This window comes from Erigeron canadensis, chromosome 4 (genome assembly GCF_010389155.1).
Source record: "Erigeron canadensis isolate Cc75 chromosome 4, C_canadensis_v1, whole genome shotgun sequence".
In the NCBI taxonomy this organism is placed as follows: Eukaryota; Viridiplantae; Streptophyta; class Magnoliopsida; order Asterales; family Asteraceae; genus Erigeron; species Erigeron canadensis.
This window is the reverse complement of record NC_057764.1, coordinates 3,497,028-3,641,206: the sequence shown is the minus strand read 5'-3', so window position 1 is coordinate 3,641,206 and position 144,179 is coordinate 3,497,028. Positions and strand designations below refer to the sequence as shown.

At 33.4% G+C, this 144,179-nt stretch overlaps 13 protein-coding genes, 1 long non-coding RNA gene and 1 other non-coding gene across 19 annotated transcripts in view; 6 read left to right on the top strand and 9 right to left on the bottom strand.

Moving 5' to 3' along the window:
- Positions 1–2,915, bottom strand: part of LOC122596831 — a 3,846-nt gene extending 931 nt beyond the window's left edge. Inside the window, exons 1-2 of the mRNA XM_043769482.1 lie at positions 670–2,915; positions 59–373 (exon numbers count right to left, since the gene is read on the bottom strand). Of these exons, the coding sequence (XP_043625417.1) occupies positions 59–373; positions 670–2,915 (2,561 nt within the window). The remainder of the gene's footprint in view (positions 1–58; positions 374–669) is intronic.
- Positions 2,916–18,134: 15,219 nt separating this feature from the next.
- On the top strand, positions 18,135–21,852 carry LOC122595177 (importin subunit alpha-1-like). 3 transcript variants are annotated; one of them, XM_043767508.1, is made up of 11 exons: positions 18,135–18,520; positions 18,979–19,075; positions 19,160–19,251; positions 19,346–19,477; positions 19,612–19,797; positions 19,950–20,113; positions 20,193–20,271; positions 20,536–20,664; positions 20,750–20,877; positions 20,958–21,342; positions 21,544–21,852. In XM_043767508.1, the coding sequence occupies exons 1-10, from the start codon at positions 18,308–18,310 to the stop codon at positions 21,334–21,336; spliced, it is 1,599 nt and encodes a 532-aa protein (XP_043623443.1). In that variant the 5' UTR covers positions 18,135–18,307; the 3' UTR covers positions 21,337–21,342; positions 21,544–21,852. The 3 variants fall into 3 exon arrangements, with proteins under 3 accessions (XP_043623443.1, XP_043623442.1, XP_043623441.1); XM_043767507.1 differs by having other exon boundaries at positions 18,136–18,520; positions 21,540–21,852; XM_043767506.1 differs by having other exon boundaries at positions 18,137–18,520; positions 21,593–21,852.
- A 1,284-nt stretch (positions 21,853–23,136) lies between these two features.
- On the bottom strand, positions 23,137–27,341 carry LOC122598450 (syntaxin-43-like). Its single transcript, XM_043771046.1, has 8 exons — positions 27,145–27,341; positions 25,468–25,744; positions 25,229–25,321; positions 24,356–24,433; positions 24,081–24,158; positions 23,932–23,997; positions 23,761–23,841; positions 23,137–23,583 (listed from the first exon to the last, which is right to left on the bottom strand). The coding sequence occupies exons 1-8, from the start codon at positions 27,339–27,341 to the stop codon at positions 23,476–23,478; spliced, it is 978 nt and encodes a 325-aa protein (XP_043626981.1). The 3' UTR covers positions 23,137–23,475.
- A 5,199-nt stretch (positions 27,342–32,540) lies between these two features.
- On the top strand, positions 32,541–39,291 carry LOC122596830 (kinesin-like protein KIN-14I). The gene is made up of 18 exons (XM_043769481.1): positions 32,541–32,726; positions 32,909–33,075; positions 33,181–33,324; positions 33,414–33,605; positions 33,686–33,745; positions 33,870–33,938; positions 34,486–34,566; positions 34,662–34,736; positions 34,843–34,917; positions 35,249–35,911; positions 35,998–36,079; positions 36,457–36,732; positions 36,840–36,946; positions 37,030–37,208; positions 37,302–37,463; positions 37,894–38,147; positions 38,234–38,600; positions 39,107–39,291. Exons 1-18 carry the CDS (start codon positions 32,606–32,608, stop codon positions 39,210–39,212), a joined length of 3,180 nt encoding a protein of 1,059 aa, XP_043625416.1. The 5' UTR covers positions 32,541–32,605; the 3' UTR covers positions 39,213–39,291.
- Positions 39,292–40,788: 1,497 nt separating this feature from the next.
- LOC122596086 (eukaryotic translation initiation factor 3 subunit A-like) lies at positions 40,789–46,163 on the bottom strand. The gene is made up of 13 exons (XM_043768603.1): positions 46,118–46,163; positions 45,545–46,017; positions 45,204–45,419; positions 44,342–44,710; positions 44,195–44,224; positions 43,838–44,065; positions 43,596–43,757; positions 42,658–42,879; positions 42,337–42,543; positions 42,046–42,249; positions 41,885–41,965; positions 41,437–41,638; positions 40,789–41,167 (listed from the first exon to the last, which is right to left on the bottom strand). The coding sequence occupies exons 1-13, from the start codon at positions 46,161–46,163 to the stop codon at positions 40,794–40,796; spliced, it is 2,814 nt and encodes a 937-aa protein (XP_043624538.1). The 3' UTR covers positions 40,789–40,793.
- Positions 46,164–52,453: 6,290 nt separating this feature from the next.
- Positions 52,454–61,819, bottom strand: LOC122596699 (phospholipase D zeta 1-like). Its single transcript, XM_043769320.1, has 20 exons — positions 61,634–61,819; positions 59,331–59,432; positions 59,050–59,165; positions 58,555–58,693; positions 58,208–58,366; positions 57,918–58,091; positions 57,541–57,783; positions 57,110–57,226; positions 56,771–56,910; positions 56,531–56,680; positions 55,895–56,051; positions 55,220–55,684; positions 54,850–54,960; positions 54,372–54,518; positions 53,849–54,046; positions 53,662–53,763; positions 53,422–53,553; positions 53,266–53,331; positions 53,120–53,181; positions 52,454–52,819 (listed from the first exon to the last, which is right to left on the bottom strand). Exons 1-20 carry the CDS (start codon positions 61,817–61,819, stop codon positions 52,579–52,581), a joined length of 3,207 nt encoding a protein of 1,068 aa, XP_043625255.1. The 3' UTR covers positions 52,454–52,578.
- LOC122596700 lies at positions 54,609–58,683 on the top strand. The gene is made up of 3 exons (XR_006323364.1): positions 54,609–54,638; positions 55,822–55,989; positions 58,230–58,683. It is a non-coding gene; the product is annotated as an uncharacterized LOC122596700 (long non-coding RNA).
- An 8,029-nt stretch (positions 61,820–69,848) lies between the features above and the next one.
- LOC122596829 (bidirectional sugar transporter SWEET16-like) lies at positions 69,849–70,798 on the top strand. The gene is made up of 4 exons (XM_043769479.1): positions 69,849–69,882; positions 69,973–70,009; positions 70,104–70,317; positions 70,631–70,798. Exons 1-4 carry the CDS (start codon positions 69,849–69,851, stop codon positions 70,796–70,798), a joined length of 453 nt encoding a protein of 150 aa, XP_043625414.1.
- An 812-nt stretch (positions 70,799–71,610) lies between these two features.
- Positions 71,611–76,209, bottom strand: LOC122596308 (F-box/LRR-repeat protein 3). Its single transcript, XM_043768857.1, has 7 exons — positions 75,266–76,209; positions 75,009–75,134; positions 74,262–74,366; positions 73,783–74,179; positions 73,177–73,306; positions 72,802–73,096; positions 71,611–72,124 (listed from the first exon to the last, which is right to left on the bottom strand). The coding sequence occupies exons 1-7, from the start codon at positions 75,896–75,898 to the stop codon at positions 71,879–71,881; spliced, it is 1,932 nt and encodes a 643-aa protein (XP_043624792.1). The 5' UTR covers positions 75,899–76,209; the 3' UTR covers positions 71,611–71,878.
- Positions 76,210–83,892: 7,683 nt separating this feature from the next.
- Positions 83,893–88,259, bottom strand: LOC122595619 (eukaryotic translation initiation factor 3 subunit I-like). Its single transcript, XM_043768023.1, has 8 exons — positions 88,026–88,259; positions 87,736–87,951; positions 87,321–87,448; positions 86,727–86,846; positions 86,559–86,648; positions 85,424–85,510; positions 85,221–85,300; positions 83,893–84,169 (listed from the first exon to the last, which is right to left on the bottom strand). The coding sequence occupies exons 1-8, from the start codon at positions 88,207–88,209 to the stop codon at positions 84,091–84,093; spliced, it is 984 nt and encodes a 327-aa protein (XP_043623958.1). The 5' UTR covers positions 88,210–88,259; the 3' UTR covers positions 83,893–84,090.
- An 8,373-nt stretch (positions 88,260–96,632) lies between these two features.
- On the bottom strand, positions 96,633–100,645 carry LOC122594823 (glycine-rich domain-containing protein 2). 3 transcript variants are annotated; one of them, XM_043767131.1, is made up of 7 exons: positions 100,459–100,549; positions 100,187–100,374; positions 99,831–99,948; positions 99,188–99,574; positions 97,802–98,583; positions 97,594–97,718; positions 96,633–97,378 (listed from the first exon to the last, which is right to left on the bottom strand). In XM_043767131.1, exons 2-7 carry the CDS (start codon positions 100,360–100,362, stop codon positions 96,780–96,782), a joined length of 2,187 nt encoding a protein of 728 aa, XP_043623066.1. In that variant the 5' UTR covers positions 100,363–100,374; positions 100,459–100,549; the 3' UTR covers positions 96,633–96,779. The 3 variants fall into 3 exon arrangements, with proteins under 3 accessions (XP_043623066.1, XP_043623068.1, XP_043623067.1); XM_043767133.1 differs by having other exon boundaries at positions 97,285–97,383; positions 100,459–100,643; XM_043767132.1 differs by having other exon boundaries at positions 97,331–97,418; positions 100,459–100,645.
- Positions 100,646–101,173: 528 nt separating this feature from the next.
- On the top strand, positions 101,174–101,274 carry LOC122598714. The gene has a single exon (XR_006323704.1). It is a non-coding gene; the product is annotated as a U6 spliceosomal RNA (small nuclear RNA).
- A 10,055-nt stretch (positions 101,275–111,329) lies between these two features.
- Positions 111,330–119,223, bottom strand: LOC122598122 (transmembrane protein 184A-like). Its single transcript, XM_043770724.1, has 7 exons — positions 119,055–119,223; positions 118,720–118,887; positions 117,019–117,092; positions 116,238–116,387; positions 114,816–115,101; positions 112,686–112,919; positions 111,330–111,921 (listed from the first exon to the last, which is right to left on the bottom strand). Exons 2-7 carry the CDS (start codon positions 118,864–118,866, stop codon positions 111,553–111,555), a joined length of 1,260 nt encoding a protein of 419 aa, XP_043626659.1. The 5' UTR covers positions 118,867–118,887; positions 119,055–119,223; the 3' UTR covers positions 111,330–111,552.
- Positions 119,224–122,675: 3,452 nt separating this feature from the next.
- Positions 122,676–128,842, top strand: LOC122598121 (DEAD-box ATP-dependent RNA helicase 3, chloroplastic-like). Its single transcript, XM_043770723.1, has 10 exons — positions 122,676–123,210; positions 124,303–124,439; positions 124,551–124,965; positions 125,098–125,196; positions 125,300–125,524; positions 126,360–126,737; positions 127,209–127,352; positions 127,424–127,519; positions 127,807–128,132; positions 128,446–128,842. Exons 1-10 carry the CDS (start codon positions 122,761–122,763, stop codon positions 128,522–128,524), a joined length of 2,349 nt encoding a protein of 782 aa, XP_043626658.1. The 5' UTR covers positions 122,676–122,760; the 3' UTR covers positions 128,525–128,842.
- A 1,689-nt stretch (positions 128,843–130,531) lies between these two features.
- LOC122598576 lies at positions 130,532–132,845 on the bottom strand. The gene is made up of 2 exons (XM_043771171.1): positions 131,970–132,845; positions 130,532–130,807 (listed from the first exon to the last, which is right to left on the bottom strand). Exons 1-2 carry the CDS (start codon positions 132,242–132,244, stop codon positions 130,762–130,764), a joined length of 321 nt encoding a protein of 106 aa, XP_043627106.1. The 5' UTR covers positions 132,245–132,845; the 3' UTR covers positions 130,532–130,761.
- Positions 132,846–144,179: the final 11,334 nt, after the last annotated feature.

Sequence of the window (144,179 nt, the reverse complement as noted above, 5' to 3'; positions counted from 1 at the left end):
TTATAACCCAATTATTTATCTTAACTATTGAAAACCATATAAAGAAAAGGTCACATACTTGAAAAAAGGTTGAATTTCCTCACAATTTTGAAGAACATAAAAAATTGCAACTCTCAACTCATCATCATCTAAGTAACGACGTTTGAAACCACCTGAAGGCCTTCCGGGGTGCTTAAAAACTGATAATCTATTCTGACTTGAACTAACATCGGGCCTGTCATTGTTTCGACCAACTCCCGTCAAGTTGGTTTTAACATGTGCATCAAAATAATGTGAGCAGAAGTTTGAGATTTCTTCTATAATGTAAGCTTCACATATTGAACTCTCAACTCGAGCTTTATTTTTTATCTTTTTCTTTAAATGATACAAATATCTGAAAAATTCAATAACATCATTATTGACATTTTTATAATCCTCTTAAGAAGAAAATTAGAAGAAATGACATGCAAGATGGAATCTTAAAGCAATCAATTAGGAAAGTCTCAAATTCAACTCACTGTTCAGTTTGTGGTTTAAAACGAATATTAGTATTAATATATACTTACTATTTGTACTGATATCTTGTTAGTATTATTATATATTGTATTGATCTATCTAAGTAAATATCATAAAAATACATTTACTATTTAAATTGATATATTTACATTACAAACTGGATGAAGTCCGTACCTTTCAAAAGGATACATCCATCGGTACTGAACAGGACCCCTAACTCTTGCTTCATAGGATAAATGAACTAGTAAGTGCTCCATGTGATCAAAAAATCCAGGGGGAAATATCTTCTCTAGTTTACACAATGTCACCACAATATTTTCCTCCATCTTCTTTAATTGTTCTACTTGCAATGTAGTCGAACACAAATCTCTAAAAAAAAGGCTCACTTCTGTCATTGCCTTCCATATAGGTTCTGGCAACATTTCTCTAAATGCAATTGGTAACAATCTTTCCATAAAAACATGACAATCATGGCTCTTCATGCCAGACATCTTACATTTCTCTATATCTACACACCTAGACAAATTAGAGGCATACCCATCTGGAAACTTTAACTCCTTTACCCATTGTAAGACAACTTTTTTCTGCTCCTTTGTAAGTGAGTATGACGCTTTTGGCTTCAAGACGTTTCCATTGGCATTCATAACCAATTCTAACTCAGGACGCTTGCAATACTCTTGCACATCTTGTCTTGCTTTGACATTATCTTTCGTCTTTTCTTTATCATCCATCACAGTGTTAAAGATGTTGTCAAACACATTTTTCTCCACGTGCATCACATCAAGATTGTGTCGAATAAGATTTGTAGGCCATGAAGGTAAGTCCCAAAAGATACTTCGTTTAGTCCAATTGTGATGAACTCCAATTCCGATGAGTTCTTTTCCAACGAGATAATGTTTATCAGTCACCTTTGGATATTTACAAACCTGCTGCCATATCTCAGAACCACATAACCTAGGTGGAGGCTCATCCCTCTCCACTTTCCCTTTCTTAAAAGCATCTCTATTACTTCCAAATGAATGACTAAGTGACAAATATTGACGGTGACAATCAAAAAAAGAAGTCTTCCTTCCATGTTTAAGAGTAAAAGCTTTGCTTCTTTCCATACAATATGGACATGAAAGCCTGCCATGTGTGCTCCAACCAGACAACATGCCATATGCAGGAAAATCATTGATTGTCCACATAAGTGTAGCTTTTAACAGAAAGTTATGTTCCCTAAATGCATCATAAGTTTCCACACCAACTTCCCATAACTCAACCAACTCATGTATTAAAGGTTTTAAGAACACATCAATATTTCTTTTTGGAGAGTGAGGACCTGGAATAATTAATGTCAAAAACATGTATTCAGACTTCATACATAACCAAGGGGGCAGGTTATATGGTGTTACAATAACCGGCCAACAAGAATAAGAGGTGGATGACATCCCAAAGGGCGTGAAACCATCGGCATAAAGGCCTAGCCTAACATTCCTCGGCTCCGCAGCAAAACAAGGATAAGTTCGATCAAAATGCTTCCATGCCTCTCCATCAGATGGGTGTGACAATACACCAGGATCTCTTCGATATTCATGATGCCATGTCATGTGTTCAGCTGTATCCTTACACATATAAAGGCTTTGCAACCTTGGTGTTAATGGCAAATAGTGCATGTATTTAAAAGGTTTATTTTTCAACTTTGCACGACTTTGTTCATTAGGTTTATACCGAGGATGACCACACCTATAACACTCACTTCTACCCTCATCCTCCATATAATATATCATGCATCCATTTGGACAGATATCTATCTTTTTGTACCCCAAACCTAGTTGTGATACCATCTTCTTAGTCTCATAGAAACTAGAGCAAAGATTGGAGTTTGGCATAAACTCCTTAAATGCTTGCATAATACGGTCATAGCAACTTTCGCTCATATTATAATCTGCCTTGATATTCAACATCCTTGATGTTGCTGACAAAGTAGAGTGTTTTTCACATCCTTCAAACAAAGGCTCGTTTGCCTTGGATAACAAGTCATTAAACCTTTTTGCTTCATGACTCACAGGTTCAGAGTTTGATGCTTCTGACTCAAAATGAAATTTTGGGCCAGCAGCATCAATGACCATGTTACGAGCTAAACTAACGCCTTCATTAAGATCTATCCTTATTTCTTGCTGAGAGGGCGTTTGAGGACGTCGCTCCCCATGTACAGTCCAAACATAATAATTAGGCAGAAATCCATATCTATATATATCATACATAGTTTCCTCGTGACGTTTCCATTTTAAGTTTTTACATCTTTTACACAGGCATTTAATTGTACCATCAGTATAACCTAGAGAACAAACAAAACGATCTGCCTGTTTAACAAATTCCTCAACTCCGTCATAAAACTCGGATGTGTCCATTCTATACATCCACTCACGAGAAGTCATTATTTTTGCTATTAAACATCAAAATTGTGTACCATATTATAACCTAACAACTGCTATAGAATATAACACTGTAACAAATAACAAGAATATCGTATTGAATACCGGATATATCTACATAAATATATATATGCAATATATACACACACAAAGTAATACTGGATATATCATAAATCATACTGGATATATCCACTACAAAATAATACCATAACAGAATCAAATACATACATATATATATGCAATATATACACACACAAAGTATATATATATATAAACGCACATAATTAAGAGATTAAGAAAACTTATCATCAAAAATTAACTAAATGAGCTGAATGAAAAATTGTATTCTTACCGCTAATGGATTCGTGATCGATTGTGCGATTGTGGTGGAGCTGCGGTAGTTGGAGCTGCGATCGGCGATTATGTGGTGGAGCTGCGGTGGTTGGATGGAGCTGCGATTGTAGATCTGTGAGAATTTAAAATGGATCGGTGATTAATAAAGAAAATGAAGCTGCGAGATTTTGTTGATGATGATGATGTTATGGATTTTTGAGAATTTAGGCGATGTTATGGTGATGATGATGTTATAGATCTGCCATCATATTGATCTGTGAGAATTTAGGCGATGGATACAATCTTTTAGGCGATGTGTATTCATATTAATGATGATGATGATCAGATTGTGGAAACTCCCTTACCCCCTTCTCTCTTTTTTTTTTTAAATATACAGCCATATTTCTTTATTAATGTATGAAAATGGAATAGTTTGTATACTTTTTTTATTAAAACATGCTATGAAAAGTTTATAGAAATATTTTTTTTAACATCAAATTATAAATAAGACATCATGAAACAAGCGACGCCATTGGCGACAAGTTCATAGGAAGTTCATAGGAAGACGCAAATTATCGACATCATTAGCGATGTGGATCCGTAAGTCGCAATATTAGCGACAACGTTAGCCATGTGTCAAAAGACATCGCAAAATAGCGTTTTAATTTGCTACAACATTTGCGACTTTGTAAACTTGAAACATTTTGCGACTCGGTCTTCGACTTGAGTTGCGTCGATCAAAACTAAGGTGACGCTAAACGAGTCTTTACTTGCTTCTCAAAATAGCGTCTTTAAATAGGGTGTCGCTAAGTTTGTCTCTAAATGATGGTTTTCTTGTAGTGATTGCCCCAGAAGTAATAACGACATTGTTGGCTAAGGTGATTTCCGCTTGGCTACTTCTTAAGCCACAATAACCCATACATTTTTAAGGTTAAGTTGTACAAATTAAATGATACACACATAAAAATGCGTACATTATAGATCATCAACATTATACGGTTTAAATAAGTTGTTTAAAGGCTTTGTAATATAGTATATTGCTTACATCCTTTGTGCATGACATGGTACATAATAAACAATTTAAGAATTTGATACATATGTTTAACTTGTTTCATCAAACATCACATGTATAAACAAATGTGTATATTAATTAATTATTAGTACTTAGTAGTCTTAAATGGTGTAATCGTGATACGTATATATCAATAAATAATAGTAATTCTGAAACATATATATATAATAGCAACACAAAAAAAAAAGAATTTGAAGAAAAAGTAAATTGTTGTATCAACAGGTGGTGCCTAATACCTGCTAGATGTTGCCACATATCTAATAAAATAGAAAAAGTAGGGTACTTTCACTCTTTCCCTTGCACAAAACGGTGGGTTTGGTTTCATGTTCCAATATCATTTTTATCTTTTCTACATCTAAATCCCTTTAATATATATCTCTAGAATCAATCAAATCCAATAATCCATCCATACATTGAAAAAACTAAGCAGAGAAGACAATCACCAATGGATTTTGCTTACCATCTAAATTATAGATAGTAAGTAGATTATGGCACAATGCAAGGATGGGTGACGATGAATACGGGATACAAGAAAAAGATAACTCATTTGCGTGTTTGGTACCAATTTTTTTTTCATTATCCAAAGTCAAGTCTATGTGCTCCTAGACTCTTAGCTTCTCTCATGCACCACTGACTTTAATCTCTGTAAGTAGCTCTCTCCCGTTGAAGGCACAGTTCGTGGTCACCAGCAGTGGTGTTGGGTTTTATAACTAATTATCACAACAAATCACAAAGCACGCAACGGAAGACAAGATCTATGTAGTTTAAATAATTAACCAAGGAATAGAATTTGTACCTTAATATGGAGAGATTGAAAACAAAATAAGGTTTAACTTAACCTCTCTACGATTGCACACTCAACGGTGGAACGTTGTATGCCAGTACTTGATCACGAACAACCCTTTGCTTAAACCCGAAAACCTAGCTAACCCGAAAACCCTTTTTCTAGCTATGGAAACCGAAAAACAAAAACCCTTTTGGGTTTGGAGTTCGGCCGAGAGAGAGGGAGAGGAAAAGAGGAGAGAAAACCCTATGGATTTAATTGTGTGAAAAACCAAATAACATAGGTTTGTATTTATAGGTTTAGGAAACTTAATGACCAAGTCTTGGAGGGTTTTGAAGCCTCATTCGACCGGCCCCTTTTAGAAACCAAACAAGGGAAGTTTCCTAATTGTTTCCTAATTCCAACTCTTCTCCGTTAAGTCCGTTAATTAAGTACCGTTAACTTTTAACTCTTTTAACGAACCCTCGTTAGATTTTCGTGATCAAATTAATCAATAAATTACATTTAATATATTAATTAATTTATATTAACATTCACGTTGAGGTGTGACCCCGTAGGCTTAAATACTTTTCGGACATACGTTCATTTTACGTTATCATATTCCAACAGCTCCCACTTGAGCTGGTAACGAATGAAGGTAATAACATTGGTAAGCGTCTAGCAACACCGCAATGTTCCCAAAAACATTTAAGTACTGTTTAAATGGTCAAGGCATTTATTATCCCTTTGTTCAGATACCTTTGTTAAATATGAATATGGATCGAGATCATTTCATCATTTAACGATTATGTTTCTCATTTCATAACTAATTAATGATTACCAAATATAATCGAGAACAATCTGGATTTATTTGGGCACGGCCATGCAAACATCTTTAATCAGTCCTAATGAGGGCGCCAATGGTATCATACTTCAATTTTCAAATTGAAGGAACAAATCCTATATTGACTACATGTGTCAGTCATCATATTTCACGACGCTTTCTGAAAATAGCCCTTTATGTACCCCCTTATACAGGTGAGTTAGAACTATATCTAGTAAGTGCGATTCATATATGCTGACCTACTTGTGTCTCAAGTCAAAGGATCAATAAAAGTAACCATTTACGAATTTCACTTAATGACGACGATCCATAAAGCGATAATTCGTTAGTGGGGTAGTCCAATATGCATCCGCTATGGATATCATGTGAGTTTGGTGGGATCCATCCAGTACATATTCCAAGAATATAACCAATCACTCACATTTGTCTTTGTTTAATTATATTCCCATATAATTAATGGACAATGGACAATTTAGAATATTCGATAATATATAAGATATTAAACGAACTATTCAAGGATTATACATGCAAATATAGGACACAATTTAATATTGAATGAAATCAAACATATCAAGTACTTTATTTCATTATAGAAAATATAAATTGTTTAACATCCCTTATCCAAACACTAAAACTACAGAATTACATGAAATAACTAGCTAATTTAAGACCTATGCCATCGGCATGCCTTTCAAGCTTGGGCCTAGACAAAGCTTTCGTGAAAGGATCAGCTAAGTTAAAATCTGTGTGAACTTTGAGTAGATTGATCTCTCCTAGTTCGATTTGCTCTCGAACATAGTGATATCGTCTAGCATAATGTCTGGCACCTTTCTGAACTCCGGGTTCGTTGGCAATGATTAATGCACCGGAATTATCACAGTACAAATCAGTGGGTAATTCATTTGAGGGGATCACGTCGAGCCCGCTAATGAAATTCCTTATCCAGACTGCTTCCATTGCAGCTTCTAAGGCGGCAATGTACTCAGACTCTGTTGCAGACAAGGCGACTGTGGTTTGCTTCTTGCTTTTCCAGTCCACAGCTCCTCCGTTTAAAACGAAGACGAATCCTGATTGAGACTTCGTGTCATCTTTATCAGTTTGAAATCCAACATCACAGTATCCGGTCACTTTGAGCTCTAAGTCTGGATTTCCTCCATACACCAAGAATATATCTTTAATAGCTCGTAGGTACTTCAGAATATTTTTAACAGCAATCCAATGGATTTCACCGGGATTCTGTTGATATCGGCTTACGATGTTTTGCGCGAACGCCACATCGGGTCTAGTGCATCTAACCGCATACATAATAGATCCTACAGCCAAAGCATAAGGGATTCTACTCATACGCTCTACCTCACTAGGCGTAGAAGCACCTTGTTTGACAGATAAACTAAGTTTTTCTTGCATAGGTATAGACCCACGCTTAGAGTTCTCCATCTTGAATCGCTTCAAGATCTTATCAATATAAGCACTCTGACTTAGTCCAATTAATCGCCTTGATCTATCTTGATAGATTTTGATTCCAAGAATGAATGCCGCTTCTCCTAAATCTTTCATGGCGAAACACTTTCTAGGATGGGATTTAACATCTTGCAACATTGGAACGTGTTTTCCTATGATTAATATGTCATCGACATACAAGACAAGGAAAGTAACATTACTCCCACTAGCTTTGCGATATACACATGGCTCATCGGGATTTTGAATGAAACTAAACTTTTTGATTTCTTCATCAAACCGTTTATTCCAACTTCTCGATGCTTGCTTAAGTCCATAAATGGATCTTTGAAGCTTGCATACTTTGTTGGGATGTTTCGGATCAATAAAACCTTCCGGTTGATCCATATAGACTTCTTCATCCAAGTAACCATTTAAGAAGGCAGTCTTAACATCCATTTGCCATATCTCAAAGTCATAGTACGCAGCTATGGCTAAGAGAATCCTAATAGCTCTAATGTCCGCGACTGGAGAAAAGGTTTCCTCATAATCAACGCCGAAACGTTGAGTATAACCTTTCGCCACGAGACGAGCTTTATAGGTGTGTACATTTCCATCCATGTCAGTCTTCTTCTTGAAGATCCACTTACACCCGACGGTCTGAGCATTTTGTGGAAAATCAACCAAGCACCAGACTTGATTGTCTTTCATGGATTTCATTTCCACATTCGTAGCTTCAAGCCATTTGTCAGATTCTGGATCTGATAATGCAGCTTGGAAATTCGGAGGCTCATCGAGATCTCCAACAACGTCTTCTTCTACCATCAGACATAGTCTTTCGGTAGGTCGTTTTGTCCTTTCGGACCTACGAAGTGGAATCGCTTCATTATCATCGACTTGAGGTTCATCACATTGAACATTTTCCCCCCCAAGTTGATGATTGCTAGTATCTTCAGAAGGTAACACATCTTTCTCTTGAATCTCATCAAGTTCTACAACCCTCCCACTGTTCTCTTGAACTAATTTCTTTTCAAAGAACTCAGCATAACGAGCAACACGAACAGTGTTTTTGGCAGGATCATAGAAGTCGTAACCCATCGTTTCCTTAGGGTATCCGACAAAGATGCACTTAGTAGTTCTGGGTTCAAGTTTGTCAGGCGTATCACGCTTCACAAGTGCCTCACATCCCCAGACTCTTAAGTAAGACAAATTAGGGACATCACCATGCCATAATTCGTACGGTGTCTTGTCAACCTTCTTGGTTGGAACCATATTGAGAATGCGTACCGCAGTCTCTAGAGCATAATCCCAAAACGAAAATGGGAGAGTTGTACGGGTCATCATTGATCTTACCATTTCTAGCAAGGTTCGATTTCTCCTTTCAGACACTCTATTATGTTGAGGAGTGTATGGAGGAGTAAGCTGTTGGACAATGCCACACGCTTTAAGATAATCCTTAAACTCTTGGCTTAAGTATTCACCACCTCGATCCGAACGAAGAATCTTGATGGATTTACCGAGTTGATTTTCAACTTCATTCTTAAACTCTTTGAATGTTTCGAAGACTTCATGTTTGTGTTTAAGCAAGTAAACATAACCATAACGCTGAAATCATCCGTAAAAGTAATGAAGTAGCTAGCTCCTTTTCTTGACACATGTCTAAATGGGCCACAAACATCGGTATGAATGAGTCCAAGAAGATCTTTAGCCCTTTCTGGCGTATGCTTAAAGGGTTTTCGTGTCATCTTGCCGGAAACACATGACTCGCATATATCAAATGATTCATCATTCAATTTCAAGATCCCTTCACGTTGAAGTCTTTCAATGCGATTTTTGCCAATGTATGCAAGACGACAGTGCCAAAGATAGGTAGAGTCCAAGTCAGTCTTGGCTCTTTTGCTAACATTATACATTGAATTATTCGAAACACAATCACGCATATCAATTTCATAAATACCATTAAAAGCAATAGCATCAAAATAATGAACATTATTTTTAGAAACTGAAATACCAATATCATTAAAAACATTAATGAATCCGTTGTCTTTCAACAAAGAAACTGAAATAACACCTCTAGTAATAGAAGGTGCATAATGACAATTGTCTAATATAATAATTAAACCGGAAGGAAGAACTAAATGAAATTCTCCAATTGCTTCAACAGCTGCTGGTAGACCATTGCCCACTATCAACTGCAAAGCTCTGGGCTTCAGTTTCCTCCTTTTCCTAAGCCCCTGTAATTCATTACAGATGTGAGTGTCACAGCCAGTGTCATAAACCCACGATTTACGCTTAGTTAAGGAAAATAATTCAATTGTGAAGATACCTGAAGTACTAGCGCTGCTAGTATTCTTCTTCTTTGAGTTCAACTCGGCAAGATACTTAGGACAGTTCCTCTTCCAGTGCCCGACTTCATTACAATGATGACAACTCTGGTCTTTAGCCGGATGCTCTTTCTTAGCTGGAGGAGTCTTCTTTGGCTTGGGAGGTTTGCAATTTGCTTGCCCTTTCCATTGCCATCAGCCTTGCCTCTAGCTCTTCGCGATCTTTTAGCTTTTTGGGTCCGACCCCCTTTGATCATAAGAACATTAGAGTCGTAGGCCTTTTTAGGAATCTTTTTCTCAAATTCAATGAGCATAGCATGGAGTTCATTAACACTCTTTTTCATAGAGTGCATGTTATAGTTTTGCACAAAACTCTCAAATTCATTAGGAAGAGATTTGAGGATCATGCCAACTTTAACATCTTTATGATAAGCATACTCCATGGATTCCATTTTGTCAAAAATGCTCTTCATCTTGAGCACATGACTGCTGACCGGCTTTCCAGATTCAAGTTTCATGTCATGGAGTTCCACAACGTTGTCGAAAAGTTCCACTCCGGCTTGTTTCTCATATAGAGATTTCAGCTCGCTGATCATATCATATGGAGTGTAAAGTTCGAATTGTTTCTGTAGCTCAGGAGACATGCTCGCAAGCATCAAACAACAAACTTCATTGAATCTAGTGTATTGAATTCTATACTCAGCTCTTTGAGCTGCTGTAGCATTCTCAGCCGGTTTAGTAGGCCATTGTTTTTCAATGACATCCATACGTTCTTCAACTCGCAGAACAATTCGTAGTTGACGAAACCAGTCATTGAAATTTGATCCAATAAGCTTTTCTCTTTCAAACATTTGCCGAAAAGCATTGGTGTTTGTGGAGGGATTCATCGCCATCTACAAAACAGATTAAGTTCAAAAATCAGTATTTTCGATAATCTATCTTTGAGAAATTAATTACCCAAATGTTTATTTAATAAACAATTAATCTCATCAAGGCTAGGATCCAATTGACATGCAACCATTTCATCAGTTGATCTGCTAGAAACGATTGCATTCAAAAGGTAAGTGACGATCAGTAATTGCATTACAAATGCAATTCCTAGAAAGTATGGGACCTACGTAAGATGCTCGATTCATCAAGCGATCTATCGTAGTCATGTTTTGTCCCATCTTTTGCCACGGGTCAAGGTCTCACCGCTTAACTCGCTTTAAGTCGTCCAACTAAGAACGTGCAAAATTGACCACCACTGTGTACCAGTGAATGGGTTTTGCCATGCAATCGTCATTTCACAACTGTGTACCAGTGAGTAAAACAACGACCCCATGTGTCCTTGACAAATTGGATGGCAATGACTTAAGTTTATTTGGGTTATACAATTTGATATGTGATCAAAAGTTATGTTTAGAAGATTCATGCATATCTTCCAAACATAATATTTAATAAAATCATTTGTATAGTCTTAGCAACACGAGAGAGCTCGGTAGCTCTATTTGAACGCACAAAGAAGCGCAAGGGCAAAGGTATGCGATAAACGCGATTTAAAAACCCGCCCTTTTAGAAGGCTAGCGCACTCCGACTTATACCTCTCTTAGAGTTTGTTCAAATGGGTGAGCCGGTGTATCTCAAGGTTGTAGGACTCCAATTTTATTAAAAAATCTCTTATTTCGATATTGCTTAGTCATGTTTATCTTTTCTCAAAACAATTTTACATCACAATTTATCACAATAAATATGCAAAATTATAAACTATAACTATTTAAGCATGCAACAAGTTATGGTAGGCCACCTAAACATGTCACTATGGTTTATTAATGTCTAATCCAGCTCCCCCTTCAAAGAAGAGGACCACATACATCAAGTTGCCTTGATTGCGTAAGCCTTAAACATGTACAACACAAACAATTATCATATAATCACATAGTCAGCTTTCTGAAAATCCCAGTAGCTTTACGACCTGTTTAGACCTGTTTCTGGTCCTATTCAGATGTCGACCAGAACTACAAAGTTTTAGCCCTATGTGTTGAGAATCTACAGTTCAAAGCACAGCTTCTAACTCATTACGGATTAAAACATATGAATTTTTTAGTAAACTGTCGCAAAACAGAAAGTCTATACGAAAAATTCACATTGTCACACAATTAGTTTTACAATTATCTAGCATAATTAACCCTAATGATCAAGATTTCATATCAATATATCTAAGTAAGAATCATGAATGATTTTCATGAAAAATTCATGATTTTTACTTTTTTTTTTAACAATTAAAAGTAAAGGTACAACATATAATTACATACAATTTATCACATAAACATGTAATTAAATCAAAACTTGGATTAGGAACACTAAAAAAACTTTTTCTTTTTTATTTTTTCTGGAAAATTTCGATCCACATATATATATAAATAAAACCTTTTTCTTATTAAATAATATAATTAAATTATAAAACCAATTTAACTATATATATATATAATCGAAATTTTAAATCAAGAACCCTAACCCCCCTTCAAGTTTTGATCTTTTGGTAAGAAAAAAACATACATAGTAGGCTCGTGATACCACTGTTGGGTTTTATAACTAATTATCACAACAAATCACAAAGCACGCAACGGAAGACAAGATCTATGTAGTTTAAATAATTAACCAAGGAATAGAATTTGTACCTTAATATGGAGAGATTGAAGACAAAATAAGGTTTAACTTAACCTCTCTATGATTGCACACTCAACGGTGGAACGTTGTATGCTAGTACTTGATCACGAACAACCCTTTGCTTAAACCCGAAAACCTAGCTAACCCGAAAACCCTTTTTCTAGCTATGGAAACCGAAAACCAAAAACCCTTTTGGGTTTGGAGTTCGGCCGAGAGAGAGGGAGAGGAAAAGAGGAGAGAAAACCCTATGGATTTAATTGCGTGAAAAACCAAATAACATAGGTTTGTATTTATAGGTTTAGGAAACTTAATGACCAAGTCTTGGAGGGTTTTGAAGCCTCATTCGACCGGGCCCCTTTAGAAACCAAACAAGGGAAGTTTCCTAATTGTTTCCTAATTCCAACTCTTCTCCGTTAAGTCCGTTAATTAAGTACCGTTAACTTTTAACTCTTTTAACGAACCCCCGTTAGATTTTCGTGATCAAATTAATCAATAAATTACATTTAATATATTAATTAATTTATATTAACATTCACGTTGAGGTGTGACCCCGTAGGCTTAAATACTTTTCGGACATATGTTCATTTTACGTGATCATATTCCAACAAGTGGTTCGTCTCGGAGGTGCTTGTTGAACATTGGATGGTTTATATAAACGTATATGTTATATATGTCGAAGATCTGGTGCTTGTGTATGTTATAAACATATATTTCTATTTTTTTTACGTATTATCTTACAAATTACAATTTGTAAAGATTGAGCTGATGGCATGGGAGAATGTTTTGTATACAACATAAATTTCATGTTTTACCATTTGTAATGATTCAGCAAATGCAGGGAAAAATGTTTTGTATATGGGCATAAACTTCATGTTAATTACGAAATTGCTATTGGAGTGAAGACAAAAGAGGTTGATAAGCACTTGCAGCCCTCAATTGTAATATATAAAGTTGTCTATAAATTTGTTGTACCTTATGTATATATGTTTGTACAATCAGCCAACCAAGCCACCGAATGGAACTGAGCCAGCACTGTAGCTAACCAAGCCGAGCACTGTAGTAGTTGAATTTGGGATCATTATATATATATAATGACAAGGTCATGGTTTGGATTGTGAAGTCTAAAGTTTTAGTTCTTTTATTATCGAGTGAATTGTAACAATTTTAGTTGTTTTATTTGGAATTTTAAGTTTTAGTTTGTTTTAAATAAACATAAAAGTGTAATTGGCTTAATAGCCCAGCGGCATAAGAGCCCTTCAATGAAATTTTGTGACTAGGGGAGGCAAAAGTTTATTTTTTAAAATTAATTGTCGTGTTTTCAAGCAGATTAATAGAGATTTTTTTCTCTTGTAAGGGTGAGGGGAGTACCTTATCACCTCTCCCTACCTATTCTTGTAACGCCCCTAACTTACAAAACGTACAAAATGATATCCAAGAGAACTTAAAGGACAAAAGGGACATTAATCTTATTGAAAGTCAACCAAAGTCAAACCAAAGTCAAAGTAACAAAATATTCAAAAGTACTTATTATTCAACATAAGGACTATAGCTTGAAGAACTCTAAGGCCAAAGGTGCTAGGTCCAAATCGTTCTACACTCTTCGCTCGTTCCCAGTGCCCCCTTGATCACCTGCCGTATAAGAAAGAAAAAGAACACGGCTGAGCAAAAAGCCCAGTGAACGGATATGACAAAAGCAGTAATATAGTATGAAAAGCGAAACATGTTTTATAAACAAACTTATTTTCGGAACAAACTTATTTTCGAAACAAACTTATTTCAAATCAAAGTTCAAATATGTATAATTCCATAATACATTATACATCAAATATATATATATATATATATCAGATATAAACCAAGTTCATAAAATAATGCATTAAGAGTCAAACAAATAAGGGCCGAATGAAATCATAGGGTAGCTACTCCCTAATCATCCATTTTTGGTGCGAAACGGCTCGTATGACACTACGATAAGCGCCCACCGTCAAACAAATATACCTAGGACCGATCCATACGCCTCCTATCAAAATATAACATATGAGCTCGAACCACTACCGGGTTATCAAAAGGAGACGCCGTAGATCAAATCAAATACACCGCTACGGCCGGTGCCACGTCATCGGTGTCACAATAACACGCCCATGGGACCTCCATGGATAGGTTACTCTTACATGCACATCTTAAGAACCCGTTTTGACCAACTTATATATATAGATATATCAAATGAGTTTTTATGAGACAAAAATGGAATTTTTGGACAATTATTTTAAGACATTTAAATATAAACTTAAAATTACATCTCCATCACCCAATTCTCACAAATATGCGACAGTATTCATTTTCGTTAATCGAGGGACATATATGAGTGTACGAAGTGGGGAACACTTGTACGAATCACCGCATCAAATGTAACACCCAAAACGCAACTCTTTCGGAACTGTTAGAAATTTGGGATTCAAGAAATGGTTTTGACACACTTAATATATATATCAAAATATTATAATTTTCGAATCAACAAATATGTTCAAAGACTAACAAATAAATAATATTTTTTTTTTCAAATAATATATAGAATCCATACAAATTTCACAAAATGTAAATGAAGTTTTGAGAGGAAAGATTTTACCGGAAGGAACCTAATACCACCTAGAATATCCGTACCTTATCGCCGATCTCAACGAATTCAAAATGCAAGATCCACCAACGAAAGGTGATCACCAAAACGAATCTAATCATATACAAGAGTATAAGCACAAAATATATTCAAATAGGGAGTATGGAATATTCTTTTTATTTTATGGATTATATATTTCGAACTGATGACCTTTTGTAATGTTTCTACATATTCGTTTAACTAGAAAATTGCGATCGACTATAAGTTACGTTTGTCATACTGTATATGCTAAATGTTATTCCATATCCAAGGCATATACAAATTTACCCATATGCCATTCTGTTGACTAAAATAAAAATATAGATATAAAATAAACTATTGTTTTTATTTTGGTCATACATAACTAATTTAATAAAAAAATGAACCCATGAGGTGTATTATAAAATTTAAAAGTATACTGATTCTTTAATTTTAATAGAATCTAAGTTGTGTAAATGGAGGATAAGCGATATCATGATGTCCTTAAAGTTTACAAAACTATTTCGATATTTATATTTACTGGGAATATGTAGATTTAAAATCAAACAAAACTCATATTACAATAATCTGTCAAAATAAAATAAAATAAAATAAAATGAAAATAAAGATACAAATCATACGTAGGACTTGATGTACTTAAAAAATATATACATTTAAATAGATACAAGAAAACTCATAGTGCATCTAAATTTAAGAAATTAATTATTCTAAAAATATATATATGTGAACATGCATGATACGTAAATGTAGATATATATATTTTCAAAAGTTTAAAAAAAAATGTAATCTTGACTAGCTGTCATAATAATCTATCAACACCAATAAACTAATTTGTTTATAATAATAAAAATGGTTTTCATGAGTATGAATATATTAACAGATTTATTGAACAAAATATGAAGGGCTTAGAAAGTTACCAACAAAATGATACTAGAGAAGCCTTGTACTAAGTAAATTATTTGACAAATCAACCCAACGTTGTAGATTTATATTTTTTTGATTTCCTTCTTCCTCCCTCTGGCAACCGTACGTACCAAGAAGAAAGCAAAAGGCCCCAATTGAGATTTAAAGTTTAGTAATATATATACAGTTTTGGCCTTTTCTTTTATCCTCATGGGCTGCTAACTTCAACCCTTATATTATCTCATTTTCATTTTCTTCACCTACTCCAGCCATGTTATATGTCTCAATCTATAGTTAGTATGAAAAACAAAGTTTGGAAGTTGTAGTGTCAATTTACATGGATGGTTGTATGACTTGATTATCCTTTTTATTTATGCATTTGCTTCAAACAACCGTAAATATATAATATAAAAGGCCATGATCTTGATTACACAAAACTTTTAAGTTCCTATTGATTGATTAAATTAGATATTAATGTATTGCTCTTTAGTTTTCGTAACCGATTATCACCACCATACTTCTACTAGTTTTTTTTATTAATTTTGTTTTATTACCATGATTATCCATTCATCTTTATCATGATTATCCATTTATCTTATTATCATGGATGGATTAATTGATTTAAGAGTATTTCCAATTGTTACACTTAATATGACACTTATTATTATTCTAATTCTAATCCTCGTATCATCACCACTAGTCCATGACTAGCCATTGTTAATTTAAATTTTTTTTTTTTTTTTTACATAATGTTTTATCAAATTATCAAACTATCAAATTATAATATTTTAAATTTTTATAGGATATTACATTTCTACTCGATCATCCCTAGTTTTTTTTTCATTTTTTCAAAATACCTCACCATCCTCTGTACTCTTTCCCCACCCAAATAAACACAAAGGAAACACACAAAAAAAAAAGGAAAGAAAGAGTGGTCGGGGAAAAACCCGGACACCACCCTCCCCAATTCCCTCCCTTCCCACCCATTAATGTTGTGTTCTCTAGTTCTAATTCAAAAGAAATGAAATGAATGGAAGAGATGAGAATGAGAGAGAAAAGATCCTTTCAAATCATCCCATATTTGGGGAAAAAAATTTGGGACCAAAATCAACTAAAAAATCCATCTATTTTATTTCATTTCTTTTCCTTTCCTTCTATTAAAAAAAACTCAAGAACACAAATTGTTATGAAATCATTTGTATTCCTTTCTTTTATTCCTTCAAAAAAACTCAAGAACTCAACATAAGTACCTATAGAGCGAAATGATGTTCAACCCGTGTCCAACTGGTACTAGCTTGGTCCCGAGGTACGCCATCCACCTTAAGGTTTCGAGTGAGGATTCTTTCATGGATTCGATTAAAGCAACATAATCTAAACCATAAAAGTATGATTGGTCAAACCAACCGGGTCAAACCGATATTTGACCAGTAAAAATTTGATTTGAAAAAAGTCAAAATTTTAATTTTAATGAGTACGAGAGCAAGTACCCGCGCGTTGCGGCGGTGAGATGATGGGGTGATACCTAGGTCATAGAGTATGATAGGTTATAAGAGTTGATATGTCATAGAGTATGATAGTCAAATGCCTTAGCCGTACGGGCTCCGCCCTCGGATTTAAAAATTTGTCGAAAGTATATCGAATGACATCTCTAATGAAAGAACATGAAATTTTAAGAACACCCATACAATTTTTATAATTTATCGATGTACGGTTTTTGAGATAAAAGATTTTGAATGAATTGGATGAATAAATGATTTATGGAGGAGAGAGAAAAAAGATGATTGGATGAGATTTGAGGAGAGAGAAAGAGTATTATAGTTATTTTAGATAAATATAGAATAGATAGGAAGGACATTTTGAAAAAGTACTTAAAATCAATATTGAAAATTTCAAGTTCAATGTTGAAAATCTAGGAAAAATCTGCTTTATAATATAGTATAGATATAGACTTAGATAGTATAGATAGTATAGATATATAGATAGGGAAAATAATCCGTACTGCAGACTTTACCTAAGCTTAGGTACTGCCACATTAAAAAAAGTTACATATTAAACCTTTGAATTTAATAAGCATACATAACCCCTGAATTTTACATAAACTCCCCCTAAATTTTACATAATCACCCCCGCTTTACCTAAGATAGGTACTGCATGCTTTACGTAACCTTTCCCTATTTAGATAATGGTAATAGATCAACAATTCAAAATTTGAATGAAAAACCCTCACGGCCCGCCCCATCTTCATTGTTTCTTTATTATTATAACTCACTCTCATTCATTCTATACATAGATAGATCCCATTTCTATTTCCATTTCCATTTCAAGTCCTCATCCAATTAATCAATCGATACTTACACATTTTCTGTATCTATAACCCTATCCCTTTTTCTAGGGTTTCTACTTTTTTAGACCTAACCATGTCTCTAAGACCTAACGACCGGACGGAGGTTCGCCGGAACCGTTACAAAGTCGCCGTCGACGCCGATGAAGGCCGCCGCCGCAGAGAAGACAATATGGTTGAGATCCGTAAGAACAAAAGAGAAGAAAATTTGCAGAAGAAAAGACGTGAAGGTCTCACTGCTGCTCACTTCTCTGCTCCTCTTCAATCTGCTTCCGTCACTGAAAAAAAGGTATAAATATATCCTACATATATATATATATATATATGTATAAGTGTGGATGATTTGTAAATATGATTGTATTGTATTCAATTATTGTTATATTTTACATAGGGCTTTTGTTATATCATGTTGTGTTGTGTATTACTTTTTAGGGTTTTGTTTTTATTTAGGATTTTTAGGAGATATTTTATAGTAGTTTGTAATAAGGACCTTATAAAGAGCCCTTTGATCAAAAAATGTATGGTTTAGATTGAGTCGAATCATATGTGATTTAGGTGATTTTTTGGTGGTATCAAATTAATTTTTTGATGTATATACGGGCGTCGACGATATGTACATAGTTGGCAGAAGCAGTAAATTGTACAGTGGTTGTTTACGTATGTGGCAGAGTTCGTTTTAGATGTTTTTCTTCCACGATTGATAAACTATTGATGTAAATGTTATGTTTTGTAATACTGTGATTGCAGTTAGAGAATTTACCAGCAATGGTTGCAGGAGTTTGGTCCAACGATAACAATATGCAGCTTGAGGCCACTACTCATTTTCGAAAGTTGTTATCGATAGGTAATGCTATGATTTTTATTTATGTATTTAATCTAGTATATTGTTTCTCTTACATGGCTAATCTTATTTTATTTTCGCAACCAGAACGTAGTCCACCTATCCAAGAAGTTATTCAATCAGGCGTTGTTCCTCGCTTTGTTGAGTTTCTTGTGAGGGAGGATTTTCATCAACTACAGGTGAAATATGACTTCAGTTGCTCATCATAGGATAAGATTAATACGATAGGTTCATGTATGATGTATACTGATGTTTTTTTCTTATATGATGTAGTTTGAGGCAGCTTGGGCTTTGACTAATATTGCTTCTGGGACATCAGAACACACAAAGGTGGTGATTGACCATGGTGCCGTGACGATATTTGTGAAACTTCTTGCTTCTCCTAGTGATGATGTTAGAGAGCAGGTATGATCTTCATAATGATGGTCACTTGTTTTAATATTATACTGTAGTTTTATTATACATGTTTAGTCAAGTAAGCATAGATCCTATTCTATTGTTACATTTTTATGTATAGAAATTACCCTCACTATATATAGGCTGTATGGGCACTTGGGAATGTTGCTGGTGATTCACCTAAATGTCGTGACCTTGTTCTTGGACAAGGAGCATTGCTTCCGTTGTTAGCTCAGCTAAATGAGAATGCGAAGCTATCGATGTTGCGAAATGCCACATGGACACTTTCCAATTTCTGTAGAGGCAAGCCTCAGCCTTCTTTTGATCAGGTTGGTCTCTGAAAGCTTCTACTTATCACTACTGGCTTTTCTAGTTTATACATAGCTGTATCTTTTCAACAACGAGTGATGTAATTACTTGGCATAAGTGCCGTGTTCTTTGAATTTCAATTATTAATGATATCTGTCATTTATTTTGATAGACAAGACCTGCACTTCCGGCTCTTCAGCAACTTATTCATTCAAATGATGAGGAGGTTTTGACGGACGCATGTTGGGCGCTCTCGTATCTTTCAGATGGTACAAATGATAAGATCCAAGCAGTTATTGAAGCAAACGTATGTCCCAGACTGGTGGAGTTACTTAAGTGAGTACGGTAATCATTTTTTGTTTTGGTTATCGACATTAACCGTATCTTGTTCCTAATATGGATCTTGGCTTTTCAGTCATTTTTCTCCCTCGGTGCTTATTCCCGCTCTTCGTACAGTTGGGAACATTGTAACTGGTGATGATATGCAGACCCAGGTAGCTCTCAGATTCTAATTTCTCATATCTTTTTATCCTCATTGGCTTTATTATTGCAGACTATCTTCTGCAGGAGTTTTAATATTTTGAAAGTTGATTTAGATGTTTTATTTGTTTTGTTATTTCAGACACAATACACTACTCAGCTGTTTTCTTGTGTGTTTGTATATGTATTAGCATATCATCTATCATCAAATGCTCTCCTGTCAGTACAATACACTATATTCTTCTACTGACTTCATGTTTGCTTTTATTTATATATAGTATATCATCAATCAACAAGCACTGCCCTGTCTTCTGAACCTGTTGAACAACAATCACAAAAAGAGCATAAAGAAGGAAGCTTGTTGGACTATATCAAACATCACTGCTGGCAACAAGGACCAAATTCAGGTAAGAATTTGTGTCTATCTCAAACCAGACTTAAGTATTTATCTGCATTATTAACCAGCAATCCATTTTGGTGATTACTCTACAGACGGTGATTGATGCAAACATCATAGGTCCTCTTTTGCAATTGCTTCAAAATGCAGAATTTGACATCAAAAAAGAGGCTGCATGGGCTATTTCAAATGCTACGTCTGGTGGCAGTCATGATCAAATCAAGTAAGATGGATTGTTTTGCCTTTGTCCTCTTATTTTACAATCACCATACTGATAATTTTCTCTTTATACAATAATTGCAGGTATCTTGTTAGTCAAGGATGTATCAAACCTCTATGTGACCTACTTGTCTGTCCAGACCCTAGAATTGTGACAGTTTGTCTAGAGGGTCTTGAAAACATACTAAAGGTTGGGGAAGCTGAGAAGAATTTGGGACGATCAGGAGATGTCAATCTGTATGCACAGTTGATTGATGATGCTGAAGGTTTGGAGAAAATTGAGAACTTACAGAGTCATGATAACAATGAGATATACGAGAAAGCAGTTAAGCTTCTTGAAACTTATTGGTTGGAAGAAGAGGAGGATGTAATGCCACCTGGTAACGCAAATCAGCCTCAGCCTGGTTTCAATTTTGGTGGTGGTGATGTTTCTGTTCCCTCTGGTGGCTTCAACTTTAACTAATTGAAGGTACATACATTTTTTTTTCTCATCTACTTCTCCATGCTGATTTGTTTGAAAGCTCTTTAATAATTGATTCAAAGACTATACAAATACAGTATAATATTTCATTTGTGTATAAAGACTGTTTATCACAGTATTATTTTTCTACATATCAAGTCTTTATCATAAATAGCAACTTGAGACTTGTACTGGTTTTGTTTTAGGTAGATGTGTGGCTATAGACCTTGTCATAATCAACGGTCATTTACGTTTTCAGGCTGAACTTCTGGCTAAGTCTGGTGTTGGGATTGTGGGCGTCTCTGTTTTCACTGAGGTTCATGCTTGGTTTGGTAGCTGTGAAGTCTTGGTGGATTTAGTTTTGATGGATAATGTAAAGTTACTTCTTGTTTTCTTTGGAAAGTTACCTTTGACCATTTAAATTGGGATTTTTAGAGTTTTTCCTTTTTTATTTGTTGTTGCTGTAGCTACTTATGCATTTCATATATGCCATCTGTTGGGAATTCCCAGCTTCTTTGATTTGCTTTTATTATGTTCCACAAAAAGTGGCGACAGCTGGTGGATATCAAGTTTTTTGTTACTGAAATGTTTTGTGCATTTTTCCTCTTTGTAATTGCTGAAACTCTGAAAGTCACCCTTGCATTACAGTTTTTTGACTTTTTGTCATCATAGTTTGTAGGTCTGATCCATTTTAAAAGTTGACTGGTGCATATAGTAATAGAGTACATATGTTGACTAAAAAGGTTTGCAAAGAGTTCGTATGAATGAGTGTATGTTGTAAAGTGTGCAGTTTTTTTTAAGCTTCTTTTTTGTTTTTAAATCTATTCCTTCTATGGTACAATAAAATTTATGAGTTGAAAACTGATACTTCACCATTATGAGATCAATGCTCATTCAAATGGATCCTTCATTTTCCTAGAAAAGTTAATATATTGGCGTGGATTTCTGCCCGAGATAGCATTCCTCATATTGTGAATAAAGAAAATCGAGGTGTCAATGTGGAAGCAAATGTTTGTCCACTGTCTCAAAAGCATCCAGAGTCATTGGAACATAATCTGATCGACTGTTGAACAGGGTGAAACCGATTTGGTTAAAGCTCATAAGCTGGTGCCATGTTGACATCCCTGTTGACCTCTCAATTGATAACTTAATTGAGGTGTCTTTTTTGGGTCAAATATCTACAGAAGTTCACAAAACTCATCGAAGGACATGCTATGTTTCTTTTTTTGAAGATTTGGCGTTGCAGGAATAAACTGATACATGAGGAGGTCGAGAGTAGGGATCCAACTTTTCATGAAGATAGCAATCGTTTTTGTTCTGGATGAAGAACAGAAGAAATCTTAAGGAATTCCTGTCTTTGGTTGGAAATGTGGATTTCTTTTTTCTTTTCTTGGAGATCTCTGTTCATTGATGTAAATTTTTGTACAAGGCTTTTAATATCTATGAAAAATCAGGATTTCCAAAAGAAAGATACAGGGTCCCTCATAGGCATGTAGTGGCATCTGATACGAGTTACAGATTATAACTACACCCGAGTAAGACATTATAATCAAATGTTTGGGTTTAACATGATTCAAGCAACATACTCGGAGCTTATCGAGTGCAGATACAAAAGATGTTTTATAACATATCACCATTATATTCAATATAAAATCTCAACTCAATTTCATTTCTAGTTAATCTCTTAGATATTTCAAATTAATCTCTCTCTCTCTCTCTTTCTTTTTAATAATTAAACTCAATTTACATAATTCCTAGCTATTCAAATCCTCGCATACATCAAGATGGCTTGCATTTGCCCGAGATAATTTGCAGAACTAATCTGAGACAAAGATCTCTATTGATGCATTTAATAACTGGCAAGAACAAAAGTGTCAACCTGAAAGTACCGGAATTAGCATGTTCACATTACAGTTTTAACTTATCTATATTGTGAAAGAAGCTGAATCGAAATATACACACCTTACCCCTCTCGCGCTTAGTGACCAATATAACATCCGTCAAAAAATGGTAGGAAAAGTTTGAATAGGATGAACTGTCTGTATGTAAGGGAAATTCTATATCAATCGTGTTTTTGTATGTATATAGTGGGCTCACAAAGTTAAACAGTTTAGCAAAATGAATGATCTTTGATGATACGAATCAGAAGAGAATCTCCTTCAGAATCAAGAGAACCAACATTATGAAGCACATGATAACAAGTACCGTAGCACACATTACCATCCCCCCTTGTTTCTGATTTCTCTCTGCCTGCAAATTTAAAACCAATGTGTCAAGCTGATATTAAAACATGAGGTGGTGTTCACCGTTTCCCACAATATTTTAGATTATCAAACTTGATTGACCCATTCAAATAAGAATGGGGTTCAAATCGACATCTCTAATTAGATTAAAGAAGGTAGAGGAAAGGAGAAAGAGAAATGCCACCTTTTGTAGCTGCTTAAGTCCTTCATCCACAGTCACTGCAACATTTTGAACATTGTAGTCTATTCTGTCGATGATAGTTCCCTGCTTGTGGAAAGAATTTCAGTTAATAGACATTACGTGTGTCAGTGTTAAGATAAAAAATGATTTAGAAAAGTTCTATGGCTATCTGACCTGGTCGATCACAAGGACAGACAGATCCTTCATAATTTGTGCCAACTCATTCACAGATTCTGCCACCTTCGGTGATAAATCAGATTAGCATGGAAGCCAAAATTAAGAATCGCTGAGTAAAGAGATATATATAACTGTTTTGCACCAACCTGTTGTATCTCTCTCTCCCTTTCGATAGTGAAAGCTTCACTTTTCTTCAACTTGGCCATTTGGCGTTCACTAAAACCCTTAAAAATTAATTCAAGTCAAGTAAGAACTCTCAACGATTGTAAGAAATGTGCTCTATTTTACACACCTACTAGCAACACGGATATAGTATGTAAGTTTTCATGGACCTACTGGATTATGCTTAACTCAGAAATGTCACACTACAACATAAACAGGCGAGGCTTAAAGTGGAGAGAAAAGGTAATATTCAACATACCAAGCCATCAAAACCATCATCCACGCTTATAGATTTCTTTCCGTTCAAATTCATTTCTAAATCAACCCCATCTGAACCCTGCAAGAAATGGTAAATTATAGGTATGGTCTAATAGCATATGCAGCAATACTTTCTGGATATACAATAGGGATTAGTTTCCTCGAATGTAAGAAACTTTGAACGAATGTCTATAGTAGAAAATAACTAAAGTTGTGTGTATTGTATGTAAACAACTTTGAAATAATGTTTATTGTATGTAAGAATTTCGTTTCAACCAATTAAATCTGACAAGTGGCACCTGTATATAGTTGCCACGTATGTTTTCTTACATACAATAAACATTTTTTCAAGTTGCTTACATACAATACACATAACTTTAGTTTTTTCCTACTATAGACATTCGGTCAAAGATAGTTACATTCCAAGAAACTAATCCCTATACAATATTCAAGTTGAATGCAGATTTAGATAAGTAAAAACTAAATGTTAAATGAAATTTAGACACATTTGTTGATGTGGATTATTTTGCATCTCAAACGGGTAAAATAAGAAAGTAGCAAAAAAGTTATGAAGCATGTATAATGGGTCAAAGTCACCCAGTGTGTTTAAAATCATTTATTCAATAAATCAGGTGATTATTGATACAAGATATCTGTAATCATAATGGTCAACATAGTTAATATGAAAAATTCACAAACTTCGGACAAAAAGTAGCAAGTCAACCAAACACAAACCAACCCGAAACAACCAAAGATTACCTATTTTGACCTGCTACCCAACGTGATGAAATATTTAAGCACTATAAGAAAAAGCAATCAGTAGAAGGTATCTGATTCGTCAAACTTAATATCAGATTAATAACTAGAAGTAGACCTCTTTCTGCTGCTGCTGAAGGCACTTGAGATAATGTGATTGCTTCCTCCGGAGTTCCATTGAAAGACTTTGAAGATCAGTGGCTAAAGAACGCTGCCATAAAAGAATAATATTTATTGTTTCAAATGAGTTGTTAAACTATCAAATACAATTTGATTTCACCAATATTGAGTAAATTATGATAGGGGAGAAACTACAAAACTCAAAGAATATCTGAGAGGTTTGTACTCTATACATACCTGCACGTTTTTTCTGATAGTTGAATCCTCAAAAGGCCCACCAGCAGATAACTTTCTTAACCGCTTCTCTGATTTTTTTAGAAGATCAGTTATTTCATGGGTAAGAGCCTCAATCCTGCGCTGATCCTCTTTACCATCCCCAAATGAAGGCATTAAAGCCTTGGCATGAGCTTTGCCTAGTTCTGACATTTTAGAACTTGCACGTTGGATGTTTGTAGCTATTTCGTCTGATACATCTACCCAAGCTGGAGGAAGACCAACTGTTGGAGTCCCACCGCTGCAAAAGGAGATCAGAAGTTCACATTTACATAAAGTATGAGCATTAGTGAAGGGCCTTAAAAGTTGATAACTTTTTCTTGCATACTTTGTAAACTGTTAGTATATTGTAGTATCTGGTAACGAACTGGTTGTACCAATTGGTCTAAGTTTTTCTGTTTCTAGAATATTGGTTGAGAAGCATCTAAGATCATGTGAAATGTCAATAACTGTGGGATTGTGTAGAAGTCTATGTGACACTTCCTACCAAACCTAACAAACTATACTTTCAAATTCGAAATGAAAGCATTAATTTTCAAACTATTAAACAAGAATAGCCATATCAAATTTTTGGCACATCTATAACATTTAAAAGAAACAAAGCAGATCAAAATATAATGACAGAGGTCCTATAATGAGTCATACAGGCAGAATGACTTTATACATTTTAAAGTCTGAACCTGTTCAGTTAGCAGAACACCCTTATACTAGCCACTTTTGTCCTTCAATCCAAATTCTGCCATTTACGATTGGTTACAACATCCTCCTTCCGAAGCACAAAATTGACCAATATATTGCTAAAATGTATAGCTTGAAGTACTGTTCTACTCATAACCGTCATCAGCCATACTACAACAGCTAAAACACCCCTCCTTCCGAAGCTAATATATCTCTAAAAATGGCTTTTTTTATCATCTCAACTGCATGTATGAAGTCTATTCACTTGCAGTAGCTCTAATGTATATACGAATAAATTAAAAGATCACTTGTCTTATACACGCATTGTTTAGGAACAATAACCAAAACGAAAGCTGAATACCAATTACCATGCATAACTGAACCTACCATAGAATTGCATCTAACTATATCTGGTATGTTACACTATTGTATGTATTGAGTTTTATTGAACTGAACCTTCAATTAGCTCAATACATAAGGTAACGATTTTTTGTGATTTTATTATCATTATTACAAGTATTATTATCATAATAATAATAATAATAATAATAATAATAATAATAATAATAATAATAATAATAATAATAATAATTATAACCAGAGGCGGTCCTAGTAGGGGGCCAAAGGGTAGTAAGCCCAACAACTAGCATAACTTCTTATTTGAGTTTTCATTCTATCAGTTAAATCAAACATTATTATCACTAAAGAAAAGATATAGTAACACCGAACCCCGTTTTCTACTGGTTTTGGGTCTTAATACCATCTCCACACCTTTCTACTGGTTTTGGGTCTTAATACCATCTCCAATGGTGTGTGGGGAGGTTGAGATGGCCCCACCCCACACACACACCACACACACAGTTAATAATAATAATAATAATAATAATAATAATAATAATAATAATAATAATATAAAACAAAATAATAATAATAATAATAATAATAAAACATGAAGATAAATACGTTGCATAGGAAGAAGATGTTCCAGGATCCTCGGTACTAAGAGGAGCATAAGACCGATTTTGTCTAATCCTCGGAGACATTTCGACCGAACCATCGGCGGACACCACCGGAGCGGCTGATGAAACAGCCACCACCCGAACGCTCTTCAATGCATCTCTGTATCTTCTAAACAGAAATGTTCTGTTCCTTGTAGCCATTAACAAATCCAATTAACGTATCAATTGTAGACAATATTTGGGCTTATGTTTAATTAAATCGTGACGTAAGTATAAATCATGCATGTCGCTAATTAGTATTGATTGATTGATAGCTAGCTTTCAGTGATCCATAAATTAAGTTTCCTAAGTTTTATCTATGTTATACTTCATTGTCTGCTAACTTATGGTCAATGTTATTTGTTCGTTTTTTTTTCTTCCCACATTCGTCACCGTATAATGAAACCATGTATCATAGACAACGAGATGTTGACTATAGACCGTTAAGTATTCGGAGGAAAAAACTTCAACACTTGTCATCTCTAAAGATCGAACTCAAGACCTTAAATAAAACATAAGATGCCTTTAACCAATTGGACTAGTCATCATTGGCTATTTGTTCGTTTATATTAGTACCCAAACAATATATTTGGTTTGATTAATAATACCCGAACAATATATTTTTTTATCACTGTTATACTCCATTATCGATCTGCTAGCTTTTTATTGATTAATGAAATTGAATTTTAATATAAAAAATACCTTAGTATGATTGTCATGTCACGTGCTCATTAAGGGCTATAATATCGAATTGATTTAGATGGTTGATACTGAGTATATTTGGCGTTGGAAGTGTTAAGCTTAACTCGCACTAGTATTGGTTAGAGTGCTGATGTGTTTAGGGATAATCTAAATATCCCCTTTGGGTTATGTCGCGCTAGTTTACAAAGTGGTTTGGAATGACTGATTTAGCTTGAGAAATAGCTTACTCGTGGATTGGTTATGTCTATCCTAATAACGTCGATGGACATCAAAAGGTTAACTTATCATATCAGATGTGAGGTTTCCCTAGACATGACTCCATATCCCGATATGCGAGGCATAACATGATGATCGATAAGTTTGATGTTGAATAAATGATGCTCAGGTTGATAGACATACAAGCACCGTAGCTGCGCAAAGCAACGGTGGTCATGACGGCGATGATGTGGTGATGAGGCTAATGTTGGGGGTGTAGATAATTGATATGAAATTAATTGATTTAGATGATTCATGGAGATATTTTAAAAGATAAAAGATTGATAGTGTTTAATAATCAATTATAAAGGAATAGTTCATGTGAAAATATTTGAAGGGTGATAGGCGAAAATATTACATAATATAGATATGGGAGAACATTTTAGTCATTTTTTCTAGTATAACTTTTAACAAGGCGAGATGTTATTTTAAATAAGTAATATAGATGACATTCTTGTTGGGTTACTCTTGTTGATATTTGCTAATTACTTGATATACATATTATTAAAGTTGTTTTAATTTGCAAATGTTATTACAACCTGTGGGTATATTATTTAATTTTAAATTGACACTTGGTTGTTGAAATGTTATTTTTTTTAAGTTAGAGATAGATTGGTTGAAGTAGAGTGAGGATAGATAGTTTAAAGAATAAACGTTGCTTGTGAAGACTTATATAGCCTTTAGATTGTCTCAATTAATTAAACGTTACTTATATGGTTAGATTGATTATGAGTTTTTTTCGATGTAGGGCTGTCAATTTCGATTCAATCCAAAACCCAATCCGAACCCAACTCGAAAAAAACCAGGTTAGGGTTGAGTATTTTCGACCCACTAACCTGCCAACCCACAAACCCATCAACCTGATTTTTTTATGGGTTAGGTTCGGGTTAGGTTGTTGGGTTGTTAGGTCGACTCGCCAACTCGATATCTTTAAAATAATTGAATTATATATAATAACTCATACTCCACATTACACTAATACATACGCCTTATTCTCAATTTCTAACCTAAGGTAACTTCAAATCTGAAATAAGAAAATGATTTAAAATTTTGTGAGATGATAAATGATGTAGAATGAATCGGTAAGTTTATTAACATTGTTTCAACTACTAACAATACCCTCGTATTTCTTTTTATCTTGTATCATTCGTTTTCAGCTTGTAATATCATCAATGATAAAGCTTTATATTAGTTGATTTATTTCATTTTATATTTATATATAGGGTTAAGTCACTGATGTGTATCACGTACTTTTTAATTTTTTACATGGATGTCCATTTTATTTTTAATTTTTTTAATTTTTTACATGGATGCCCATTTTTAACCTGTGGTCAGTGGTGAAGAAAAAAACATAAAAAAAGATTCAATCAAAGAACAATTATTTTGATGATCCTTTCAAAAAATTACGGATATGCCAAACAGATGCTTGAGTTGCTATGTTCAGAAGGGCTTAACCAACAAGTCCATTGACCCACTTGAAGATCCATCCCAGTTCTGTGCTGCCACCCTTACTCGTTTGTCCACCATTGGATACGATGTTTGTGATCTTTGTGGGGCCAAATTTTCTGCTCTTTATCTGATTCAATGAAGATGTGAAAACCTGGAAATTAACCCATATTGAAAGAGAGAGAATAAAGAGATGAATTTATGAATTTTGGTATTAAAAAATAAAAATATTACAATAGGTGTCAAATATGGCAACCATGTAAAAAATTAAAAAGTATGTGGGTGATACACATCAATAATCCAGTTTAATGAGTAATCATGTAAATGAAAAAAAATACATTATTTATCCAGTGATTTAACCCTTATATATATTTGCTTATCAGGTTACATGGGTTGGATCATGGTTTGACGGGTTATGGGTCAGGATTGAAATTTCTGACCTAAAACTTTTAATGGGTTGGGTTAGGGTCTGAGTTTTTCAACCCGTCAATCCGCCAACCCGAACCCGATCCCATTGACAACCCTAGTGATGCTATCAAGTAACACTAAATGTTTTGATTATCATTTTAAGTTTTGACTAGCATGGTATCCGCGTAATGTGGCGGCGACGGTGTGGTGGTGGGGGACGACTATTGGTGGTGGAGGCGGCGTTGAGTGGTGTAGATACATGATGTAAAAGTAACTGATGTAAAATGTTAATAGAAATATTTTAAAAGATAAATGACTGATGGTGTAATTTAATAATTATGAGTATTTAAACATTTTACTCATGTAACTTTCTAACATGTTGATTATTTTTTTTATAAGATAGTATAGAGATGCATTAATAGAATTTTAGAAATTCATATTTATATAATGTTAATAATTTATATGCACTAATTTGTGTTGTATTAGTTGAGAGATATTTTATCGTTTTGAAAATACATTTGGTAATATTTTGACATATTAATCAGTATAATTGTTGTAAAAAAAACCTCTCATATGATTATTGTGCATTAAAGTTGATTTATGTATAAAATAGTGATGGATATATAGGTTTATAACCTTACATAATGACCATTTTTAAACATTGATGATTTATAATAGGATATTAAAAGAAAATGTAAAAGTAATGATACATATCATATTATCATGTGCACAAAACCAACTTTAGTCCATAAAAATAGGTTCATCATTTTTATGTCTTGGTAACGAGTGGTGATGTATCTCATACAATATAAAAGTTGTTTAGTCTTCCTTTTTCAAACCAACTTTTACAAGAGAGTGTATATATAATTCATCTGATTCTCATCACCTTAAAAGGTAGCAACCAAAGTCACACTTATAAAAAAAATGGGCTTCTTTCGGTCAAGTATTTTATGTCACCAACTTGTTTTAATGAGTGTGTCTCTTGACAATGGGCTAGCTAGCTCCCCAGCCAATAGGACCAATGACTTACTTTTGCTAGTTGAAATTTGCCTGTTTTTATCTAAACATTATTCTTTTAATTTAATATAGTTATATAGGTAGGTGTTGAATACTTGAATTTTAAAAGAGTTTAATTATAATTGATTTTAAACATCTTGTTAGTCCCCGGGCCAATTACTTTTTATTAGCTAGTTAGAACTTAACTTGTTTTTATCTAACATATATTCAGACTAGATTGGTGCCCGTGTAATGCAACGGCGGTGAGGCGGTGACGGTGTGATGATTAATGTAAAAATAATTTCATTGTGGTCGGCGATGTGATGAATTTTTACGGTGAGATGTGAAGGGGGGATGAAGGGACAAAGTGTGAGTTAGGGGATTTTTCTACGTGAGGGAGAGAGAGCGATTGAATTTTTTTAAGGGTATTTTAATCCTAGTGTATAAAATAAAAATAAAGATGTATTAAAATAGAGTGTAAATTAGACATATCAGGTTCTTAAATTTAAGGGAGGTGAGTTGAGTTTGTTTTATAAAGGAGTATAGATATATTATAATAAATATATTAGGACGTTACCAACGCAATGCGACAGTGGTGGTGATGACGATGTCTGGTGGTGAGGGCGAGGGGTGTTGATGGCAGCGACTACTAGCGGCGGCGGCAGTGTCTAGTGGTGTAAGTTGAAATATATTAGAAGATAAGGGCTTATAGTATAAATTAGTGAAATAAAGGTTTAAAGTATAAATTACTAAATTAAGGGCAAATTGGATAATTTTTGATAACTCTCTACATTAAAAGAGGCTCATTAAGGGTATTTGAGTTATTTTTAATGCAACTTTCTTGTATTTATTAAAAGGAGGGAATCAAGAATTTTTATAAAAGAGTAGAAATAGCTAGGTGTTGAATACCCACCGCCGCACACCGCCATCGTCATCACGACACCACTGCTGTCAGCATCACTACAGCGTCACTACTGCTGCCACACCGTCGCCACACGACCGTTGCTAACCATCAATGCCGGATCACACGGACATTCGTATTGTATAGGTTAAGTAGTTAAAACCTGATTCGACTGTTCCACCTTATAAAACCATTTATTTTTACACCCTAACACTTCCAGTAAAAAAACGACATCGTTCAACGACGGTTTTGCCTTTCTTAACAAAAGTTGAACATGACTTTTGATACCCAGACCAAAAAGACCGGCCCACACCCACCCATGTAAGTAAAATAACCTTGTAAGTAATTAATTAAATTAGGACCTTTGCTTCCATGGCGAAAGACACGGGTTATCTATATCTCAGACACATAGCAACTTCCTTTTGCATAAACAACATTCAAATTTTAATACAAAAGTTGATTATACAAAATATATATATACACAAAGATGATGAAAAAGAACAAATAAAAAAAAGTATATCTATTTCTAACAACATAGATTATTAACAATATTTAATATTCTTTCTGTTTTGTTTATAACAACATCATTTTCTATGTTCAAACATGTTACAATGTTCATTTCCTTATAGATAACATTTGAAAGAGACCAGAAAGTTATAATTTTTTGGGATCATAAGAGAGTTAGGATTTCTGGGGGTGCGCGTTTTTTCGTTATAAAATGGCAGATAATGATGATATCTTAAATTTTACTGTGACATCATTGATTGAAGATGTTCTTTTGGAGCATGGAGAAGAATTGTGTAATGTATATACCTCCCACAAAAGTGACGCGAAAATATGTATGTTTATTCTTTTTTTTGGTCGTTTAATGAAAATGTATGTATGCGTTTAATTAGAAAATATGTGTTCATGCATTGTAGAGGTTGTAGGTATAATGTGATTATAATTTGTAGTACTAACTTTGGTTAAAAGGATGTATGTGATTTTTTTTCACATTTTCGGGCTGTTTTACACATTTCAGCAACAAAAAGATATGAGGCAACACGTTGGCTAAGAAAGATGGTAGGCGTTGTGGCTGCAAAAGATTTGCCAGCTGAGCCTTCAGAACAAAACTTTAGAATGGGGTTAAGAAGCGGGATTATTCTTTGTAATGTTCTTAAAAAGATTGAGCCTGGTTCTATTTCTAAAGTAATGTTCTTTACCCACTTGTTGATTTTCATTTTTGTTGTTATCTCGTTTTGGTTATGTTGTTGAGTAAAAATTGTTTCAAATTGTGTATATTTGTTTTCTAAGGTGGTGGAAGCACCTTGTGATTCTGTTGTTATACCTGATGGAGCACCTCTGTCTCAATGCCCGTACTTTGAAAATATTCGGAATTTTCTTTTGGTAATAGAAGAAAGACGACTTCCAACTTTTGAAGCTTGTGATTTAGAACAGGTAAAGTTTGCAGAATGATCTTTTAGCATTAGTAGGGGTGCTCGTTTTTTGGACTTTGTTTATATACTTGTATTTATTGTGACGTATAGGGGGGGAAGTTATCGAGAGTTGTGAACTGTGTACTAGCCTTGATGGCATACAGTGAATGGAAAAAGGCGGGTGCAAAAGGGACATTTAAGTTTGAAGGGAATCCGAAACCTTCTACAGAAAGGAAGCAAATGGTTTGTAATTCATTGGATATGGATAAATGTTGTGATCTTTGGAAAGAGGATAAAGAAAAGGTTAGTGTGTTTTTAGATTTTTAATTTGGCGAAGAATGCAACAAATAAAATGCTCTGACAGTAATTCTTGTATATGTAAGCCTGTTCATATGCGTGTGCGTGATCTTCTTTCGGATCAGAAGCCAGAAGATATTCCCGTGGTGAGTCCTCACTTGGAAATGTATATAATATGTTCCATTTTGAATTGCTTACAAAGCTGTTTTTATTGTAATCAGTTCACAAGATCAAGAAAGTATTTTTAACTGTTATGACACTTGTGCACAGGCAGTTGAGATCGTGTTAAGTAAACTCGCAGAGGCGTTTGAACGTCGACTGACCAGCCATAGAGAAAAGGTAAGCAGCTGTGCATACTATTAGCAATGAAGATGCTTGAAAGAGTCATCGATCCATGCCCATTTGGAAGATCAGAAATTCTTGTGTGTAGCAAAATAAGAGGGTGGGTTGGGTTGGGTTGAGTTGGGTAATGGGGCAAAACCAGATAGCTTTAATATGAGTTGGGTTAGGTCGACTCAAAACACGTTTTTGTTTCTTTCTAAATTTTGTATAAACGATAGGAAAGTAAGTAAGTAACACCCAGTACCGTCTTCTACAGGTTATAGAATTATGAAAACCATATTATTTTAATAAATATCAGTTCTATTAATAAAAGGTTTTGGAGGTTGTATGCATAAACAGTACATTAAGATTTAAGAACAATTTTCATCATGTTCAGCCTATTTAAACTATTATCTTTTAGTCTTTAACCTTTATTTTCTGGTTTAACCCTTTGACCCGTTCGATGTCAAAATAGGATGAAATTGACGCCTCTACTTTTCTGGTGCATGAGAGGTAGATGATTTGAACGAAAGGACTAATGTAATTACTAATACTGTTGTTACAGGTTCGTGTAGTTATTGCTAACAATAAGAAAAAGTTGCAAGAGAGGGAGGCTCTTCTTAGAGCTCGTAATGCAGAAATAAAGGTATACTTGAGACTACTGACAAGCTTGCTACATAACGTATTATAGTTTCTGTTACACTTCCTGATTCAAAAAAACCTTGACTGGTTACATGGCAGCCATCCCCCAAGGACACTAGTAGCGATACGAATATCAAATCAAAAACAAACCTCAAGAAAGAGGAATTCTTGAAGGTATGTTGCTCTGAAATCCGTCAACTTATAGCATTTTCATGCAGACTCCTTTTTCTTCATGGAAAGCTTTTGTGGACACCATTGATTCAAAACAATCTTTTGACAGCCACTCGCAAAAGTGAACAATAACGAGAAGGAAGAAAATGCAAGCTCAGAGACAACGAAAAAGGAAGAAACAAAGGTATGATCATGTTTGTATTTTTTTAGTGGCTCAAGTCTGAATACTTGTCACGTATTTGGACGTTTAGTGATAACATCTGAAGCCATGAAGTTTAAACATTAAGACTGTTTAGTCAACAATTTATCACCTTTTGTGTATGCATGTTTTAAAAAAATTATCCTCATACGTGCGCCTTCTTTTCCCTTTTTTTCCCATAAACTGTAAACCAGATAAATTATAAATATTAAACCAGTTTAAAAGTCCAAAAAAGAAACATCCTCTAAGTTCCAATTTCTGCATTACTTGGCTCACTGACTTATTCAACTATACATTTGATTTAACTGCACGACAGTCCTTTAGCAGTATAATGAACGAAATGAGAAAGAAAGCCAACGCAGATATCAAAAATCCCTCTGAGGTAAATAACGAGATGGACAGAAGAGCAACAATACCTGCCAAAAAATCTGTCGCTGATATGGTGTATGATCAGAAGGAAAAGAATACAACCACAGATACCATTAAGTCCACTGGTAATATCAAGAACGAGACGAAAAACAAAGAAAATATTTCCACTAGTTTAGCAATTAATGAGATGAAAGATAATGCAACCATAGATACCATGGAGTCGACAAGTGATATAAATGATGAGATTGAAGAGGATGAAATCATAGATGATGAGTCCATCAGTGATGTAGAAATCGAGATGGAAGAGGATGAAACCATCGATGATACCCTGGAGTCAACTAGTAATGATGATGACTCGCTACAGAAGAAAGAGACAGAATGGAGGAAAGAAATGGAAAAGAAAGAGACGGAAAGAAAGATCGCAGTGGAAAAGAAGAAAGAGGTTCAAAGGAAGAGAGATATAGAAAAGAAGAAAGAGATGGAAAGACAAGCAGCTGAAGATGCCAAGGAAGAGGAATACTACAATTGGGTCAATGGTGAATGTGAGAGATTAAAACTGACTCATGCAAAGCAGGAAAGGCTGGTCGACCACCAACATAAAGAGATACAAGTATATTCTTCACCTTAATTAACTAGCTTAGTGACAATAACGCTTTTTATTAACGCATGACTAATAGAGATTGCTATATCATACAGGCATTGAAGAATACTTTTTCCGCCACAAAAGCAGATATGGAGTTACTAAGAACAAACTATCAAGAGGAAGTCAATAATTTAGGTACATTTTCCGAATCATATTACGGTAGAGATTTTAGAAATATTTACTTCTGAATGGGTGTTTTGGGTTTAAGATTAGCTAAAATGGGAAATGGTTGACGGGGTTGAAATTTGTGTAGAGTCTATAACTAATGAATGCTACTTCCTAATCGTTTTTTTAATGAACTTTGATTAATATGTTGATAATATTGTGTTTTCAATCATAATTAGCGCATTATTGTTTTACACAAAGAGGAACACCCAGATGTGAACTATGTGAATCTATGGTAAGATCAAGTGTTTCAACCCATTGCCTGACCCACCCAACTTGCCACCATCGACAGCCAAGTTATTCCTTTTGTTCAAATCTTGACTAAACATTAAATATTAATTTGTCAGGTAAGCACATAAGTAGTTTGGCTCAAGCTGCATCAGGGTACAAAAAGGTTGTCGATGAAAATCGAAGGTTGTATAATCAAGTGCAGGACCTAAAAGGAAGTATCAGGGTCTACTGCAGAAGTAGACCGTTTTTGCCTGGAACACAAGGTAAAAAGCCAAGCAGTGTGGATTGCATTGATGATGTAACTATGGAAGTTATTACTTCTGCAAAAGGTGGAAAAGAGCAACGGAAATCATTCACTTTTAATAGAGTTTTTGGTCCAACTGCAACTCAATGTCAGTTACATCTCCAAAATCTACGTGTTCCTTACAAGTATTATTTAACTAATCCATTTTTTGAATAATTTCTCTCTTCCTTATTTTATCTACTTTTTGTGTTGCAGCATCAGTATATACAGACACCCAACCATTGATCCGTTCTGTTCTTGATGGATACAATATCTGCATATTTGCATATGGTCAAACAGGATCAGGGAAAACTTTCACAATGGTAAGGAATTCATTAATTGTTATGATGGTACTGGAAAAAAAAGCTCATATCGTTTTCCCTAATGTTTCACTATGCTTTTGCAGACTGGACCCGAAAACCTTGCACCAGAAACCATGGGCGTAAACTACAGGGCATTAAATGATTTGTTTGATATCCAACAGCAGAGGAAGAACATGATTGCTTATGAAGTTTGTGTCCAGATGCTTGAAATTTACAATGAAATGGTCAGGGATCTTCTTTGTGCAGATGGAGCTAGCAAGAAATATCCTTTTATACGACACAGTTGTTCGATAGTCACATATTGTTTCTTGTTTTCTTCTTTCGTCATATTTTGCTTATCTTAACCATTGATCACATTAGAAATTCGACTGGGTACATCGAACGGGATAAATGTACCAGATGCAACTCTTGTACCTGTTTCAACAACAGAAGATGTTATACGTTTAATGACGCTTGGCCATAAAAATCGTGCAGTGGGTTCTACTGCAATGAATGATCGTAGTAGTCGCTCTCACAGGTACCCACATTGTAATTCTTGTACCCCTTCCCGTTATTACAATATCCCATGTTAGAGGTGGCAAATGGGCTGGCCTCACCAGTTGGGTATCAGGTCAAATCAGGTCATTGTGGTACTGGTTGTAATGGCTCCGCGTTGGGTTGACCTTAAACACTTCTGCATATATGATTATAAAACCACGTAGCTACAATACCAATTTTTAGTTTTTGTTTACAGCATTTCAGGGGTTTTAATCCTTAAACATGCACTTTGGGCTACTATTGACCCGTTCTACTCTTCTCTTCTTCTAACTAGAAGTTTGATTTTGCCCATTTGACCTGTTAGAGATGATAAACCCTTTTTCACTTTTTTTCACTAATGCAAATATTTTCACTATCCCTCTGGTTGATTATGTAAAAAATGATGAAAGACCATGCATAATATTTTTCAGTTGTGTTACGGTTCACGTTAATGGAAAAGACTTGACATCTGGTTCAACGGTTAGAGGTTGTATGCATCTGGTTGATCTTGCTGGAAGTGAAAGAGCTGACAAAACAGAAGCTACAGGTGATAGATTAAAGGAAGCAACATTTATAAATAAATCACTTTCTGCTTTAGGAGACGTGATAGCATCTCTTGCCCAAAAAAGCACACATGTTCCTTACAGAAACAGTAAACTCACCCTTTTGCTGCAAGATGCTCTCGGTAACGCTTTTTCATAAACATTATATTTTCATATGAATTTTTTATTTTGTCATTTAACTAAGCTGGCTAGTCTTTCAAATACCTAGGAGGGCAAGCCAAGACTTTGATGTTTATTCATGTAAGTCCTGATCCGGATACAGTAGGAGAAACAATTAGCACGCTTAAATTTGCTGAACGGGTGTCTACGGTTGAGCTTGGTGCTGCTAAGTCCAATAAAGATGACACGGATTTGAAGCAGTTGAAAGAACAGGTTGCTTTTCTCAAGGCAGCTTTAGCTAAGGAGGGAGGAGATACAGAAGATGCGTGTGATGGTGGGGATGAAGAATATGATGACCATGATGGTGCAGCCAGTGAGTCCTCCGAGGCTGACTCAAACCCACCAAAAGCTGCAACTAGTGCGGCATCCAAACTCAAGAAAGTTACTACAGCACCAGCAAAGAGCCCACAAAGCAAGTATGTCTTTTAGATCACCAGCTAGAGCATATAGCTTATAATTTTAATTACATACACTAGAGGTAGCAAAATGGATGGTTAGGTAATGGCTTAAAACACATATGGGTTGGGTTTACACAAAAATAACTCAGTCAGGTTTTTTTTACTTATAATCACTTAATACGAATATGATAGAAAAACTATATCATTATAATAAATCCCAAATCATTAGAATCTGCAGTAATTTGGAGATGGTTTACCCATCAAATTTTTTTCATAGTTTTATACTTGGAGCTTTATAGCATTTCCAAAAAGAAAAAGACAAAAAATTAATACATTGAATATGATAGCATAAATCATGTCATTATAAATAATAGATCCCAATTCATTAGATTTTGCACACGTTTAACATACCCAGATCATTTCAATGCGTATAGTTACTTGTCATAAAGTTGCTTGCAAAAAGTTTAATGCAATTATGTTCTCTTAAAATACTACAATTATTCTACAATGTTTGTACATAACAGGACTAGTTCAGCAACAGCAAAGAAACCTGCAGCTGCTAGTAGTTCGCCAGCTTCAAAGACCGGAAGGACATCTACTCTTGATAGTAAAAAAAAGATTGGGAAGTAAGTTTCAGTCCTATGATGGATGCAGATTATGTGAAGGATAAATTTATAGCATTTATATCTTCCAATATATCCTTCAAAAAATTTACGTACAAAGAGGGAATTATGAGTTTGTATATATAGTTATGTACACACAGAAAGACATTGGCTTGTGGTTTGCGTATGGAAGTAAAATTTTGATTTTACTGAGTGACAGTTACTCTGTTTCTATTGTTCATAGAGAAAATGGAAGTGAATTCCTAGGGATACAGAGTTTGATTGATTCTGTAATGTTGTGAACTGGGAATAACTTTGATAGTTTGATGTATGTATAGAGAAATCGGTACTTCAATTATATTTTTTGTACTGTATACGCTACGGTTGGATCACATTTCTCACTCGTATCATTTACTTAATTCGAAGACATAATCATCCTGATCTTTTGTCATTATTTGTGATAAGTTACACAACTAATGCTTTCCCTACTTTTGTCATCAGGAAAGTGACTTCGTTCATTTCTCTGTGATCCATAACTTGTCTTCTTTTCCAATGGACATGGTTCTATCCAAACTCTTTTACAGCACAACGGTATATAGTTGAAGCAGCTTACCTGTATCGAAAATTTTAAAAATTAACCTGGCTCTCAATTTTCCAACTAGTTCTTGTGTCCAATGGCTAGTTTATGATTAAGAATTCAAGACTGACTGGTTTTTGCTCCAATGGCTAGTTTTTCCGTGATAGTTAAGACCAGCTTGGTAGAATGTCTTTCCCTTTTCAACTCTTATGATGGATTTTAAGTTACTTTTTACTTTCAAGATTATATTTTGGTAGTCAAGAGCATGGATTTTAAGCTATGGTTATACGTATTGATGTATTTACAAGAGAGTCTATATTAGATTATTCATAGGAAAAAAGAAAGTTTTGGAGATATATTTCAAAAAAAGAGTTTCCAAACTCTCATAAAAAAGGCCATATTATCCGTTTCACTTTATTATTTGATATAAATGCCCTGAGCACACAGAATGATTGTTTTTGTTGATGCCAAGTGTTTGCTGTCAATCTAGTTACAAGTTGCTGTCAAACTAATTAATTGTCCTATGTTCATTGTAGAAATTGGAAATTACTCCCATAGGGACGTCATAAATTGAAGTAGTTGCACATTTGACAAGTTATCAATTTCATTTGAGATTTTACCCTCGAGGAGGAGGTTGGTATGGAGTTCTAAATGAACCAAGGATTTATATAAATCAGTATGATTTGGGTCACTTAAACAAATGTGAATTTATTTATAGTGACCTTAGCGGGTCTCAAGGACATAAAATTGTTGAATTAGAGATAGTTTATCTAATCACATCAAGAGTTTTCCTTGGGGTGTATCTAAACGATGGATTTGTAAATATCCTCCTTCACAATATCTAGGTGAGAGAAAGAAATGCTTGGCGTTTAGTAGGAACAAAGTTTTGATTAAAAAGAAAAGCATACTTGATTCTCAAATTCTTGAATTAAGTACGAACAAAAATTGATTTCAAAAGAAAAATCTCAGGAGAAATCTCAGTAAACAATATTCAACCCCTCGGGGTCAAAACCGGATAAACGAACCAAAGGGTTACCATCTGTCTCTTGGTGGCACCCCACGCTCATCATTCCTACGAGAGGTCCTTCTATCAGATTGTGCAGGTGGGGCCGGGGCTTGAGCCGATGCCTGTGCTGCAGGTTCACTTCTACGCCAAGGCGGAACATACCTCCCAGCAGAAGTTTCTGGTCTTGCTGCGGCAGCTGATGGTACTGGTGTTGGAGCCGGTGGTGGGGCAGTGATTCCTGGTCCAGAAATCTGAGGAGACCTGTCATTAAGGGTTCCCCTTGAAATAGCTTCTTGTCTAGCTTTTTCTTCCACCTCTTGATCTCTTTGCCTCTGCCTTTGATATATTTCATCTTGCTTTGCCTTCTTCTCAGCTTCTTCTTTCTTTTTTCTTTCAGCCTCTGCATATTTGAAGAATACCATAGAGGTTGAATAGGAAAACAAAGTGACATTAGTATCAGCTAGAAGTAGTAGCAATTAAAGCCCATTTACTTATGCATTGGTGGATTTAGATTAGATTATATTTATATCTAATGTGTAAAATTTGTTAAAAAAAAGTAAGCTATAAAGGAAACAAGTAAAACACCCCAAAACTTTCCAAAAAAAAAAAAAATGCATAATGACTTCTTAATCATTTTATCCATTCAGATGACAAATGTTATTGTAATACCTTCACGCTTGCGATCCGCCTCCTCTTGACGCAATTTGTCCAGTCTTTCCCTTTCAGTCCTCACATAGTATTGCATTTTGCTTTTAATTTCCCTTTCCTCTCTACGTGCCTTAAGGACTTGGCTGACTCGTTCTTCCCTCTCTGCTTTCAATCTGTCATAATCTGCCTGGCGACTGTCCATGACTCTTTCCGCAAATTGGATCTGTTGAGGAAATGAAATATATAACTGAAACAATTTTCAACCATACATATGCTAACATTGAACTACAGCATGAAAGAACAGTAATAAGTGTCAATACTAGTAAGCACAATAATAATATCGTAAAAGTAGCATTACTTTCCGTCACCAGAAAAAGTGACGGAAAGGAAAGGATGGCAAAAGAAATAAGATAGAAGAGAAAAGCATTTAAATAGTAATGGTGATATAGAGTTCATATTCTGAACACACCTTATGTTCCATAACCCTCTGAAGCCTATACTTTTCCCTAACCTTTCCTTCATGACTGTCTCGGCTATTATCAATCTCATCCTGAAAAGATCAAACAAATTATTGAAAAATGTAATTATCAATTTTATTCTCAGAGAATGTAACACAGTTTCACAAAATACCTGATTTTGACGTTCATGAAGCAGTTTCTCTTCAGCTAGACGTCTATGGAAAGCAGCTTCAATCAAGGGCGCTGCCTCTTCTCTCTTTGCTCTTTCTAAATGATCCATTCTTTTAACTAGCTTTTGTAATTTCTTCTCCATTTCTTGCCTTTCTCTAACTTGCTGCTGCAGTGCTAACTCAATTATGGTCTGCTTTGTCACATTCTGTAGACAAATAAAGAAAAGAAAAGAAGTCACTTTCTGGGTCAGAACCATGCAGAAAGATGTTAGTAGAAGAGGGAAGCTACTAACCCCATCAATAATTGGCCTCATTCTGTTCTTATTGATGAACTTCTCAGCATCCTTGAGTAAAGTTTGTACTTCCTCTCGCTCCCGTTCCTCAATGTCCCTGAGGATTCTTTGTTGTTTCCTTTCTTTAAACTCAGTTTCAAGCCTCCTCTGTTCTGCCTCTTTAGCTTCTTTCTGCTCTTGTAGTCTTTTTGTCTCCTCCTCTCGTTCCTTCATGAGCAAATTTAACCCAGAATCACAAATAAACCAATTATGGTCAATATGTAAGCATAAGCATGGTATCAAGCAGAATTATGCAGCTCAGATTATTACTGAAATGAATACCATTTCAAATAGCCGGCGTTCTTGTTCTTCCTTACGTTTCTCAATTATTGTTTTCCTGGCAAGAAGCCGTTTGTGCTCTTTCTGTATTATCTCTCCTAAACTTGGAAGCATGTCGCTTAATTTGGATCCTTTCTTTGAAGATGGAAAAATCATAAACCATGATCTATTCAGATTTTCGGCAAAAACATTTAGGTGGCCTTGTAAATGGTCAGATTCAAAGCCCTGGAGACAGAAGATGCATTGTTAGAATGGGAAAAGTGAAAACATAACAAAACAATCAATGAGCATGAAATAATCCAAAATATATGGATTCCGAATACATATGATCATGTAAATGCTACACAAAGGAAACACAGAAGCACAATGTTTTGGGATTTGAAGTGTCGAGACAAAGCACATGTATAAGATGCACAAGGCGTGATTTAGTCTCAAGACTACTTAGATTATGTATTCCTCTTTCCGACTTCAGCCAGGTTTCAAGTTCAAATCATGATTTGTTTTATATCGTAATTATGGATGTAATCAAGTCTAACACTTTGACCTTTAAGGCCTAACTGGGTAAATGTATCCAGTATTGTAACTTTGTATCATGTAGTTACTTTAGCTGACTAATTTGTTTTAAAATTTTAATTGGTAGAATGTTATTATATACACATTTATTAGTATTTATATATGCTGAAAATGGCATTCATGAGGCCCACGTAGCCTGGGGCTAGTCTCTGAGGCTTGGGGAACCTTTTGCGCGTTAATCCTTTAACAACTCTGACAGTGGAAAAAAGTCAGGACAAGATGATATACCATTCTCCATTTGACAACCTAGCTAGAGGTATGTAACTATTAGGTAAAAGTATATATATATTTTTGTAAGTTTGATCATGAGAAAGATAAATGCAAGCAAAATGCTTAGAGGTATGTCATATGGAGAGTAATACACTAACCAAGTCACCAAATGTAATTGCACCCTTCCGGTGGTCAACTTTCATAGCTACAAACTTATGTTTGACAGCATCTACAAGGATCCTCTCGACAGCCAAAAAGTCAAAGAAAGGGACCATCTTGGTCAGAGTCTCAACCTTCATGGTCTGATACACATGTGATACCTAGAACAAGAAATAGCATCCAAAATTACCAAAAAAATATATAACAGGACTAAGGGAACAAAAAGTTCTGAATAGTTTACCTGTTGAAGCAATCTTAAAGTAGCAACTTCTTCCAAAGCGGGAAGATATTGAGACAGCTGCACTTCTGGTACACACGACGTGGAAGATAGTTTTCCGCCAACTTTTGAGATCTTTGACAGCAACAGCTGAACTTTTGAAGCCAAATATAGAGGGGGGAACTCGTTTTCCAAAAGATGGTAGAGATCTTTGACTTCTGGCGTTACATAGGTCATTACACCTTTGGAAACCTGTTAAAAGGACAACAGCATTTCAAGATTACAGAGAAACATCCTATTATGAGCTTTTTATCTGCACTCTCAATAAGCATCTTTGCTTAGCCTTGTAAAACATTAAATTATTGAAGAGTCTTATCTTACCAGATCCTTAAGAAGAATAGAACGGGACAGCTGTTAAAGAAACAAGTATAAAAGATAATTAGTACCGACCGTTCAAAAAAAAAAAAGATAATTAGTACCTATTAAGAATAAATGCAATGAAAATTTCAGTAGATAGCAAATTAGTACCACTTCACTAGTCTCTGGCTTCACATCGACATTAAATCCAATAAGATTGTACATCCTCGTATTTCGTTCTTTCTCACGTTCCAACTCTAAGTGTGATGCTGTTTTTGTATAGTCATAAGGTGGAGCTGCAAGTGCAGCTAAGAGAACTGTGGATGCAATCAGTTGCAGGTCTTTCTGACTGAGGTTCTTATTAAAGCTCTTTTGAAGTTGAAAAAGCTTAAACCATGCATAGGCATGATACAAATGGCTGGAAGAAACCCAAAAGATATCTATCAATTTTCCATAATATGCAGCCATCAAAGACGGTTTAGGAACTTTCTTGACCATGCTTGTCAAACCATATATATCTTCTACAGAACGAAAGGCTTCCTGCAAATAAAATTACAAAGAAAGCATATACATAAATACATCTGAACCTCTTCACATCACCTAAACGAGATCATGGTAACACACTAGAGGTGCAATCTAATACCATTTACTTCTGGATGGATTGATTTGGGATTTGTTTGATCTCAAATTTCAGTAGAGGTGCAATCTAATACCATTTACTTTTAATGCATTGCCATCTGCTAAAGTATTCTATTCATTTATCCAGATTCTTATTCTAATAATGTTATTACCTTGTAAAACCAGAGGGTAGGAGTAAGCCTATCCACATCCCACGTACCCCTCATGGTGGCAGTCAGTATCATTGACATTAATGGTGTAAAGTGAATGCAGATCAAGCCAATCCAACCCAACCCATATGAAGAAAGAACAGTTTCAACCCATAACTCAACCCATGCAAATATTGCCACCTCAGACAAACTAAGACACTAAGACAAGTAATTAGCATAAAATATCTAAACACACCAAGACAAACCTGCCAGAGTTTAAGTTCAGTGGCAACTTTTAGCTGCTCAAATCTTGTATCAAGATAGAGCTGCAGATTTTCAGGAGCAGATAAATCTGGCTGGTCCCTCTGGTCTTTGTATTTGATGAGATTTGCAAGATGGTTCCTGATTATCTCACACAGCCTACGAAACTCTGTCTTCCTCTTGTATTGCTTGCAGAACTGGAAAGCATGATGTGCGGTATCCTGCATAAAAGAGAGTAAACAATGTTTAACTGAGTGACATTAGTATACAAGACAATATGATCACATTCATAAACTAAATAAGATTAACTAATACTTCAACACCTTTAACTTTAAGCAAAACTTACCGCATACAAGGCCATTAATTTGGAGTTGTTCTTCAATATATCAAGAACTGTTCGATAGGTCTCCCACAAAAACTTAAACGAGGAAGCCCGATCAGAACATTTATTTCCCTTCTCACCACCAACAGAACTCAACATCAAATCTTCGGGTCTTATACCAGCTTCTAAGTCATCAACATCTAGAGCTTCTTCTAAAGCTTCTGCCTGACTACGTGCAACCTCAACCTTCTTGGTTGAAAGATCCATAAAGTACTTTATCACCTCCTCAAACGAACTAACATTAACTTGTTGGCATATATTGCGATATTGGATCAGCCCATCTTTCGCAAATCTGCCTCTCTTCAGTTCAACACAAAGCTCAACGTACTTGAACATAATCTTTTCGTGTGTTTTCTGCCACGCACGATACCTTCTTGATTTTATAAGATCATGAAGCACTTGCAGAGCATCTTGCTTCTGCCCAACATTAATCAGCTCTATACGTAGTCCCACACAAGACAAACACATATAGTTAGATAATCGATCGAAAAACAATTATCTTGAAAAAGCAAAAAAATAAAATAAAAATTAGTTCACCTTCAGCACGTTTCAATGTATTATCTGGTTTAGCAAACGACGCCATGTCTTCTACCTGTTACACACCAATAGTAATATTGTTACGCTGAGAAAAAAAAAAAAGTTTACAACTACCTAGAGTCTGATATTTATGGTTTCTTTTTGTGGTCTCGGTGTGAAAGTCATTACCACACCGAATGCCACACCGTCCCAATGTGGTGAAGTTCACCACATTGCGATTGTGTGTAACCGTTTATATATGTATATATATATATATATATATATAAATTAGCAAATTTCAATGCGGTTTTCGTGTTAAAAGTCATGCAGATGTGTCAACTTTTTTTACAGTGTGGTTCTTGTGTGATTGTTACCGCTAATTCGAAATAGAATAGTAATGCAGATTCAATAAAACCCTAAATTTACCGAATTTATATGTGAATGTAAACCTGTACAACACTTATCGTCCAATAATTCAATTACATAAAATAATAAATAACTGGCAATAACAACAACTATACTGATAATAACACGGATTATATAGATATACATACACACCTCTGAATAAAAAAAAATTGGTTGAATGTAGACGGAAAGCTAGATGAAACTGTGAGAAGAAGAAAACTAGGTTTTTATGGCGGTTTTGTTTACGTAGGAAATAAAGTATAAAGTATACCCTTCAAATTAAAGCCGATTTTGGTCTATATATACTCTTCCGATTGGTTGAACCGACCAATGAGTTTACCGGTTTTATGATACCCGGTTTTTTTTGTTTTGGTTTATATACACAAATACCAGGCCGTGTTTGTGGTTGAACCGTTTACACGATTCAATCGGGTTATTCACCCTTTTCAAATAAGGAAAATAAAAAACATTGACATAATTTTTAATATGATTGGTGGCGGTTTGGTCATTGATACAAAGGTAAGTGATTAGTTTTTCAAGAGTTTTGAGTTTAGATTTAGTAAGCAACTTTATACAAATTGTTATAATATGTATTGAACTTTAATTATGTGCATTGTATGTAATTAACTTTTAAATTATATACATTGCATGTATTCGTGTATATGTGGTAACCATATAAGTTGTCACTTGTAAGGTTTTTATTGGTCGGATACATACAATGAACAAAATCTGAAAGTTCATTAAAATGCACATGATTGAAATGTGATACACGCTATGACAATTCGTGTAAAATTATTTGTATTCTGATATACTAATCCCATTATCTATAATTATATCTATACTATATTATAAAGCAGATCTCCCATGTTTACATTTTAAGTTTCAACATTTACTTTCCCAAAATGTCCATATATCAATTTTATATTTATCTAACACCATTTTTCTCTCCTCAAATCTCAACCAAACATTTTTTTTCTCTCTCCTCCATAAATCATTTCTTCCTCCAACTCATTCAAAATCTTTTATCTCAAAAACCGTACATCGATAAATTATAAAAATTGTATGGGTGTTCTTAAAATTTAATGCTCTTTCATTAGAGATGTCATTCGATATACCTTCGACGAATTTTTAAATCCGAGGGCGGAGCCCGTACGGTTAAGACATTTGGCTATCACACTCTATGACCTATCACCCCCACCATCTCACCGCCGCAACGCGCGGGTGCTTGCTCTCGTTTAATTAAGAGTATTTTAGGTATATAAGTTAATTATAAAAGAAAACTTTTGAAAAGGTAGGGGTATCACTACAAATAAAATTGCATTTCTTCACACTTTTAGGTGAGTGTAAACAAATTAAAAATTTTGTCACGCTTTTTAGTGCGTAGAAATATATTAAATTAAATGTGTGTGAAAATTTCTCCACACTAAAAAATGTGTAGATATAAAAGTTCACACTTTTTAGTGTGAACTTTCATAATTATTTTGTCACATCCCATTTGTCCACTAAAAAGTTACCGTGAACAAGTGAGGTGTGACAAAATAATTATGAAAGTTCACACTAAAAAGTATGTAGAAATAAAACTAAAAAGTGTGAACTTTTATTTCTACACACTTTTTAGTGTGTAGAAATTTTCATACACTTTTAATTCAATATATTTCTACACATTAAAAAGCGTGACAAAATTTTTAATTTGTTCACACTCACCTAAAAGTGTGAAGAAATGCAATTTTATTTGTAGTGTATTATACGTATTTTAAAGAAAAATGATTTGTTTGCTTTATTAAGTAGTATAGCTGACACAATTGTAACTGGGAGAATAAAATTATTAATGTATATTTTGTGAGTAAATTAGATCATGTATATAAAGATATGATAATTTATACAATAAATACAAAAATAATGATAGAATACAAAAAATTGGGAGTTTGAAATATGGATAGTCACATAATGTATTCATAACAATAACTTTTAGTGTTGTTAATTACCTACTCATATGTACTTCTCATTCTAGCTCAATGATTGAGCATCAGCTTTACATGCTGGAGGTTTTGAGTTCGAGACATGGAAAAGACGTTTCTAGGAAATTCACAAATAAAGTTCTTCAGTAGAGCAAGATGGAGTCCTGCAGAGGAGGCATGATTTTATCTCAATTAAATGTCATGTCTTCGAGCGGTTTAGTTGGGAGTTTCTCCTCATATGAGGTATTGAAGGTGAGGAGACTCTCTAAAGCGGACTCGGTTAAAACAACGTAAGCTAGATCTTAAGTTTCGGGCAAATAATCCACACCTTAAAAAAAAAAAAAAAAAAATACCTACATATATATTGCTTACTCATACTCATACATAATAGTTTTCTAATAGTTTATAGTTATAGTTAGTTTTAACAGGATGTTTGGTTTATCTTATCTTTGATTTTTCAATTTTGATTTATTGTAGAATTAGCGGATTTACCCGGGTTCAACCCGAGCCTTTTAATAAAAATTATAAAACTAAAAAATATGCATTTAATTTTTGTTATATATATATATATTATAAATCGATATAGAGATAGTAAATTGAATAATACAATAATTTATAAATTAAAATACCTATTGCATTAACAAAACATAAAAATGATATTATACTATATAAAAAAAATTCTTTGTTTGTAATAAATAATTATAAACTTTAAATAAACATTTAGTGAGCTATTTTTAATTAAAAATATTGTAAATTATTTATGACATCATAATTATAATAAAGATTTTTTTTTTAAAAATGTAGACTTGCCACATCATATTATTTCTAAAAATACTTTAAAAAGACAATTGTCTATTTATTATAAAGATTATAAGGGTCGGTTCAATGGTGCTAGTGTGGTTGTTTAAAGTCTCCACAAAGTTTGATGATTTATCATACAATTATAAGAGTCGGTTCAATTGTGTTAGTGTGGTTGTTTAAGGTCTCCACAAGTTATGAGCCTCAAATCTTGTCAATTTTTGGGCTTGAGTATCTTACGTTTTAGGATTGAGTATCTTACGTTTTTGGCTCATGTTTATGTTTTAAGCTATGACTTAAAAGATTTATGTTATAAAATTGAGTAACCAAATTTGATTAAAGAGGTTGGTTCTTAAAAAAACTTTAGTACTTTAAAAATTATATACACATACAAAAAAATAGATAAAAAGTTAAATTTTAATTTTGTCATTTATAAATTTTTTTATTTATGTTGCCACTTCAAAATTATGAAAATATTTGGTAATAAACTACAAAACAAGGCTCAAAATGTGAAAATAAACCAATGAAAAGGTTAAGCCGACCTTAAAGCTCATAAATATATGAAAATTAGTGCTTAGACCCGTCCAAATGACGGGTAGTCTCAAAATATATTAATCAAAGCTGATATGATTTGAACAACTATCAATATGACCAATATCATAACTTAATCAATATACAAGTTAAAGAAAAAACATATGAAAATTAACTTTATATAAATATTGATTCCAGATTTTTTTTTTTCCTTTCAAATTTAGTTAAATAAAAAATCTGCAGCAAAATATATAACTAGAAAAATACATACCAAGTAATCAACAAAGACTATCTCGAACGTTTTGATTTTCTTGGGGTTGTTTAACTCCGAAACAGTCCATACATTTTTTGGCCGTAGGTGTTTTTTTGGGTTGAGAATATGTGAGGTTTTTTTTCTAGGTTATATATATATAGAAATAATTTTTGGGAGATTTTTAAAGATAAAAAGAGTTTTTAATTAATAATAAGGTTGACCATTTATTAAATTAAATTAAATATTAAAAAGAAATAGATAAACTAATAAGGAAGGAAGATTAGACTCAAAGAGGGGAATTAGGGGTGCCAATTGTACCACAACTTATTCTTTTAGTTATATTATAATATACAGTCTCATACTCACTTTTCCATATATATATATATATATATATATATATAACACAAAACAAGACTTATCAAACATAAGTCAACCTAAAATTAACAAATAAGCTTGAATATTAGATAATATACCCGTTACATTGGAGGCTGTAGAGTGTAGATTTTGATGTTAAAATTGTTCGAGGGAGCCCATTTATATAGGATCAAACCTATAATCAGGCCCATTTGTAATAAAATCATATGTGATGGCCTGATGGGGAGTTATCTACAGTTAGAGGTGGTCCATAAAACTAGGTTTCGGAAAATCGGGTTGAATAAACCAGTTCCCTACTCGGCCAGACTAGGTTTGACCAAAATCGATTCGAGTTTGGGTATTCTGGTATTCCGATAGAGATCGGGTATTCGGGAAAAAGCGAAAAAAACCAGGTCCACATTGACCACAAACCGGTTTGTAACCAGTTTGGGTTCGGGTCGGGTTTAGTTTGGGCCCGGTTTTTGTGCATGACTATCTACGATGAAAAAGTGAAGTGCTTAAGGTAGATAAGTGATTAATTAGATAACTACAAGATTAAAAGTAGTATGAATAGTAGGTTTTGTTATATATTAGAATGGTTTAGTTATTTTATAACTTACAAACTACCAATCTCAAATAGGGTAATTTTATCATTAACCAGAGAGTTGCCCCGATCGAATCCGGCCGACTTGATTGTCAAATCTACCCTTTTGTTACTTTCAATTTTCAGAGAGATTTTATTAGGATGTTTTTCCTTTACAGGTTACACTTGTAAACAACAATAGTTTACCCATAACACAACTGTATATTTTTCCAAAGAGTGACAATATAGATTTTTATGAGATCATGAAATATGCCGACAACTATACCAAAAAAGGGTTCACGTGGACGTATTGGTTCACGTAAGAGTAGATGTAAAATACCAAAACGGGCTATTCATATTCAAGCAAGTTTTAATAACACCTTAAATAAAAGTATAATAACATCTCAGAAATATTCCGCCTTAGCTAGGACTAGGGACGACTCCACAATGGGGGCAGTGTGGGCAACTGCCTCCATTCCAATTTTGATACAATGTAATTTTTTAGAGGTATATTTGTAGTTTTGTTCCTAAATAATAATAATAATAAATACATTATACATACAAATGTCACCATCGTTGTCATAAGCCTCTTCTTTGGAAGTATGTTACATATGTTGGAAGCATTAGTTTTGAGATAAAATCTTCTATTAGTAAAGTAAAAATCTTCAGTTATTTTGATTTTTAACGAAGTTGAAGAAAGTGTGTTATTTATGTGAGTAATTGTATCAAAATTTATTACATGCTCTAAAATTGCAAAGACCAATGTTCAAGTTAAAGATAGATGTTCTCATAACTGACACCCAGACGAAATTATTTTAAGGGTTCATTTTTTCTAATTTTCCGGTGAGAGTTAATTTTTGTTTAAAAATTTTTTTCCCCTCAAAGATGACTCTAATATATATAATAAGAGACTTTTAAATTTGCCCCCTCACAAAAAAAAATTATGGCTCCCTCCCTGCCTAGGACAGTGAAACCAACTCTCATATGAGCTCTTGACGGTTTTCAGCTAACCATAAACTAAAGCTACTTTTGATTCTGTAATATTTTGTTCATCAATTACTCCTGATTCTTTCATTTCCACGTAAAGATCATTTCTTTCACGAGTCTGTTCACCGACTCCGGCAAATATAGATATACCTCCATTAGCCTTGGCAATGTTGTTAATCAATTTCGTAATTAATACTGTTTTACCCACGCCAACTCCCCCAAATAGTCCGAATTTTCCTCCATGAAGATAATGGGCTAAAAGAATTCCCGTTTAAAATATAGATAATTTTTTTTTATTTAACTGTATATGAGAAAAATGACTATGGAGATCAAAGATGAACAACGTATTCACACCTACTTATTCTTTAATTATGTCAACCAATGATCATGAGAAGCAAATTGTTAATGTACAATTTACAGTTATATACCCACCCAACATCAATGATCTACACTAACCACCCTTCTCCCTCCACAAATAAAACTAAAAATACAAAAACAAAAACAAAAAAAAAAAAAAAAAAAAAAAGATAATTGGATGAGAACCCCTTATCCCATGTACTATTTGGTACCCATTATGTAAATTTTTTCCTAGTAAAATGGTTACTACTTACACCTAGTAAAAGACCTGAGGAGATGTATAGAACTCGCTCTCGCTGAACATCGGTCTTAAATCTTCTTGACACATAAACTGCAATGGAAATGAAACAAGAAACCCTCTTACACGCTTTAATATCTCCGTTGTAGCAATGTCTCCATCTGTCAATGATTCAACTTTCTCTGGTGCTACGCCTAAATCAATTGTAGTATGTCCATATTTCTCTTTCCAATAGTTCATACTTTGCCTGAAAGCGTATCTGCATAACGAAGTGATAGGCAGCAGTTAGACTTGACGGTTGGAAGATGAGCAAATTAGGTAACGAGTTCTGGTTTAAACAAGTCATTTCGGTCCAGATAGCTTTGGTTGACCAGAAAACCTTTTTTTTTTTTTTTATCAGTAGACTTGTTGTAATGCATCTGACATATTCTTTGGGTGACTTTCAACTTGTTCGACCCATTTGACTTGTTGTCACAATAGCTAAACTTATTTATTTGAGATTAAAGTACTACCTAAAGCTCAATTCAGTAGAGAAAGGACACGAGAAAGAGTAATATACCTCGAGAGTATAGAATCATTTGGGACGCACGAAAACACATCTTGGTAAATTTGAGAGTTTGCCTGTCAAATTAATTATATCACTTCAAGATTGGACTAAAAGACCGACTATATAATATTATGTTATCGTGTTGTCATGTATTTTACCGTTGCCGTTGCTAACCATAAATCTTTGTATGTCTTATCAGCTATTGGGTCCACAATTTGACTTATCTGAAACATAAAAAAGGAAGTTTTATTGTAGAAAGAAAACAAGCCGTTCATTACCCTTTTTAGCAATTTATATACTAAAATGGTACTAACATCTTCACCATGCAGACCAAGATGTTCAGACCATAGAGAAAGCCGAAGACTGTTGGTGAATTTCCCGGCCCTCCAAGGCTCTCCATTCATTTTTGATTCATTAAATTCTCTATCTTCAATGAGAACCCCAATCTGATGTGATAACATGTGTTAGCAAAAAGAACTATTTTTTTTCGCCCTTTCCAAAGAATATAGACATTGAAAAGAGAAGGCATCAAAATGAAAAATGTAAAATTGAACCTCAGAATCCCTGTGTCCAAGCAAACTCCTGTCATTTATGTTGGATGATCCAACTAGCGTGATACGGTCATCAACTATCAGCACTTTACTATGCACATACACCTGCAAGGAAATAGTAAAAAAGATTTTATTATTTCATTGTCACTACCAATATAGATGACTAAACAGCATAAAAACATTGCATTACCTGACTTGTAGCAATGGGACCATCATCACCAAGTTTTCCATATGTCCTGAGACCATAAAATGATATATAGTCATCTGTTTTAGGACCGAGAAGTGCATTGAGGTTATGTAGTATCGAGTTTTGTCCTCTGGATATGGTTCGATACTGCCAATGCATTATAGCTCTCACAGTTGCAGCCCCACCGTCATCTAGACGACCCTGTTTAGTTGTCACTGACTTAGGATAAAATCTAGGGATAAATGAATACAGGGGCCAACCAATTATCAAATTTATTTCTTTAAGGCCACCCATTTATCAGAATTGCAAACTGGGTTAAGAAATGACAAGTATATTACATATGATGATTTATGTTGCATACATCGGTAAAAAATGAATAGTAGAAGGTTTTATGACTTCACTTTGGGTGTATTTTGACCCATTTGACAGTCTGGGTCGAAGTAAAATGCACCCCAAATTGACTTACTTACAGGCATATCAGTCTATTTGCCATCTCTTGGAAATCATGTCAAGAGCAGAGTATTACCTGGAACCCTGGTAAGAGTGGTATCACAACAATAACTCTAAAGCATTTTTCCTCTTTATGTGCACGCATGATACGTCTGTATAGAGCTTCCAAGACACGATTCTGTATGACATCATCATCTGAGAGGCCCGAAATGAAAAACTGATTCTGCATGGAGATAAAAAAAAAAACAAACATTAAACTGTGATTTAAAGATCCTGGTCATGATATATATGCTCTTCATACTATCACTCAAAACAAGAAGAAAGCTGCTTTGTCTTGCTGCAGGTGATCATCATGGATTCATGGGTCCCATTGTCGATAGTGTTGCTGTAAATGACCCTTAACCGTTAACTACTTATTTGATTTTAAACTCATAATTTGGGTTCTAGACATTGATTGGGAAATTTGTCTTCTAAAAGAAAAAACTAAATGAAAGCGATCGACATTAGGACCCATAACGGTCAAAACTATAGATAGTATATTTCCCATAAAATACCTCAATGTAAATAAACTTTTCTGCATTTTCAATAAGAGAACAATAAGCCTTATGAATACTGTCTTCAGTTTGACTTGTTCCACCAGACCAATGGCTGACACTTCTGATAACCTGAAAACCATATATCAGAAAACATGAATACTATTATACCATGTACACTTTTTGATAAGTACTATATAATTTCTTTCATGAGTTATTATAAAGAATGGGTAAATAGCTATTTTGAAATACCAAGATTAACTAATTAGTTTAGTAGCTACCCTCAATTTAAATGATGACTTTAAACATCCTTACTTTGAATGTGACATTATGAAACAATATGTGGCAATCGGTTTCATTTATATACATGAAGTTTAGCATAATAACTAACCTGACAAGAGCATGATGTACGGGGGCCGACTTGTGAAATGTCACCACTAGGAACTTCGTGTCTTTCACACCCCTCATCTGACAAGTCTGATCCAAAACTAGCTGTCCCGCTGCTAGTTTCAGGTTGATCATATAAACTAAAATCATCTGCAGAGTCAGTTGGTTTCATAGCTTGGCTTGAATGTTCATCATGTGATGGATTAAGATGGTTTCTGGGGTGCGGCCCATTTAACGTGTTACTGATGCTTTTGGAATCTATACCCTCAGCTTCTTGAGGCAAAAGAAATTGTATGTCTTGTGATGGTGACTCGTAGGAAAAAGAACTTTGTGTTACGTCTGTCTGGTTTTCATCAGTAGGCTTATTTTCAATGTCTAAATTTTGGCTTCTTCCCATGTAATGTGGGAGAACCATGTGTTGTTGTGGCATTAGTAGTGGTATTGTTTGTTCGTTGGGTGCTTTGTTTCTCTGTATAAAATGGTCAATGTATTAGAAAATGAAACTCATCTTCACGAGACTGAAACTAGAAAAAGCAATTTTACATCATTCACAGTTTTCACAGAGACCATTCTCAACACTTATCAAATAGTACTTTTTTCGTTCAGAACCAATCTCAGCCAGAGACTTTAAATCACTAATACTGGATCAAGCGGATTTTTGACAAGCATAGTCACTAACCTTCGCATGATTCCATCGTTGGACAAAGTGTCTTGCTACATCTCGACAAGGAGGTCCCCAAAGAGCACAGTGAACATCATGCCATGGCATTCGAGGTAACTTTCTGCGGTCTAATTCATCTGTCATGGTGTCTACCCAAGAATTTGGTTCAGATTCCCTGAATAAATATAAATGACTCATAAGTAAGCAATCTTTTCTTCTTTTTTGGATCAAATACGAACATTTCTTTGTGGATTTTGAAACCACAAGATCCTAGTGTTCCATCGTATTTCTCTCTAATGTATGCTCACTGCTTTTAATCAACTTTATTACCAAGTTAGATAATACTAAAGGTGGGCAGGCGGGTCAGGAAGTTGGGTAACTGATTTATACCAATTGAATCCGAACAAATACTTTTGGTACACTTCAGTTCAAGTTGGGTTTACCAGAAATTCTTTCTTGTCCCAAAACTTCTTTTTAAGTTAATATGTCCATCATGAGTACATTCTATTATTTCAACAATAAAAATAATGATTAATGAGGTTTTATGCATTAGTTTGTTTGACCTCTAAGAGATAACACAGCCTAAAATGAGCCATCCATTAGTAAAGGCATACATATAGCCACCACTAGATTACAAAAGAAGAGAGACTTTACCTCGGGTTGTAATAGTCCTTTCCAGGCCAGATGAAAGGAGGGTCATCACCTACTTTGTGTTCAATTGTATCATAACGGCCAAAGCATAGATCTAGTCCTCCAAGATAGCATATTTGATGATCAACAACCACAATTTTCTCATGGTGTGACCTGCATTTCCGAGAGTTAAGACCAAAACAAGATAAATAATCAATATACAGTTGGTAATATGTTAGTAGGCAATATTAGTAAAATGCATACCACAAGTAGATGCCGGCTGCAAAGTGGTCAGGATAGCGTAACACTTTCACATTCTCATGAATTTTAAGAAGCCTTTTCTGGCTGTATAAACTATTGATTTTCAATGCAATTGAAACCTCCTTGTACATAAGAATGTATATCTGAAAAAAGTTATTTTCAACATCAAAAACAGTTCCAATCACACAACTTTTCACAATACAATAAGTTTTGAAGTTTCTCTGTCATAGATAAGAGAAAGGTATACATGCAGCAATAAAAGTAAAACCTAATACCAAGTCGGCTTAACTGAGGCTAAAGTAAAATATACACATCAATAATAAATATGGTCTACCATTGTACCTTCACACCTTCCTTGGCTTTAGCTTCAAACAGCGCGTCAAGACGAGTAGCGCCATTTGCATGAAACGGACGTTTTAAATATAGTTCTGGGCAGAGCCACCATCCAGTAATATAGATCTGCATGTTAAATTTACTTATTAACTTCTTCTATAAGCATAATTAGAAAGTCTTTTACAGAGGATTTTCATTAACAGATCGCCACTACTTTTCTCACAGAAATTTAACCTCTGATTCATCAGAAATAATGCTATAAACTTAGCCAAAGACTCAAACATCATAAGAACATCCAAACATTATTTTCTTTGGTACATATTATTACCTGGATTATCTAATTTAGATTATTTAATTTTGCATAATCACTATTAAAATGACATACAAAACACCTACTATATAAAGTAGTCCAGAGGTTAGAGTGTAAAGACATAATGTACCTCTGATTTTGCATTTGCAATTGACAAAGCAATTGCTTCAAAAGCTACTTGTCCATCTACGAACCATTGAGCTTGACTACCATCATCAATCAAACCTCTTCGTGGAGCAAAGGAACCAAAACGGTGGGAATTGCACCAACCTTCTACTGGCTTTTGACTTGCATTGTAGATAGCAGATATCCAATCTCTAACTTTTGCACTGCTTGTAGTTCTTACTTTTGTACTTCGATTTCCGCACGTAACCTATAGAAATTTTCAATATTAACAACTGGAATGAGAAAAACTTAGCAGTTAACCCAAAATCTTTCTAAACTTGACTAAAACCATAACTCTGCATGCTAGGAATCAATCAAATGATAAAAATGACCGCAAAAGACCTTGAATGCATAACGCAGAGGGTTCTTTTCCTTTACTTCCTTAGCCAAAAGTACTTGATCCTCTTTATCTCCATTGGAAGGTGCTAACATATCGAAAACAATGAGATCTAAGAGCTTTGTACCAAAAGGATCTTCTAGTAATGCCAAAAATCCAGGTTTTAATACTGCCCAAACCTGCAAAGTTATCACATAACATACAAATATATAATAGGTAATAGTACTATTTCCAAATCGAGAAACATCGAAGACATAGTATATTACGAAGATATACTATTTTCAGAAAAACTAACCTTCTGCCAATTGTTTCTGCAGCAACACATAAAACATCCTGCTCCGGCATCATCTCTTTGGATGTGATTTAAATGTTGAACCAAAACATAGTCCTCTTTCAACTTTGGGCCATACTCTGAAGAAAAGGATAACTTTGAGACCTCCAGAAATTGGCAAACCTGGCCCCAAGTTACAACCGAACCAAAAGCGTTGAAAGGAAAAAGTTTAAGATTAAAGTTATGGAGAACAAAAGAAAATGCAGTTTGACATATGTGACATAAGGGGATCAGTGGTCCTAATTTGAGTGCTTGAAGATTATAACCAAACAAAAATATGTAGAATTATAACAGAAACATTTTGTAAGTACCTCACGAGAATTCACAATATCTATGTTGCCAAGAAAATGGTTAAGATAATTCTGCATTGCAACTTTTGCTTTTTCTGAAACTGTTGACCTCCCAATTGATGGTCTTATAATAGACAGAGCGACCCTGGTTGGGACAGATCTGCAATGAAAAGTATAGTAAGAACACACTTATTGCTGGAGCCTGGAATCTGGAAGAAACTAGAGAGTGGCAATTTCTACGCATTTACTTATGAAAGGGTCGATTTGGGTTGTATTTTATCTCAAACAGTTTTATAAACCGCATAAATGGAACAGGTCAAACATGTTGAAAGTTATCTATAAGTTTGTTTCTAATGCATACAACCTCTTAAATCATAATCAATTCCAAATAACTTATTACAAATCACACATAAAATGAACATAAAAGTGTTTTCTGTTACCCAAACCACCTGACCCATCCATCTTACCACCTCTAAAGGGAAACGTTAGGATTAATGCATCCGTGTACACAGCTACCTCTTTCTAATGCTGTCCTCATTATGCACTGGAATAGCTCCATCGCCAGGTTCATCATTATCATGTACAACTGTTGTATGATCTCCCATTCCTATGTGTCGAAGCCAATCCTTAACCTTTGGTGTTTGAATTGTTCATAAGCAGTTTACAAAAAATAAGAAAATTGAAAACGGTTGCCCATGATCTTTAAAATAAGATCGACAAGTGTAGTGTAACATAAGGCAAGTTTTGAATAGATATTAATTTAACATTTGTCGAATTTACGAAAATTTAAAATGAACCTGCTCTTGCTTCTCGTGAATTTCCTCCACCAATGCCCGCTTCTTCAATGCAAAATGTAAGTAGATAACTTGTGATGCCTTCTTTAATATGCTCCACTTGAACTATAAGAATGCATACAATATGAAATGGTTAGCTAAATTTCCATAATCTCAATTGCAGAAAATATGCAAGTATGAGATATCTAGAATGTTGCACCCACTGAAATTTTAAAAAAAAAAAAAAGTACTCTCTTCGTCCCATTATATGTGTCCACTTTTAAATTTTCAAAGTCTTTAAAATTTAACTTTGACCTTAAATAATTTTGTTTTTGTTAAATAATACTTAATAAAAATTATATCAGTGGAAATATATTTAAAACTCAATCCAATCGTATAACTTTCATTAAATATTATATAATACACACTAAGTTATTTATGGTCAAAGTTAAAAGTTTAAGACTTTGAAAAGTTAGAAGTGGACACATCATAAGAACGATCACTTAACGCGAAAGGTTCTAATCAATAGTTATTACACAGAACTTAAGATCAGTTAAATCTTGAATGAACTTTTCCCCTATATGGCAGAACCAAAGGAACACCAGATATCCCATAACTGAGCAATTACAAAAGGAGGATACACTAACCCAGGAGAAGATGGAACAATCAAGGTAACCACAGCTATAACCCACGTTGGTGCTTCCAATGTAGCACACAAGGTACACACATCAGAACCAAGTACTAACTGGTTACCTAAGCGTCATTAACCAATGGCTAATACCCAATGGCTAATACCCGATAATCACCCTACAACTCTTAGTGCAGGTCCAGGTTAAGCACCTGCTAAGAAGGGACATGTAAAGGACGAGAAATCCACTCTTTTGACACTGCCATTTGCTTAACAAAAGAACAAATTTTCGGTACTAGATAAAGGATAATGGGGGTGCTTTCTATTGCTTTTTATTTTATAGAAAACTTGAAAATGGAAATGACCTGTAAATAACTATCTCAAAGGTGTCCTAATAATAAAACAACCCGAAGGTCTCACAAGATACCGGCTTCAATCCTCTCCAGGTAAAGAGTATGGAAACTGCTGAATACCGTTACGCATCTAAATAAATGCCAAATTTTCGATTCTCTGCAGGTAGCCTAAACAAGAATCTCTGTCTACCCGATTTACTACCCTTTACGTAGGATACTTTAAAATTAATAAAAAGGAAAAGCTCATTAACCATACACTAAAAAACTTATCAAACTGTAATTAATTATAGCTAACTCATAGTATTAATATTAGACCGTGTTTATGGTACGTATATTGTATTAGTTTAGATTATGTCATAGTTCGAGGTACTCAAGTGTAATAATTCAAGGTAGTCGAATGTAATTTGTAATTCTATAAATTAATGACAATGAGAAGGGAAAACCCCAAGGGATTTATTATCATCTTACATGGTATCATGAGACCAGACGTGCCTCCCCCTCTTTATTTTCTCCGATCGACAAATCCCTTTTAATTTCTTTTGCGGTTCCTCACGAATTTGATAAATAGGCTTAGTTGGTGTGTCTACAAATGGGATTAATGCATTGGATTTTCAACACATGTTTCGTGATTTTCCTCTCTCCCTATCCTTTTACCATTCATCATGCTATATTTTTAGGTGTTCCTTAGCTTGTGTCCCCAAGCTACAAGTTAGCAAAAACTAATAAATCCAAGGGAGGAACCACTCTATAGCTAGGGGTAGCTCAGGCTATGGGTCTGTTCGGCTCATGAAATGTAATTTTCATTCCATAGTAGTGCAATTGTTTGTTAGCGCTACGAGTCTTAGCATATATGGCTACCTATCCTCTTAATGATAACCATTCTGAAATCGTATTTTCTTAAAGGAACATTTTATTTTTAACTAGCTTAGTAAGCTATGATCCGGGTCATCATGATTCCTGAATCTACCATTGAATATATCTATCTAGTGTGTGATCTTTTATACATTCGAATTTTGACCTAAAAACAACAACAGTACTCAATCCCCGCCAAAGCGGGATACGGGGACATAAAAACAGCAAAACCATGGCCAAGTCCGTCACAGCAAGGTATGGGAAAAAATAGCTTTAATTTAACCACATTAATCAACTAACCTATAAATTGTTTTTCCCACATGACCCCACCAACCACTAATTAACCAAAACACAAACATCATTTTCAATTTAATAAAAATTGGCACCATACACATATTCCTTGTATATATATATATATATTTTAATAAAAAAAAAAAGAGTAGTAGTTAATAACAAAAACAGTGACAGAAGTAGTCATCAACATTAAAACTTACCTGTTTATATTCTACTTGAATTGTGTAAGAAAGAAGCAAAGGTCCGATATCACCGACTTCGGGTCGGGAAACCGAAAGAATAGTAGCCTTTGGGAGTTCATCGAATATACGAATCGGGTCAGGACCATATTGCGAACCATGGTGAGATTGTAACGAACCTTTTGGGATTAACGGCTCTGTAGACATTTAATTATAAACTGTCGTTGTTTTGCATGTACTTGCGTACTATTTGGCATCTAACAATATACTCTGTATGTAACTATGTAAGTATGTATTTATGTCTGTCTGTCTGTCTTGGTATTTGAATATATGTGTATATGTATGTATATCAGTATATGTATATAAATATATATAGATATAGATGTATGAATAAATATGATGATGTTTGAAAATGGAAAGAAAAATATTGGTACGAAATTGTTGCTTGGAAGTCTGGTATTGTGAGGTTCTATGGTGGAGTTAATATAAATGTGACAGAATGTTAGAGACAGGGGAAGGGGAGTTTATGATAATGTGTTTATATTAAGAGGGCTACTTATGCAACATTTTAAAAGGAATTATGCGATTTTAATGTAAACTAGGAAGGAATATTTTGTTTGGATCTTTTGACTTATTTGGAAGTATACACTTTAAGTTGTGTAACTAATTAAATAATTAACATTTAAATATACCCTCTTAATCTTATCTTAATCTTAATATATATTTTAACAAAATTAAACTAATAACTTATCAACCAATCAAATCGTTCAATTTTATCCAGTTAGACTCTCGCTTATGTCATTATTTATATTTTATATTAATTAAAATTTTAATAATCATTATCCAAATATACTATTATATTATAATTTATATTAATTTGTAGAAAAATATTCATTAATTTACATTTTTTTTATTTTACATCAATAATTTATACTTTTTAACCCTAAATACTTAATTTATATTTATTCTTAGCCATTAACTTAAGAAAAATATATTAAATTTATCTTAAAAAATGTCTAATATTTTAATCTTAATTTTTATTTTTAATATATATTTTAAGACAGTTGAACTAATGACTTATTAACCAATCAAATTGCTCAATTTTATCCAATTGGCTCTCGCTTATGTCATCATTTAGATTAACTATAAATTAAAAATCTTAATAATCATTATTCAAATATATTATTATATTAGTATTTATATTAGGGGAAAAACCAATATGTTGCTAGAAGTATAGAAAAATGATATTTCCCCCTCACAAACTCCCCCCCCCCCCCCCCCAATGAAAATCACATGTTTGAATATAAAATTCCCCCCTTGAAAATCATGGTGGAACCATGTTGCTAGATTCATACTAGTTAACCCCTTATATTAATTTGTAGAAACATTTTCATTAATTTATTCTTTCTTGTTTTCCATCAATAATTTACACTTTTTAACCCTGGATACTTAATTTATATTTATTCTTAGCTATTAACTTAAGAAAAAAATATTAAACTTATTTTAAAAAGTTACAAAAAGTATTTATATCTAATTTTTTAAATAACAAAAATATTAAATTTATTCTTGGATGTTAATTACATGATCACAGATATGTTTATATTTTAATTCTTAATTATTTTTTATAATAATAATATCACATTATGAGTACAACTTGTTTAAATAAATTATATAATAGAAAAGTTATTGTATCATGTGCCTTGTGGAATGACTACGACAAACAATATCATCAATATGTCTCAGCTAATAATGATAGTGACGAACCTGTAATTATCGTACTATAACTTGCAAAGTATAACACTTAAAAACGTATATCTTAAAAAATACAAGCTTTTACGAATTAAAAGTATGAAGGTCTAATATTAATAATATTGTAAATCCCGTGTCCAGTATTGGACACGGGTTAAAAATCTAGTTAACATCTAAAAAAGTTATTATTTTTGTATTAAAATTTCATTCTTTAAAATTTATGTTAATTATATATAATTATTTATACACTTTAACTATAACTTCTGATGATGTATTCAATATATCTTACTTTTATTATCATAAAAATGTGACATAAAAATTTCTTTCTTCTTTCTCTATTCTGAACTTTTTCATATATTTTTATTTAATGTTTAAAAAAATAATTAAGAGGATTAATTAAGAGTATCCATCATTACTCAATATGTATGCGACATGATTTGTTTTTATAAAACTTAATATTTTATAAATTAAAAGTATATCTAATACTATATCTTATAAAGCATTTTCTTCTTTTTCAAATTCTCAATTAAGGATTTGAACTACTTAAATTACCTCTCTTATTTATTCACTAATCCAAACATCTCTACCTAATATACTTATAATACCCTTAAATCTCAACCACTCATTTTGATCTTTTTCCTCAAATCCCAACCACTTATACTTTTTTTTCTCTCCTCCATAAATCATTTTTTTCTCCAAATCAAATCTCAACCACTTATATTTTTTTCTCTCTTTTTCATAAGTTAAGACCTCTCTCTCTCTCTTTAGAGAGTCGTTGAGCAAACGCTCCGGCTTCTCTCTAGATTTGAGATCGAGATCTCTTCTTCTTTCGACTTTTGCTTCGGCTAGCCATGGAGACTATTTTTTAAGGGTAATACCCTGCGCCGGAGGCCCCTTCCACTACGGTGGATCTGGAAGCAGTCTCTCTACCGTTGAGTAAGGGTAAGGTCTGTCTACATCATACCTCCCCATATACTTCGGCTTATGTTGGGATTGGTTACCGTTGTTGCCGTCGTTGTTTCTCTAATTCATTCAAAATATTTTATCTCAAAAACCGTATATTGATAAATTTAAAAATTTTATGGGTGTTCTTAAAATTTCATGCTCTTTCATTAGAGATGTCATGCGATATATTTTTGACAAAATTTTAAATCCGAGTACGAAGTCCGTACTGCTAAGGCATTTGGCTATTACACTCTATGACTTATCACCTCTTATGACCTATCACCCTCACCATCTCACCGCCGCATTGCGCGGGTACTATTGCTCGTGTAATATAATGAACGATCAAAGTTTGTTAAATGTTTTAAAGAAATTACTAATGACAGCCTTATACGATATTAGTTTGTTAGTATCGTAATCTATATTTTAATACATCAATTATATCATTTTAGGACCAAAGGAATGTTTTCACATGGCATAAAATGAAAGTTATATTTTTAGATAAGAAAGAACTAAGTTTTAAAAAAAAAGAGAGAAAGGAAAGAAAATGTGAACTTGTTTTTATTGGAGGAATATGTATTTCTAAAGTTTAATTACACTTGAGTTTATATAAATTTGATTATGCTTATAAGTTTTATTTTACATATTTAAAAACGCCGTTAACGTTAATTACACTCGAGTTCATATAACTTGTTATCCGTTGTATCTACCGTATCTTTTGAGGTTTCAACTTTGTAGGATTTTGTCATTCATCGGTTATATATCGAACACGATATCAGAGAAATATCACAGTATAACGGTGAAGTCTTACATGTACTCTAAACAAGGAGATGTTTGATTATGGGTCATTACAAGTATTCAAAAACCTCAAGATTTGTCATCTTTGAGGATTGAAATCAAGACTTTAGGTAAAATCAAAAGTGTCATTCACCAGTTGGGCTGGACATCATTGTCATATCAACAACTTACATTAACTTCAGTTCATTATGCATTCCTGCTCAATATAGTTACAAGAAAAAAAAGAAAGTAAAGTAACTCCCAACACCATCTGCTCAATATAGTTAATTAACTATTAATTTATGATGATTACGTACTAATGTTACTTCCCCCGTCCCATTTTAATTGTTCTATTTTGACTGGTCAAGTCTTTTTCTTCTGACTTTGACCTTAAATATTTTTGTTTGTGTTGCATATTAGTTGATGAAAGTTATATCAATGAAGAGTACGTTTAAATCTCAATCAATTCATATATGTTATATCAAGTGTTATATAACACAAACAAAGATATTTACGATCAAAGTTAAAAAAAAAAACTCAAAATGTCAAAATAAGACACTTAATATGACACGGGAGAGTATTCATAATTGGTCATATGTCTCTCACTAATTTATCCCTTGTTTACAAGTTGGAAAGCCATCCATCATTTGGTAGTGTATTGGCATATTCCAATTTATTATAAGCACAAAACCATCGTACAACCGCATATTCTACATGAGATTCCACATGGTTCCGTGCCTTGTATTAATTGTTTATCATCTTCCATTATATTAACAAAAACCAATGATCTTACATTAATCTACCCTTATTATTCAACAACTACAAACTAGCCCCCAACTTGAAGTTTGGTAGAAATGGCTAAATGGCAACAAACGGGTTTGAAAAATATATTCTCCTAATTCAGGGTAATTGGACAAACTAACTGGCAAAACTAATTATGTCTAAGTGTTCATTTATGATTCATGAACATAAAGAAACGAATATGAATAAGTTAGTTTTGTTAATGGAAAAATAAGATCATAGTTTTATGTTCGTTTGTATGTTTTATAATTAAATAAACAACACTACACTTTGTTCACGGTCCTACATAACATAATAACTCTATTTTATGCCAAAACTATTCTTTCATATTCAAGAGCCAGCGATAGAAATATATGTTTCATAAGAAATTTGTCCACATGAAAAATCCATGATGATACAAAGTATATTTACGTTTGCCATCAAATCTAGAGCGTGAGTTCACTTAAAGTTGAGCATTTATCTACCTCAAGCTTGAGCTTAAATACTGTGCTCGAAAAGGACCTCGAGCCAAACTTGAGCTTTTAAATATTGATTTGCGCTTATCAAACTTTCTGAGTATAAGTATATTAGGTAGAAATATTTAAATTAATGAATAAAGAAGAAGGGTAATTTAGTTAGTTCAAATCATCTTTTGAGATTTTAAAAAATAGTAAAATGCTTTATAAGATAATATAGATAAGTTAACAAATTATATTTTTTAAGATAAAAGAGTTGATGAAAAGTTTAATTTCTACATAAGGATGAGTAAGATTACCGAAATACTGAAACCGAACTGGTACCGTACCGGTACCGAAATTTGGTACCGATGGGGATTCAGTATCGGTATCGGTATCGGTTTTTAGTTTGAGCTATTTTTGGTTTCGGTACTGATCGGTTCGGTACCGGTAAAACCGAAAATGGAACCGACTTCTCTCTATGTAAATGACAAGTGAGTTTGTATTTGTCAATTTAGAATTTCTCATTTATAATTCATAAAAAATTGTATATCATTATGAAAAAGAAATCCATCCATTAAGTTTTAAGAAATATACATAAAATAAAATTAAAATTACAATTAAAATAGTAAAATAATGTTTAGCCGATTATGAATATATATATATATATATATATACTTACTATAACTTTAATATAATATAATTATTATAAACATAAATAAAAAATCTAGAATAAATCCATCTATGACTTAGCCGATACACATGAATATAACATAAGAATTCTATACATCCATTCTATTAAGATATACTTTGCTTCCATTAAGATATACTTTGCCGTCTTATTTTATTTTTAACTTTTTTATAATATTACTTAATTAACGATGATGATTAGGCTAAAGTATAATTTTTAAATTGTGCTTTAATGATGATTAGACTAAAGTGTAATTTTTTTAGCCCCCTCTTATTGAGAAAATTACACTTTTGATACCCCAAGTTGTCAATTTATTCGCTTTTGGTACCTCAAGTTGTCAATTTTTTCACTTTTGACAAACATATTTTTATTACACTTTCCAATTTCCATCTCACATATTAGCATCTATCAAACAACACACACTCAAAAATCAACACACAAGATTTCTTTTTTTTTTACGGCTCTTAAAAAAACCCAATGGTGTGTATCCATTATTGAAATATTATATGTTGTTGGTGTAATTACGGGTAATGGTGGAGGAACTGAATGCATTGGTGCATCGATGGCCGGAAAAAACTCATGTCGCCGGAATACGCACCCACCATCGATCTCTTTTCTTCATATTATTGAAAACACTCTCACCCCTAAGTTACCCTATTCTTCGATCGAAATATACTACAAACGAAACTTGATCGCAATGTGTGTTGATTTTCGAATGTGTGTTGTTTGGTAGATGCTAATATGTGAGATGAAAGTTAGAGAGTGTAATAAAAATATGTTGTCTACTTGAGGTACCAAAAGTGTAATAATTAACAACTTGAGTATCAAAAGTGTAATTTTTCTCAAAAAGAGGGGGGTGAAAATACCCCTCACGTGTGTGTCACATGAGGGCTTTAACAGCAAAAATTAACATCGTATGAACGTGATACCAAAACTGAAAAAAACACAAAACTTAAGGTATGAAAGCCGTAATTTTTTAAGTTGGAGACTAAAAATACAAAAGCTGCCAACTTGAGGTACCAAAAATGTAATTTTCACTTGATTATGTTAAACTTTTATAAAAAATGTACCGTTCAACTAATAGCTTAAACCATAGTAATGATTTGTATTAGTCAAAACTCAAAACCCCGTGCTTTGTTAAAGGCTTTCGAAGTGACTAATCGTAGTCAATTTATTATTTTTGGTTAACTTAAAGTTTTACTTGTATATGAAATACTTTTAGCTATTGAAACAATTTTCATTCTAATCTTTTATTATATTAAAGCATAGTTGATCTAATAACTTATCGACTAATCACAAGTTTTTAAATTTGACTTTTGTTTTCAATTTTGACTTTAATTTACATTTTTTTTGTTTTCATCACAAATTTACACTTTTTACCTAAAAAATTTAATATAATAAATAAATAATAGCAGTTAAATAATATCCAATAGAATTATAATTAATATTTATCCAATAAAATAATAACTAATATATATTCTATAGTATGTTCTATCATATAAAAATAAAATTAATTAATTAAATATAAATAAAATTTAATATAAATATATTAAGGTTTTAAAATTAAACAAATTCGCTAAACATATTTTTTTAAAAAAATATTTCAATAGAAAGCTCAAAGTGTTGATATATAGATCAAAATTTTATTACTCAAAATAGTATATTGAATGTTAAACTATAATAAATTAATATCCAATTGTTAACGTCTTAAGCCCCGTGTATACGGACCTAAAATCTAGTAATTTTCTAAAAGTCTAATTATTTTTCTACAATAAATGTTATTATGTTTATGATCAAAAATTAAAATGATACTAAGGCCCACAATCTATAGACTGGTTAGGCAGCCCAGACCACTAATCTTTACAGACTCTTAGTTTATGGGCCCTTTAGAGTTTAGTCTTAAATCGTAACCTCTTCATGATCACATATACCACGTACATTGATAAGCTGGGCATTTGCTGGCCCACCAAGCGAAATACGGACAATTACAGGTCTGACCATTTTGATAATGTATTTTGAACTTTTTAATTAACGTATTTTGTATCAAATCTTCAACTTTTATAATTCATTTTATTTCATTTTGTATCATATTACATTCAAATTTTTTTAATGATAAACTTAATCTACATATATAACTATATATATGTAGTTGAGAAGTCTACACAAGTCCAATGTTGGCTCTACAATAAAAATTCTCTCAATATCTCATTAACAAAACTTTTATATCATAACTCTATGCATTTAGCTGTCATGTCTACTGTCACATTACATGTTCAAAAGTTTTAATCAGAATAAAATATATTATAACAATAATTGAAAATTAGATACACAATAAAATAAAAAAATATAAAATTTTGGGTTATAGTTATTTCAGAATTCAACTTAAACATGTCTTCCACTTTTCAAATTCTTTTTACAAAGGTTTTCTAAAAGTGTCTCATTCTCTACAACTAACTCTTTTAGGGGGCGTTTGGTAGTGTTATGAAGATTTACTAGGCTATAATGACCATAACATTACAAGATATTACATTTTTATATAAAATATAGGAAAAGATATGCATGTATTACATACTCAAAAGAATCTTTATGGTTTTGAGAGTCAAGACCCATGTAAATTAAAACCAAGAACCTTTGAAATGAAGTCAACAAATAAACAGTCAAACATACAAAAAGAATAAGAACATGAATCTAAACTAAAGTCCAACAATGGGCATTCATAGAGAAACCCATAAAACTACCACAAATGCATTACATTTCTATATCAAAGCTACTCATCTCTCTCCTTTCCATCCTCCTGAAACACTTACTTCAAACCGACTCGGGTCAAACAGCCAGTGACACAATGGTTAAACCAGACTTTGTCGTCGGGATTCTAGGTGAGCCCTTTAAGAACCGATGTTGTTGATATATTGAATAACCAAAATAACCAAGTTAATTGTGATTTAAACATTTGTTTGTCAATGCAGGAAATTTCATATCGATACTAAGTTTCACTTCTCCAATGTGAGTGTAACTTCTTTTATGACTGATTATAAATGTACATAAGGCCATAAGGGGTTTAGAGTTCATCAACTTACTAGCTTTTTAAATGGTGCAGTGCGCAATTTAGACAGATTGTGAAGAAGAAATCTGCTGAGAACTATAATGGAACACCATATGTTGCAACATTGTTGAGTTGTTCTCTGTGGATTTTGTATGGGTTACTTGACCCTGATGATGGTCTCCTTATTGTCACTGTTAATGCAGCTGGTGTGACCATGCAAGCTCTGTATCTCATTATACTGTTCGTCTATTCTTCAAAGGAGAAACGGGTAAGAGAGATTATATGTTTTTGGTATTGGCAGCAGGTAGCATAATGGACAGGTTGGGTGGTTGGGGTTGGGTAACGGGTCAAAAATGTTTTTGGTCAAAATGATAAGCTGTTGTCTTGATGGACATGGGTCGAGATGACCCAGAATACATTTTTACCAAAGATTCTAATACAGAAGAATTAAACTAGTATATAAACGACCCGTTTGTAAGTAAATTGGTTGAGATTGCAAGTTTGCAACCACCTTTCAATACTGAAGATCTTTGGGTGAACTTTTCATTACATTACTGAAAATGATAATGTTATGCTCGCAGGTTAAATATTTCGGATTCGTGATACTGGACATAGTGTTTTTTGGAATGGTTGTGGCATTCACACTTGTTGCTTTTAAAGAAGGTTCGCGGCGCACATTTACAGGTGCTTTGTGCGCAACTTTCACAACTATGATGTATGCTGCACCTCTTGCTGCACTGGTAGGTTAACCAATCTGAATATGCTGATCTTATGGTTACAGTTCTCAAGTCGTTAACTATGTTTACAAAAGGTTGTAAGCCTAATTATGTACAATATGTATGCAGACAACAACAATAAAGACAAAGAGTGTGGAATATATGCCAATTCTCCTTGTGTTTTTTCTATTTCTTAATGGATGTGTTTGGTTCACTTTCGCATTGCTGGTCACAGATACCTTTGTCATGGCAAGTGTTCCTGACTCCCTCCTTTCTATCTGATAAACGGTCGACAAACTGATAAACAAACATGAACTTTAGAAACTATAGACTACAAAGATTCACTGACGACAATGTAAAATTTCTGCAGGTGCCAAATGCTTTAGGAATATTACTAGGAGCCATACAATGTGGGGTTTATTTACTATACAGAAACTCGACGCCTGTGGTGATAGAGATGGAAAAAGTTTCATTTGAAAAGCAAACCGAAAGTAGAGCCATTGAAATTCAAGATATTAAAGTGAAAGAAAATAACATAGCTTCCCCAAAGCGTACCTTAAATCGACTGGATGCATTCCCGGTTATAAGATCACCATCCCTTAGTCCCACCAGATCAAACTCTACTCAGCAACGTAATAATGATATCGAAGATGGCTCTGTGAACTAAGGATCAAAGTGTTTCTGTTCATATAGTGAATATTTTTTTTATATGTTGGTTTTAATCCATTGTATAGCAAAAGCAACAAATATTGTCAAATCCGAATATCATTGTTGTATTAACTTTTAATCTTTATGTAATAAAAGAAAAATATAATCACGCACATAGGGTCTGAATCATCCATAGATGCAAAAGCACAAAGGTGGAACATGTTTCAAGTATAGTCATATCCGCCCTTGGTACGTGCCGGATGTGCATGATAATCTTATGCTCAATATGCTCACTCCAAGTTATCTAGCACTTGATCATACATAGATCGAAATGGTAAATTTTTGGCATTCACATGCTCTACTATAACACTTGCAAACAACAGTCGTTTTAACTCATTACTGAGTTTGAACAAAGCCTTTCACACAACACTAAATCACACTGTACTTCTTTTAATTAAACATCATTTAATCCCATCTGATTCTACAACCACTTGCTCCAAGAGTCTCGAGTAACTCAGCCGAAAGAAATGGTCTAACAGAAGCAAGCAACTTAACCTTTTTAAGTCGAGCACAAGATGCCCTGAGTGCAAGTTCATACCCTCTTCCAGATACCTTTGTGAGGTTCACCAGCTTTGCGTCTTGCAGGCGTGTCAAGTTCCCCATCATCATGCACAAGCCCACATCAGACACCGCACAGAAACTTATATTAATCTGCATCAACATATAACCTTCATTTTTAGCAACACCACACTGGGATCAATCTAAACTACAAAACTTACCCCTACATACTACAGTGGTAGAGAAATCACACGGTCAGGTATACTAATGAAACTACGGTGGCCCAAAAATTGAAAATTATGTTTAAAATTCAACTTTAGAATTCAAAGATGGTATTAGTTGTGGACTATTTTCAATTCAAATCTGGAATCAACCTATCATTCTTGGACCCGTACATATGCTTAGATTTACATTTTGAATCTGATTAGCTGATTACTATGACTGAATAATCTGTTTTTCTTTTTAGTATTAAGGTAAACAGATTCCATTTCTGCGTATGTGATTATCCAGGGCTAAAAAATAATCTGTTTTGAATAGCCAGTTTCATATCAGTGGCTACATAGCTGATTATCTGATTTGAGACATTTCTATCTCCATTCCTCAAACCTTTTTTTTTTTTTATCAGTTTGTCATTTTAACTTGCTATGTAATCAGAAATATTCAGACACTCGGTCATCTGATTATCCAATTAATACGACTTAAAAAATCAGAAGCGCATTCGAACACTACTTCCTACAACCTATATCATTATAGCTGAGTATCTTGATTCTAATAGATCAATCTCACAACCTCTCTTTATCACACATCCAAAAAGCATATCATATTCAAACCTGTTGCAAATTCCAAGAGTAATATGCAAGCGCCCAAAATCCCGCATCACTAATGTTCCCACAATGTTTCATATCCAATTCTGAAAGCTTCCTGCATCCCAATGCAAGAGCTGCTAGGCCCACACTTGTGACTTCGGTAATATTACGCATCTCTAAATCAGAGAGTTCCTCCAACTGGCTTAAATAAGCCATCCCTTTGTCTGTGACCTTAGTGCAGTAACACATATTTAGCTTCTTAATCTTTTTGCAACCACTTGCTATAAAACCCAATCCATCATCACCAATATTCGAACACCTACATCCAGACAAAAACATGAGTAAAAGAGGAGGAACACGACTTAAAGATCAAAAACCATTTGGTAGATGAAATCGTACCTGTATAGGTCAAGTTCTTTAAGATTTTTGCAATGCGAAGCAATATAAGACAATCCCTTGTCTGAAATATCTGTACAAAATCCTAATCTTAAGCACTTGAGCTCCAAACATTTCGATAGATTTTCGAGTCCTGAGAAAAGGATGAATGCTGATATATAAAATATGGAAGATGGTCTGCTAAAGTTCAGTTGCAAAATAACGGTATGCTTTAAAAGTGGCAAAATGGACGAGATAAGTTACCAGTCACAACGAGTTGTTTATAGTATTCGAAACGGGTTGATTTGACCCAAATACTTAATATTCTATCCGTCCATTTTTTTATACATAATAGGTTAATTAGGATTACAATAAAAATATGTTGTTACTATTTACCACAGTAGGTAAATTGGATTAGATAGAACGACTTAGGAGGCTTTGAAGTATTAAAAATACACTTTGTGCAGCTTTTAACACATTTGACCCATTTAATTCATTTCCCTTTTAGTTGATATATTTATTTGACGGATAGCGGATTGGGAACAAACATAACCTTAATTGACCCATTCTTAAGTAAATGGACCGTATGAGCTCCCTCTAGTAGACTGAAACTGGATTTGGATCACCAACCTTTGTTATTCACACTACATTCTGTTAAATCAAGCTCCTCAAGTAAGTGGCATGATGACCCGAGATAACCAAAACTTCTTTCAGTGAGTAAAGAGCAAGATTCCAACTTGAGGCACAAAAGTTTCGTACAAGAGTGTGCTATTGCTAATATTGCCATATCGGTGAGGTCATTACAGCATGTTAAATCGAGTATCTTTAGGTTGGGATGCCCATATGCAAGCTGCATAATACCTGCATCGTTCACCCCTTCGCATTTGCTCAAACCAACTTCAACTAACGAAAAGCAATTAGTACTTATGGTTTGAAAGAAAGATTCGGTTACTCGTGCTCCATCAACTCTAATTGTTTTCAGATGCTTCAAGTATTCAAGATTGCGAAAGAAAGTGGTGGAAAGCTCCTGACATATCAAAAGAACACCTTAGTCAAGTAATTGATATGCATAAATGCCTCATAGTATAGTAATGAAAAAAGAAACTCACGAGAAAATAGTAACCAGCATCAAGCTTTCGAAGGCCTTGACATCCTTTAGTGACACTAATGAGGCCGGCAGAACTCACATGGTCACACCTTGATACGTCTAATACCTGCAACGAGAGAGAAAAACAAAAAGTATAAGTACAAGATACAAGTCTCTTTTATTCTATATGGTTTCTCTGATTTCCCTTTGTACTGAAATAATAATGCTATAATTCTAGCAATCATAAATTGGTCAAAACTACCAATCAAGTAGTAGATCCTGTCAGTAACCATGAAACATTGTGTGTCAGATTGTCGTTTGAACTTAAAAAAGACGAGGAAACATGTCACTCAATTTAGTGGTCATGAAGGTGCTACGAGATTGTGGATTCACTAGTTCATACATTTCCTACATAAGGAATTGATCCATCAAGGAAAAGTAGGAAAAGTTTAGGATATATGCATACATATTTCTACATGTACACTCTAGTAACATAGATACATACATATAGTACAAGAACTGTGTTATGCTTAAAATGTATAAATCGTACAACAAACGTTGAAACCTACGGCTCAACAGTCCAACGGACTCAAGTCCAAGCTATACAATATTTGCTAAAATGGGTATTTATAATACTCAACTATATACATTAGTAACATAAAGTAAGTATCATCAAACTCGTACACCATTCGAAACCAAACACTTAGGAGTGACCTTTTTCATGACAAAGAATAGATTAAAGAATCAAAATAATCAACAGATTATAAACCTGAAGAGAAGGACAACCATTTCCAATAAAATCCAAACCTTCATCACTCACTAATCCACATCCCACCATTAACAAAACCTCCAATTTTCTCAAACCGCTTATTGACCTTAGTGATTCATTACTTATCTGCAAAACAAAACATGTATCCCAATCAAACACAGTTAAAAACATGAATCCAAAATATATAAAACAACTACGAAACATATACAAATACAAATATAAAAGTGTATGCATATATAGAAAACAAGTTAAAATACCTTGAGATAAGAGACAGATATATGTTTCAAATGGGAACATTTTTTTGACAACAAATCAATCCCTAAATCAGTTATTTCCAAACACCACTTCATACTAATCTTCTCCAACTTTTCACACCTAATTGCAATCTTAGCTAACCCAACATCACTCACTCCCAAACACTTATCCATTTTAACTTCCCTCAACCCGACCGCCATCGAAATCGCAGCCGCCTCCCTGTCCCCAAACTGACAACAATGCGAAACATCCACCACTTGCAACCTAGTACACGCCCCAACCAACATCTCCAAACCCGAAAACCTTAAAGATGTTGTCCTACACAACACTAACTTCTTCACTCTATTGGCCCACCCTACACACCTTTCATCATTCAACAACATGGACACCGTCCCGTTGTAGATCCTCGGACAGACCGAGAAATCTAGCTTATCGGCCCGAGTGTATTTTCGGAGAAGATCCGGAATAAACTCGGGCCGGAAAAACCTGAGGCTGGTCCTGTGACCAGCCTCAACCCGATGAAACGTTTTGCAAGCTGCCCGGAACGATTTTCGGTCCAAATCATCGGTTAGATAGTCAAGAACATGATACAAAAGATCTTCAGTAAGTAAACGAATAATCAAAGATGATTCCATTACAACAATTTTATTTTTTTATCACAACAACAAAAAAAGGATCCTTGTTCAAACTATTCGAAAAATATGTATATAAATCTAAGTTGGAACAAAAACAGATACTAAGACATCTTTAACATTCGGTCGTCTAGTGATGGCGGATATAAAACAAAAAAATTCGGATCCGAGGTTTTTTCGAACTGACATTTTTTTTTTTGCCGGCGGCGATGTGACCGGGGAGTTGGATTTGTACGGTGGGGGTACGATATTTATTAATTATTATGACATCATTTTTTATAAATTTTTGGAGAAAATAAATGTCAAAGGTGAAAACCAGTGGGGCGAAATGATAAGCTATTTGATGATGGATTGAAGGTGTTATATAGGTGAGGTGACACGTGGAAGATGGGATGACTGTAGACCGTTGGATGAAAGTGAGTGGATGGTGAGATCATGTGTTTAGGTTGTAGTACGATGGGGCCCATTGAACGTGCATATACCGTACCTATCTGTTTTGACATCAAAGTTTGAACAGGTAGACAGGCACTAAATTAGTGGTCCTTTGAATTATTGTTAGAATTTCTTTTTTGTTAGTATTTCTTAAAAAATAATTTATCTTTTTAAAAATTAATCTAAAAACTTTATTAAAACTTTTAGATGCATTTGGTTGCATAAAATGTTTTTACATTTTTCATTTCTAATATTTTAGAAAATGAAAGGGTTTTTATTTTCTAAAAAACAAATAAAATTTTGAAAACATGTTCTAGTTAGAAAACTGAACATGTTAGAGATGTGAGGGGAGATGAGGGAAATGAAAAATGAAAATGGAAAACAAGAAAAAGATGTTTTCAAGTTTTCCATAGAAAGGTAGAAAATATTTTTTTGAAAAACTAAAATTAGAACGCGTTTTCTGTTTTCAATGTTTTCATGGAAAACAAAAATAAAAAACATGGGGTGTTTTCTGCAATCAAACGCACCCTTAGAGATGTGAATTTCACTACTTCTATTTCTAAATCTTACATATTGATTTTTTCATATATCCTCATTTACTAGTTAGAAAAAAAATTTAAGCTATTATTTTAAAAGATTTATCATTTTTGTTTAACGTGAATCTTGGCTAGTTTTTGGTTAAGTTAATTGAAGTAAAATTAGATGCAATATAGGTTTTATTTTAAGTAGTGCAAATTAGATGCAAAATAACCAATAACTATTCATGAAAATCAATCATAAAAAACAAAGAGTTAATTCATAACATTTTTTACACCATGCTTAATCAACTAAAAACTTTTATTATGACATCATATCAATGATAAACAGGTCCAAGACGTTAGATCAATATTATTTGTAAAATAAATTAAAATCTAAAGTTCTGATTGCGGTTAGTAAAATCTTTAAATTGAAAACTAACTCTATCAGTTTATTCAAATTTACTATATTTATATTTATTTTCGCCCTGATTTTATTAAAGGATAAATAATTGTAGTACATGAAATATTCGAGGTTAAATGAAACAATAATCTATAGGCAAACTACATAACGCTTGGAACATTATACATGGCTCTTAGTGGCATTTAAAATGTCGGGCTATATATTTCAGATAAGGTTTGATAAACATTGCTATTTAGTTAAATTTAAAACTTTACCACATATATAAATAGGTTTCATATAAAAAAGAATCACCTTTAGGCATATGAATTTTTTTTATTTTGTTAGTTTTTTTTGGTATATGAATTTTAAACACAAGTATAATTATTTATGAATATAAAACAAAATTATAAGTAACATAAATATTAAGTTTAATCAATGTATGCAATATTTATATTACAAAATAAATTAAGTCAAACCGTACATATATATATATAGGTATTGAAAACTAGTAATGCATAAACAAACCATAGATAAACAAAGTCAAAAAATTGTTAATTGTTGTTTTCTTTTAAAAAATCTATACTCCATTAATAAGCAAACTACCTCACCCCCTTTTAACACCTCTACCTTTAAAATGTCTTTTATGCCCTCCTAATTTACACTACCCTATTTTTTCTCCATCACGCTCATTACACACACATACGTTCATCCGATTTCCGATTTTCTCTCCCTCTCCCCTTCTCTGATTTTCTTCCCCCATAAACACCATCCACCACCGCTCCAAATACCACCATCCACCGCCGCAATCCACCTTCTATGTACGCTATCCCCCATAAACACCATCCACCACCGCCCCAAAAACCACCATCAAACAACCATCCACTGCCGTTGGCTTATTTTTTTTCTTTTTCATCGCCGCCGCCCCACAAACCACCATCAAACCACCGGCGTTTTTTTCTTATTCTCCGCTGCATTGCGCGGGTACAACGCTAGTAAAGTAAGATACACATAGACATTGACGTTATAAAGATTTATTAGACATAACCCGTTATCTGTCAAATAGCTTAACGGCTTAGGTGCCGAAAAACCACAAGTGTCTAATTAAAAGAAACAATCCACTGGCATCACTTTGAGAATTCTTTGAATTGAAATTGTTTCAAAAATACATTTAGAAATCTTTAAAAATTCTTAAGAATCGGATATAGCATTAATAGGTGAGACGAGTATTAAATTTTCACAAAAATACTTTAAAAATTCTTTACTGTAAAATATACCAACTTGCATACAGCATAATAAACGGCTTTTGGAAAAAGAATTAAGAATAAGGGATACCTAACATGATTGATAGATTGATATGATAAATAATTGATGCACTAAGCTTAATGATGCTCTCCATCTATACACTATATAAATGAATACTTGAGTTTTTTTAACTTTGTCCTATGTGGTATGCTTAAGGAAAGTTTATTACAACTAAAGATCTTATGTGTCATGTGTATGTAAAATTTGCTCAAACAGTTAAGGTTATATGGCGGTTATAACTCGACATTCTTCTTCCCTCCTCTTTTTGATTTGAATATTGAATTTAAACTTAAATCCAAGTAAACATATGACAGTTATATGGATTTACTTTCACCTTGGTGTCTATAAAAACCAACCCATCACTTATCTTCTCATCATATAGCACACACATCAAATCAAATTCCGATCACGGCTTCCAAAAATCCTGTAATGATGTGCGAACTTCACACAAACCACAATCAATGTTCGATAACTGTGAGGATCATCAGGTTGTGGAATCCACAACCTGTGTATGGTAATGTGAACAACATGGTCGAGATGATCGTAATGGACGCAGTGGTTAGTTTTTGGAATCAAATTTTATTTCAGATGTTATATGTATGGTTTATTTATGATTTCATGAATATATAAAAGGTACAACTACTTATGTGTTTGTTTCAACTTTGTGTTTTAGGGTCAACGAATTCAAGCATATAATAAAACAATCAATTTCGATTGATTGTTTTAGTAAAACACATTATCTTGAAGCCTGTATCAGTTACCAAAAATTTAGATAATTTAATTTTTAAAAAAATCTAAATGTACTTGGCCAGATACAAAAAACGGTTTTCCTTCAAAAGTAGGGTACAGTTTTCATAATAAAGAAACAATCAATTTCGATTCAAATTCAAAATTCAAATGTAAAGTTCCTTTGAATAACTAACACCTTTCTTATTAAATTTAAACCTTATATCAAATTAACTTAAACCTCATTTTATCACCAAAAACAAATCACATATACTTACTAAATCATCAAATTTTATAAGTGCGATTATAAAATTTAGAGATGCCTATAATATTGAATAGGAAAAAAATATTTGCATGGCATTGGTGAGAATCTATCAATAAACTTTTCCTTTTTTTGTAGTTTATATATATATATATATATATATATATATATTAATAATTACCCCCATTAATCTCTCACACAACATACTTCTCAAAGTTGTCATCACATTCACAACCATCTCTAATTGTTACGATCACTCATATATTGTCAGTCATAGTATCGTTAGTTTATTTGATTACACCATTGATAATTTTTTTTGATTGCAATATGAGTGCAGATCCTCCACCCACCGTTCTAATCTGCTTGCATCATGGTGGAGAAATGTTCAAGTTACGCCAAGTTTATGAATATGTTGGTGGTGGGTTAGTGATGATACCTAATGTCAAAACAAACGAATTTCTGATGAATGAACTGCGATCATGGTATTATAACAAATTCCTAATGTGCACAGATGAAGTATGGTTTAGACACAAACAACCAGGAAAATCACTTGGGGATAAGAATTCAATTCAAAAACTTTTTGAAGACATAGACTTGAATTGGTTATATAGAATATCAAAAAATGAAGTAGCAATACATATATATATGATGAAGTCGCGCCATACCACTAAGAGGTATCCATAATAACCTATTGTAATAGTCTTATTTATATTGTTTTGTACCCTTTCATAGTGAGTATCAATATTAGTCAAAAGGAATTTTAACCACTGACAATTATCAAATTTTACAGATTTATTCAAAGTCCTCCAACTATTGTTAGAATATGCTTGCATTATGGCGGCAAAATGATTAAGTTACATCAAGGCTATCAATATGTTGGTGGTGGGACAGTGATGATTTCTAATGTGAAAACAAACGAATTCATGATCAATGAATTACGAGCATGGTATTATCAAAATTTCCAAAGATGTAAACATAAAGTTTGGTTAAAATGCAAACGTCCAAGGAAGTTACTTAGGGATCGAGGTTCAATTGCTTCCGTTTTCGAAGATCAGCATTTGAAATCATTATACAATGTTACAAAAAAAAGACGAACCAATAGCTATATATGTGGTACATTCACCCGTTCCACACCGAGACAGTAATTTGACATTGTTTTTGTTATTTCTATTTCCAAAAGTTTGTATTTGCTTTAATTAAGATGTGCACATGAAGTTTAGTTCTGATTACAATCATCATTATTGTCTTTACACTTTCTTTTCAATCTAATAATACGAGCATGTGAATGTTATTACTGTTACTATTTTGCCATAGGTACATGAATTAATTCCAACTCCAGTAAATTGTGACATATTGCTTTATGATATCTATACATATATGTTCAGACGTTGCGTACTCAAAGATCTATACAATTTACGTCAAAATTTTAGGTTGTCCGTGCATCGCACGGGTCTAAGCACTAGTATCTTTATATATACTAAAATTATATGTAATAAAGACAATTGACCAAAAGTCATTTGGCCAATCAAAACACTCAATTTTGTTCATTTTTCAAATTAAACATGTGACTTAATTCAATTAGATAAATTAAATAAAATACACATTATATATAAATTTTGACTTAGTTTATCCGTATAAGTAATATAAATTTATAAAGCTTCTAACTCTATTGACTTTTAGATATATACAAAAATCAACATTGATATCTTGACTTTTAAATATATATACATAATACAGACATTTAGTTTTAAATATAATAAACCCAATAAACAAAACCAACAGGTATCTACTAACAATAAATAATCACGTATATGTTTAATCTTCACATTGATGTAAATCCTCCATGAAGCATATCTTGATGATTATAAATATATTAACCAAGTAATCTTGAAAAACCAACATGAAAAAGAGCATGCACGTAGTAAGCTTGATTGTCAAAAATTGATTAATTTTTTTTTGTTTGGAGGCATGCCGCATGCTGAGTAATAATCAGTAATAAATACACTTGATTTCTATAACTTTTAAAAGTTATGGATCTTTGCTCATAATCCCATGAGTCTTTACTTTCATAGATATGCATTCCTAATTTTTACTTTTTAAATAATTATAAAAATTCTATACAATGTTAAGAAAACGGTTACAATTAACCGTTACAACAGTCTTTATATAATATTAATAAACGAACAACTTAAATGATTTCGTCAATGTTTCAGTATTACATTATGTTACTTTGATTTTTAATACATTATTTATATTTAAATTTATCAGTTTATTCTAAAATAATTTTAATTATATTCTTTATACTTGAATTTACAGGTTTATTTCTTTGACAACTTTATATATTTAAAATTTTCTTTAATATGTTATAAACAATCCGTGTTTTAACATGGGTCTAAATTTATATCTATTAAAAGGCAACTGACCTAATCTTAATTGGCTAATCATAACTCTCAATTTCTCAAAATTAAAACAATCAACACATGTGTAAATTAATTTTACACTTTTAACCTAATTTAAAAATAATTAATTTACACTTTTTGGTTTCCATCACCAATTTACACTTTTAACCCAATTTAAATATAATTAATACTGTATTGCATAATGTCTATCTAATAACTAAAAAATGCTAAAAAATAGAGAGGTTACAACATTTGGATTGATACAAATTAATATTTATATCAAATTTTATTTTATATTCCCCCCGTCCCAATTTAAATGTCATAGTTTGACATTTTCGGCCTTTCATGGTTAACTTTGACCGTTTATAATTCTATTTGTGTTATGTAATACTTGATGTAATATATATGAATCGATTAAGTTTTTAATGTATTTTATAATGATATAACTTTCGTCAAGTATTATAAAACACAAAGAATAATATTAATGGTCAAAGTTGCGAAAGAAAGACTTGGACAGTCAAACTTGGACATTTAAATTGGGACGGAGGGAGTATATTATTACTTGTAATCAATCTAATTGTAATATTGTCGTTATTAGTAATTGTAATAATCTAGTAGATTATCATAACAAAAAAGCATGAACATGACAACTAAAGCCTCGCAGAGCGGGGCCCCAATCTCGCTAGTTATATATGAATCTAAAAGGGTCACAAGTGAAAAATATTGAAATGCTTATTGAGCTTGTGAAATGTATGGAAGTTTCCAATAGTAGATTTTGGAAATAAATACGAGCAGAAACTGAGAAACGGGTCAAAACTGGGTCCAACGCCAAAGCTGTATGGGCAACCCCTTTGACCCATGGGTTAAACGATTTAACCTATGTTAGCCCCTCTAGGTCGGTGGCGAAATTAAGGGGAGGGGGGAGTGAATAGAAGCTTCATTTCATTCAACATTCAAATTAAAACGGTTTTTCTTTCTATCTATACTATTAATGAAAAAAACACTTTCTTGTTGAAAGTTATATGAGAGAAGTCTAAAATGTCCTTTATCTATGTTATTGAATATTTTTACCTAACACCTTTAAAAATATTTTCACATACACTATCTCCTTTAAATTAATGATTAAGTTACACTATCAATCCTTTATATTTTAAAAAATCTCCATTAACCCTTTAAAACAATTATTTTTATATCAATTATCTACGCCACTCGATGTCACTCCACCAACAGTCAATCCCACCACCATATGTCCATACCGTCGTCGTCAAGACGACCACCGTATTACGCAGGTACGGTGCTAGTTTCTTACTTTCTTATAAGTAGAAACTGAAAATTTCTTTTCAAGCATTTCTTTTCTTTTCTCTCTTAGCTTGGTCGAATTTCATCCCATTGGTGGAGGAATGAATGACCGCCATTTGGACCACAAGGTAATGAGTGGTGCAATTACAGTCTGAAACCAATTATCTTTCTATTTCAGACAATCAGACGTGTTTTGTTTTACCAAACAAAAGTTTTGAGTCACCTATGCAAGCAGTTCATCGATACAAAAACATAAAACATAAGAATCAACATCCTTTGTGGAAAGGTTCTGTCGTTTTTATATCGACAAAACTTCCTTCTTCTAAACATATCTAAAAGCGAACCGGAGGTCAAATAACAAGTGAAAGCATGTAAGAACTGGTTGAGCATACATTATATTTCTTTTCAAACAACGTTTTCTGTATTTGAATATTTGCTCATAATTAGAGAATATATAGTGAATTGATTATTGATCAATATTTACAGCTCTTTAGCAACCAACCAAACTCTATTGGCTATCCCACCTGAGACAACAGACACTCAATAATATATCCAAAAAATTCCATTGGCCTGCATAAAAATGATATATTCAAGACCCACAAACAAACTTCAACAACACTATTTTTTTCTGAAAGCGCAGATGAAATGTAGGTAAAATCTTTTAGGAGAATAGCAGTGAATTTATAATTTGCATTTTGAATCTCCAAAACTGAAACAATCTCAAAATAATCTCTAACAATGCTTGCACTACATCGCGGTGGAACCATACCTGCCCACAACATCAACACTACAAGAAAACTGAATCAAAATGTATATGCCTTACAAGATGATTTAGCAACACATATCTTAAAGCATGATTAGATTAATGGAATTCTGAAATAGTCGGGATCAAAGTGATGCAGTCTCACGTAACCATCTTCACCTCCACTCGAGAAACTAAAATAAATAAATAAACAAAAGTGAATTATGGCCATGGGATATAACAAATAGTAAGATGCAAGCATTTAGCAAAGTTAAAATTTGATGAACACATACTGAGACTAGTATATTGTCAAAATTAGTATTTTTTTCGGCAATGCAAGTGTCGTGGAAGCTAGAGTTTTAGCCATTGTATGATAACACATACATCTTTCACCTTAAAAAGGTTAGGAAAGTGAACAGCAATAACATAAAGACACTAGGTTATTGTAATGAAAAGCACACATTATTAATCTCAAGAAGTTATCTGATGCTAACAGCTTTTGCACTATCACATAATAACCTAGTGAGGAGAAAATATGTTTTCAATGAATGGGTAAATGAATAGTAGTCAAAGAACGTAGTGGAGGTGGCTTTTTTGACCCAATAACTTACGAATAGGTCAACTCAAATAACAATTTATCTCTTAGGAAGTAGGTGCATATAATCAAATAAAAAGAAGCTTATAAGGGCCAACTGAGCCAAAATTTTCTTAACCATATTTTTTCATAGAACCACCTAAAAATATATTTATAAATTAGATCATTGTTGAAATAATACATCTGTTTAATGATTTATGACAAAATGACTGATCATTTTAGAAACAAAACTTTTGCACGTCAACATTCGAGTTAAAATGAACAATAAGTTGATTGTTAGGGCCTTCGGGGTATAAAACATATAACATTGTTTTTTGTTTTAGACTCTCCTGGTGTAGTGGTGTATAGTAGACTTAAAATCCATATGAGCTCCTTTTTACTAAAACAACTTGCATTGATAAGAAACGCTTCACTACAAATCTATCAAGAGAAAAAAAGGTTCACAGTATTAACCAAAATCAATGTGCAGTACTCCTCTATCAATACCAACAAATATAAAATCAGCCCAGAAGTATATTCAAAGAGAGATTTAAGTTAGGCGCTTAAAGAAATAAAGCCAGACATGTCACAACCAGTCGTTAGTTTTTGAAATCACCAGATACTTAGTTATTGAAGCTCAATTTAACTTTGCTTGGAGACAAAGGGTGTACCTTTTCCCATCAGGGTTGAAAGCCAAAGCATTTATTGGACCAAAATGGCCTTTAACACCTCCAATTTCTTCTTGCACAATCTAGTTAACAAAAGTAAAATTAAGAAGACCATTACCACTCATAGTTTTGTTACAAGATCATTAGACAATAGATGGATGAAGAAAGCAGCGACACAATTCAGAAAAAGTTTGCAGATGACTTGCCTTGTCATAAAACTTGGCTTCAAACTTCCCGGCACGATGATCCGTGGTTGTGACAGCAGATGCATCCTGACCTCCCCCGAGGACAACCTGAAAATTTAATTCAATATATATTACTGTTAGGACATTTAAATGATTGGTATTTCTTCTTTACCAAGTTAGGACATTTAAATGAAATGAATGTTTATACATACTACTTTTAACCAGAAAAAATGTTCCTAAACTACATGTCTAAAGACCCAAAGAAAACCAATACCAGCGCAAAGACTATTTCTAGGTTCAATCCTTCACTAAACTCGACACCTATAAATAAATCTTACCAAAATCCCAGGTGAAGCTCCTCCGGTATTACCTTTATCTACATATATGTTTCTGGAATCAAGAACTGTACTTTATTAAAATAATGCACACGTTTTTTCTCCTCTAATAGGAGATCACATGCCATGATCGGAAATTCTATCTGTAATATTTTGATTATCCCTTTTCTCCTATGGTTGTTAGCATGTCTCTGCTTACCACCCAATTGGCCAATTCCTTTAAAAAATCAGTTCCTTGTTCCTATATGAGAATATTTAACATCTTGGTGTTGGTCAGGCTCAAGTGTAGAGGCTATTATAGATAGTAGATACAATCATCCTGACCACCTAACCATAATTTTAACCAATTCCTTCTCTTATAACTTCGTACGACGAAATAAGATGTCCATGTTTAAATTTTCGTTATAGTAACCGAGAAAAATATTCCGTTTCTTTTCATCATATTCACTCTCTTAACTGCCTTAATTCTTAACCAGTGTTGGTTCAACATCATTGTAATAAATATCAAACTAGTGGGTAACTAAACAATCTCTTCCATAAGCTTGAAGCCATAAATATAGCTTAATGGATGCTCATGAGGAATCAAAGCTTTTATCCATAGTTACTGCTAGAAAAGCAATCAGGAGGCATATGGTAGAAGGTACGGAGAACGTTGCAAAAATTTCTTTGTCTATTAGATAATAATAAAAACGCAAGCTTAAAAATTGGAAGAAGCAAAGACACAAGTAAACACAACAATCAGAAAAATAAACTGAACACTGGAGGCACCAACTCTTAAAATACACAACAATCAGAAATTTTGAGTATGTTATGACACTTACATGGTTAAGAAGCGGAGACATGGCAACAGCATTTACGGGGCGTTCAGTTACATATGTCTTGATTAATGTTAATGATCTGCTGTCCCAAAGCTAACAATTTGGAAGAGAATAAGACAACAAGAATACTGGTTCAGTCAAATATAACATCATAAAAAGGACAAAACTTACCTTTGCTGACTTGTCTAGCGACCCAGTAAGAAAATGTGAGCAATCCGTTGATTTTGCAAGCGATGTAATTGTCTTTTTGTGGCCAACTTGTTTGTCATTTTCTTGCAGCAACTTTCCAGTCTGCCAGATTAAAACTAAACATTTAGCTTTTAAGCTATAGATGAAAGATCAGGAAAAAAAAATTAAAATTGCCGAAATTTAAAAAAAGCACAAAAAAAAAATCAAACAATTGCATGATAACTGAGCTACATTGTCAACAAAGCATCGTACTTAAAAATCCGAAATACAATTATACTAACTCCCACAGACTTAAAAAAACGAAGCAGCTTCTCAAAAGCAACGTTAACCTGAATCCTAATTTCAAGACAGTTACTACTTTAGTATGTTATTTGTTATAAAATTACTAACCAACCTTGATCTAAAAATGCTGCAACAGATGTATAGCTTTCAAATATTGTGTACATTCTCCCAAAACATAAACAGAAAAGCGTTAGAACATCAATAACAATACTAGAAAGTTGTCCCGAAAAGCCCATGAGACTAGCAATTATTCGAACCCTGAATATAGTTCAATCATTAATATCTAAAACATACCTCTGTATCCCAAATTCGAATCACGGCATCTTCCCCAGCACTAACTATTGTCCTGTTCAATGGTCCCCAAACCGCTCTATTGATCCTTCCTTGGGGACCCTTCAGAACAAGTACAGAATCACCAACCTCTGAGTTAGAAAATAAAAAAAATAATAATAAAATTTATCATTCAATAGCATACATCACTGTTAAAATGAAGGAAGCAGCATGGTTGGATCAGTGGTAAACACCCGCCTCCGGAGACAGAGGTCATGGGTTCGATCCTCATCCCATGCAAAGGTTGGAGGGCCTTTTCTACCATTTAGGTAGAAACGGGAAGCAGCCTCAGAGGTAAGGTCTGCCTACATCTTAACCTCCCTCATACACCTTCAAGCAGTTACTTACCTAGTTAAAATGAAGGCAAGGGAAAACTCACGGTCATGAGGATCGGCGGCAATGCGTTTGACGTGGATAGCAGAAGTCAACCCCATAAAAGGGTCAGTAGTGAGCACAGCAAGGTTATCACCAACAGAAAAGTCAACAGCCCTGGCAGGCGAGTCAAAACTAAAAGTGAAAAGCTGTGTTCCACTCTCAACATCCCATAGCTTAGCAGATTGATCAGCACTTGCAGTAATCAATCTTGACGAATCTCCTACAAAAACCAGTTTTCGATCAATCGTCTACAAACATGATTATCAAAAACTAAAAGAAAGAGAGGGAACAAACTTGAAACATCGCAGCACCAAACGGCGCCGTTGTGACCACGGTAAGTGCCTAAACGTTCACCGTTATCAGCAAACCAAACAGTTGGAGTGTGGTCTTTAGCACAAGAGAATAAAAGATCTCCATCTCTATTGTATTTCAAGAATGTTAATGGCCTTTCATGCCCTTTCATCAATATGGGCCTCATCGTTTTCTTTCTTTTTTTTGTTAGCTTTCAATCTGATTTGATTAATGATTTAAGATGAGAGGTAGAAAACCCTAAATGGAAGAGATTGTTTTGGGCTGGGCTAATTTAAAGTCTAAAAAAATGATAATCGGACCACTTTTTTTTTTTTTTTTAATCTTCCGCTGTTATATTATTTAGCTCACGTTTTAGAGATAATTACTGAAATGGTACCTAACGTTTGCGCTATATTACTGGTTTCATGCCCTTCTTTCAAAATTACGCTGATCATACCCAACGTATACAAATCTCCACTCGGACCATACTGGAGACTAACGCCGTCAGGTGGCCGTTAAAACCTCTCCCACGTGACTTGCATGTGAGGGGTAAATATGTAATATCGCGTTTCTTTATTACTGAAATGGTACATAACGTTTGCACGATATTGCTGGTTTCATACCTAATATTTCTTAATTACTTAAATGGTACGTAATGTTTAGTTATTAATTTTATTTTATATTTTTTTTAATTTGTTTTATTTTTCTTTTGTAAAAATTCTCCAAAACTTGTTACAATTTAATGAAAATAGTAAGAATGCACTTATAATTCACTCAAAAATAATACCAAATAGGTATTTCATAACAAAATATAAGTTTAAAATTCACGAATAACCAAAAATAGCAATAAATTATCATAAAAACAAATTATTTTGTTATGAAATAACTATTTGGCATTATTTTTGAGTGGATTATAAGTGCATTATGACTATTTTTCATTAAATTTTAACAAGTTTTGGAGAATTTTTATAAAAGAAAAATAAAACAAATTAAAAAAACAATATAAAAAAATTAATTACTAAACATTAGGTACCATTTAAGTAATTAAGAAACATATAGGTATGAAACCAGCAAATATCGTGCAAACGTTAGGTACCATTTCAGTAATTACGAAACGCGATATTACATATTTACCCCTCACGTACAAGTCACGTGGGGAGGTTTTAACGGCCACCTGACGACGTTGACCTCCGGTATGGTCCGAGTGGGGATTTGCATACGTTAGGTATGATCAGCGTAATTTCGAAATGAAAGGTATGAAACCAGTAATATGGCGCAAACGTTGGGTACCATTTCAGTAATTAACTCCAGGTTTTATGATATCTCTTAAACATTAAGAGCATGGTACCCAAGCAATGCGGCGGCGAGCCGGCAATGACAGTGGTGGCGGCATCTATTGGCGTAGGTAAAAATATTTGATTTGAAAGGGTTAGTGGAGATATTTTATAATATAATAGACTAATGGTGTAATTTAATATTAAGTTGATGGTGATTTAATTCATTAAAGGTATTATGGTCAATTCGCATGTCCCATTTATGTAAATTTTCTACATAGAGTTATAATTTTTATATAGTAGTATAGAAATATAGAAGTATAGATAATAGGTCTTAAGCCTTGTAAACTATAATCAAGAACTAAAATATGTAAGAGTCAAAGCACTTAGAATAATTCTTCCAAACTTTTATTATTTTATTGATTATTATATTACAAAGTATAATATCGGAAAGTTGAAGAAACTACAATTTTCTAGCTTTTATGGTGCGAGGATGTCTTCTTGAAACTTGAAGTTTTTTTTTAGAATTTTAAGAATAACATGCTTGCATCCACCTGGCTCTAGACGTATATATTCCAAATTGAATTCTTAATTCAAGTGGAAATTTATTTTCAGGGATGAGCTTTTAGTATGAGAGGTACAAACCTTTTTATGCACGTTAAATACAGTCATAAGGGTTACATTTAGCATAACCTTCAAGCTATATATATCTTTATATATAATAAAAAAACAATTGTGTGTACATCATCATTTTGTCTAACTTGACAACTCTTTTTTTTCCTTTTCACTAAATAATACATGACATCATCATAACATTAAAACTAAATTACTTAATTTACATTAAAACTAAATTACTTGACAACTCTTTGGTTTGCCAATTTCTTTAAAAATAATTTCTGATCTCATTTCTTTTGGAAGTGCATCTAAATCAGTTAAAACAGATGCTAGATGAAGATCACCAGATTCATAAGCCACCCTCTGATTTGCAAAAGTTTTTTTAATGGCAGCTTCAGGAAATGGTGATTTCATCTAAGATTTGATTATTATTTGTTCTTTTTCAAGAATGATTTTAAGTTCTTCTTTTTCTACTTCCAATTTGGCAACGATAGATTGATAACTTTTTAAAGCCAACTGAACATCTTTTAGTTCCTTTAGCCTAGCCTGACTGGCGTTCAGTTCAGAAGTATTTAATTCAAATGTTTTTAAGCTTTCTGAACGCACAGTTTCAACAAATGTAATATCGGCCTCTAAAAGAACCAAAAGATCCAGTTTTTGTTCCTTATCCTTTTCAAATCCAAAATTACTAACCTTTTTCATTACGATATCCACCCAATGACCACATTCCACATCAGATTTGACCAAATGACCTTGATCTTCACGAGCCATGAAACACATGTCCTTCACTTCTTCTTCATCATCAGATGACACGTTAGCATCTTCCCATTTTTCTGAATCTGCCACCATGCAGCTGTTTTTGTTTGATTCTTCTTGTGCCATGAGTGCCATATGAGCCTTCAATTTCTTATATTTAGCCTTATAGGACTCATCAGATTTCTGAAAGATAGAATGATTAGGGGCAGATTGTGATGAGAAGGATTGATTTGATCTACATTCCTTCATAAAATATCCTTTCTTTCCACATTCAAAACAATCAAGATTGGACTTGTCAATGGAGGTGTTTGAAGAAAAATGTTTGCCATTTCTATTAGATTTTGCTTTAAAACGATTAAAAGTTTTGGCCAACATTGCAACAAGATCATCATTATCATCCTCATCACACTCGTGGGTTGCATAATCAGTAATACCAGTTTTCATTAATTCAGCTACCATCTTATTCACTAAGTCAGAATTGTCACTCTCAGAGGATAGTAGGACAGTGTTGTGGGGCTCAGAATACTGAACCATTGCAGAACTAGTAGAAGCATGATTTCTTGCATCTTGCTCAGCCACAACTCTCTCAGCCTTATTTTCCTCAGTATATCTAAAAGCTCCATATAAAGAGGCAAGAGTGTGGTTGTGCAAGGTCTTTCCTTGTCTCAAAACCAAGATCAAGTTTTCCCATTTTGAAGGTACAATGTCACAAAACTTTTCCAACAAGATTTCCTTATCTTTTTCAACTCCCAAAGCTTTTAATTGATTAACCAAATTTGTAAACCTGGTGTAAGTTTGAGTTAAAGATTCATTTGGTAATGCAAAGAAAGCTTCATATTTCTTGTTTAAGGCAACTTTTCTGGTGACAACTGTTTCCTTGGTACCCTCAAACTGAGTCATTAGTTCCTCCCACATTAATTTTGAGTTTTCAAGAACAACAAGTGTGGATTTTAAGCTTTTAGGAACAGCGAAGAAAATCATATTCTGGAGCTCGGAATCAAGATCTGCCAGTCTATGGTCCTCTTCAGTCCAATGATCCTTCTCTTTTGGTGACTGCCTAGGAGTCTCATCGGCATTAAAGACTACAGTAGAGGCATTCATGGGAACATAGGGACATCCTAACAAAATGGTGTTCAAGTGTCTCTCAACCCCAGCAATATACTTCAACATACAAGCCTTTCATGTTATAAACGAGTCACTGTCCCCATTGAATTTAGGGACAGGATTGTTTGGAAAATGGAGATGGACGCTGTGAGGAAGTATAGTGTTGTTGTTTGGTGGTGGTGGATGATTAACATTAATATTAGGGTTAGTTTCATCGGTGCCTGACATCTTGAGAGATCAAAAGGTTGTAAAATTATGAAATTTAACCTTGAGGCTCTAATACCAATTGTGAGTCCCTGCACAAGATGTAAGACAAGTATACAAGAAATAACAAGTATATGATGTAAACCCGACTGGCAAGTTATTTTGAACTAGAATAATGACTAGTTCAGAATACGATCCAGATATCGATAATATAAAAGTAAATACGAGAAACAAGTAAATAATATGTATAATCAAGTATAAGGCAAAGAGTCGAGATGTATTTTTCAATGTGATTTATTCATTGATATAAACAAAATACAAAGGTTGTTGCGGAACAAAGATAATCAAACTTGTGAAAATATCTAAACAACCTTGAAATACAAATAATCTAAATGACTTGGAATTACTCGTAAGAATTACTTAGAGTATATCTCACAAGTTGCAATGCCAAAGTTCCAAGCATTTTGCAAGTTATGAGAAACCTTGTATTTATAGGCAAAGTCCATGATGACATGGACATGGCCGTACAAATACGGTTGCGAACATTTAAGGATTTGAAAAAAAAATCCTTAACATGCTTGTTTAAGGTATGGTGTAACAGTCACGTTTGATGTGACTATTCACCATACATTCCCAACCTTTTACTCAACCAAATACTTTCCCAGGTGTAATGTTATTAACCGAGTAAAGCATGATAAAGTCAATAAAGGTTTCCTCGTAATCAGTGTAAGTACTTTACGCTGAGCAGCTTCAGATCTTCAATCAGATAAAATCTCCTCAGAGCTCTGCTTCTGAGATGATTCTCGTCTTCAGTCTTTATTCTTCGACTTCAGAATGAATGTCTTCAGTTTGGGCTGATCTTGATTTGAGGTGAGGCTTCAGAGAACCAATTCTGAAAGGCTTCAGAATTTCTGTATAAGTATTTTATCTGAGCTTCAGCTATTTCTAAACAAATTATACTTGGTCGATTTTCAACCTAACATATCTTATGAATGGTAACTTGCCTACGTGGCGAGTTATTTATTATATATATGTTCATTATATTTATGTATATAATTTTGCCACATCGTATTCGTATTTTGTTCTTATTTTCAATTACGGGTTATTCATTGTTTTTTGCACAGTTTTTTCCTTTTGGGTTTCCAGCAAATATGCTGCAACTTTTTTGTGGGCATATCGTGTATCATTATTTATCTTATGAATGGTAACTTGCCTACGTGACGAATTACGATTTGTCCACGTTACACCCCAAATCATTATTTGGAATTTGATACATTGCATTTCTTTTGGGTATATTGTTACCCAAAATCTTTAATTAACATATATAGCGACACGTTATCAATTACAAAGTGTAATCACAATAGTTAAAACCCCACAATGCACAAAAGGTAGTTATTGTGGTTGTCCTTAAATGTGTGTGTGTGTGTATACACGGTTGAAGGTTCGATGGAAGTATACTAAAATAACGCAACCGTTTCAACAAGACGATTGAAACCATGAAGCGTGGGGCCCAAACTTTACTATTTGAAAGATTGTATTTTTATTCTCATCTTATCATTTTATTTCTTTCTTATTAAAATAAAACTCACAAATTCAATAATAGCATATTTCTTTCTTATTAAAATAAAACTCACAAATTCAATAATAGCATAAGAGATACTCGTGTACATCTCATTCCCAACTAATCTTTAATTTGAATCGAGAAAATTCACTTTTATGTTAGTGAAATTGATAATTTTGCAAATATTACCCTAAAATGAAGATTTTATAGGATTCATCTCTAAAGTTATCAAGACTTTTCAGTAATTACACTCAGACCAAATAACGTTCATTTTGGACGTTAACCACTACAAGTGACTAACACGTAAGGGTAACTTATTTTTTTTCCTCTTGCTCAACATTATATATATATATATGTATATATTCATTATATTTAAGTATAATTTTTATAGACGTAAAACTACACACTCGATCTTCTTTTTATACCCTTTTTTTTTATATTTTTCACCAAACATAATAAATAACATCATGGTTGTTCGGTGTTATTGTAGTGGTATTGCTAATATAGCTTATATTTGGACGTATGTTTGGTAGAGTGAAATTTATAGAAATATAATGAACAGAGAAATTAAATAAGAATAAATAAAATGGGTGGAGATTTAAATAAAATATATATTTTTTTGTAACTTCATAGAAACTTTCATTACATGTGTTTGATTGCTAAATCTAAAAAAAATGTATTTTATTTTAGCTACAATAGTATGATTGCTTAATTACTTTTTACATTACTTATGCAAATTTATGTAATCCTAATTAATGAAATTTAAAATAAAAACAAACTCCAAAAATCAAAATATAGGTTCTAAAATAATTACTCCTAATCTCATTACATAATCCATTTACATAAAAACCCAATTCTCAAGAAATCATGATTTTCCAGTGTCCCAACTAGTTTAACCAAACATAAGAAATGAAATAATTTTCATTCCTCTCATCTTATCTTATATATAATATAAGACAGTTGAACTAATGACTAATTAACCAATCAAAACGCTCAATTTTCATCGAATTGATTATCGTTTATGTCATCATTTAGATTAACTACAAATTAAAATCCTAATAATCATTATCCAAATATATTATTATATTAGTATTTATATTAACTTGTAGTAAAAGTCTCATAATTTACACTGTTTTGTTTTTTATCAATAATTTACACTTTTTTGCCTTGAATACTTAATTTATATTTATTTTTAGCCAACAACTTTTTCAAAATTTACAATCATTTAATTAATTAAAAAAGTTAGGGTTTAGTGCGTCAGAATGAAACAAACTATGCCCAAAAAGTTATAGTGTGCACAAACTAACATTTTTGTTTATTGTATGCATAAACTTAGTAAAAAAGTTCAAATCATGCAATGTGTATACGTGGCAGCCCATATGAGTTGCCACGTGCAAAATTTTTTTTTTTCTAATAGACCACGTGTAAGGTTTTGATTGGTCGGTCACAAAAAGTTACATGATATAAACATTTTTGCTAAGTTTATGCATACAATAAACAAAAACGTTAGTTCGTGCACATTATAACTTTTTGGGCATAGTTAGTTGCATTCCGTCGCACTAAACCCAAAAAGTTACAACATATGAAATATTTTCTACAATAACTTATTTCAAAACCTAATGACTTATAACAGATATTAGATTAGATTTTTAATAAATTATAAATATTAATATTTAGTTTAATATTTAATATAACAACAATCTATCTTTAGATACATATCCCAAACATAATAACAGATGACGATATACAACATTATTATCCTAAACACAATAAGAATCACAGAACAAAACACGATATACAACAGAGGGTTATTTGAATCTAAATTCAAATCAATGTGAACTCCATTCAAGATTCTAACTATCTCTTAATAAAAAATGTACATAACTTTCTCCTTTTTTACATATTAGTTTTACGTATTAAGAGTCATATTTGTTATCAAAGAATATAAAAACAATCCTAATTTTTATCTAATTATCATAGGACAGGTGATTGAAAATAAACCTATTTGTGTTGTGGAATGACTGCGGTAAACAATTCCATCAATATGTCCCGGCTAATAATGACAGTGACTATGATTATTGTTACTACTACTTGCAAACCTATTTGTGTTGTGGAATGACTGCGGTAAACAATTCCATCAATATGTCCCGGCTAATAATGACAGTGACAAACCTATGATTATTGTTACTACAACCTGCAAAATATAACACTTAGAACCGTATATATTCAAAATTATAAGCTTTATGATTTAAATATATGAAAATTTAATATTAATAATATCAACCTAATTAATGTACCTAAGGATATGCCTAATAGTAAGATGATGACATGTAAAAAAATCAAGGGACAAGATTAAGAAAGAGAATTAGTGGAATCCACCTGTCAAATTCTTAAGATTCTAGGTTGATTTTTAGAAATATAATTAGGTTGATTAATCATTTTCTTTCTTCAAATTAACCAAACACACCTCGAATCCAAACTGTTATTCATATAACTAACACTGTATATCATTCATCACCATCAAATCGTGTATGTTAATTAAACCACCAAAAAAAATACACATTGAAAAAACATCTTTGAAGATAGATGAAGAAATAAAATGTCGGACGACATCCCATTTGAAATCCAGATGGAAATATTGCAGAGAATCCCTGATATAAAATTTGTAATTCGGTGCCGATCAGTCTCAAAAGTATGGAAGTCTGCCATCGATAGCAAGGATTTTGTTTCCGCTCATACTCTCCGCTGCAATCATCTGCTTTTTTGGCCAAAAAATACAGGTAAAATAAATGGTTAAAATATTTATTCCTGATTCAAAAATATTTACCACTGTTTTTTTTTTCCCCAGTAAATTACAAGATGGAAAAGCTAGCACCAAAGCTAGTGTCTTACATTTAGCTTTATTCTTTTCATTAAAACCTAGTATGCAAGCTAGTAATGACACAATATAAGCAGTTTAAGCAGCATATACCGTTTTCATCCAAGTGATCATCGAGTTTTCAACTGAATATGTTCCCGCTTACCCAACCCATCCAATATGTCAACTTCTATAAATAAACTGTAAACATAATAATTTAATAATCTATACTCCCAAAATTAGGACCCAGAATATAATGCAAGATTTATACCTGCTGACTACTAATTAGATATCTAGTATACGTACATATTAACGATAAGCAATTAATTAAAATCACGACATGGATGTTTAAGTTATAAAGGCCAAATCAATGCATTTATTATGTTTCAACCAAACAATGCTTGCTTATATAACTCATCACTACATTCCTCCGCTGAATAGCGCTTTGTTACATAATCCCCCTCTTCTCGTGCCATCACCCCCTCAGCGTTCCAATACCACGGCTTAACATAATCCGATTTCAGTGAATGCTCGAGGTCGATGAGTGACCCCCAATCACGAGTTCCTAGTTTTGCTTCTTTCAGTCTCCTACGAATCAACAAACTCCCCACGTCTTCCTTTCTCATTTCTGTAACACTTCTCAGTATAGCTGTGCTAAGAAGCAACACAAAAACTGCATCTTCTTCTGGTAAGAATTCTACTGCTGACAGCTTCCAGTTTATAAGACCTGTTGCTCTCCCTCCCGGGTTTTCCTCAGTGAACCGTACAATGGTCACAAACCCTTCTTCATCTTCTTCCTTTCCTTCATTTTTGTACTGCAGTTGTCGGCCTTTTAGCAACTGAATCTGTGAGTCGGTGGAAGTACTGGTTTTGATTTTGAAATTCATGCTGGTTGATATGCAAAGTTCGTGTCCGGTTGAAAAGCTCCATGAAGCTTGCCACTCTTGGGATGGTCTTTTTGGTGTTGCGGTTCCTATCACTTTCTCTGTACTAGATCACATTCAGGAATCCGATACCATTAATGACTGGGAATAAAAGAATCAAAAGATCAAAATAAAAAAAAAATCATGCAGAAGAGTAATTATATATATATATATATATTCCCCTAAACTTCTTCCTACAGCTAACTCTTTATTAATATATGCGTTAGAATGAGTTTTAGGAACACAGGATATATCATTACTCAAAGAAGAAACGTACCGGGTGCTTTGCCAATGGAACCAACAACATAAGACCACGACCCCTCACGTATTTCCAAACATCGATCCTCCCATTTTACAATGGTCGGTTTGTTGGTACCTCTTCTCCAAATGCCTCCTCCCACTCTGCCATCACAACAAAAATAATGACATTACTGATCTGGAATTTTGACTTCAAACCTGTTAAAACAATCTTAAAGAAATGTAACCTCATTCGAATAACAAAACACTCTCTTCCAGCATGATCAAGAACTGTACGAGACAACCACCGTCCTTCTTGAGGTCGATATTGGTTCATTTTAAGGATCAACTCAGACACCATGGCTCCCGAATCATCAGTCACTCGGTCCGGCACTGATTTTAACAAATATGGTGCTTGTGCAGGTGGTGTGATCGAAACAAACACCCTCAATCTTTGGCCAACCACTCCCTCTAAAGTAATAGATGGTGCTCGAAGCAACTCATTCCACATAAATGTTTTGGATTCAACAACTTTACTTCCTTTAATACAAACTCCCCCTTTTCGTCTTAATTCCACCACCATTCCTTTAGTCCCAAATTCACAGTAAAGATGCACTACTTTCTTCCATGAATCCTTAAAGCTTGATAAGGGGTTGTTCATTTTAAGCTCTCGATGACATCGAAGCAACTGGAAACGTAAAAACTCTTTGGAAACATCCGTTTGCAGGGTCTTCATTATCGGGGTTTGCTTTACCAATGCCTTGACTTCGAGTAGAAACCTTGGCAGCAATGGGCGGTACTTTACATTAACATCGGTATCAGTAATTTCCCAAGGAATCATTGGTTTTACACCATCAGAATTACAAATTATTGGACAGCCGGCTTTCTCATATGGCTGATCAAACACTTTCTCCCAAAGCTTCTTCATCTTTTCCAAATCTTCTTCTTTTACTGGTTCATCAGACTGGATTACTTTCTCCATATTTACTTCCATTTCCTTCACATCGAGAGCATACGCTGTTGGATAGCTCTGGTTCATATAACCACACAAATTGGGTCAGTTTTACAGATCAAGGGGAGTTTGGCAATATGTTTTGACCAGGATTATGTGATATGAAATAACTAGGATCAAATCATCTGAAACGAAATGGTTGCAGGAGCTAGTGTTTGGACATTTTTTCCGTATTATGATTATTATTGTTTAAAGTAATGATATGTTTATTAGCAAAGGGCTAGGCAGGAAAACACTAACCCCGTGGTCCTTTGGACCTGACTAACCCTTCTCCAACTCTCCAAGTACCAGTCACGAGCAACGTTCAGCCGTCTTTGGGTACTATGACAATTTAATATTGACATGTGTCTTAATCTACTTATTAGACATGTTTATTGAAGGAGTTACATTTAAAATGACTCTTAAATGATTAGATACTCGAAATCACTTATGTTGCTAATCTGATTAAAACAAGACTGAGTATTTAACTCCCAAATAATTTGAAAAAGAATCAGTTCACTATACACAAAGACCATCAGTTGGTATCCCACTTGAAAACCTAATAATTAGATAATCTCTATCCAATTGCAATCCCAAGCCAAGAGCACATTTAACATGCTAAAATCAAGATGTGTTTGGATACCTTATGAGTAATCCACAATAATAGTATATCCAATGTAGGTACAAATGCTGCACAGCTATTAGCAAATCTTTGCAGCATAAAAAGAAATCCCTTGTATCGGTTTTTGGCAGCGATCAAGTACACGAGCTCTAGCATGTAAGGTTTGGAGAATATGGTGAAGAGAGATCTTTGCTTTGATACTTCTTCTAAGAGATATTCAAGTTCAAGAATCTTTACGTCATGAACATCACCCGAATCAGATTCATTGTCAAAAGACTCAGTTGGGTATTTCGCAATCCAAATCTCTTTACATCTATCCATAGCATACTCTTTGTTTTCTTGGTTAAAAATAGCTGGCTTTCCAATAAGTTTCAAGAATCTTGAGTTACAATACTGCCTATAAGCTGCCTGAAACACATGAGTACCATTATCTTCATTTGATAAAAAGTCCCCCATTTTTCAACTAACAGAACTAGGACTTGTTTGACTTTCGAGGTCAAACTATTGGTTGTAACTTGCTAATTATTATGAGATATAGCATACATTCTGTTGAAAGAAATAAAACCCATTAAGCTAACATCATCCTTGTACTAAACCAGAGATTAATTGGAGTTCTGATTACATAATCAAGTCAATTATTGATCAGAAAAAAAGTCAAACATACCGGATTTAAGGTGTGACAGAACCAAACCCATTCGATATCTATAGGAGGAAGAATCATGGGTGACTTCCCGGATTCTGCAGTAAGATCAGACATCAAGGGCATCCATAGTTCATCATACCTACAGTTTAATCAAATTTGTATTTAAAAGAAACTCACATACCTATTAAACAAATTGGGTTGGATAAAACCCCTTGCCTCTAGAGACGGTCAACACCAACACCCCTTTCAGGCCGGAGGTCCTTTTGGAAGCAACCTCTCAACTTTTGGGTAAGGATAAAACTGTCTATATTAGGCACGATTTATTTATATACTAAGTATGTGTGTTAATTAACATGTGGTATTAAATAACTACCAACCTACGAATAGCTTCAACAAGGACATGTGTATGGTGAAGCCAATGTGATTCTGCAACATTTCTCAAGAAACCAATGTTTTGTCCTGCAGCCGCCACAACATCTATGCTCAGCCGCATCAGCTCATCAGAGGACCCCTCACTCAGGCTTCTCACTGGTTGCTGCTCTGAACAAGACATATATATGATCTTCTGCAGTATACACAAACAAATGTCAGATTAGCATAAATAATTTATCATATCAATACTACTATAATAATCATGACATATTCTTACGTGGTATCTGGCTAGTTGTCGTCTCGACGTCTCTCTAACTCGGTATCGATCTTCACCACCTACAATTTTTTGTACCAACTTTGGCAAAAAAAAAAAAAAAATTTAAATAAAATGGTTGTATATAAGAATCAAGAAAATGATATAGAGTAATAAAATAATTTTTAAAGTTATAGAAAAAGTTAGGAAGTATTATTAGTTGGTAAAGAATGTGAGTAGTGATGCAAGTAAAGCATGTGGGGGATGTTTTGTTAAATGTGAGTTGAAAGACAAAGATATATAAGTGGACATGTGACTCGTGGCATACAAGGATTACACAACTGCTAACTTTTTTTTTAATAAGAAAGTGCACTCGAGAAGTTACAATAATTCTGGTATGCTTTTTTAAATAATTGTACGTATGTATTGTAGACTTGCAGTGTATTGTGTTGTAAGTTACATTATATTTGATGATGTTGACGGAAAAAGAAAGGTATATGATTGGCAGTCCTTAGACCAATTAATTAAACTTCTACACAATTATTGGTTTTTTTTTAGAAAATAAGAGGGTGCAGATCCATAATGTGTCAAATTGACCAATTTTGAGCCAATCATAATTTGTCATATGGCATAGCCAAAATATGCCATTTTTTTTTACTAATTTTAAGCTAAAAATAAGGGTGTAATTGATACAAAATTAGTTCCATTAATAAAATAATAATAATATATTAAATATTATTTCTCCTTATCCTTTCAGAGAAATCCGATAAAATTGAAACGATACAGAGAAAATTAATATGGCCGCTGCTCAAGGATGACATGCATAAATATCATCTCTCTACCCACCCCTTCTTCTTCTTCCCACCCACCACCCTTTTCTTCTTCTTGACCATCCTTTTTCTTCTTCTTATGTATAAAAACTATAAGGTGTAGATGAAAAAAAAGTGTTGATCTGTTCTATATCTCTTCTATATCTACACATATATATCTATCTCTCTTATATCTATACACATACCTATATCTATCTATCTATTCTATATCTATACCGATCTTTAAATAAATCTTATAAATACCAACTTCTTCTTCTTCATCATCATCATCGGAAAACTTTCAGAGAAATGGGAATAAAAAAAATCGCCGGAAAACTTGCCGAAAAACAGGAAAAAAGGAAGATGGTGGCATTCCGAAGTTTAGCCACTTCCGACGATGATGATGATGATGACAGTCATCAAAACCCATAAACCCTTATGGATGTGGACACACAAAAGTGGCTGTAAAAAATGGAGAAGATTGAAAGGGTTGTCGAAAAAATATACTGGTACAAAAAAAACGGTAGATTGATAGGAGTCGCTTGATCTCATGTACCGAATTGGTACCCACGTAATCCCCAGCAGGGATAGTGTCAACTTTCAAGCTAAATCAACCACTTAAATTCAATTCTGCCTCTGGCAAGATTCAAACTCAGGTTGCTCCTAGAAAGTGACAGCTAGTGACTAATTCTTCTACGAAGAGAGGTATGTGTATGTATATGTGTGTGTGTGTATATATATATATATGTTTGTTTGTTTACCTCGATGCACGCAAACCCATAAACCCAAGGAAGATGAATGATTTTTTTTTAAGGTGTGGATCATTTGCTCGCAACAGGATATCTAACTTACGTTGTCTTAACCGGGTTCGTGCTAGAGAGTCCCCTCACCCTCAATACCTAGTAGGAGGAGAAACTCTCAATTAAACCGCCCGAAGGCACGACATTTAATTAGGATAAAACCCTGTCCCCACTACAAGACTCAAACTTGCTTCACTCAAGCACTTTATTTGTGAAATTCCTAGAAATGTTATTCTCATGTTTAGAATTCGAGAGCTCCAGCATATAAAGCTAGTGTTCAACTATTGAGTTATAATGGAAAGTATGAGAATTTGAAAAAACATGCATTTTATGAGTTTCATTCATATATATATATATTTGATTTCAATCTTAACAAACTAAACAACATTATCGGTTTATTCTTTCATTTTAAAATCTTTAAACCTAATACACCCATTAATCTCGTATTAAATAATCTAAATTTAGATGTTGCACTAAAACATTATAGTCGAAATGACTTTATACATCTGTTGGTTTGTTTCTTTAGTCTATAAAAAAAATGATATATGAATATACCCACTTATGACAAAATGATTATATGATGTAGTGACATACTCTGATGACTATATAATATAAGAAACCTTCATTTTCTGGGCTATGTTGTGTATGCTCGGGTAACTTACAAAAAGTAACCGGTTATGTCATGTGTAATGCCACGCTTACTTTTATTTAAGGTCATAAATGTAACCAAATAAAATGGTTATGTAATGTGGTAACCAACGCGGGTGATTATGTGATGTAATAACCTTCATTTTTCGGGCTATGTCTTGTATCATGTACTTTCATTTAAAATCCATGTTACCTTTACCGGATCCACAAAAACTGGTCGTATGGTAATGCAAGCTGCGGCAACAAGCAATCTGAAGCCCGTAACACTCGAATTGGAAGCAAAATCATCGTTTATTGTTTTCAACGATACAGATAACGATAAAGCTGAAGAGCCTGCTCTTCTTGGAAATATATCTAGTAAAATGAGGTTTAAATTTATTTCTTCAGCCATTCTAATTTACATTTATAGTACACAATATATATATATTATATATATGTATGAGGCTTCTTTTTTGAACCTATAATCTATATATCTACCCATCGTTATTCCTTTTGGTTGTTTGTTTGTTCGTTAAAAAGGATTTTGGTGACAAATCTGACAACAACAACAAATTCCAGCGACAAATCAGATATTTAGGCTTTTAGGGAACTTTTTATATTAATAATATTAGAGTCAGCATCCATTTGTACAAGTCAACGAAGGTCAATAAGAGTGATGACCAGGTAATGTTACAACAGGTCACACGATACAAGACATAGTCCGAAAAATGAAGGATCTTATATTATAGCCATCCGAATAGGTCACTACATCACATAACCATTTTATCATAAACCTACAAGTTGACGAGTCTCTTACGAATAATGTATACATATATTATAAATTCTCCAAAACTCTACATATGATGAGTAGAATTCACAACCTATCATGATAAGGTTTATTTATTATAAATTTCATTTAGCTACTTAGTATTACTAATTCATGTTATAATTGATAATGAATATTACTTATGTTATTATCGCCATTATGATTACTTAGAACTTCATTAACTAGTCATAAACTTAAGGAATGATATAGACATGGTGTCTTTTTCAACTGTGACGATTGATTGGCACAAACTAAGAACTTATATGTTTGTCAATAACAAAATGATTAATGTGACTAAAATATAAGCTTAAAACTTAAAAATATCTATCAATAAACTAAAACTGGATTGTAGATGTCTTATGACGACAAGTGTCCTTTATGAAAATATATTATAAGTTCAAATTAAATTAAAACAATGTTAAATTCGTATTCTATCCTCTTTTTTAATGATGAATTTATTTATTATTTATTTAGTTTCCAAATCCATTGTATATCCGAACACCTTAATATTTATATCCTCATTATGTTTGTTTTTTGTTCTAAGCCGACAAAAAGCATAAAAACCTATTCTTAAGTTTACAAAGAAACTAAAACAAAAAATATATACTACAATTCTTTTTGGTCAAGTGATATTTTTTGGTTACTTTAATTCGAGCAAAAGCATAAAAATAGCCAGCTTTGATTTTTTTTTTTTATATATATTTTTTTTCTTTCTATTATATATTCAAAATCTTGCAATTTCTATTGTTTATTGGATGTATTTTTGTGAACTATCTTTAATAATATTTATAATATGAATATTTGTTTTAGCTTACACATGTTTATCAATTCATAAAGGTATATTTTTGATTTTTGAACACACTTTATCCATTGTCATCATATCAATTATTGTGATGTAATTCGATTTCAACAAAAAACTTTAACATTGTGATAGTTAAGCTTACATATACACATTATAAGCATAAGGTATTTTAGTATGAGATTAATTCTCTTTTATATAATTATCATATAAAGTTTCATCCCATTAAGTTGATATAACTAATAATAATAATAGTAATATTATTAGTAATCAACCAATATATTAAGATAGAATTAAAGTTTTTATTAATCGACACTTATTGTATTATTTAAATGACATGTATCGAATCTATTATAAGTCAATTTAATCTATCAATAAATTAAAATATGATTAAGATGTTCTTGAAACGACATGTGGCATAATCCTTGATCGACATGTGTCCTTTTAATTTGTTTATTTTATTAAATTAGTTTTTTTTAATTGTATATAGATTCAATTTCCTTATTTGATTTAAAATTAAACTTCACGCTTAATAATACAAAAGACATTATAACCTTATTTAATTGATCGTTTTCTCATTAATAAATTGTCTCTTTTTTCTTTCTCAATTCTTCAACTCCTATTACTTATACTTATAATAAGTTATTAACATGGAGACTTCAAAATTTCGAGTTTACGATCCGAAATCACAAAGCTATTTGCCGTCCTCCACTATGTTTACAAGTTTCGATTTTGATGTGATTCTAAAAGTTTAAGGTAAATACAAAACTTTAACTAAACATATATTATATTACATTATCATTACTGTTTATTATAATTTAGCTTCGATCATCGATTTACCTTACTCACAATCATGTATGAGGCATATTCCAAATTTTTTATGACACAATCTATATAGCTACCGTACATCGTACGGGTATTAAGACTAGTGTCTAATAAGAAGGGATTGATGCATGGTAAATTCAATGGTAAAGATTATGAAAGAGAAGACGTGAAATCTATATGTCAAAACTTGAATGTATTAGACATACCTTTAGACACATTATTTGTCATATTTATCATTATCCTTGTCAATATATTCATATTCACTTCAGGGATTACGTGTCACTAAGCTCAATCAATTAGTTTAGGATTTTGTTACCGTGTACAATATTTTGTCGTGTCTGGGATGTTATGTTATTTATTCTATTTTGAAAATATTAGTCTTGGTGATTGATTTCGAAGGGAAATACACACCATAATGATAAACACAATTGCAGAATTAACCAATCAGAGATCGAAACGGGTTTCCGGTTGCGAATTCTATTTGAAGACCTAAAGGGATTTCCGATTAAACGAGGTTGACCTATTCACCTAGACCCAATTTAAACCGGTTTTTTCTTTTTATATATACTATTTTAACGAAATTGCCATGACTTTATACCAACTTCTGATCTACTTAACTATATATACCCCGTATATACTAAATAGCAAAGTGCGTTTATGAGAGCAAATACACTGTAGCTAAAAGTATATATTTTAATGCTTGAGGTACAACTATGTACTGCGTATAAGAACAAAAACAATAAATAGCTTTAACAGTCGTTAAAAGTAGTCACAAATTTGCTCAAATTAGGTCCTTTTTTCTAATGGTTATTTACGACCATTATATTAATTGAGACAAATTTAACTGTAATTTATAAATATTACCTAAGACTTTAATTGTAGTTTACATTATATTTTTTATGTTTGAATACTAACCTCGAACACATGACTTTGATAAGGAGTATTATCATGTTTACCAAATGGACTAAGTGGAAGATGGTTGTAGTAACAGTATATATTTCATAACTTGAGGTACAACTATGTATGGCGTAGATAAATACAACAATAAAAAGCTTTAATGGTATTTAAGTGAGTCACAAAATCCGAGATTTTAACTGTAATTTATAGCATAGATTTCATAGTTGTACCAGCTTGTGGTACAACTATGTATGACATAGATAATAGAAAGCTTTAACGATCTTTAAGTGAGTCACAAAATCTATTGCAAATGAGGTTATTTTCTCTGACGGTCGTGAATGACCATTACATAACTTATAATTTAACGAAGTCTATTTACAATATGTTACGCCCGCAACAAAGTGCGGGCAAAATTTCTAGTTATTGATTATTTACTATATATATATAACACCCGTCACTTTGACCGGTCAACTCTAGCAAACTGGTAAAATGGAAATTAGTCAAATTGGTATAAGTGAACTTTCATAATGAAAAGGTAGGCATATGAATAGTCAGTAGAAGCGTAATTCAAAAATAGATAATGTTGTGTCAACGAAATATTTGGATGAGTCTTGGGTTAAAGGTCTTAACTAAACAAATCATTTATCGAGAGAAACCGAAACTAGCCGTGAGAGCACATGAGGGGAACAAAACCCCTCAACCTCCCATTCTTCCTTTCATTTCTTTTCCTCCTTTCTCTCTCTTCTCTAAACTTTCTCCTTTTCTCTCTAGAAAATGGAAGAACACCTTCCTTCTTTTTTCTTCTTGAATTTTCGAATTTAATCATCATGTTGGTAAGGAAATCAACTAGTAAATGGTATAATAATAACATTAAACTTTACGGGTTCAAGAAATCTTCCATTTCGAGTCCAAGAACAAGTGTTTTTCACTCCTTTGATCTCAAATCCGAAATTTGTTGTTCAAGGAACTTGGGTAAGTGTTTTTCATCATTAAATTACTTGTTTATGTTGATACAAGTCCTGGATTACTAGCTATTTACAAAGTTTTGGTCAATTATGTGTATTCTTGAACATTTATGGCAAAAATTAGGCTTTCAAAGAGGATCTTGAAATCTATGAAATGGGTTTTGGATTAGAGTTAATATTATGGCTTGTTTATACTAGAAAAATGTTGTGTTAAAGTTTGGGGCTTTGATTTTGATGTTTAGTGGGTCGATTTGAGGTCAAAAATGCGTTTTTTTCTACTTCCCGGAGCATCTCGCGTCGCGAGGATGGTTGGTCGCGTCGTGAGGCTTTTTTAAACTCGAAAAATTGTGTTTAGGTGTAATTCTCACGTCGTGAGACACTGCAGCTAGGCCATGTTCAAACGTCCATAACTTTTGAACCGTAAGTCTGTTTTTGACGATTCAAGTGGCCACGGAAGCGTAATTGAGTCTACTTTCCAATGGTATAGGCCTCTGAGTCTAAAACATAGTTTGAGAAATTCAAAAGTTTTGATTAAGCAACAGTGGTCATGTCCCGACTAGTCATTGTGAAACAAAACGTAATAATTCCACCTCGGTTGGATCAAAGCCTTATAAAATGGACACAATAAAGCTTTTATAGTAATATTAGGTGAATATTGATATAACCTTACCTCTTGATATGCTTTAGGATTAATGTAATACGTGTATGATATGTTTCAGCTATCGTGGACGTTGGTTCTACTTCCTTTCATCTTGGTTTGTTATTGCTCGTCACATGTGAGTTTCGTAGCTCCCTATCAATAGAGATTCGGGCTGAAAAGTGTACAAGTTTTGTGTGTTGACTTTCTTGATTGTAGAATGTATATGGCCTTGAATGATGACGTAGTTTGATTGTGCATATCCTTGATATTCTTGATTGATGACGTTATTTGACTGCACACGTTTGACTGTCTTGATTGATGGTGTTGTTTGATTTGACACACGTATGATATGTCTTGTTAGTAGCATTGATTGATTTATGATTTGACTATTCGCTTGGTTGATTATGCATTTGATTTTGATTATACTGTTATATTAGGATAGTCGTGAATACATGGAAGTCGGTTATGTCTTCAAAGGGTCTTAGATGTGGTGGGAAGGCTGTGGGTGACCCTATATATAAACATCTAGGACTCATTGAAAGTAGAATCATCCTAAGTGTATGTATGTATAGTTTTGATTGGATTGATGGTTTGATGATTGATGTACTTGTGATTGAGACAAACGTATATACGTATTCATATAGATATACATGAGAGACAGACATGGACCTCCGAGTGTATAGATGTATACACTTGATGATTATGATTATTGTTGCATTGTGAGGCTGACATGGACATCCGGGTATATAGACATTTTGTATTACCACAAAATTATTTACAAACAAATACAGAAGCACAGGACATATCTATGCAGCATACAAATACTATTCTATACAATTCAATACTGCTTCAAAAGAAATCAAAAGCAGTAAACATCTGCAGAATCTAAACAAAGCTAGTGTTAGAAAGGGACCAAAAAGTGTCATCTTCCACCACTCTCTATTCCCAATCGCACACACTAGCCCATAGTCTTCACCTCAGAATTCCAATAAGCATCGAGACCAAACAATTAACTTGCATACAATGAATTGTTACTCCACCTGAGATTCCAAATTGCAGCCATTTCCATCACTCTTTTAGACATTTTCACTTTTAAAGCAAACAACTTAAATCTGACATTATCCTTTATAATTCTGCACAGCTCCTCTTCATTCCTTTTTTCCTTCTTGAAAATCCTTAAATTCCTTTCCCTCCAAATATTATAAACTGAAGCAGCCAGAACAAGTTTACTAATAATCACACTAATATTATTCTGCACATTTTTATCACCAATCTCCTGTACACTATCCTCCATTCTAGTTCCAATATTCACCATTTGAGTCATTCCCCTCATATGCTCCCAGATTTTCTTTGAATAATGGCACTGGAAGAAAAGATGTTCATGACTGTCAGCACCCTCTTGACAGAATGGACATTTGAGGTTACAATCTTGCTACCATTTCTCTATTTTATCTTGTGTCAACAACCTCCCCTGAATAGAAAGCCATAAAATAAAAGCATGCTTAGGGACCATTTGAGTAAACCAAACAACTTTGTTCCACCCAACTTTTGGCCAATTATCTCTGAGATCAATCCATGCTTGTTGGGTGCTAAATTCCATAGTTTGATTATTATTAATCCATTGCACTTTATCTTCCTTTTCATTTTGCCAAACTGAAATGTTAATATCCATGAGACATGGAAATCTAATTTCCCAATCATTTGGCCAATTCCATTTTCCTTCCTTGATGCCACATTGTTCATTGAGATGACATGTAAGTATCGCTACATTGATGACTTGATGGTCACACTTTGATATGCATAATGACATTGGCATACTTTTGGTACATTTATTGACATTGACACACATTTGGTGCACTTCTTGTTATTGATATCACTCGTACATGTTCATTATACTTTTACTAACTATCTTGTATAGTTACTTGTATGATTACTTGTATGTGACGAGGTTTCGCTATGAGCAAACCTATATTACATGTCATGGTTGTTTAAGGGCTACATGTAAGTTATTACTTGCCTATATGTTGTTCATATTGTGATTATTTGACGATGGTTCCTTGTGATCCATTACTACGAACTCACCAACCTAATGTTGACTTTGTTTAATACACTTTTCAGGTAATCAAGCGAATCCAAAACGTGTTGGTTGATTGTTGCATTTGCCAGGGATTGAACTTACGTGGATCCGTGATTCATTCGCCCTTTTATGGTTTCATGTTCTTTATGTATATTGTACCTTGAAAGTTTGATGTTGGATTCACCGAATCCCTTTTATGTCATATAGTTCATGTTGTACGATAATTTTATGCATACGCTATATCTTTTCAGTAATATTCTAAGCCTAGCTCGGGGTGTTACAATATATAGTTCTTGGATTTGATTAAATTTTGATCTAGTTATTTATTTACTATATATAAAATATTTGGATTTTATTTCTAAATACGTACTGTTTTGATGTTTCAAATTTGTATTTTCGTTAGACTATTTATATTTGTTATGTTTTAGTAGATTATAATTATTATTTGACAATAATCTATTCGTCTAATGGTGATTCACTTGATTTTCACCCCGAAGTTCAAGGGATACCGACCTAATGCGTGCAAAACAAGTTGCGTTTAATTCCCTGTGGTTTAGGAGCCTCTGTAGGGTTTTTCCTTAGATGTCTACTTAGGGAGTTAGGGAGGTACGTAGTACGTAGCAGTGTCCGAAATAATTCACCTTTTAAAAAAAAAATTATTTGATATTGAAATTTGATGTATTTTTTAATTATAATCTTGTTTTATAATTTACATTTCATTTTAGTCCATCTTTACTACTAATTTTGTAACTTTTATATTAACAAAAAAATCTGATGCCCAGATAGACCAGTTGATCGAAACCAATGACGACTACCAAAAATCTTGGTTGACTATCATCGTATATAATTTGTCTGGCGATATCCATTACAAATGGTAACATTAACAAATTAAAATTGAACCACTTGATTTAGCTCAAATGCCTGGTTATCACCTACAAAGCTTAGGCCTCATCGTTTGATGCCCTTTTAGTGGCGCATGTACTATTCTACTTGCAAGCATGATTAATAAATTTTTAGGTATTTGCTTTAAGTGTAAACTGGAACATGTATTATGTGGCTTATGCATGTTGGTATCAAAGCAATACCAAAGATCAAGAGGTTCCCTCCGATTTTACCTTTTCTTTACATACAATAAGAGTATTTAAAAATCAATAGACATGCAACCTACCTTTGAACACATAACAACATTCCTACAACTAAGTTGCATATATGAACAATCGTAATTCTTCATCATAGACCAACGTGACTCCTTGGTCTATAAAAAAATCTCTGTACACCCAACTCTAATTTTCGTTTATCCTTCGTAGCCAAGAAATTCCCAGATTTAGAAAGTTCAAGCTTCTCGATCTCAGGCCTAAAGGTGAACTTTGTCATAAGAAAAGAAACACGAGGTGGACACTTCACTTGCTCGATATATTGCCGCGCTCACTTCAAGTATTTAGGATATTTTTGGTGGCTTTAGTGTATTGCTTTTAAGCAATCATACAACATAATGATAAGAGAATAACATAATACAAGCTTATTCGTTTTTTGCTTATATGTAATCATTTTGGGGCCGTTCAAAAAAAAAATGTAATCATTTTGGGCAAGCATTGCCATGTAACTCAATGAGTAAACTGTAGACGCCACATGAAAAAGGCCGACACACAGCACACCCTCATTAGCCAGATCTACATATAAAATTTTGACAAAAGTGTTTCTTTCCAATACATGTACAACCCGAACATGGGCAACTAATTTTATAAAGACAGAGATGACCAGAAGCCTCATTCACATGGTATCTCTAACAAATCAACATTTGACAAATCACTAGACAAACTAGTTAAAAAATATATATATATATCTTGGCAAGATCATCTAGTCTCTGGTTCTGTTACTGCGGGTACCTCTTCTGGATAATTAGACAAGCTAAGATCAACGAGGGTAAGATCAAAGGACGTTGACGATGAATTTGAGACATCCACAAGTAGTGATGAGTCCATCGATTCTGATTTTGCTGTTTCTTGTAGGTTATTATTTTCAGGTGAGCTATCACCAGATGATGACATACGTGATAGCTGTATGCCATCTAACTTATTTGCTGCAATGTCCTTGCTTTTTCTAGCATTGTCCATCTCTGGACCAGTTGGGACAAAAGTGCGCGCCCTGTACTTTGTACCATTTTCTTCACCCGAATCACTGCTATGGTTGTATAATACATAGTCATGATATGTTGGTGCGAACTGCAAGGAAAGTGAAATAGGTCAACATGCTAGTTCAGGTTCTCTTTAAAAATTTATAGAACCTCTTAAACTATGTAGAACATATATACTTAAGAGTTATGAATGGGTCAAACGTGTAAGATGAAAAACGTGTAAAGAATAAATAGCTTATATAGTATGGGGTGGAAAGTTGCCCAAAACTGTATTTTCAATGAATTAAATCTTCTAAATCAAATAGGAATCCTCTAAAGTAGATCAACTTTATAGGTAAAGTTGAAGCAACCTTAACCATTGAATTAAAAATCAAGAGTCAAGATTCAATAATCAAGTGAATCTTGACCATTGATTTTAATCTAAGGGTTAATCATATTATTCAAAATGGCATCATTGTTGCACGAAATCACAAAATATCCAACTTTTGTAATCAAGCTTACGCAGTACGCACTAATTATCTAAAACAAATATTAAAAGAATTAGGAAAAATATTATAATTAACCGAGCATGTAACCAAAATTCACCAAAAGTATATACACTTCAGCTCTACAGAATAAACACTAGTGCAGATACACAATAACTTTATAGTGGCATAAAGTTACAAACACAACATTCTAGTAGTTCAGAACTGTAATGATTCTTTTGCTACATTCCCCTACCAACTATAATGTTATTTGTGATATATTCCCAAGACAAGTGTAGTTTCTACATTTTTTGCGGAGTTTAAAAATGAAATGCCAACTACAATGGTTTGTACTGATAATTATTTAATCTATAGATAAAGAACATACCTGGTGAACAGTGTCATGATAGAAGTCATTTAACTTCAAAGCATGTGCAAGACTAGCTGTAAACCCATGGGATGCACCGACATTTGCACCAGCATACTCTTTGTACGGGAATGCATAAAGATGACCCACGGCAGCGATAAGCATCTCAACACAGATTATGAAGTTTTGAAACTCAGCTGCTTCTTCTGCATTTTTTATGAACTCGTACTTTGCAGCAAGGAAAACCAAAACACCCTGAAAGCGAAAAGACAAGCAAACACAGAGTAATTAAATAGGGTGTGCACACTGCACAATACAGTCAACTTGACATGGTGTAATAATGTCATAAACTGTACAGCGTATCGATTAACACTTATTTATCCTTCATCGATTTCTTCTCCTTTTCATCTTAACTCCTTTTGCTTTTATCTATACTATATTATAAAGCAGATCTCCCATGTTTACATTTTAAGTTTCAACATTTACTTTCCCAAAATGCTCATATTTCAATTTTATATTTACCTAACAACTTTTCTCTCTCCTCAAATCTCAATCAATCATTTGTTTTCTCTCTCCTCCATAAATCATTTATTCCTCCAATTCATTCAAAATCTTTTATCTCAAAAACCGTACATCGATAAATTATAAAAATTATATGGGTGTTCTTAAAATTTCATGCTCTTTCATTAGAGATGTCATTCGATATACTTTCGACGAATTTTAAAATCCGAGGGCGGAGCCCATACGGCTAAGGCATTTGGCTATCACACTCTATGACCTATCACCCCCATCATCTCACCGCCGTAACGCGCGGGTACTTGCTCTCGTGTCAAATAGTTTCAGGCTAGTATGTCATCATGTACCCAGTATAAAGGGTTTATCTGATTAATAATACGCACTTGCCTAAATAATAATTTCATGGTACCAAAACCTCATCACTCCTGGTACAAATCCTAATAGCTGCTTTAGTAAAACAAAGGTATACACTAACAGCAGCAACCCTTTTCCCAGTTACACACTGGTTGTTACAAACTAATCTGAGATAGTTGAAACAGCCTATTGAAAAATAAGGCGCCCAACTAATAAATAAACCAAATTACACATTAGCTTTCTAATTCAGTAAATAAATATTGCATAACTATCTTTGATCAGATAATCATTTATTACAAATATGCCCTCTGTTCATATAAGAAACTAATCCAGTAACCCGGGTAATGTTTAAGGTATTCATCAGATGATTTAATCACTTCCCACCTGTCTATTAGACTATTACCCATTAATAGTTTCTCAGTTTCTCTTAAATATTAGACCGTCTTATATCATAAACCTATATATTTATTAAGACATTATTTTTTTGCCCATGTTCTAGTTAAAAATACCCAATGGTCAAAGAACTCTTATGAAAGATCTATTCTATAAACCTAATTTCTTGATTCAATTTTTTCATGTCCCTTGGCTTAGCTAATGATGGGTTCGACACAAATAAAGTTACTAATATAGGGTTTACCCTTCCTATATCTCCTTACGGAACCTGAAACTTCTCGAATGATTCAAACAGGATTCAAGTGACATGATCTATATTAGTTGGAAACTTAGTATCCCACTATCTACTTGTGAGGTTATTCAAAATCAACTTAATCTTTGACCCTTCGAAGCAACTACAGTCAAAACAACCTCGTAATCTACATTGCAAATGGTAAAAGATTAAACAAACTAAATTTTCTTACCTTTAGAGTTGTGTGCAACTCTACTGGCAACTACGAAATTTAAATTCCAGTTTTTCGAGACCTCGTTAAAACCAACTCATGATTTGGGATTTAAACTTAAATCTTTGTGATAATCATGAGAAGAGATATTTTTTCAGATCACTTTATAAAATCCATATACCTAAAACTATCCTATCAGCTCGTATGCTTTATTGCTTATTCCACAACCAAGTTGGGTTGCTAAGGGAAAAGATATATCCTAAAAGTTTGTTGCACTATGTCAATTCACCATGATATTCTAAATTGTTTATGAAGCAATTCAGTCATAACTTCTAACACTAGTTAGGCGTATAGATGTATATCTGCACTAGGTAACAATATACATTTTTAAGGAACCAATGTTGACTAAATGCATACAATGTAACGAACTTGTGAGAAGTGTTACCTGCCAATACGTCAAAAAGACAACACTCTTGATGATGATGAACTTTGGGACAGGGTTAAATGGCTGGAGCATATCTCTACATGCCATGTAAAACAAGGCAAGAGCATACAAAGCCAAAGAGTAAGAAACAGTGTATATAATGGTGAGATATAGGTATGACTGTGCCACACTGAAATTTCCATCATGATATTTTCCGTTTGCATAAAGTACGAAAGTAACTGCCACCAATATAGGTTTAAGAATGACAAACTGCAAACAGCCTTGTTTGCATCTTCGTATAAACCGTCTGCACAAGAAATTTCAGAACTGTAACTAAAAAGGAGAATAAATCATTAGCCTAAGACAGCAGCAAGTCTCTTATGTCTCCAAATGACGGGCTGGCCGACAGGTAAAAAACATGTATGGGTTAGAACAGGTCATTATCAACAGTGCCTAATCAGCTGGATCGGATCAGGTTAAGCATCAGGTCTTTCATTTATACATTTATATAGATAGCTATGTGTAAATAATTACCATAAAGGCATAAACACAATATTCTCACAATAAGAGCATCTACAATGGGAGAGTTTGACCATGTCAATGCCACATTAGATTCCACATCAGACACCTCTTACTAAAGTCATCTCTAGTGTCTATCAAACTTTCGGTTCAAATATGTTAGGAATTGGAGTTTAACAGATTGTTGAAATGCATTTAATTTTAGACGTGTTCATAATCTTGGACCTCTTTATGCCACAAAAGAATATAGACCTCTTCACAAGGTTGTAAATATCGCTTTCAGTATCATATCGGCCGACCCCCGATACGTGATATATCGGATATATCGGGGATATGTCGGATACCCTAATTTGTAAAGAAATTTATCTAAAATATATATATACACTAACAATATATACAATTTGACATAAGTTTACATACCTTTCAATCTTAATTGCTATGTTACGAAGCAAATGTTACATACCTTTTAATCTTAAAGTCAGAAACCCTATTTTTGGTTTTAACCCGTTTTTTTTTTTTAAAGTCAACTTTTTTTGACCGATATTGGCCGATATTGACCGACATTTGACCAAAACGATAAGTTCAGACAATAACCCATATTTCGTATCAGTTGAAGGCCGATATCCGATATATCACCGATATATCGGCTGATATTTGCAACCATGCCTCTTCATCATTTTTAAACCTTCAACATTATCCTTGGAGGTACTCTAAAAATCTAAAACTTTGTTTATAAAGCTTTAGGAGGTCGTTTCAGTAAAGATCTTTGACTTGTCTTCAGCAGTTTGATGCATTTGAGTCTTTTGTATTCAGCTATAAAAATTATTTTTCCCATTTAAGATATATATATATATATATATATAAACCAATCAACCCATTCAAATGTAAATACCATATGTAACAGAAGAATGACAAAGAACTTACCCATCCAGTGGAATGGGAGGGAAGCAACATGTCATCAAACACCAATTTGACTTAAGAACTCGCCCAGTAAGACTCAAAACAACTGCGCCTGGACCACCAACCCATGCCAGACAAAGTGACAGAAATGTATATATAACCCACGCTTCATACCTGAAATATACATATATAAACATGATAAGAGCAAAACTCTTAATGCATCTCAGATCACTTGCTTTATATTCAACAAAAAAAATTAGCATTCACACAAAATTAGACTTTTTAACAAAGACGCAAGTGTGTATAAATGATAAAATGAGAAAATCACAATCATATTCAAAGAATTCATTAAGAAAAAAATGTATAATGTTTCTAGAAGTAATGAATTTCTTCTCTTATTTCAAACACAGCCCAGGCAATGCATACTCCACTTTTCAATAAATATATTGCAAGTTTCTTCAATCTAATTCTTAATTCCTTGTTATAATGAAATATCTGATTACAAGCAATTCTTTTCACTAGTTAACCTATCTAATCTTTCTATTCTCACTATATCCACGTGTTTGTGGTTGCCCTTCGACGAAAAAAAAATTGATCTGGTTTACTAGCTTGATTTTCATTCTGCAGCTATGTCGTATTGTCGTATTGAGGCCCTAGCTATAGAGTTTCTAATTAAATTACCATTTCATAAAAAAGATATACTGACATTGAACATATATATGTCCAATAAAGTTGGCCAATGAAGATACTGTACAGAAGAATGCTATAAAGATATATCCTAGAATAATTAGGTATTGCTACTCACACTTCTCGGATAGAATTGAAGTAGATTGAGCTCTTATTGAATACAAGCGACATAAAGGACATCAATGCATAAACCTGTGAAAAAATAATGATTCAAAGTCACTGCATAAGCATATAGATTATGTAACAAAAAAGATTAAAAAAAAAAAAAATCAACGTCATCGAAATCATATAGTGAAAAATTGATCAGGAGACCATTTTGTAACATCTACCTATATTTTCGAACAAACATATAGTAGCATGAGAAGAAAGATATCCTTCACTAGAATAATAATTGCTATCAAATTTAATAAGTTATAAGTGGGATATATGAATTTAGTAGGTAAGTTAACTAAAGCAGATAATAGAAATAGGCTCCATCACAACAAAAGACAATGTTCAACTGAGGACACAGATTAGTAAAATTGTTTTAATTGGTACTTATATGCCTAACATGCCCTTTAAGAAGAACCATATAAGAAAAATATGTGAACCAAAATCAAGGCTAGCAAGTACATTCATGACTAAAATAATACAAAAACAAAACTCTATGCTTTTTCTAGATGAGGATTGAGGACATCCCAAAATTATAGGTAGGAGAAGGTACAGTGCCCATACCAGGAGCAGCTACTTAATAGTATTAGTAAATAGTAACTTAGGATAGAATGCTTGACGAGGAGAGGATAATTGTAAAAAGAATATAAAAGGGTAATACTGACGAGCAGTTTAACTCGTAGCTGCCAAAACTTTTGGTAATGCTCCACTACCTAGTTTAATCCCCATGGAAATAACTTAACAGCCTCCTTCAATCGTTCTTATCACCGCCGCTTACCCTTCAAAACACGCTATCAAGAACTCCCCTGTAACTCTTATGAGACCTCTTACATCTATTACAAAAATATGCAATTCCTTATCTAACTCCATTTTCCAAGCCTATTCAATAATCGTGTTGCTATCAAGTTACATGATCATTATTGGCTACATACAGTAAATTAACCATATTTGTCTAGATGCCAGTAAGCCTTGTGCCCATAAGTAACTTAACATGAGTAGGGCTCTCATCTTTTGGAAAAAAAAATTTTTTTTTTGTCTTGCATAACTTTCTCTCACAATGGAAAATTTAATCATTCATCATTAACAAGCTTCTCTTTCAAGTAAAAAAAAAATCATTCTTTCAATTTCAGAACTCAGCGATCCCCAAAATTTTCTTAAAAAACCTGAATTCAAATAGAAAAGGTACTCGGGTTTCTTAAGGCTCCTAAGAAAAATCACCATCTCCGATTTTTAAGCACAACGAATGGAATATCTAATGGCTAAGTAAGTAAAGGTAGCTCTAATGACATTGACTAATTGAATTTTGCAGTCAAAATTAAATACATTTATGAATATAACCTCAAAATGACACCTTCTAAACCACAACTTACATAGCCCAAAATGATTATTATCGGCCACACAACCGGCATAGTCCACTACTTAATCCTTAAGAGTTTCTCCTATTACAAATTTACGTTTTGTTATTTACCAAGGGAAATAAAAAAGGTTGTAATTAACAGAATCCACACAAAAAAGACGTACATCAACAACTTATCGCATTCTCTTAACGATTAGCAAATGTACTTTAACAATAACACTACAAGAAACATATGGTTAATTTGCTACACAGTACAAACAACAAATCGGTCCAGTATAATATGAAAACGTATAACAAGAAAAAAAGGCTTACAGGAACCATGAAGATAATACGAACGATAAAACGTTGATAAGTAGGTTCGGTGTAATTCAAAAGATGCCGATAAATATGAACAAGTGCCAAACAGATTGCCCCAATTGTGCATGGTAACGCCACTATTATATAGTATACTGGCCCCATTCTCCCTCCCTCTTTCCCCTCCTGCAAAATATATATATATATATATATATATATTAATTATCATCAGAATTATATATATAAACTTGTAGGGTTTTTGCATAGACAATCATATAATTTTGCTATCAATAAACCCTAACCCAAAAAAATAATAATATAAATAATTCATGAATGCAGTGGAAAAGGGTAACCTTTTATTTATATGTGAAATAAAATGAGGGAGATTTGGGGTTGATGACGGATAATGATATAATTCTTATTCTTATGTATGTATGTATGTATGTAGACAGATCTGCTATTTGAGCTTCATGATTCAAAGAGATGGGTTTGGTTTGGTTTGCAGGTGTAAAATAGATTCCCGGGTTTCGTAATCATTCACCGTTGTCGGCTACTCGGCTCGGCTGCATATCCAGCGAATATAAAACAACTGACTACTATACTTAATCCATCTATGAGGTTAGAAGGCCTATTATATCATTTAAGTAGAAACTGGAAGCAGCTTCTTTAAGGTCTGCCTACATCTTAACCTCCCTCATACACCGTCGAAATATTGTGACTCAAACCCGTAAAAGGCGACACTGAGCAGTTACTTACTTATTACTTATACTTAATCCATCTAATAAAATATAAAATAATAAAGACCTTTTTAATATTAAAAAAAAAAAATTGATGGATAATTTTGGGATGAGAATTTTTTAAAGTTGATTTCAATCTTACTTGTAAAGTTGAAAATATTTTGATCATAAAATTAAGATCAAAATCCAAAAGTTAAGTTTAAATTTTAACCGATAATATTAATTTAATGGTTGGTGATCATCGATCACTACATACACTTCAAATCTCAATACAGTGGAACGTGTAACCCGTCTGATGTTCCATTCAACTATATTTGTCCCTGTAATCTATAGCCTAACATAACGCAGCAGTGAGGGACAACCCGCCAATACAGCCACCCACGTGAAGAAGCGCACTCCGATACCATTGATGTCCAATAACTTTGATAGTAATGGTTGGATTTACTACTACCTCGTCCATTGAGTATAAGAGTGATGGTATAAAAATGATGAACTAACCAGATTGGTCAACCAAAACCTCAACCTGACATTGAAATCGGAAATCAACGTCGGAAAATCCTCAACTTTAGGAGTAAAGTTAACATTAACTTTAGATCTCAATCCAATAGCGGGTTTATAAGGGGCATTCAATAGTCGTATCAAAATCGGTATGTGTTATATATATATATCCTTTGAACGGGTATATAGAAATGAGCAATATCGAACACAAACCCACATATGTGCCAATGTAGATAGACATTAACATCATGCATGTTTAGTCTTTTAAGAAAACCAACTGGTTTGGATCAGTGGTTGAAGCTCATGTCTTTGGAAACAAAGGTCATAGGTTCGAAAGTAATGCCTTCGAACACCTTTCTTTTTTCCTTTTTTTTCCCAAACTTACTTTCTTGTGTAGCTCAATGAGTTAACGAACAGAGGAGAAGAAAAGAGTTGCAACTTTACACCACATACCTATTTGATTTCAAAGTGCGATCGAGCAAAGACAGTAACATAGCAAATGATCAATAGTCTCATCCCATACTTCACATAAACCACAAAGTGTAGATCCAAAGGTACAATTACAACCTTGAAGAGCTTTTGTACATTGGAAACCGGTCCATAGCAGCCTGCCAAACAAAGATGTTACATTTTTTTGGACTCCTGAAGCCCACTTGAATACACAACTTTAACTTTATAATAAAAAGATGAGTTAATTACTGAAATGTTACCTCACGTTTGCGCCATATTACTGGTTTCATACCTTTCCTTTCGAAATTATGCTGATCATACCGAACATATGCAAATCTCCACTCGGACCATACTGGAGGCTAACGCTGTCAGCTGGCCGTTAAAACCTCCCCCACGTGACTTGCACGTGAGGGGTAAATATGTAATATCGCGTTTCCTAATTACTGAAATGGTACCTAACGTTTGCATGATATTGCTGGTTTCATACCTATATGTTTCTTAATTATTTAAATGGTACATACTGTTTAGTTATTATTATTTTTATATTTTTTTAATTTGTTTAATTTTTCTTTTATAAAAATTCTCCAAAACTTGTTATAATTTAATGAAAATAGTCAAAATGCACCTATAATCCACCAAAAAATAATACCAAATAGTTATTTCATAACAAAATATAAGTTTTAAAGTTCACGAATAACCAAAAATAGTAATAAAGTATCATAAAAATAATTTTTTTTAAAAAATAAAATTTTCTTTTTTAAAAATTTCAGAAATACCGCAACGGTAATACCATAAATATCCAGGAATACCAAAAATATCAGCCGGTATTTACGAGTATTTAAAACATTGCTTTAGGCTTCGTGTCACAGTTAATACTGACTTGTATTTCTGGTATTACCATTGCGGTATTTCCGGCATTTTTTCAAAAAAAAAAAAATCCTCCCAAATTTTTTAAAAATTGTTTTATGATATTTTATTGCTATTTTTGATAATTCGTGAACTTTAAAACTTATATTTTGTTATGAAATAGCTATTTGGTATTATTTTTGAGTGTATTATAAGTGTATTATGACTATTTTCATTAAATTGTAACAAGTTTTGGAGAATTTTTATAAAAGAAAAATAAAACAAATAAAAATAAAATAAATAAATTAATAACTAAACATTAGGTACCATTTAAGTAATTAAGAAACAAATAGGTATGAAACCAGCAATATCATGCAAACGTTATGTACCATTTCAGTAATTAGGAAACACGATATTACATATTTACCCCTCACGTGCAAGTCACGTGGGGGAGGTTTTAACGGCCAACTGACGGCGTTAGCCTCCAGTATGGTCCGAGTGGAGATTTGCATACGTTGGGTATGATCAGCGTAATTTCGAAAGGAAAGAGATGAAACCAGTAATATGGCGCAAACGTGAGATATCATTTCAGTAATTAACTCTAAAAAGATATAACTATTTATGCATGTTACGATAATTTCTAATAAGATTCAAAGTTTATTACAACTTTTCTTATTGTATGATTGTATTCTATTTCACATAAATTATTATAATTACAACGAATGTATAACTATGAGTTTTAACTTATAAAGAAATAAAATTAAGATTTAAATAAAGTTACACTGAAAGCCATAATTATATTTAATAATATAAATCATTTAAAATACATTACATATTTATATTTTGTTTAAATCTTTTAGGTCGCGTTTGGTTCACAGAATTTGATGGAATCTGATGGAATTGGAATTGAATTACATTTTTTAGTGTGTTTGGTTGGTTAAAGATGGAGGAATCACATTCCGTTGGAATGTTAACATTCCCTCATTTGATGGAATCTCCATTCCTTGGGGATGGGGAAGGAATCTCATTCCGTCCCTCACTTGAATCTTCAAAAAATTAAAAACATTCCGTCAAATTTCATTCCTTCAGATTCCAATTCCTTTAAAAGATTTCATTCCTTCCAAAAGCATTCCGCGAACCAAACGCGCCCTTATGTTTGTAAAATCCGAAAATATAAAAGAAATAATATCATTTCTAATGATACTTTTTTAAAATTCATAACGTGATATCAGGTTTTAATATGGTTGAAATTGCTTTCATATTTTTGTAAAAATGCTATAATATCAATAAAAAATGGAATTAGTTATTAGTAAATAAAAAATGTCACACCCCTTTTTTTTTAAAATAAAAATAATTTTTTTTTGAATTTTAAAAATAAAAAAATCCCAAAAAAATGTAAGTATAAATAGCATCAGTTGTAGGTTTTAGCTAAAGCCAACAAGGTGAGTTCCAAACACCATACAATCCATAAACCTCTCTCACCTTATCCCCCAATCCTGTTTTTTTCATTTCTTACATATTAACAACCATGGCTTCATCTTGTTCTTCATCAATTATAGGTGTTTCTTCAATTTTCCACAAAAACCCATCTTTAGAACACCTTTCAAGAACCCCTTTACACCTCCCACGTTGTACAGACAAGACCCACTTCACATCCTTAAAAACAACCGCTAGAATCAAACATATAGGTGCAGGTGTTGGTAATGGGGGTTCCGGGTTTGTTACGTCGGCTACGGCGACCCCGAATTCGATATTGAGTGAGAAAGCTTTTAAAGGGTTGGGTGTTTTTGATGAAGATAGTAATTCTTTAGATGATAGTGATAGAGAGTATGAAGATGAAGGACTAGTTAGTGAAAATGAGAATATTAGTGATGAGGATGATAATGATGATGAACTTGCAATTACTAAATTGGGTTTGCCTCAAAAACTTGTCCAGTCTCTTGAAAAGAGGGAAATTACTAGACTTTTCCCAATTCAAGTAATTTTCTTGAAACTTTTTATTTATTTTACTAGTTTATATGTGTTTTTATTATAGGATTTTGTTAGCCTTAGCTGTCGCAGAAAAATAATTATCGACTGACATGTACGACACGATTTGGATAGTTAACCGTAATCTTAAGGGCTATGCTTAGTAAAAACAATGTTTAGGTATATGTTGTTATGGATATTAGTGGATAAAGTTTGTGTCTTGAAGGTGAATTTGATAATGACTTTGACATTCTACCTTATCTGTTATGTTTATTAGACTTTAGACTTCAGACCATATTCATTTTGCGGGCTTAGTAACTATCTGTATTTTATACCATTTTTATTTGTTTATGTATTTGTTGGTATGGAACTATGGATATAACTGGATAAAGTTTGTGTCAAAAGTTGAACTTGATGATAACTTTGACATTTAACCTTTTTATGTTTTGTGGATTGATATGGTTGGACTACATACTTTAGACCATTTTCGTTTTCACCAGTGGTTGTAATTTGTAAGGGTGAAGCTACCCTGAAAGTACCCAGTTTCATGCTTATGAAGAAGCAAGGTCCTAACTGTTTTGTAGTACTTAAAGTTACTCTTTTTGATGCAGTTTAACAAGTTTTATATGTTTGAAAATTAAAATAATAAAAGTGAAGTAGCGTGGTCTTATATGTGTTAGAAATGATGCACTAACGGAAGTAGTTTCTTACCTTTCATATTTATAGTAAAAGTTCTTACCCAAAGTTATGTATATAAGTCTATCTTGAGTGGTTAACTATATTAAGTACTATACAAATACTAATATCTTCTAATGTCGTTGACATGAAAACATTTAATTATATTTTTGGACCATTTAGAAATGTTAGAAATTAACTCCTCATCTCAATGCAATGAGACCCATTTTATAGTTCAGACTGAACACGAACATGACATTTCTTTGAAAAAAATTCCTATATAAACACATATAAATGTTATTTGCAATGAACATGCCTATTAAATTTATGCTTTAATTTTGCTTAAAACTTGAATTTGGAGGCTGTACATAAGATAGTTTGGATTTATAGATCTCTGTGCTAACTTGCTTTTGTTTAAAAAATGTAGAGAGCAGTGTTAGTCCCTGCATTAGAGGGCAAAGATATTATTGCTCGTGCCAAAACCGGAACAGGTAAAACATTAGCTTTTGGGATTCCCATAATCAAAAGACTAACTGAAGATGATGAAGCAAGACTTTCTTCTAGGTACCTATGGAACAAGTTTTTTTTGTATAAATCTGTTATATTCAGTACTTGATAATTTAAGTTATATGCTATCTCTAGTTGGTTTGTGACATATATTTTTTATATTTGAAGACGCGCTCAACGTCTTCCTAGAGTGTTAGTACTTGCACCTACAAGGGAATTGGCGAGGCAAGTAGAAACAGAGATCAAAGAGTCTGCCCCATATTTGAGCACTGTTTGTGTGTATGGTGGTGTCTCATATACTTCACAACAAAATGCAATTTCTCGTGGAGTTGATGTTGTGGTTGGAACACCAGGAAGACTCATTGATCTTATTGGAAGTAACAGCCTAAAATTGGGTGAGGTTCAGTTCTTGGTTCTTGATGAAGCTGATCAAATGCTTGCTGTCGGTTTTGAGGAAGATGTGGAACATATTTTAGAGAAGCTTCCATCAGAGAGGCAAAGCATGCTTTTTTCAGCAACTATGCCTGGTTGGGTCAAGAAACTTTCGAGAAAATATTTGAACAATCCATTGACAATTGATTTGGTAAGTTATTTTCCTTCTTTCTGTTTTTCTACGCATTCTATATATCCATGTCCAGATTCCTTTACCTTTTATCATCTATTGTCTATTTGCTTTATACACTGGTCATAAAAGTTGTATTCTTGACCTTAAAAGGTTGGAGATCAAGATGAAAAGCTAGCAGAGGGTATCAAGCTATATGCAATCCCAACAACTCAAACCTCGAAGCGGACAATACTTGGCGATCTTGTCACGGTATAAGATGTATTTATAGCTTATCTTTTACGTGAGGTCAAGGTTTGTTATGATTAGTGAATGTAATGCTTATTATTATTATTATACCTATTTATGATTATAGGTGTATGCAAAGGGTGGGAAGACAATTGTTTTTACTCAAACAAAAAGGGATGCAGATGAGGTCTCTTTGGCGTTGACTAATAGCATTACTTCTGAGGCATTACATGGTGATATATCTCAACATCAAAGAGAAAGAACATTGAACGGATTCAGACAAGGAAAATTTACTGTTCTCGTTGCTACTGATGTTGCTTCTCGGGGGCTTGATATACCCAACGTCGATTTAGTAAGTTCCAGTAATGGTTTATCATCATTATTTCTATTTCTATGGTAAATTATTTAGAGGGTCTTTGTGTTTTGGACTTGATTATCTGATTCTTGAGGGGTAAGATAATAAGTTTCATACTACCTGAGACAAACCTGATTATCTAAAAGTAAAATAAGAATGCCTCTTTGCCCATCTTTTATCCTTTATTTAAAGAGTTTTACATCCCTTTCATAAGACATATCATTTTCCACAAAAAAGAACGTCTTTATCTTCAATTACTTAGAAATTGAAATGTTTTAAACATCTAAATACTTTACCCAAAAAGAATCTTAATGTCTGATACTTAAAGATTGTATAATTACTTTCAAATCAGACATCCATACAGCTCCTTAGTGAGCTCTCTTGATGCAATCATGACATGCAATGTTGGGTTCGGACTCGACTTGCCCGGTGTCTGAGTCAAGAGTTTATGGCAATTCTGGGAGTAATCAAGGTTGGGAGCTCTATATATATATTATAATAATAATAATATAATATTTCTTGAAATTAAATGTAATAGAAAATTAGAAATGGACTAGAAATTTCTAACTTAAATAAATATAATATTTCAAAGTTCAAACTTAACGGTTTAGATTTTAGAAACATAAATATAATATCTCAAAGTTCCAACTTAATTATATCTGGATCATGTTTGACCTGAGTTTGACCCGAGTATTCTGAGTTTGACCTGTTGACTGATTTTGTAGTCCGAGTCGCCCTAACGGGACTTCCCAGGCCTCCGAGTTCGAGTAATCGGCCAAGTTGGTCAACTTTTACAACATCATGACATGTACTGTTTTCCTTTCCTTTTTAGGTCATCCACTATGAACTCCCGAATGATCCCGAGACTTTTGTGCACCGATCTGGTAGAACAGGGCGTGCAGGAAAGGAAGGCAGAGCTATTTTGATGTTTACAAATAGTCAGAGGAGAACAATTAGATCTCTTGAGCGTGATGTGGGATGCAAATTTGAGTTTGTAAGTCCTCCAGCTGTAGAAGATGTTTTGGAGTCTTCGGCTCAGCAAGTTGTTGCCACACTTGCTGGTGTTCATCGTGAGTCTGTGGAGTTCTTCACCCCAACTGCAGAAAAGCTAATTGAAGAACAGGGTGCAAGTGCACTTGCTGCTGCCCTTGCACAATTGAGTGGTTTCTCAAAGCCTCCCTCATCCCGTTCACTTATCACGCATGAGCAGGTAAGTTACATTGCTATTTCTAACCTTTTTTTTTTTTTTGCATGAGAGTATTTGAATGTATTAGAATTAGACACGGAAAAATAATGGTTTGGGTAACGAGTGCAAGCTATAATATACGGTATGAGTCGAAGTGGGCATAGTCGGATTGACCTGAAACACCCTTATTGAGACCATTTTCTTTTTCCAAACAACTAGAATGCCAACAAAGTTTATATTACTTCAATATTTAGATAATCTTTTGAATAAATGGTTTACGAGGTTTTATGAATGAATCATACACTCTGGGCAACCTTTTAGTTGTTGACCAATCTGTTTGACCAGTTAGGAGATAAGGCATATCTAAGTTATAGTATAGCCCCATTTGTAGGTAATTGGGTCAAAGTTACTTCCTCTAGTTTGGAGGGTATGTGTATATATCCCTGTCATTATATTGCGTTTTTTCATTCATTATTATGAATGATTGTATTACAGGGATGGACTACGTTGCAACTAACCCGGGATCCCGCTTTATCAAGAGGGTTCATGTCAGCTAGAACCGTTACTGGATTCTTGGCTGATGTTTATGCAACTGCTGCTGATGAATTGGGAAAAATACATATAATTGCAGACGAACAGGTCTGGATCCATTTAGGCTAATTTTCTTTCACAAGAGATCTATGTCTTCTGACATTTATCTGTTTTATCAGGTTCAGGGAGCAGTTTTTGATCTTCCAGAAGAGATCGCCAAAAAGCTACTAGAGAAGGACATCCCACCTGGCAATAGTATTACAAAAATTACAAAGGTGAATTTGGTTCGACTTTGTAGAGAGTACTATCTAAAGGTGGCAACTTTGACCCATTTGCTTATAAAAAATGGGTCAGTTTTTGGGCATTTAAATCTCAAAAGGGTCAAATAAGATATTTAGCTAAAAGAGAATGGAATAGGTAAATCAAGTAAATTCATTATCTTATATAAAACAAAATGGGTCAAATGGGTTGAGCAAAGTAGCCTTATACACTAAATCATCTTTTTGATTACTTCTCAATCCATCTATTTCATTGCTGATATTGTTGGGTACGCTATTTGCAGTTGCCCGCGTTGCAAGATGATGGTCCAGCAGGTGACTTTTATGGTAGGTTTTCCAACAGGGAAAGAAGTTCCAGGGGAGCTGGTTCAAGAAGGGGGGGTTACAGTGGTTCCCGTGGTGGTGGTTGGGGTGGTAGTCGATTCTCATCAGACGATGAAGGAGATAACTTTAGGCGAGGCGGTAGGAGTGGCGGCAGTAGTTGGTCAAGAGGCGGCTCAGGGGGTTCGAGATCTGGGGGAAGTGATTGGCTAATTGGTGAGAGACGATCTTCACGCTCTCCGTCCTTCGGAACTAGAGGTTCTGGTTCCTCATCTCGGACTAGGGACAGGTAATATGATGTTGGTAGTTCTGGTTAACATGTTTTCTTTCGACTTCACTTTTGCTAAAAGTGGCAGAATTGCGTGGGTCGGGTGACGTGTTAAAACTGAGGTGGGTCAAAATGGGCAACTTTTGGCACGAGTTGGAACATGTCAGAAATTAATGATCAGTGTGTTTAATGTGATTATGAAAACTAGATTTTTTCTTTAAGTTAAAAGGATTGCTGGATCATATACGTAACATGAAACTCGCTCAAAAGTTTAGATATTGCTCTTTTACTTTATAAATTATTATTAAAATTGAATCTTTTTGTGGAATAATAGAAACTTTGATGGCGCATGCTTCAACTGTGGACGGTCTGGGCACAGAGCATCAGAGTGTCCCAAGAAGCAAGATTATTAGTTTGCCCCTCCGGTTCCTATACACGTTCATAGATCTGTTTTAGCCATCGCTGCTCTGTTTAAGAGAGGGATGGAGGTTGCCAGCTGACTGGAAAGAAATGAAATTGGCATGTGTGTTGGATGGTACAGGAAGCTGAAGGTTTGGTCTTTAGATAGCTTTAGATAGCACCACCACCTTTACCCACTACTTAGCAGCATTTTTGATGTCATTATTTTGTTCAAATCATGTATAACCTATGATATGGATTCTTTTTTTTTTTTTCTTATAATTTGTGATGAAACGATATGCTATATATTAACATGTGAAAAATTACCTCCATCCATTGGTTGTGTTATATGCTAATGAAACTATTTTAGTATAAATGAACTTTCTCAATTCTCGAGCAATCGCACAAAAACTAGGGTTCCTTTAGGATTTCTTTCTTGATCAATCACAACTGCAACATTGTCATCATATTGTATTGTCATGCGGTTGTCATCTTTTAAGTTCCTTACAAGTACGGACAATTATAGCTCTAACAACTTCTGATCATTCTAGAGGCATTTTTGCGGCCCAGTTAGACTACTAGTACTAACATTCTGCCGTGAGCTGGTGGATTGAAAGGTATCTAGTTGGTCTATTACTTTGAGCTCAGGAGTTGCAAGATCTCCTTGTCAGCTTGTTTTAACGTTGTCATTGGTTCAAATGGCTATAGCTATAGTCTAAAATTCAAGTTGATTCAAAAATATGTCTTGTACATTTTCTTGGTTAGCCATGGTATTATTTTGTACCTATGCATTTCTTTTCTGGTTTCTTTTTTGATTCTATAAATTCATCGGCTCATTTGTTTCTATCATTGTGCTCTTGAAGATAAATGTACTACCGTAAACATGCATACGTCATTTTAATAGATTGGCTATAATATGATACTAATAGTGACGAGTTCAATAATCTAAATCGAGAATGTAACTAGCTATACTGTATTCTTGTAATCTCAAAATTTTTGGTTTTTTTTTAGGTTTCACTGATTGATTTTGTAAATACTGTATACACCCTATGCACTCTTACACACTGATTAAACCCATCAAATGCTTTACAAACCCATTTTTTGCTTAGTTTTCTGCATTCATTCTCAATCTCAAAAAATTTCAAGAAAACCAATTATCATCATCATCATCAAGAAAACTTTGTATGGAAATGGTTCCAATTTCGGTAACATATGACACAATACCAATTTAAGGTCACCTACTATAATGGAAATATCATTTTCAACAGATTTTCCATAGAAATATCATTTTCCATAGAAATATCATTTTCTGTATTTGGTTAATACAGCTTCACGCTTTTCTCATAAAATTTACAAACTATAATGGATATACCACAATACTACTAACACTTTTCTTTTCTAACTAAAAATTTCTTTTAATCAATCTCAAGTTCAACTAGCCAACAATAATAACAATATGGGTTTTTCTTGAAAATTCTCATAAGTGATGATGATAATAATAATATCTCCATTTCCTTAACCAACATAATCTTAAGTCAATCTCAATAAAAGTCAATAATAATATCAATATATGAGCTCTAATTCCCCAAATTTCTCCTTTCTACGAACCTTAACCCATTTCCTTCCATGAATTTTCCAAAATAGCCAAGAAAAAGAATTATTATTAGTAGCAAGCTAGAATTTAACTGGTTATAAGAAATAGGATGAATTACTTGGTAAATTTATTAATTTCAGACAGCATCTAGATACATGGCTTCCTGAGAATTAAGAACATACTATTTAGTTTATTTTAGGGGTATCGTAAACTAAACATACATGTTAAACTCCAAGACTTTAAACCCCTAACTGATTCATGATGACTTATGACGACACAAACACAAACCGACAAATTCTTTAAAATTCCTTATCGTAATATCTACTACTGAACCTGCAAAATTATTACCAAAATCTGTAAATTACTAACTCAAGCATTTTCGAACTAATATTACCTTCAAACTTACCAAATACAACTTAACACCTGATTTAAATACCAAAATATCATTTTCACTAAAGCATACAACAAGCTAGTTGTCAGAATGATCAAACCAAGTCATATTACAAACCATATCTTTACCATTTGACCAAGAGATTACCAAGCTAGAGTTTGACCAGCTCCCAAAAACAAAAGACATCATTTCCAACAATTGATCATAGCTTGGCTAGCAAAGGGATTATTTGCAACAAAATTAACACTACCTCCACTTCAAAGATTCTAGCTAGTTAATGCGCCTTCGCGTTGCTTTTTGATCCGCTTGAACCTATAAAAATGATAACTAAACATTAAACAAAACATGCTTAGTGAATACAAATTATACATATATATATATATATACATATCATATAACTTCATGGACTAGTACAACTAGTCAACTTCACTCCAAATAATAGCTACAATAGATGCACTAAATTGTACATTTAACTTCAAATATGCCTATGGATCCATAACAATTAATACACCTTGCACAAGGCAAATTTACTCCAATACTTCAAATGTTGGCTAATGAAAGCCACTTCAGATAAATAGACATGTATAAATTGTACTCACCTTTAAATCAACAACTTGTATGAAACTTTAGGTGGTCAATCTCGTTAACCTATGACACAATACCAATACAAGGTCATCTACTTGGTCATAAGCAATTATGATTTCAACCCATTTTTCATAGACATCATATTGTGCTTGGCTAATTCAACTTCACACTTTTCTCATAAAATTTACTAACAACTAATATAGATATACCATAATACTACTAACAATTTTCTTTATTAACTCGATATGTCTATTCATTAAAACTAATTAGCCAACAAAAACAATAATAATAATAATATGGGTTTTTCATGAATATTCATATAAGAAATGATGATGATGATAATAATAATATTAGCCTCACCACCTCCATAATCAACATAATCATAGTCAATCGCAATATAAGTCAATAACAATGATATCAATATTACCTCTAATCAAATTAACAATAACAACTAGATATGAGCTTTAATTCCCCAAATTCTCCTTTTGATAAGCCTTAACCTATTTCCTACCATCAATCTTCTAAAATAACGTAGAAAAGAGATTATTATTACTAGTAAGAAGATAAGGTTTAATTGCTTTGAAAAATAGATTGAACTACTTGGTGAATTTGAGAAAATTAGATGAGAATGAAGTTCCTATCAATAATGGTCTACATCTTAGTTCTCTGCTTACTCACGTACACACACAGACAACATCTAGATACATGGCTTACTGAGAACTAAGGATATACTAATACTATTTAGTTTATTTCAGGGGTATTCTATACTAGTAGACTTGAAACCCTTAACTGAAATAATACTTCACTTTAATTATAAAAAACTTTCTAAAGAAATATCACATTTATCTTTATCATCTTTAAGATATAATATCTTATTATAGAATAATACCTTTTAGATTTAGGGGGCGGTAACTGCAATTGGACCTTTACAAATTGCCCATCCAACTGATCCAGTAAAAGTAAAGTCTCTATATAAGAAGCCAGAAAGAATGAATCATAAAATCCGTTAATACCCAATTCCTTGATGGCTCCTGTGCGTGGTTCATAAGCTTCAAGTGATGCTGATTCCCCATACTCATCTAGAACTTTAACATCGAATACATCCGGTATGTCGATGGTAAATAGCTTTGTGAACAAATTTGAAACACCATCCTGCACCATCATCCATACACCATAAACTGGTTTCTCGGCGTCATCACAATATTCAAGCAATGCAAGAGACTCCTTTATCTTAGAAATGGAAATATCTGTTTATTTCCATAAAGTCTTCACTCATCATATCAAATGCAACCACCCCATTAACACCCCACCCAAAAGTTTTTCAATAGATACACCGATCATCTGTAACTACTACAGACGAGCATATCCGATGAATTGACTCAGGAGGCTCATTACCACGTGGAACTCTCCAAACCCGTGAGCTTACCGTAAACCGGGTAAGGATGGTGAACGTGATTGATCTTTACATTACAATCACAGGGTCAGAATTATCGGGACGAACCCCAAAACCTAAAACAGATGGAAATAGCTCACGTGGACAAGGCACATCAATAGCAATGGATTTTCCAAGTAACGGATTACAAATCACAGCGGCTTCCTCAAACCGATCATTCTCTCGGGATTTATTACCGAATACACATACCAATCCTCGAGACGTCCCAACAAGTCCTAGACAGTTAAGTTTATTAAACGACACTGGGACATTATTAACAGTGTCGTGTTGGGTGAAACTGATAATGATTACATATTTGACGTAACATTTAATTCTGTCATTAGGGAAAGTCATGTACCTTAACAGAATCTGATGATGTTGGTGCAAATTAGAGTAATCGGTAATAAAGGTAGGGCTATCGATTACTGATTTCCATGCTTTTGAAACCGATCTAGATACAGCCAGTGATTGGCAGGAAGCCTTTTCATGATTTCTACTTGCATTTCAAATAGAAGGTAGTCTGACATTATTTTTTTTTCTTTCTGATTTTGATTATCAGTTTTTAGGGTTTTTGATTTGGAATTGTGATTTTGGGGATTGGGAAATTGAAGTTAAAAATTAAGACTAGGATTGACAAAATGGTAACCGGGTCATTAGGCAAATTAAGACTGTAGCGGGTAAAAAGAAACGGTTTATGTGGGGCAAATGGTTTATTGGTGTCCTCTTTGCGTCACTTGAGACTATATGAGATTACATCAAAAACACACGATTAAAGTTGATGGCTTGGCTCCCGTTTTGGTGAGAATTTTTCTGCATCTTAGGACTCCTGTAATTCATGTGAGTTTTTTTTTTTTTAATTTTTTTTTTTATCCTTTTTGTAATGCTCGCCATTCTAAGAGGTATCTAGGGTGGTGTATTGATTGATTATAGATAATATAATTGTAATTGTATTGCTTGTATTTTGGGACAGCTAGCACTTTGCTAGATGTTTCTTGTTTTTAATATATAATATTGTTTTAAAAGAAAAGACCGTAGCGGGTAGGATTGACAAAATGGGAACGGTATCATTAGACTAAGTGCCATGGGGCTTTTTGGGAGGAACGTCTTAAGCCATGTGGCAATATGCTTCATCCCAAAAAGCCTGACAAAACGGTGGAAATTGGGGGCAACTTGATCTTGTAACACTCGACAAGTTTGACTATTTTTTTCCCATTAAACTATATATATAATAAAACTATATATAATTAAACTAAATATAATATAAATACTAAAATAAAAGTTCATTACTAAAAATAAAAATACATAGTTAATAAAAAGTAAAACTAACCTAAAATATCAAAATAAAAAAACATAAGTCCTAAATATAAAAAACAAACATTAGTAACCATATTTTCTTTGATTTTCCGTTTGCATTGTTTCCATGATTGCTCGTTGGTGGTAAGGGAGATGACTGTAGTTGATGGCTATAGCCTATATTTGCATTTCTTCTCGTTTTTCTTTGTTTTGTTTCATTCTGATCTTTTGTTCTTTGAGATCCAATTTTTTCTTGCTCATATGGGCACGTGACTTGCTGATATCCATCAACCTCTCCAAACTTGGGTCGAGCAACTGAAACGTGTCTCAATAGTCGAGGACGGTGGACGATGAAACTGTTTTTTCCCCTTATCACTAACTTGTCGGACGCACCGGGAAAGCCCTTTCCACCTCCTCATCCGTACTATTAAGGTCGATATTACGAGCATCCGACCATTATTCTCTTCCCGTATGTCTTTTCTTTTTGAAAGTTAGCTACAAAACCAAATAAAACACAAGCATTAGCAACAAAAAGAACTATAAAAAAACCCTGAAAGCTGTAAAAACTGGAAAAAAAAAAAAGTAAAAGCGGAGAAAAAATTAAAAAAAAAAAAGAGAGCGGTGAAAACAAAAAAAAAAGTGAAAAAAACAAGATACAGATAGTTGTTAAAAACTTTAAGCAGTAAAATGCAGTAAAAACTAGTAAAAATGCAGTAAAATAGTAGGAAAAGCAGTAAAAATCTGTTAAAATAGTAAAACAGAAAAAAAAAAAAAAAGAAACTTAAAAGAAGTAGAAAAATGCAGTAAAACAGTAGGAAAAGTAGTAAAAATCTGTTAAAACAGTAAAACAAAAACTTAAAATAAGTAGAAAAAATTATAAAAACAAAAAAAAAAATATCAGTAAAAGTTTAAAAAATTAAACCTTCTTGCGGGTCTTCAGATACTTCACTACAAGCTTTGCAGAAATTCATTTCCTCTTCCGGTAACCATGGAATTTTGTTGCTTTGCATCCTTAGTTCGTCAACTGCCTTTTTCTTGTGTTTCTGTTTTTTTCTTTGTTGAGAACCCGGAGTGTCTTGTCTTTGCGTTTCTTGGACCATTTCAACATCCGGTGAATGTGGGGTTGGTGGTGTATCTTGGTTTTCTATAAAAACAAAAAACGAATTTATAAGGATTAATGATATATAAAACCGAAAAAATAGTATAAATAAATTAAAGCAACTAGTTAAAAATACCAAAAAAATTGTTGCGGATTTGTTTGAACGTTCCCATATCTGTACGCATCTTGCAGCCCCGTCCATCGACTAAAACCCCCAACCGGTGAAGGAACATGCATTTGGTTAATCATTTGATATAGTTTCGGGTTATTTAGTATATATATTCGGGTCGTTCATATCATGTTGAATTGGTGCGTTTGGAGTTGTAGGACGAGAAAAACATCTCGGTGTGTTAAATTGATTGTTTGGGATACATTTTTCTAAAAAATATATATAGAGAAGAAGAGTAGAAAGTAGAAGAGAAATAAATGAAAGAGTAGAAACACCAACAACAACGATACTCAATTCCGGCATAAGCTTGGGTATGAGGGGGGTATGATGTAGACAGACCTTACCCCTACACAAAGGTAGAGAGGCTGCTTCCAGATCCACCGTAGTGGAAGAGACCTTTGGCCCATGGTATTTCCCTTGAAAAAAATAGTCTCGACGGCTAGCCGAAACAAAGCCGAAAAAGAAGAAGAGATCTCGATCTCAGATCTAGAGACTAGAGAGAAGCCGGAGCGTGCTCAACTAGAGAGAAGAAGAGATGAAAGAGTAGAAAGAAGGAGGTATATATATGTGTGTGTGTGTGTGTGTGTTTTCAGTTAAAAAGAAGTCGAATTTTGGTCAAATATGCCTGTAGCCAACGGCTAGTTTTCTTGTTTCTTTCGCCATTCCGCCCAAACCCTTCCGGCCTTTCCCCCCAAGACAGGTTGGTGTTTACGGCGGCATGCAGGCGACATGCAATGACGTCGCCAGGCATGCCACACCATACAGTTTAGCCTTATATATCTATACTAGTCCTAATACCCGTATGATGTACGGTATCTATAGAGATTGTGTTATAAAAAAAATCGAATATGCCTCATACATGATTTGTAAGTTTGAAATAAACTGTGGTTAAAATAAACCGATGATCGAAACTAAATTATAATAAATAGTAATGATAAATATAATATATGTTTAGTTAAAATTTTGTATTTGCTTTAAAATTTTAAAATGACATCAAAATCGAAAATTGTAAGCAGAGGATGACGACAAATAGCCTTGTGATTTCAGATCGTAAACTCAATTTTTTAAAGTTTTCATGTTATTAACTTATTATAAGTAATATAAGTAATAGAAGTTGAAAAACTGAGAAGGAAAAAAAGACATAATTATTAATGAGAAAAAAATAATATAATATGTTTTGTATATATAAGCTAAGAATTACAGTTTAATTCTAAGTTTATTAAAGAAACTGAATCTATATATAATTTAAAAACGTAATTTAATAAAATAAATAAATTAAAAGGACACGTGTCAACCAAGGATTACACCACATGTCATTTCAAGAATATGTCAATCCTGTTTTAGTTTATTGGTAGATTTTTTTTTAAGTCATCTATGAGTATATTTTGGATAACTTTTGACCAGGAAAATAGTGTGTTAGTCCCACCATCACAACTTAGTATGTACGTATCTACACAACCTACAACATGGTTTTTTTAGAAGCAATGTCTCTACCTTTGAGTAGATACAAGATTATTTATATCTCACCTTCCCATACCGCTTACAAGAATTGGGTATAGTTGTTTTTCTTATTAATGAATGATGATTGGAATTAAATAGGTTGATCTTTTAACTTTTTGGTTGCAGGACTTACATTGGTGGTTTTGCGACAAAAAGTTTGGATTGTGAGAGGTGGCACAAGTCAAGTTTTGAATGATATTATCTATAACATAAAACAAGCTATTTCATATATATGAAATTATTCACCATAATCTTAAAGAGTTTTACATTGGGAAAAAAAATCAATCAAATCATTCATTGTGATCTTTCATCGAGTGGTTAATGGCAACGAGTCTTATTAATTTACAAAAGGTTTGATGATAATATGTTAAAAGTGGCTTAAATTGGTTGAAACCACCTAGAAGAAAAGGTCCTCAACCTGTGTACGACTAAACATATTTTTTCAATAAACATGACATAGTTGTTTATAAGTAGCTTGTATTTTTATAGAAAGGACAAAAATTTTTAGACTATTCTTTTTTTTTTCCTTGAAAGATGTGGATTACGTCAGGATGTTTAGCATGCGTTTTCAGTGGCGGATCTAAGATCAAATGTGACCAGTGCTGGAAAATAACGATAACGTTTAGATCAGTGGCGGATGTAGAAATTCATAATAAGGGGGGCACAAATATAATTACCATAAGTCTTAAGATTTAAGCTTTACGTCTATTACAATGAGCCGTCAAAGTTACAACCAAACAACAAAAAAACTATAACAACGATAAAGAAAAAATTGACTTGCAGCAAAAAGATAACTGGGACGACTTTGGAACCAATACTAAATAATAACACAAATATCAATTAAAAAGTGTCATCGGCATAAAATTTTTTTTATTAAAAAGTAACACCATGAATAACAATAAGACATTAAATACTAATTAGAGCTAAATTTTCTTCTTCCATAAGAAGTAAGTTATGAAACTTAGAGATAATATGAACAAAAGAAAAAGGAATACACTAGTAAGTAATAACAAATGCATATCCATATCCAGAAAGTAAAAAAGTTCAAGATTTAAAAAAATAAAATAAAGAGTTATAGAGTCTAACTAGAATATACGAGTAATATCTAATGCTAATCTAACATTTTAATAATTCAATTTAAAATTCATATAAAAGAATCAGCCGCTTAACAAGGGGCAACACCCATATAAACCGAGGCATCATCATTTATAGCTTAATATTTTGTAACGAATTGCACTATACCATCTAAATTATTTGACCAATCATAGGGGGCATTACCCCCCGGTGTTTATAGGCTAAATCCGCCCCTGGTTTAGATTGTTACAATTTTTAGCACTTCATTAAAGGTTTTTGTTTATTTTTGGTGGGTTTGTAAGAGTTTTTGATACTTTTGAAGTTTTCTTTTCATATTTATTAGCACAAATACATCTTTATAAGTTATATTGATAAAAAAATCTTTCGGAAGTTTAAAATTGGTTATATTGACCAATATCTCATATTTATTTGACTCGTAACACCAATAAAAAATACATTATCTTTCAAAAAAGTTATACTTACAAAAAGCTAACGGATCGATAGCCCATGCTATCCCTCATATAGGTGTAGTTTCACCGGTGTGCGTTTTATGAACTGGATCAGTGCTAGAGAGTCCTATCGCAGGATAAGTTAGCTATTTAAATCCTTCGACGAAATTTAAACCTATATCACCAGGGTAGAAATTAAATACATCTGATCACGCTAAGTATACCTAAAAGTAAAGAAACAAATTTCCTTACCACTGCATCATTGGTGATGATTTTAGACAATTCTTAATGATCCACCACGAAACTCAGATCTCTAACACGATCATAAAACCCATAATAATAGTAACTATCACAATAGCAATTATCTATAATCCCTATATAAACAAACTATACCCCTCTAAATTAAACACTCTATCTTTAAAATCCATATTTTACCTTTTTAATTTACACTACCACCAAATCTTTTATTCCTAAATCTATATCTATATTATATTAATAAACAAACTAATCTTAATTTCCAATACATTCCTAACTCACACACACACTAAATCTATCCAATCTATTCTTAAAATATTTTACACCCATATTTTTCCAAACTATCTGTCTCATTTATTAATTAATTTAAATATTTTCACCTAATATCTCTATTATATTTTTAATAAAGTTATTTACAAAATATACATCTCTTAACCATAAAATAACTACATTATCATTTACATCTATTACTTTAAGATTAATAATTGCATCGTTAACACCACCGCCCGTTACCGCCACCGCCGCATTGCATGGGTACCCATCTCGTATAGACTAGGTAGAACTTTGCAGCGTATTTATATGCAACATTTATATGCAACATTTATATTTTCTTTTCCAGCTAGCATTTACAAGCAACATTAGATATAATCCTGATATAGAGATTCTATAAATAAAACATTCATAATATATGAAACTACATATTTTTGTTAAAAAATAGGGAAAATGCTAAATACAGCCCTAAAGGCTGTATTTAACGTGCATAAAAAAAACTTGTACCTTCTATATTAAAAACCCGCCCCTGATTTTCATGGTAAATGTACAAACAATTTATGCATCTTAAACACAGCCCTAAGGAATGTATTTAGCAAACCCCTAAAAAAATACTCGTACGTAAAAAATATACTCGTACGTTTGAGTGCAGAAAAAAGTTACTTGTTTAACTTTTCGATAAAAAGTACAACTATTTATTCAGGTTAATGAGAACGCATAGAGACATCATTAACAAAACTCGTATATTTATTTTTTTTATACAAGTCCTAATACAAAAAGTAAAAATTGCAAGTACGTAGCTAATCAAGGCGACCCTGAAGGATGAATCCGACGGTCTTGTTCATCACTTGATGAGTTTTTCCGCTTCTTTGCATAAAGAAGTGTCAAGTAGGCCGTAAAAAGGCAAGATGAACCTAGAATCGTGAATTGTAGACATAAGACCATACCCTTGATCCAACGATACCCAGGTAAGCCAACTGACGATAACGCAACGAAGAGAAGTATAAAAAGAGAAATAAAAAAAAGGATATCGAGTCCATAATCTTCGTAATGTGGTGGATGAACGCATATAAATTCCCCAAGGGAGTGGTCAACATATAAGACCACGGCATAGAATATACACCCAACGGAATACAAAATCCAAGGGGGGACGAATAAGCGACTAGAGGCAGAAAGTTGCGGTGCTTGCAAAGAAGCAACCGGATTTTTTAAAGACGGTAACGGTGTAACGAATATTGTCCCACGTCATCAAATTACTTTGTAGGAAGTAATCAGTTGTAAAGATGATCAAAAGGGTGGATACAAGTATTGTGACAAATAATGAGACAATTGTCATGACCATGAAAAAACCAATATGGGCTGGTTTAAAAGGAGAGTACTCTTTTTCATCCTCATAACAATGCATAGGTGGAAGCATTGACAAAATATTCATGTAGAAACATCTGAATAGCCACATTACCCAAAAGTTGTTAGAATGTATGCATCTAATCACGAGTACGTACTGGAAGAATCAAAACAAATATGTAATCAAATTAATTAACAAAGAAGAGAATTAAGACATGTACCTTTTAGCAAAGCTTCCAAATAATAATTATAGTATTATTATGATGAGTTAGGGTTTAAAGTAAAACACCTCTACGATCGCACACTTGACACCCTGTATATTGTATGCTAGTACCCGAATTACAAACCAAACAACCCTTTGCTTAAACCCTCAAAACCGATAACCTAGCTAAACCCGAAAACCTAATTGTTTTCCTAGCTAAAACCGAAAAACCGAAAACCCTTTGTGAAGGGGTGTTTCGGTCGAACCAAAAGAGGGAGAGAGGAGAATTATAAAACCCTTGGAATTAGCCCTATATTTATAGGCTAATATGTAAGGGTTTTTACCTTGGTGGACAAGCAATCTAAAGGGTTCTAGAACCCTTCAAATTTTCGGCCCCTATGGTTTAGAATTAGGAAACAACTCTAATTCCCAATTCTAATCAAACACCTCATCTTTAATTAATTAAATCCAATTAATCTTTTAATTAGTTTAATTAATTGTTTGTGACTACATTTTAATTAATATATTACTTTAATATACTAATTAATAATATAGAGTTATTGTGTCATTTCGTGTGACCCCGTAGGCTTAAATTATTTCCGGACATACAATTTATAATTAACATGATCACACTCCAACAGCTCTTACTTGAGCATGCTATTTAAGATTAGTTTCTTAAATTTTGCCAATTTGAAACGATTTAATCTTCAATATCCCTTTGTTCAGATACCCTTGTTAATTATGAATATGGATCAATGTCATTTCATAAATTAACGATTATGTTCTCATTTTTACAATTAATCAAGATTACCAAATTAGTCAAGACATCTTCTTGAATTCATTTGGGTATGCCCATACAAACATCTTAATTAATCAATGAGGGCGTCAAATGGTATCATACTTCAGTTGCAAATTGAAGGAACAAATCATGTGTTGACTACAAGTGTCTGGCCATGTCATTTCTTGACATTTCTGAAAATAGCCCTTTATTACTACCTTGTTCAGGACAATTAGAAACTATATCTAAAAATGCAATCCACACATGCATAACTCACTTGTATCTCAAGTCAAAGGATAAATAAAGTAACCATTTCACGAATTTTATTTAATGACACCGATCCATAAAATGATAATTCGTTCTGTGGGGTAAGTCTAATATTCAATTTGAATATCATGTGAGTTTGGTACGAAATCTAACATCTTCAAAATATTCCCTTAAATATTTTCACCAATCTCTCACAATTGTCTTTCTTTAACTTATATTCCCATATAATTAATCGACAATAGACTTTTAGAATATTTAAAACCTTTAAAATATTTATATATTCATAGATCTAAACATGCAAATATATGACACAATTATTATAAAATCAAAACGTATAAAATTCATTTATTGAAAATATCAATTGTTTAACATCCTATTATCCAAATACCAATCACAAATTTACATGATATAACTAGCAATATCTAAGTCCTATGCCTTCGGCATGCTGATTGAGCTTTCCTTTTGACAATGCCTTTGTAAAAGGATCCGCTAAGTTATAATCTGTGTGAACTTTGAGTAACTTGATTTCACCCGATTCGATTTGCTCACGAACGTAGTGATATCTTCTTTGGTAATGTCTGGCACTTTTTTGAACCCCAGGTTCATTGGCTATGATAATTGCACCGGAATTATCACAATATAAATCCATTGGAGTGTTATTTGATGGCATTACACCAAGCCCAGGAATAAACTTTCTGATCCAGACAGCTTCCATGGCCGCATCCGAAGCAGCTATATACTCAGACTCTGTAGCAGACATAGCAACTGTAGATTGTTTCTTGCTCTTCCAATCTACTGCACCTCCATTTAAAACGAAGACATATCCTGACTGAGATTTTGTATCATCTTTATCAGTCTGACACCCAGCATCACAGTATCCAGTGACTTTAAGCTCAGCATCGGGATTTCCTTCATACACCAAAAACATTTCTCTAGTAGCACGCATGTACTTCAAAATGCTCTTTACAGCAGTCCAATGATCCTCTCCGGGATTTTGCTGATAGCGGCTAACAATATTTTGCACAAACGCAACATCAGGTCTAGTGCATCTTACCGCATACATGATAGAACCGACCGCCGAAGCATATGGTATTCTTTTCATACGTTTCACCTCTTCAGGTGTAGAAGCACCGTTCTTGCTAGATAAATTAAGTCCCTCTTGCATAGGCAAGTTCCTGTGCTTAGAATTCTCCATCTTGAATCTCTTCAAGATTTTATCTATATAAGCACTTTGACTTAATCCAATTAACCATTTACTTCTATCTCTATAGATTTTGATTCCAAGTATAAATGCCGCTTCACCCAAGTCTTTCATAGCAAAATACTTTCCAAGATAAGATTTAACGTCTTTAAACATTGGAATGTGATTTCCTACTATCAATATGTCATCTACATACAAGACAAGAAAAGTGACATTTCTCCCACTAGCTTTGCGATATACACATGGCTCATCAGGATTTTGAGCAAAATCAAACTTTTTAATTTCCTCATCAAACCTCTTATTCCAACTTCTTGATGCTTGCTTCAATCCATAAATGGACCTTTGAAGTTTGCATACTTTGTTGGGATGTTCCGGATGGACAAAACCTTCTGGTTGTACCATATAGACTTCCTCGTCTAGAAAACCATTCAAGAAAGCGGTTTTGACATCCATTTGCCATATCTCATAGTCATAGTACGCTGCTATGGCTAAGATGATCCTAATAGCTCTAATGTCCGCAACGGGAGAAAAGGTTTCCTCATAATCAACTCCATAAAGTTGAGTATAACCTTTCGCCACAAGACGAGCTTTATAGGTGTGTACATTTCCATCCATATCAGTCTTCTTCTTGAAGATCCATTTACACCCAACGGTTATACCATTCGGTGGAAAATCAACCAAGCTCCAGACTTGATTATCTTTCATGGATTTCATTTCCACATTCGCAGCTTCAAGCCATTTTTCAGATTCCGGATCTGATAATGCTGCTTTGAAATTAGGAGGTTCATTCAAATCTCCTACTACGTGTTCTTCAGACCCAATCATAAGATTTAATCTTTCACGAGCACGTACTGTCCTCGAGGACCTATGAATCGGAATCGCTTTATCTTCAACTTGATATTCATCTAGAGACTTATCTCTTTGAATATTTTTCCCCCCCAAGTTGAAGATTCCTAGTGCTTTTAGAAGTTGACACATCTTCTTGATGCTCATCAAGTTCAACAATCCTCCCACTGTCTTTTTGAGATATGAGTTTCTCTTCGAAAAACTCAGCAAATCTATATACCTTGACAGTGTTTTCCGTAGGAAAGTAGAAGTAGTAACCCATAGTTTCCTTTGGGTATCCTACAAAGATGCACTTAATAGATCTAGATTCGAGTTTATCAGGCGTATCTCGTTTCACGAGTGCCTCACATCCCCAGACCTTTAAGTAAGACAATTTGGGAACACTCCCATGCCACAATTCATGTGGTGTCTTGTCAACCTTCTTGGTTGGAACCGCATATTGAGAATAAGAACAACAGTCTCAAGGGCATAATCCCAAAACGAAAAAGGAAGAGTTGTATGATTCATCATAGATCGGACCATTTCCAACAAGGTTCGATTCCTCCGCTCCGAAACATCATTGTGTTGAGGAGTATATGGAGGAGTAAGATGTTGAACTATTTCACAATCTTTAAGATAATCTTTAAACTCTTGACTTAAGTATTCACCACCGCGATCCGAACAAAGAATCTTGATGGATTTATTAGGTTGATTATCTACTTCACTTTTAAATTCCTTGAATTTTTCAAAGACTTCATGTTTATGTTTAATCAAATAAACATAACCATAACGACTGAAATCAACCGTAAAAGTGACGAAGTAGCTAGCACCTCTCCTTGACACATGCCTAAATGGGCCACATACATCCGTATGTATTAGTCTAAGTAGTTCTTTAGCCCTTTCCGATTTATTTGGAAAAGGTTTCCTTGTCATTTTGCCCG

Coding starts and splice junctions, on each gene's coding strand:
- LOC122595177 (XM_043767508.1), top strand. CDS start 18,308: ATGTCTCTAAGACCTAACGACCGGACGGAGGTTCGCCGGAACCGTTAC. Junction 19,798..19,949: donor CTCAGCCTTCTTTTGATCAG/GTTGGTCTCTGA, acceptor TTATTTTGATAG/ACAAGACCTGCACTTCCGGC. Junction 20,878..20,957: donor GGCAGTCATGATCAAATCAA/GTAAGATGGATT, acceptor CAATAATTGCAG/GTATCTTGTTAGTCAAGGAT.
- LOC122598450 (XM_043771046.1), bottom strand. CDS start 27,341: ATGGCTACAAGGAACAGAACATTTCTGTTTAGAAGATACAGAGATGCA. Junction 23,998..24,080: donor GGGAGAGAGAGATACAACAG/GTTGGTGCAAAA, acceptor TTATCACCGAAG/GTGGCAGAATCTGTGAATGA. Junction 23,842..23,931: donor CTGTCCTTGTGATCGACCAG/GTCAGATAGCCA, acceptor TTCCACAAGCAG/GGAACTATCATCGACAGAAT.
- LOC122596830 (XM_043769481.1), top strand. CDS start 32,606: ATGGCAGATAATGATGATATCTTAAATTTTACTGTGACATCATTGATT. Junction 36,080..36,456: donor AGAGGAAGTCAATAATTTAG/GTACATTTTCCG, acceptor TTAATTTGTCAG/GTAAGCACATAAGTAGTTTG. Junction 37,209..37,301: donor GCAGATGGAGCTAGCAAGAA/ATATCCTTTTAT, acceptor ACCATTGATCAC/ATTAGAAATTCGACTGGGTA.
- LOC122596086 (XM_043768603.1), bottom strand. CDS start 46,163: ATGGCGTCGTTTGCTAAACCAGATAATACATTGAAACGTGCTGAAG. Junction 42,880..43,595: donor CAATTACATTTGGTGACTTG/GTTAGTGTATTA, acceptor TTCTGTCTCCAG/GGCTTTGAATCTGACCATTT. Junction 41,168..41,436: donor GGCGGATCGCAAGCGTGAAG/GTATTACAATAA, acceptor TCAAATATGCAG/AGGCTGAAAGAAAAAAGAAA.
- LOC122596699 (XM_043769320.1), bottom strand. CDS start 61,819: ATGTCTACAGAGCCGTTAATCCCAAAAGGTTCGTTACAATCTCACCAT. Junction 54,961..55,219: donor GTACATCATGCTCTTGTCAG/GTTAGTTATTAT, acceptor TATGGTTTTCAG/GTTATCAGAAGTGTCAGCCA. Junction 53,764..53,848: donor GTCCCATTGCTACAAGTCAG/GTAATGCAATGT, acceptor ATTTCCTTGCAG/GTGTATGTGCATAGTAAAGT.
- LOC122596829 (XM_043769479.1), top strand. CDS start 69,849: ATGGTTAAACCAGACTTTGTCGTCGGGATTCTAG. Junction 69,883..69,972: donor CTTTGTCGTCGGGATTCTAG/GTGAGCCCTTTA, acceptor TTGTCAATGCAG/GAAATTTCATATCGATACTA. Junction 70,010..70,103: donor CTAAGTTTCACTTCTCCAAT/GTGAGTGTAACT, acceptor TAAATGGTGCAG/TGCGCAATTTAGACAGATTG.
- LOC122596308 (XM_043768857.1), bottom strand. CDS start 75,898: ATGGAATCATCTTTGATTATTCGTTTACTTACTGAAGATCTTTTGTAT. Junction 74,367..75,008: donor ATGGTTGTCCTTCTCTTCAG/GTTTATAATCTG, acceptor CTCTCGTTGCAG/GTATTAGACGTATCAAGGTG. Junction 72,125..72,801: donor ACTCTTGGAATTTGCAACAG/GTTTGAATATGA, acceptor ATGTTGATGCAG/ATTAATATAAGTTTCTGTGC.
- LOC122595619 (XM_043768023.1), bottom strand. CDS start 88,209: ATGAGGCCCATATTGATGAAAGGGCATGAAAGGCCATTAACATTCTTG. Junction 86,649..86,726: donor CGCTAGACAAGTCAGCAAAG/GTAAGTTTTGTC, acceptor CCAAATTGTTAG/CTTTGGGACAGCAGATCATT. Junction 84,170..85,220: donor TTCAACCCTGATGGGAAAAG/GTACACCCTTTG, acceptor TATTTATTTTAG/TTTCTCGAGTGGAGGTGAAG.
- LOC122594823 (XM_043767131.1), bottom strand. CDS start 100,362: ATGTCTTGTTCAGAGCAGCAACCAGTGAGAAGCCTGAGTGAGGGGTCC. Junction 97,719..97,801: donor TGTTTTGTTATTCGAATGAG/GTTACATTTCTT, acceptor TTGTGATGGCAG/AGTGGGAGGAGGCATTTGGA. Junction 97,379..97,593: donor TTCCATTGGCAAAGCACCCG/GTACGTTTCTTC, acceptor GATCTAGTACAG/AGAAAGTGATAGGAACCGCA.
- LOC122598122 (XM_043770724.1), bottom strand. CDS start 118,866: ATGGGGCCAGTATACTATATAATAGTGGCGTTACCATGCACAATTGGG. Junction 116,388..117,018: donor TTCAATTCTATCCGAGAAGT/GTGAGTAGCAAT, acceptor TGTATATTTCAG/GTATGAAGCGTGGGTTATAT. Junction 112,920..114,815: donor TCTTTTTGACGTATTGGCAG/GTAACACTTCTC, acceptor TTTCGCTTTCAG/GGTGTTTTGGTTTTCCTTGC.
- LOC122598121 (XM_043770723.1), top strand. CDS start 122,761: ATGGCTTCATCTTGTTCTTCATCAATTATAGGTGTTTCTTCAATTTTC. Junction 125,525..126,359: donor ATATACCCAACGTCGATTTA/GTAAGTTCCAGT, acceptor TTTCCTTTTTAG/GTCATCCACTATGAACTCCC. Junction 127,520..127,806: donor GTATTACAAAAATTACAAAG/GTGAATTTGGTT, acceptor CGCTATTTGCAG/TTGCCCGCGTTGCAAGATGA.
- LOC122598576 (XM_043771171.1), bottom strand. CDS start 132,244: ATGATGGTGCAGGATGGTGTTTCAAATTTGTTCACAAAGCTATTTACC. Junction 130,808..131,969: donor CCGCCCCCTAAATCTAAAAG/GTATTATTCTAT, acceptor TCATTTTTATAG/GTTCAAGCGGATCAAAAAGC.